At 39.2% G+C, this 142,547-nt stretch overlaps 11 protein-coding genes and 2 long non-coding RNA genes across 22 annotated transcripts; 7 read left to right on the forward strand and 6 right to left on the reverse strand.

The window, feature by feature from the left end:
• Positions 1-6,787: 6,787 nt before the first annotated feature.
• LOC141910753 (nuclear cap-binding protein subunit 2-like) lies at positions 6,788-10,873 on the forward strand. Its single transcript, XM_074801528.1, has 4 exons — positions 6,788-6,965; positions 8,792-8,973; positions 9,484-9,622; positions 10,536-10,873. Exons 1-4 carry the CDS (start codon positions 6,879-6,881, stop codon positions 10,638-10,640), a joined length of 513 nt encoding a protein of 170 aa, XP_074657629.1. The 5' UTR covers positions 6,788-6,878; the 3' UTR covers positions 10,641-10,873.
• Positions 10,874-11,039: 166 nt separating this feature from the next.
• On the forward strand, positions 11,040-13,867 carry LOC141910754 (uncharacterized). The gene is made up of 3 exons (XR_012619923.1): positions 11,040-11,123; positions 11,288-11,573; positions 13,164-13,867. It is a non-coding gene; the product is annotated as an uncharacterized LOC141910754 (long non-coding RNA).
• A 370-nt stretch (positions 13,868-14,237) lies between these two features.
• On the forward strand, positions 14,238-25,701 carry LOC141910752 (transient receptor potential cation channel subfamily A member 1-like). Its single transcript, XM_074801527.1, has 8 exons — positions 14,238-14,375; positions 15,635-15,897; positions 16,974-17,168; positions 18,024-18,343; positions 20,906-21,053; positions 21,138-21,224; positions 21,896-22,138; positions 22,255-25,701. The coding sequence occupies exons 2-8, from the start codon at positions 15,669-15,671 to the stop codon at positions 22,617-22,619; spliced, it is 1,587 nt and encodes a 528-aa protein (XP_074657628.1). The 5' UTR covers positions 14,238-14,375; positions 15,635-15,668; the 3' UTR covers positions 22,620-25,701.
• A 4,930-nt stretch (positions 25,702-30,631) lies between these two features.
• LOC141910711 (uncharacterized) lies at positions 30,632-39,386 on the reverse strand. Its single transcript, XM_074801445.1, has 11 exons — positions 39,333-39,386; positions 38,609-38,892; positions 37,868-38,025; positions 36,989-37,194; positions 36,806-36,891; positions 36,675-36,717; positions 36,151-36,222; positions 35,090-35,229; positions 34,714-34,953; positions 33,049-33,126; positions 30,632-32,966 (listed from the first exon to the last, which is right to left on the reverse strand). The coding sequence occupies exons 2-11, from the start codon at positions 38,847-38,849 to the stop codon at positions 31,927-31,929; spliced, it is 2,304 nt and encodes a 767-aa protein (XP_074657546.1). The 5' UTR covers positions 38,850-38,892; positions 39,333-39,386; the 3' UTR covers positions 30,632-31,926.
• Positions 39,387-39,418: 32 nt separating this feature from the next.
• LOC141910713 (mitochondrial fission 1 protein-like) lies at positions 39,419-42,302 on the forward strand. Its single transcript, XM_074801448.1, has 5 exons — positions 39,419-39,512; positions 39,635-39,770; positions 40,258-40,337; positions 40,876-40,981; positions 41,395-42,302. The coding sequence occupies exons 1-5, from the start codon at positions 39,456-39,458 to the stop codon at positions 41,484-41,486; spliced, it is 471 nt and encodes a 156-aa protein (XP_074657549.1). The 5' UTR covers positions 39,419-39,455; the 3' UTR covers positions 41,487-42,302.
• A 1-nt stretch (position 42,303) lies between these two features.
• On the reverse strand, positions 42,304-50,769 carry LOC141910712 (mitochondrial intermediate peptidase-like). 2 transcript variants are annotated; one of them, XM_074801447.1, is made up of 19 exons: positions 50,534-50,769; positions 50,263-50,448; positions 49,728-49,816; positions 48,724-48,871; positions 47,767-47,885; positions 47,473-47,536; positions 47,196-47,352; positions 47,061-47,109; positions 46,877-46,972; positions 46,416-46,569; positions 46,242-46,319; positions 45,412-45,616; positions 44,538-44,608; positions 44,371-44,469; positions 43,726-43,860; positions 43,522-43,643; positions 43,361-43,434; positions 42,766-42,884; positions 42,304-42,672 (listed from the first exon to the last, which is right to left on the reverse strand). In XM_074801447.1, the coding sequence occupies exons 1-18, from the start codon at positions 50,702-50,704 to the stop codon at positions 42,802-42,804; spliced, it is 2,100 nt and encodes a 699-aa protein (XP_074657548.1). In that variant the 5' UTR covers positions 50,705-50,769; the 3' UTR covers positions 42,304-42,672; positions 42,766-42,801. The 2 variants fall into 2 exon arrangements, with proteins under 2 accessions (XP_074657548.1, XP_074657547.1); XM_074801446.1 differs by lacking the exon at positions 42,304-42,672 and having other exon boundaries at positions 42,686-42,884.
• A 488-nt stretch (positions 50,770-51,257) lies between these two features.
• Positions 51,258-71,550, reverse strand: LOC141910801 (DNA repair protein RAD50.L-like). 5 transcript variants are annotated; one of them, XM_074801615.1, is made up of 36 exons: positions 71,456-71,550; positions 66,170-66,502; positions 65,622-65,708; positions 65,428-65,529; positions 65,244-65,348; positions 65,088-65,161; positions 64,885-64,990; positions 64,485-64,553; positions 64,304-64,393; positions 63,931-64,069; positions 63,578-63,654; positions 63,391-63,492; positions 63,236-63,305; positions 62,663-62,862; positions 62,335-62,436; positions 62,126-62,238; positions 61,937-62,035; positions 61,763-61,849; positions 61,589-61,681; positions 61,274-61,399; positions 57,108-57,243; positions 56,914-57,027; positions 56,659-56,754; positions 56,123-56,270; positions 55,916-55,973; positions 55,610-55,811; positions 54,904-55,014; positions 54,723-54,781; positions 54,504-54,651; positions 53,905-54,078; positions 53,697-53,822; positions 53,066-53,204; positions 52,844-52,983; positions 52,627-52,760; positions 51,536-51,667; positions 51,258-51,432 (listed from the first exon to the last, which is right to left on the reverse strand). In XM_074801615.1, exons 2-36 carry the CDS (start codon positions 66,296-66,298, stop codon positions 51,384-51,386), a joined length of 3,936 nt encoding a protein of 1,311 aa, XP_074657716.1. In that variant the 5' UTR covers positions 66,299-66,502; positions 71,456-71,550; the 3' UTR covers positions 51,258-51,383. The 5 variants fall into 5 exon arrangements, with proteins under 5 accessions (XP_074657716.1, XP_074657717.1, XP_074657718.1 ...); XM_074801616.1 differs by having other exon boundaries at positions 71,418-71,543; XM_074801617.1 differs by having other exon boundaries at positions 71,424-71,530.
• A 16,280-nt stretch (positions 71,551-87,830) lies between these two features.
• LOC141911012 (monocarboxylate transporter 12-B-like) lies at positions 87,831-92,848 on the forward strand. Of its 4 annotated transcripts, none has more exons than XM_074801954.1 (8): positions 87,831-87,939; positions 88,663-88,855; positions 90,284-90,524; positions 90,603-90,757; positions 90,887-91,051; positions 91,200-91,985; positions 92,071-92,314; positions 92,387-92,848. In XM_074801954.1, the coding sequence occupies exons 3-8, from the start codon at positions 90,352-90,354 to the stop codon at positions 92,442-92,444; spliced, it is 1,581 nt and encodes a 526-aa protein (XP_074658055.1). In that variant the 5' UTR covers positions 87,831-87,939; positions 88,663-88,855; positions 90,284-90,351; the 3' UTR covers positions 92,445-92,848. The 4 variants fall into 4 exon arrangements, with proteins under 4 accessions (XP_074658055.1, XP_074658052.1, XP_074658054.1 ...); XM_074801951.1 differs by having other exon boundaries at positions 87,846-87,939; positions 88,640-88,855; XM_074801953.1 differs by having other exon boundaries at positions 87,872-88,111; positions 88,640-88,855.
• A 128-nt stretch (positions 92,849-92,976) lies between these two features.
• On the forward strand, positions 92,977-96,741 carry LOC141911013 (uncharacterized). Its single transcript, XM_074801956.1, has 2 exons — positions 92,977-94,310; positions 94,868-96,741. The coding sequence occupies exons 1-2, from the start codon at positions 93,116-93,118 to the stop codon at positions 94,936-94,938; spliced, it is 1,266 nt and encodes a 421-aa protein (XP_074658057.1). The 5' UTR covers positions 92,977-93,115; the 3' UTR covers positions 94,939-96,741.
• A 1,387-nt stretch (positions 96,742-98,128) lies between these two features.
• On the reverse strand, positions 98,129-103,152 carry LOC141911062 (uncharacterized). Its single transcript, XM_074802023.1, has 7 exons — positions 103,099-103,152; positions 102,374-102,519; positions 101,711-101,963; positions 100,836-100,951; positions 100,283-100,538; positions 99,122-99,285; positions 98,129-98,678 (listed from the first exon to the last, which is right to left on the reverse strand). Exons 1-7 carry the CDS (start codon positions 103,139-103,141, stop codon positions 98,394-98,396), a joined length of 1,263 nt encoding a protein of 420 aa, XP_074658124.1. The 5' UTR covers positions 103,142-103,152; the 3' UTR covers positions 98,129-98,393.
• Positions 103,153-110,260: 7,108 nt separating this feature from the next.
• On the forward strand, positions 110,261-110,988 carry LOC141911332 (uncharacterized). The gene is made up of 4 exons (XR_012620017.1): positions 110,261-110,381; positions 110,550-110,618; positions 110,709-110,797; positions 110,887-110,988. It is a non-coding gene; the product is annotated as an uncharacterized LOC141911332 (long non-coding RNA).
• Positions 110,989-112,889: 1,901 nt separating this feature from the next.
• On the reverse strand, positions 112,890-116,809 carry LOC141910542 (gamma-glutamyl hydrolase-like). Its single transcript, XM_074801233.1, has 12 exons — positions 116,722-116,809; positions 115,715-116,012; positions 115,271-115,324; positions 115,004-115,115; positions 114,874-114,924; positions 114,630-114,714; positions 114,181-114,319; positions 113,911-114,017; positions 113,718-113,811; positions 113,424-113,561; positions 113,161-113,331; positions 112,890-112,996 (listed from the first exon to the last, which is right to left on the reverse strand). The coding sequence occupies exons 1-12, from the start codon at positions 116,725-116,727 to the stop codon at positions 112,890-112,892; spliced, it is 1,362 nt and encodes a 453-aa protein (XP_074657334.1). The 5' UTR covers positions 116,728-116,809.
• Positions 116,810-127,393: 10,584 nt separating this feature from the next.
• LOC141910821 (monocarboxylate transporter 12-B-like) lies at positions 127,394-134,749 on the reverse strand. 2 transcript variants are annotated; one of them, XM_074801658.1, is made up of 8 exons: positions 134,493-134,749; positions 129,722-129,783; positions 129,543-129,603; positions 129,309-129,463; positions 129,016-129,180; positions 128,082-128,867; positions 127,756-127,999; positions 127,394-127,683 (listed from the first exon to the last, which is right to left on the reverse strand). In XM_074801658.1, the coding sequence occupies exons 3-8, from the start codon at positions 129,578-129,580 to the stop codon at positions 127,626-127,628; spliced, it is 1,446 nt and encodes a 481-aa protein (XP_074657759.1). In that variant the 5' UTR covers positions 129,581-129,603; positions 129,722-129,783; positions 134,493-134,749; the 3' UTR covers positions 127,394-127,625. The 2 variants fall into 2 exon arrangements, with proteins under 2 accessions (XP_074657759.1, XP_074657758.1); XM_074801657.1 differs by having other exon boundaries at positions 129,543-129,783.
• Between the last annotated feature and the right edge of the window lie 7,798 nt (positions 134,750-142,547).

The following is a 142,547-nucleotide window of genomic DNA, read 5'->3' on the forward strand; positions in this document are numbered from 1 at the left end:
TTGAATGCGGAATAGAATGTGAGTTGGATTTTCTGTAATGTTTAATAAAATAAAATTGAATTGGATTTGATTTGATTTGATGTTTTTTGAAGTGGATTAATTTGATATTTTTTGGAGAATAAAATTTGATTGAATTTGCAATTTGAGCACATGGCTATAACTGGTATATCAAGGACTTCCATCCGATTTGAGAAAAGGTTATTTTCCCGGACATTGGATAATTCTCAATGATTTTAACTGTAGTGCAAATAAGAATATTCCAAATCAGCTGACACGGAGATCGATATTGAAATAAAATTTTAAATCTTAAAATAAAACCCGGAAGTAAAACGGTAGACGATACCGCGGGTTCACGTGCACACCTGCAGATCTCTGCGGCTAAGCCAATCATAGAGCAGTCTTTGCTTTCTGATTGGCTTTTTTAAAACCGATATTGCGTTCAGATTTTCGCGAAAATGCTCGTACAAATTTCAACGAGGCCCCTTTTCAAAATTCAGCTCCCTAGGATTTGGAGAATGAATATAATGCTTTAATGAACGATGTTGCACAGTCAAATGGCCATTCCTCTAGAAACCATGTCATCTAAATTCACTGCATTTGTATAGTAAGGCCCAAAAAATGATGCCTTGTTTCTCATTTTCAAAATCCCTGAAAATGACACTGCAGGCAGGTGTTTATCTTTATTTTTTAAACATCAATTCATGGAAATCTGGACCAGGCAGGCAAAATTTGTATTTTTAATGAAAATATTTGGAAGCAATCCATCCTTGTTTTAGCTAGTTGGCCTACGTAGCCAGCTTTCACAAGTAAAATGTGTCATAAAGAGGTTTGCGGGCATGCACTCATACCAGAACCGGGAAATCATTACTAGGCCTATGTGTATTCCCGCTGAATGACATTGGTGATTGTCAAAAACAATTAAACGTCTTTTAATCTTCAACATGCCTTAAATATCTTGGCTGATTGACGGATGACCAAGGCAGACAGACATTTGGTGCCTGTGTCCAATTTCACACACACAACAACTGTGAACGCCACATTTGATATAATTTGTCTACGAATTTATCCCACACAAAACAATTGTTTTATACTCGTCACTGCTCAACGACCGTGAGATAATTCATATCTCAACTTTGGAATAACCTTCAGACAAGAAAATATAATCTCAAATTATTTGTTTTTATCTAAACGCTCATAAATTTCACATTACAACGACTCGATAAAATTCATTCTTAACATTGTCAAACGGTAGCGGATTAAGAAATTCATAATTTAGGTGTTTCTAAAACTGGCCCAATTTAAAGCAAAATGTTCGATTTTGATGAACCATTTATTGCGTGAAATGTTCACATTGTTGAATTGATAATCCATCCAACTCAGTTACATTTTCTAATTCATATTATAAGGGGCAGATTTGGAGGAGGTCCTACCCCAAGAAATCCTAAGTGTGACCAAGGAATATAAAACAAAAACGTGTTATTTCCTCATGCATAATGATGAAGATACAATGGTATTGTGATTTTGGTTGTGGTATTGTGTTTTTTTTCAATTATTACCATGGATTTCATTATTCAACTTCGTGGAAATCCTTTTTCAATTTCTTCTCAAAATTTCAAAACATTTCTTTTGTCGAGTACCCCCTCACAGTCGACGGCCATAATGTCGTAATACGTAATGCATCGTCCTTACAGTAACATTTCCTATGGTGCCCTTTATTTACTTTCCTAGACCCCCACCCCTACAAAAGTCCTTGATCCGCCCCTGACATTTATAAATATGAATTAGATCCACGGTTCCTAGATGGATATGATACGTATGGATAGTGATTTTCTGTACTTTCGTTCTTGTCGATTTCATTAAAACCAAATTTCTACCGTAAGGTTATCTATCACGCCTGGAGGTGCATGTGTTATAACTCTGAACTTTGGTTTAACCTTCTCTTCAAACAACGATGCCTCGATGTTTAGAGGGTTTGATATGCGCGTATCGTTGATGTACATATCTCCGTTTGTGCATCTCACTGAAACCCATTTCAATTCGCTGAAAACATTTCTATCGATTCGAAACATCAATGAGTGTTTCGCTGGAAATTTGGTACACACAACTTTATCCATTCGGTGAATGAATATAGGATATCTATCTATGTTAAACGTTCTCTCACCACTTCCACGGGCAAAATAAGAAATCGAGTAGTTTTTTATATCAATTGCATCCTTTTCGTACCCGAAATACAAAGACGGATTTCTTTTCGGAAAGGTTACAGCTTGGCTGTCGTTGACCCCTTCGACAAGTATTATTTCCACCTTTCCTCGTCCAAATTCGTAGATTGTCATATTGGCTCCCTCCCCGAGGACGATTCCGCGTTCAGTATCAACTTTTTCAAAATCGAAGAAATAACGTAGTTTGCCCAATTTTGGTTTCACGACTGCAACAGCTGAAAATGAAAGCGTATAGTGTCGCTTTGAAGGCATGCTATTAAAGTGTGTTCGTGGCATTCATTTCCCAGGTTTGTGGGTTCGAATCCTGCATCGGTTTGGCAAACAGTCATTTGTCATTTGAGTCTATTTTCATTAGATAGTCGAGATTACTGGAACTGAGGGTAGGCAATGAACCTACCTGTTGTAACAGCGATGGTTCTAGTAATGGTACTGGTGCCGCTGTTGTTGCTACTGCTGTCGGTTCGTCCATCATTACTTTTCTGAAACAAACATGAATAAGAACGTATTTATTTGGCAAATTATTGCGCGCATTCACCTCGGTAACATGAACGTATAATTGTTCTCAAGGGACCAAATCGAAATTGACAGTGATAATAATCAAACCCATTATTTGCAAATTTTGAAGATAACGAAGATTGAGAAGACAGGAAGATATTTTCTCAGTGAGTTCCGGGAACTCATTCTGACTCGGAATGTCAAAATCGAAGCGTCCCAGTGCTCACTGCTCACTGCATTATTTGAGTCTGCTCGAGTCTTGACCTAAACCTGAATGAAGGCATTTTTAACCAAGGGTCTAAAGCTCCAATCAAGTTGAAAATTATTTCAAACAATGATGCAAAAATCTGACTCAATATATGCTATATCAAAATCAAAAACAGGTTTGTTTTCATTAATCATCGGAAGGTAAGAACCACATACAGTGTAACGTAATAGGTTGCAAATATTCACATGAATGTTTCCGATATTTTGATATATTAAACAAAACCCATAAAGGATGAAGATACGTTATTCACAAATGGCACTCCAGACCCTCACTTGAGAATGATTACTCTGTTTTGGATAATTCTACCCTACTTTACTACGCCGCGGGCCACTTGGTGTCCGGTGTGGATTCTTTTTTCAACGATTGTGATAACCGTTGGGGAACTTGAGGATTTACGTTTTCCAGCCATCTGGTCAGCTAACCGCTGCCAATGAAGCTTACGTTCCCTGTACGTCTTATTGTATCTTTGAGCGTTTAGATGAATTCAGCCCGACAGGGCTAGCACGTATGAAATCTTGCCTTTTTAAATTTGCTTTTTTAATATAATGTTTAACTTTCATCTTTTGGTATGAGTTTGGGTTTTTGGATGTTTATGTTGGGCTTGTCTCTGCCGAGTTTTTAGTGACGTTGCTTGGGTGGTCCCAGTTTTTTCCCATATCTAGCTCTTTAGTATGTCCGCACAACAGAGTGTGAGAATATTATAGCATTATCACTTCGGGGCGCTACGAACAGATGGATGAAATCGGTTTGGCTTTGGTTTAGATACGTCCATGGTCTGATTGTCGCACGCTGGGGCTCACGCCAATACAAACCCTGGCCGCAAAATCTTCATTGGTCTATGACATCGACCAAGATTTCTTGGGCGGACGGGTTCCCGATCGGCGTCACCAGTCTATATATCTAGCCAACGTGGTATTTTGTAGAGGCAAACGTCGTGCCGGTAAAAACGCCTTGATTGGTTCGACATATAAACTCGTGGGCGCTGAGCGAGGACCCGTACGACTAGATTTATATAATTGAGCAAACTGTGAAATATGAACTATCATCATGCATTATGCAATTTTACAGGATATTTCGCGCATCATTCTGCTTATACTTACTAGCTTAAATCAATATGCATGTTTCATACTTTCAGATAATAGCATTGTTTAAAGATTAAAGATGATTATGAATTGCGCTGCAGGCTTTTAAACAAAAAAGCAGAACGCAGGGATAAAACAGTGGTACGAATATTGAGTTATTAGAAACCTTGAAAAAGACATTTCTCCTGATGATATTATTCTTTTACAGAAGAAAGAAAATATGTTGAAATGTTGCAATGATTAGAATTAAGATGTAAGATCCAATTCATTCGGATACCCCAGGGCCATACTCTCATCTGGAAAATTTTCGTTTTGAAATGTGCTTTCTTCCTATCTAGTCAACACGCGGGATCATCAACTTAGAGGACTTCTACATCAACATCTACCCGAGAAAAAACCCAATAAACTATCGAACTATTTACACGTAGAAAACGACCAAAAAGATATAAAAATGGACAAAATGATGTTTAACCTTGTCATATAGCTATTTCCAGAATCTCAATGTATTAAATTAGGCAGCCAGAAAAATTCATCCCAATCAGTCGCTTGCCGGTTCAGACTGAATGGAAGATTGTTTGGATGAACCAGAACCGGATTTCCAATTATGTACTTCGATTTAAAAATATTCTGTTAACTCGACCGCTGATCACACAACTATATCTGTACTTCGACTTCCGATTTCAAAATCAAACCCCCTGTTTCGCTCCCGGCAGGTGTGGTGGGTCTGTAAGGGACACTCAATCGAAAATTCAAACGAAATTTACCAACCAATTGAATAAATAACGGGGACAATCCCTATTTCAAAATTAAAAAAAAGATCCAAATCATTGGGATTCTTCAAATGAAAACGGCTTCCAAAAATTCATTTGACTACACCAATTCGTTTCAGAGTAGTGCAGTACTTTTGATGCCAAGGCTTTGTGTAGCGGATCAAATCAAGCGCAATCGCATATATTCGCTCAGATCTTAACAGGAACTGAACTACCGGCGAAATAAAATAGGGTTGTTTACCGATATAGTCAGACCCGCATAATACCAAGTTTCCTGTTGGACTTCACAGCACTGATAGTGAGTCCAGGAAAAATTCACTCTCAAAAAATATTTGAATGAACCTACCTTATAGTACTTGGTTTTGCCGTTGGTGGTGTTGCACGCGTTGTCAATTTTGACGTCATACAGGTAATAATGCACTCTGTTGGACGACATGGCCGAACATTTCTGATCATTCATACAATCCCGGGCGTTCTCGATGACGCTACGAACATTTGCGATGACGCGGTTTGTTTTCGCCCAGTTTCGTGAGTTATCTCCGCTGTGTTTGTCGCCTATCGAACATTCTGGCAGTCTAGTGAATTTCTGAAAGCGGAACTCGGCAAAAACCTCGGACGCGACGAGACAGAAAACACCGGCCAGTAAAATGTTGATTGAGTTCATGATCGTGTGTCGAAATTGTCAGTTGAATGAGACGGATGACACCAGATGATGATAATATATAATTCAAAGCTGATTAGAAGGGTCGGATCTAATTGGCTGTTTACCCACTCAACCTTCCCCCTCCATTTAGAGAATCGATCGAAGATATCGGTGGCTCATTATTATTATCTTCTACTCCGGGAAGAAAAGTTTTGTTCAATGCAGTCAACCACTCAAACTTGTATTGATCTACTGAAAACATGGAAGAGCTCTGAACCAAGAAGCATAAAATTGATAATATAGTTGGTATAGAGAACGGTGCCGTATTGTGATAAGCTTCTTACAATCATTTCCAAACTAAAAAAGCAGATAAAATTTCCGAACGTACAAAATGAAAAGGAGAATACGGATTTTCCTAATCTGCTGAAAATTCGCAAGTGCGATGGATGACACCAAAAACTGATGGTTGTCCAAACACTAGATCGACCCCATCGATGAGTTTGATTTGATACCGATTCAGTCACGAATAAATGAAAATCTTCTTAAAATCGGTTATGTATTTAATAATAACTCTCCCAGAATGCATCTCTAGAAATTGACGAAAGGTGAAAGATGATGCAACTCGATTGGTCCCGAGCTTATGTCGGTTCCGATCGAAAGAAATCCGCCTACCGTAGGCCTGAGTAGAACGGGACAACTAGCCGGCTTATGTTGAACGGAATTAGTAGCATCAACTGGCGGCCTTTTGCTAAACCCAGAGTTGAGTCGGTAGCGGGCCGCGTCGAGTCGCATGACTATAAGCTAGCCCAACCAACTATTGAGCGTTAATCTGGTTAAGATACCGTATTTATACCATCCCAGGATGAATCCATAGTAGATATTCTCACCAGTATTTGATATTTGACGCCGTCTTTCAGGAGAGCTGTATAGTGACTGGCACCGACGGCAAGATTTGCTTTGCACCAAGAATACGTTTACCAAAAACTAACTACTTAATTTTTCGAGAGGAAAATTTTGACTTGTGTACTCAGTTCTCCGAGAATTTAGTTTACTACCAAAAGGCATGATGACCTTCAGACGGGAGTAGCTCCTAGGATCGGAACCACGTGCACTTCGGATACTGACTATTCTTTTTACTACATGTAGCATCACGGTAGGAATATCGAGAGTCAGATCATGGCCATGTCATACTACCGGTGTGCTGTCCGGTAGAAAAATCACGGGCCGGGCGGTCCATGTGAACTAACTAAAGTCCAGAGTCCGTGTTTTAGATGTTACATCCGGTATCCTATAAATAGGGAACGTGGGTAGTCTGTAAACAATACGGTCAATAGAGTGTAGTTGTGTAGTTTGAGTTGTTTCTTTAATATCTGCGCGTTTAAAAAGACGCTGCTACGAAAAATGAAGAGATCTTTTGATGCGTCGTTTAAATCCCCAGAAGCGGCCGGATCTGCCGCTCTAAGCGCTTACAGAGATCAGCATTTCAGGGTTCGTAAAAACCTCAACAATTCCAATACAAAATCAAATTCAATTCGAAATTAATCTCTAATTTGCGATGTAACTTCCTAATCAGAGTGATCAGATCACATTGTCGCTAAAGCTCAACGCTCAAGAATTTGCAGAAACCGTTTAAAAGTGTGTAAAGTGTAGATTCCGCGCCTTTCGTAAAATACCGGCGGGTTCAATCAGTTTTATACATATCGAAAGAAGACAAGTGGATATATCGGTCCTCCTAATTACCGAGATGACGTAATTTACCGAGATCAACCCACAGGGGTTTGGCGATGGGCTTGGATTTTATTTCCGGGTTGTTGATAATCTTGCGAGAATGGCGCTAAATATGAACTGCGAATAAATTCAAAATATCACGGAAATACCTTGTGTTTATATTGTTTATTTATCCGCTATAAAGTTCTGATAAACAATTGGTCGTTAAGAATCATTATCAGACGGTCGTTACGCTTTTCTATATAAAATAACAAGGGATGAAACGCCAGGCCTCCGCTGTACTTAAATTTTCAGCCAGAAAGTTGGGACAGTCACGTGACATTCTGATGACGTCATCGCATTTAAAACTTCAACATGAAAAGTTAACATATTCACAGACCGATATCAATTGTCAGATTATGATTCATATGAAATAAATAACAAAAATATAAAGAATAAATTATGATGGAATATATAATTCATAGTAAAAAAATGCATTTGAATGTAAGTTATTCTCAAATTATTTTTCGTATCATAGTTTCCGTCTTAGATGCTTCGGGTTTGCATTTAGTCAAATAAGAAGCGTTAAGTCACGTGACTGTCCCAACTTTCTGGCTGGCACGACTTGAACTGCGTTTCATCCCTTGTTATTTTATATAGTAGCGTGACGACCGTCTGATAATGATTGTTAACGACCAATTGTTTATCGAAACTTTATAGCGGATAAATAAACAATATAAACACAAGGTATTTCCGTGATATTTTGAATTTATTCGCAGTTCATATTTAGCGCCATTCTCGCGAGATAATCAACAACCCGGAAATAAAATCCAAGCCCATCGTCAAACCCCTGTGGATCAACCGAGAGATGACATGAAATATAACATATTTATTTATTCCTTATCCATTCTAACACTTGAAATCATATTATATCAGTAATAAATACCTGCTGGAGTCAAATATCAGGACAGCCGAACACTGCCGATGATTGCCGAAGTTTGTTCCGAATTGTCAATCTTAATCCCGAAATATAAGGAGCACCCATGATTTCAATTGTAGATGAATTTTTGGAAAACTTGACCCTGTTTTAGCTCTGTTAAAGATTTCAACTGGCAGCAAAATTGATTTTTGAAAATTTGCCGGAGGTACGACCACCAGATGGCATGATTGTCTGTTGGAAATAGCCAAATGTCTCTTTGGGGGTAGATTTAAGCATTACGGAGATAGGAGCGTTTCCAGCCTTTCAATAATAGGCCTAGTTCTTTACAAAAATGACCGGGCCACTGCGGTGAAACAAGGAATCATTTTTGTTTAAGCCTGAATTACTGCGTCATTCATTTATTACGTACGCATTAGGGGAGGGGGAGGGGTCAGTGCGATTGCGTACTGTAATGCTTAACGTATATGAAAAAATGGCCGATTTTGCGTACAGAGGGGGAGGGGGGGTTGAAAAATTCAAATTTCATGCGTACGTAATAAATGAATGACCCCTAACGAATTTCCATGCGTCATGTACACTGGGCTTTACCAATCTAATGTTGCAGCAGTGCCACCAAGTGAGCCATGACAAAACATGAATGTCGTTGTTTAATTATATTCATACACAGGGCGACCGGAAGCAACAAGAGGTGTGTTTATTAACGAGCTGTACGCTATACGTCGGTAATCTGTCGTTTTATACAACTGAGGAACAAATCTACGAGTTATTCTCGAAATGTGGAGATTTAAAACGAATTGTGATGGGACTGGATAAATTCAAAAAGACTCCGTGTGGATTCTGTTTCGTAGAGTATCCTTTTACTATATTATTCCACCACTAGGGGGCGTTTAACCCCCTACTTCTATGTAGATTCTGTTCATGCCCTGTTTTATAGAGTACCCTTTTGCTATATTCTACCTCTAGGGGGCATCAACCCATTCCTCCTCTCCCTACCTCCTTGTGGATTCTGTTTTATTGAGTACCTTTTGCTTTATTCTTCCACAAGGGGGCATTATGCATCCATCCTGTGGATTCTGTTTTATAGAGTATCATTTTACTATATTCCCCCACTAGGGGGCGTTCAAACCCCTTACCTCCATGTAGATTCTGTTCATACCCTGTTCTATAGAGTACCATCATGCTATATTCTAACGCTAGGGGGGGGGGCATTTATCCTCCTCCCTACATCTATGTGGATTCTGTTTTATAGAGGAACCATTTTACTATATTCCACCACTAGGGGGCGTTCAACCCCAACCCCCCTGCTCGAGTGAGAATCGGTAAGAGCGTTGATAATTCCTTGATGGTTTAACTGTATAGATATTATCTGAGAGAAGATGCAGAGATGTCGATGCGTTACATCAACGGAACGCGTTTAGATGATCGCATTATTCGAACTGATTGGGACGCGGGATTCAAAGAGGGACGACAGTACGGCAGGGGTAAAACAGGAGGACAGGTAAATATACACCTCAGCCTATCAACAGTAACTGATTTAAGGCAGGCGCGGATCCAGGGCCATACAGTGACTACAGCACAGTGAAAAAAGGGCACCAATTTTGGGAAAGGGCCAGTATTAATGCCCAGCGAGTGAGTTTGAGTGCCATTCATTGGTATCATGCCACTAGATTTGCCTTCACATTCAATTTGCTTATGCCTTTTTTTAGATTTTTGGCGAAATTTGCCCATTTTCTATTAAATTCATAGAGCAACAATAATGTCTCTTTCAGAATAGTGCCCCTTTGAATAAAAAAAGAATGCCTTAGATTGCCTGTTATGATTTTGGGAAATTTATCTCATTCACATTTTGCGTTAGGCCAAGTACAGAAAAGCAATTATTTTTTATGGCGCACAAATCGTGTGCCCTTTTATTTACTTTTTTCCCATAAATATAAATATAATTTTTAAACATAAATTTTTCAAGGGCATTTGAAAACTGCGACTACCGCACGTGCTGCATGTGCGATAGTCTGGATCCGCGCCTGTAAGGAGTGTTGTGAAGGAGCCGTGTTAACCTAGTGTCGAGTCCGTAAAACAAAAATACAGATTGTCAAAAAAATAGCCTTGTTCCTCAGATCAGCCATTTTTGGGGGAAAGACGAGGGATTAAGAAGGCAGGTTTCTGTTGCCGCGGTAACAAAATGAGTAACGACCTTGAAACATAAGAAAGTGTGATCATTTTGATAAGAAAAAAGGAAAACCAAGTTTCTTATTTTTTGGTGACAAACTTTAAAATGAAACTGATGAGAAACGAACGTATTTTTTTGCGTGGCCTCGTGCACTTTATAGTTTTAAAATACCGTGTACTATTAAGTAAAACTGTATTTACGGTTTAGTGAAGTAACTTATGATTTGAGAATGTTGTATTTACAGGTACGCGATGAATACCGAACTGATTTCGACAGCGGTCGCGGAGGATATGGCAAAATTATCGTCAGTAAAATTCCGGATTCTTCGCCGAAAAAAGCGATCACTTGATCGCATGATCATCGATCGCTTTCTCAATCCGGACTCGCATTTTATACTATTAACACCGGGGATGGTGGATGGGGCAGGACAGTCGGCTGGACTTGGATATTTTTAATTTTTACACTAAAAGACGATTTGTGTCGATAAAAAGATGTTTCTGTTTAATATAACAGTGTTCCACTGAGCTGTAGTAGTCAGAGCCTGTTATTTCATGTAAGCTTATTCAACTTGTAAATTAAATTTAGAAAAAAAACAATTTTATTTTTCCGAGGTCTTATTTCTATTTGCTGGCGTTTTTAATGTATAAGGTTTTAATTAAATTTTCTGCGCCCTCTGATGTATTGTTTACTGGAACAAGCCGCTAGGAAAATACTGTCGAACATTGGGGTTCGAACCCGATCATTATTTGATTAAGGGACATCAAGAGACGCTGGAGGGCTATCGATTGTTTACGTTTTGTCAGGATTTTTAGGCTACGTTGTGAATGAGAAGGTATTTGACGTTTGTAATAATGTCACGTGCCTGTGTTTAAAATGGGCGACGATAAGCGACGTAATTGATTAATGAGCTATGATAATGAGGGCTGTTAAATCCGAATATTCAAACCCAATTCAATCAATTTTATTACTGTCTGGAACTGCTGATATATTTTTTAGGGTAACCGGTTAATGACACTTGGCAGGACACTGAGAAATGAAGATGTAGTAATCTGGCCCAGTCTCCTGCTGTTCGTGATTCCGTCCTCTAACCAGGGTACCCCGGCCGGGCTACACGTGCCTACCGACTGGATTTGGACTTCCAACCAAGCTCTGTCGCCGTCGTGATGTCGGGAAATCCATTCCTGATCGGGAGATTTGACGCATTCCACTTGCAGAAATATTTATTTGTTATTATTTTATTCGTGATAATCAGCATCATTTCATATCTGAACGAGACATCGAAGTAAGTTCGTCATTCAGGCGGCTCATGCCACCACAGGGGGCTCGTATCAAGAGTTGTAGGTAATGGAAAAAACGATAATCTGTTAATCCATTATGTATAGGCCTAATAATAGTCTATTTATTAATTGATGAGACCTGTTTTTCTGGGATATTTTGCTTACTTTTTGGGGTACATACCTCATTTATGTCTTAACAGAATGCCAAAAATCGCGGACAACTACTGAATATTCGATATTATTCCAGTTCTGTACCGATTAGATGGATTGGCAAAAAGACTTCTTAAGTCCAGTTGAATAAGAGAGAAAATCCTCCATTTTGTGAAATTTCTTGAATTTTTACATTGTCACCATGCCTACGAAATGAAGTTATTTTTCTTGGGGTCCCAACAACTAAATCAGGATGGCGTAGACATGGTAACAATGTAAAAATTCAAGAAACAGACATTAGTATATATAAAATAACAAGGAGGCTAACGACGCTCACAAACTACTCAACTTCAGTCACTTTCTATAATCCAGGGATGATATGAAAGCTGATAGCTTCCTGCTTCTAACGAAACTAATCCCGTTAACTTCCAATGAAAAACTTCGTGAATTATTTGTGTTTGAACGCGAAATTAAGGCCGAAATCGTTCGTACCGAAATATGCTATGACGCCTGTTTTCGCCTATATTTTCTGAATATTGCGGTTGTTTCGTTATTCGTTTCGTTATTGAAGTTAACGGGATTAGTTTCGTTAGAAGCAGGAAGCTATTAGCTTTCATATCATGCCCGGATTATCGAATTTGGATGAGAAATAACGAAATAGTAAGCGACTGAAGTTGAGTATTTTGTGATCGTCGTTAGCCCCCTTGTTATTTCATATATACTATAGACATAGGATTAACAGATTATAGTTTTTACATAACCTACAACTCTGATACGAGCCCCTGTGCATATATACCACCAACAACAGACCTCTGATCCAAATATCAATCTGCAGCAAACAGCCTAAATCTCTGAATGAACATATGGTCAACCCCCGATATGCCACCCTCCCATATACCGCCGCCTACTGCCAGATACCGCCATACTCTCTATACCGGGTACCGCCAAAATCATTCTGCAGCGATGTGGACGTTTATATCGGAAGTTGAATGCATTAATGTCTATTGCAACTTGTCTCGTGAGGACATCAGGTGGACTGCTTGCTCAGTCAGTTTCGATGGTATATATACGACCTGATATAAGTCTTAAAATAGGACCAGAATGGGCTGGCAGTTGAACCTACGAGCAATCATCTTGAGATAATTGCTTGTAAGGTTGAACTAACATCGTTTTTTAATCCATTCTACTAAGGATTGCAAAAAATTCTTCAACCGCCGGCCACTTATACCACCTACTGGTCAGAGGTACCACCAAAACTGACCGAGCTAGGACACCCGATATCCAAAAGACATTAGACTTTCCTAGGGTTTAGGGTCAAGAGGCTGCAGGTTCGGGATAACTGTATGAATTTGTTTGTGGTTTTCTGGATTCAACTTTTTGAAATCTGCTGAAAATTTACTCGCCAAAAGGTGTTTACTAAGTAAAACTATTTGCTGTTCTTTTAGGACTTCGAACATTCCTAGATTTATAGCCGGTAGAAATAGAATGGTAATCAGGGATACTGCGCTGCATCTGCACAAACAGTGGCGCCGCTCGGAGCGATCGGTTTCAGACGACGACGCAGGCCGCGGCACCGGCGACGTTCAAAAACTGTCATTCATCAAACCACATTCAACACTCGAAATCAGTGAAATGAAAGTTTCTAATTCGCTAATTCTAATTAGCAATGGATCGATGACAATTACCAGCAAGGCTGCGTCATCTGGGACCGGAAGGGCTGCATCATCTGCCACCAGCAGGCCCGCATCATCTGAAATTGCGTCACCCAGAACTGCTTCCAATCGGACTAAATCAAAATCTATCAGTAAAAACGACAATATAAAGTTACCGTTCAATAATGTAAGGATTCCAGGGTCACCTCCGACATTCATTAACAAGATAATCGATCGCTTAATAGTTAGGGTAAAAAGGGGACAGAAAAGAGGGGGCATGTTTTTTCATAGAAATAACTCATCAATTTTGAAATAATCTATAGGTTTGATTTGATCAAACTCTAGTTCGCTGTGTATGTCTCATCTCTCAACACCTGTGATGTGTTCTTCTGCCATAGTTATTTTTGTTTCTTAAGTGAATTGATTTGAGATTTGGTACTGGTTCACTTTTACTGAACGTTATATTTGTTTGTGTAATCAAAATTGCAATCATTTAGTCGAACAAAATGTATTTTAATATGGTGAATATTTACTATAGTTGTCTATGTTTTCTGAATAAATGTCTGGAAAAAGGTTATAAATTTCGTCTTCACGAATTCTTTGTTCACTATTGGAAAGATCTCTGACCCCTTTTCCGCAATTTGTAATTTTGTAAATATGAATTTATCTGTTATCAACAACCCGCATGCCGGCACCCGCCAAGAACTGCGAAAGACTGCTAAATTAATTTTTTCTCCAAGGTCCTGCCACCTGTGTACGTAAAATCTAGCACTGGTAAGTGTTGACGTCGGTGACCGGCAGGTGCTGCCATCTTCTATATGTCAAGCGAACTACGAATCAAAACATCCGGGAAGTTTTAAAATGGCGGCGCCTGATGGCTTGTAATATCGGGTTATTTCGAGGTGGTTTTTAGCGCCATACGGAGTATAACTAACTGAATCGGCGTCGATGAATTCATCACATTCAAGCTATATTCTCGATTGTTTCGATGACGTTCATTAACAGGTGATTAATTAATTCAAACGAGTCTTAATTGAATGAACCAGTGATCACTGACAGCTCTCGTCGAAGAGAGAATGCGGAAGTAGTAAATGATGATGAATACATCCCAGCAGCAGCAGTAGGTAGTTGGCAGTAGTCCTCGCTGAAGCTACTGCTGCTGAATCTGATGTTTATGCAGGTGCACCAGCCTCTGAAAATGCTGTATTAAAAGGCCAGGCACTGACTGACAAGAAGAGTAACGAACGTTAAACTCGGGAGAGGAGGGTAGCGTACACCACCAGGCGGCGCAGATCCAGGATTTTTTCCAGGACGGGGTTCATAAAGAATGTTATTGTTAAACCGCTGACTAAAATCTCTGATAGGGGGGCCTAGGTGGCATATTGTTTGGGAAAAACTTGGGAATTTTGAAATAATAATTCCCGGTTTGGAAATATTTGGGAATTTGAAAAATTTTCCTCAGCGCAGGGAAATACTTGGGAAATTCATTGCATTTCACATTATTGCATTTGCCAAGGGCAACTTTCTTCAGCAATTTCCCTTGAAAATCGCCTTTATCAACCAGTCACCATTTAAATGTTGACTGTTGAATGACGATATGTGTTCATTTCCATTTGGGAAAATTGAAAAATCACCCATGAAATACTTGGGAAAAACTTGGGAATTTTGAATTCATAAAATTGTGGGGACCTTTGATTATGTAATACTGTTTGCTTATTTTGTCTTGAGTACATTCCTTCAAGAAGACGATTAAAAAAATTTTGTTTGGTAGCTGAGCAGGGGGGCTATGACCCCTGAGACCCCCCTCTGGATCCGCGCCTGTACAAACTTGTCATCAAGAAACGTGAAACATTTGAACAAATGAAATATTTTTTAATATCAGTTATTATAGGTTTCTTATTGCACAATTCATAAATTCGTTAACCCTTTCAGTGCGTCTACACTGCAGTAGGTGTATGAATCAGTTATAGATTTTGCTAGTACACCGCACTGCGGTGTATTGATGTAATTAGTAATTAGTTTTTATCTCTTGAAAAATGGCAGCACCTGTCAAACATAGTGAAATACTAATAACTAACGATACACCGCGCCGCAGTGTAGACGCACTATAGTGGTATTCCCATTATTCAACACACTAGGGTGGAATTTTTCAAAATTTTCAAATTATCTTCAGCACTATAGGATATTAATTAGTCAGCACTGAAAGGGTTAAATATGGTTTAGACCGTGATTTATTAGTAATAGAGATCTTGTCTGATTTGTAGGCTGCGATGATGAGATGACTGACGGTCTCACAGAATGGGCGGACGTTATTCACATCATGCTAAACGTCAACCTCGACTCAATAAATGTCAGATACCGTGGTTACTGCGCGGAGCTATACGCAGCAACAACATCGAAACGTTACAGTATTTACTGAGTCATCCGCACGAAGTGAATCCGAGTATGGTTATAGATGGACACAGTCCTGTTAATCTAGCTATACAATACGGGCATATACAATGTGTTAAAATGCTTATCAAAGCAGGTAAGATCAGCTTAAGCACTTCATTAATCCCTCTGCAGCCTGAGCAGCCCTAAGACGATCCGCTTTCTGGACCCTACAACCCTCAAGGCAATCTGCAGTCTGGACCCCGCACCCCCTCAGACAATCTGCTGTCTGGACGCTTCAACCCCTCAGACAATCCGCTTTCTGGACCCTACAACCCTTAAGACTATCTGCAGTCTAAACCCTGCACCCCCTCAGACAATCTGCTGTCTGGACGCTTATACCCCTCAGACAATCCGCTTTCTGGACCCTACAACCCTTAGACAATCTGCAGTCTGGACCCCGCACCCCCTCAGACAATCTCCTGTCTTGGACGCTTCAACCCCTAAGACGATCCGCTTTCTGGACCCTACAACCCTTAGAAAATCTGCAGTCTGGACCCCGCACCCCCTCAGACAATCTGCTGCCTGGACCCTCCAACCCAAAGACAATCTGCAGTCTGGACCCCGCAATCCCTCAGACAATCCGCTTTCTGGACCCTACAACCCTTAGACAATCTGCAGTCTGGACCCCACACCCCCTCAGACAATCTGCTGTCTGGATGCTCCAACCCATCAGACAATCCGCTTTCTGGACCCTACAACCCTTAGATAATCTGCAGTCTGCTCCCTCCATCCCCTCAAATAATCTGCAGTCTGTAGGCCTGCCCTGCACCCCTTCAGACAATGTGCTGTCTGGACCCTCCAATCCTTTTGACAATCTTCAGTCTGTACCCTGCTCCCCTCAAACAATATGCTGTCTGAACCCTCCAATCCTTTTGACAATCTGCTATCTGTACCCAGCAACCCTCAGACAATCGGCTGTCTGGACCCTCGAACCCCTCAGACAATCTGCAGTCAGGACCTCGCACCCGTTTAGACAATCTGCTGCATAGATCCCCCAATCCCTCTCAGTCACACAATCTGCTGTCCGTGGGACTTTGGTGTAGAGTAGACAATAGGTTATCTCGAGGGATGAAGGGTACGGACCTGGAAATATTGAAGATTAAAAGTTTTTATTCAATTCGATGTTTTTGTTATTAGTAGGTTGTAATATGATGTAATTGTAATTTGTAGGTTGTAATTTACGTCAATGCGATGCACCTGTTTATCCACTGATCCAAGCCGCGATCCACGCCAGACCTGAAATTATCGAATTACTATTAAAAAGTGGATGTGACGTGAACGCATTTAATGAGAACAATGAAAATGCATTACATTCCATAGTACAGAGTAATTCTCCTAAACTAGTGGAAGTTGTCACTTTATTGGGTAAGAATTCAAAAGTCACATTTCAAGCTCAGTCACATTTCAATTCAGCCAAACTGGATGAAGTCGCATCTATTTTTATAAATCCCAATTTTGTATTTTCTATCTATTCACTGATTATGAGTTGTCATTTGGATCAGTCATTAACATTAGAAACATCACACCTACAATGACTTCAGTAAGTTAGATCAGTCAGTCCTGGACCCAGTTACATCTGGACACCACAGTTCTGCAGTCAGTTCCACAGTTCTAGAGTCAGTTCCACAGTTCTGGAGTTAGTTCCACACTGCGGCACTCAGTGCCACAGTTCTGGATCCAGTTCTACCATTACTGGAGCGGGTTCCATGGTTACTGGACTCAGTTCCACAGTTCTAGAGTCAGTTCCACAGTTCTGCAGTTAGTTCCACACTGCGGCACTCAGTGCCACAGTTCTGGATCCAGTTTTACCATTACTGGAGCCAGTTCCATGATGACTGGACTCAGTTCTGGAGTCAGTTCCACAGTTCTAGAGTCAGTTCCACAGTTCTGGAGTTAGTTCCACACTGCGGCACTCAGTGCCACAGTTCTGGATCCAGTTTTACCATTACTGGAGCCAGTTCCATGATGACTGGACTCAGTTCTGGAGTCAGTTCCACAGTTCTAGAGTCAGTCCCACAGTTCTGCATTCAGCTCCACAGTTCTGGACTCATTTCCACTGTTACTGGAGCGTGTTCCACAGTTTTGGACTCAGTTCCGTGCATTGTTGGTTTTGCTAAAACATTGGAGAAATGTACTCAATAATAAGTCTCGAGAGTCAAACTTTACAGAGAAATTAATCTGCTATAATTGATAGACGAGTTCGCTGTCATATATTTTCAGTTGCTGGTGGAATAGATGTGAATAAACAAGACGCTTCGTCGATTTCGCCTCTTCATAAAATGTGTTACGAAACGTGCGTCGAACTACTGAAAGCGCAACGTTTAAATATGAACATCAAAACTATAAACGGCGACACGCCGCTGAAGTGCGCGATAGAGAGCCACCAACTCGAGGTCGTCGAAGCGTTACTAGAGAAAGGATGTAACGTCGATGAGAAGGATTGCGCCGGCATGACCGGTCTGATGGTGGCCTGCGAACAGGGCTCGCACAGTCTCGCGTTGTGTCGCGCGATCGTTAAAAACGGCTGCTGTCTCGACCTGGTGAGTCGATTCACGATTCCAGTCTATTGCTAGTTTAACCCTTTCGGTGCGTCTACATCGCATTGCGGTGTATGAATCGGTGATGGATTTTGCTAGTACACCGCAATGCAGTGTATTGATTTAATTAGTAATTAGTTTTTATCTCTGTTGAAAGATGGCAGCACCTGTCGAACATAGTGAAATATTAGTAACTAACGATACACCGCGCCGCGATGTAGACGCACTATAGGGGCATTCCCGTTATTCAACACACTCGGGTGGAATTTTTCAAAATTTTCAAATTATCTCCAGCACTATATGGTATTGATTAGTCAGCACTGAAAGGGTTAACCCTTTCGCTAAGTGGTACACAGTCACCGGTGACCCGCATATTCATAGAGAATTGTCACAATACCCATGCACGCAACCTATCGCGAAACCTTCGAAGTACTGTCATTTCGAAAATTTAGTGGATCAATATCAATTTATATATTTCTCTAATTGGGCGGACCACCTTGCTACACTTAAAAGCCATAAATCTTTTTTTTCATCAAAGGGAATTTTACCATCAAATTCTCAGGTAATCATCAAAACATACTGCAGAATATGAAAGCAGGCTTTGCTTAGCAATTGGTCGGATATCCGAATTTTATTTGATATTTTTCTGAAAAGCTATATATTATATAGATAATGCTAATTAGGTCACGTAATTAATTTCTTTATCACCATAATGTTTGGACACTACATTGGCCTCTGTGGGTGCAGTACCCCTTTCATAACACATCGGTTATAAAATCTTTATACCAGGGGTTTTAGTAAAATCACCAAACAATTTCGATTTCCGTCTCAGGAACAGTGGGTTGGTATATGGCCAGTACTAAAAGGGTTAAAGCATTGATTTACTAATGAGAAAAGTTTATTCAAATTTCATTGAAATGTAGAAGGAGAGAAATTAAAGCGCGGTAACCCCTGGGGAGGATCCAGGGTCCAATTTAAACTGCCTCACCAAACAAACAGGCCTCTTTAAAAAAAAAAACTTTCCAGAAATACTGGATGTGTACGATTGAATATTCGAAACACCATTCAGGACTACAAGGAAACAATAGCTTGAGGCACACCCTCTGGAAGTTGTGCTCGATAAGACATTTGAAAAGTTTTCTAATTCATTTCTTCGAATTTTTTATCCCTCCAAGATGGGCATTTCGGATATTTATCAGCGCTTCATGCGAGGCATGTGAGGTACCCTAAAACTGCCACTGATCCCAGTACTGCTTGCGATCCTGGTGGATCCTCGCTTGCCACGGTAGCATTGCCCGGGCGTATCCCTTTGTTAGCAGTGGTTGACATCTATGGCGTAATACCGATGCTGCGAAACGGTAAACAGTACCACCCAACCATGATACGATATCACCAATAAAGATAGATCATTTTCTTCAATTTTACCAGAGTAGTTTATTGGAGGAAAATATCATTGTTAAGTGCGCCGTGTTGTATCATCAATCAGTTGACTGACAGTTTATTGTAAAATTCCTTCGGTTCGGCTATATTCTAAGATAAGTTTTCACTTTAATGATGCCCTGCTCGCCTCCTGCTCACTCACGAGGCGGTAGCAGCCCCTTACGCACTCGGCAGATAGGATTTGCTTTGTAATGCGCGCCGGGAAAAATAACTTTTGTCTTCTCCACGCGTTGAACACCACAGCAGTGATTACATTTACACGTTGTTTGTCGTAAATTGCAATTTCGCGATGGTTATTTGCCGCTACTGTAGTTTTTTTAAATTGAAGCGGCCTCGGTAGTTCAGTGAGATATGGCGTTGCTGTTGCATATCAGTGCTAAGTGGGTTTGAGTCCTGCTGACTGCTTACAGTGTGCGGGCAACACTTCAAAGGCCGTCCCACCGTGAGGTTAAATGAAAAATGGGAAACCGAGAACCGAACGACGTAAACAAACAAAAAGACAAACAAGTCAGGCTATTTCATCAGCCCGCCTCAGTGACACCAAAGCTCTCTGTGCGACGTTTTGATGCGTACGTTTGTCCGGTTGATCTACCTATTTTATGTATCGTTCTGTTTTCGTTTTCATTATTCAGCAATAGGGCCTAACAGTTCATGCAAGAAAAACCACAGTCAGTCGAGATTACCCTTACAGTTGTACGTCGTTTATACGTGTTGGCGAAAGTGCCGAAATTCTTGTATTTAAATGTGTTTTTGTATCCAAATCTTGATTGATATAAATCTATTGGCTGGAACATGATGGAAAACATCAGAATAAACTAGTTTCGTCTTTAACAGAATCGCATTAATGAGGTTTAACAATAAAAATAGCGTAGGCTAAATCGGCGTTTGGCAGAAAAATTAGATTCATTTTCAGCATAAATGAAAATCGTACATTTAAGACCTTAAGTCTGTGGTCCTCCCAATCAACATCGTCGTAGAACATTTGCCGGCAGATGTAAGACATTGACCACTTAATACCTTACCGCAGTATAATCTATCAATGCTTCGAGGCCCATGGGCCTCTTGTTGTATGTACGAAATCAATTTTTGAGCGAGTGATCGACTGTGTGTGTCTTGTCGTTGTAGGTTGATAATCAGGGTATGACCGCTCTGCACCGAGCCTCTTACTGCGGCCATGAACAAATCTGTCAAATGATTTTGGATAACGGTTCACAGGCGTTGAACAAACAGGATAAAAATGGTCGAAGTCCTCTTTATCTCGCGACAAGTCGAGGTATAGTTCGTCTCTGTATCTTACAATTTCCGGTGTGAGGGCTGTATATCAGTTTCTTAAGGTTTTTGATTGTCTGTATTTCAGGACACACCGATGTAGTTGAATATTTGATTCTGTTAGGAGCCGATATTTCACTTCCAAACAAAGAAGAAAAATCTCCGCTTTACGTTGGTAAGTTATGCCCAGTTCCCCTCCCCCCCCACCTCTTCTGAGTTCAGTCCTCCTCCCCCCACACTTCTGAATTCGATCCCCCTCCCTCCCCTACACCACTTAGCCCAGCCCTCTCCTTCCCCTACACTTCTGATCACAGTCCCCTCTTTCCACTACACTTCTGAGTTCAGTCCCCCTCCCTCCCCTACACCTCTGAGCCCAGTCCCCTCCCTTCCCTACACTTCTGATCACAGTCCCCTCCTGCAGCTGCACGTCTAAGTTCAGTCCCCTCCCTCATCTGAGCAGTGCCCCCTCCCTCCACTACAGGTCTGAGTTCATTCCCCGTACCCCCTCCCTCCACTACATGTCTGAGTTCATTCCCCCGTACCCCCTCCCTCCACTACACGTCTGAGTTCATTCCCCATACCCCCTCCCTCCACTACACGTCTGAATTCATTCCCGTGCCCCCTCCCTACACTTCTGAGTTCGTACCCCCTCCCTCCCCCACTCCTCTAAAGTCCCTCTCCTTCCCCTACACGTCTGAGCTCAGTCCCCCTCCTGCCACTACACTTCTTAGATCAGTACCCCGTCCCCACAAAGTTCTGAGTTCAGGCCCCTCCCTCTCCCACACTTCTGAGCTCAGTTCCACAGGTCTGTATTTGGCGGATATTCAATCGTTTGTGTCATTTCAGCGGCATATTTTGGACACCTGGAGATTGTGGCTAGTTTATTATCAGCTGGGGTTGATATAAATCAATCTGATTCTCACAATAAAACTGCTCTTTACGTCGCTACGTACCACGGTAGAACTGACATCGTTAACTTATTAATTAAAAACCAAGCAAGTGTGAATCGTTGTGATAAAAATGGTAAATCTCCACTTTACATCGCGGTCTTACACGGCAACTTACAAATAGCCGAGGCTCTTATTAGAGGTGAGTCTGTCATTCGCTGGCAATAGCTGTCATCCACTGTCACTGGCTGTCGTGTCCATTCCCTGAAAGGCCGTCGTATTTTTGAAACGTGCTATTTTGTGTCGTTTTCACACTAGGCGGCGCTAACGTGAATTGGCCGGACAAGGACGGACTGGTGCCGTTGCATATGGCGGTGAAATTCCCGAAACTGGACATCCCGATGGTGAAATTGTTGCTGTCGGCCGGTTGCGACCCGTTGAATCTGTACAGTTTCACCCAGTGGCTGCTCGCCAACAATATCATCCCGGACGACTGCATCACCGGCGACGGCGAGTTTAACGCGTGGCTGCAGCACGAGAAGAAAAACGTCGTGTGTTTGCGCAGGCTGTGTCGCACGGCGATACAAACCGCCCTCGGCCAGCCGGACCTGCTGCGAGCGAAAGTGCGAGAGTTGCCGATTCCGAATCAGTTGCAGAACTATCTGTCGTTGAAACCGTTATGACTGACGCCTATTAACACTCGTCTGCGCTCCTCGGTAATCGTTCTGTTTCAGTTGTTTTTATCCAGGTATCAAACTTAATGTCGATATCGATAGTTATTGACATTACTGCAGGCCCGTAGGCCGAGGGGGTTTACTTGTTATTCGGCTGATAATGCCCTTTTTCTGGGATGTACTTATTTGATTTAAACCCTTATAATTCTTTACCTAGGGCATGCTTTCCACTAAAGGACACTTTCATTGACGCAAAAGGGCAATTTCCATGCATAAGGCTAAACAAAAATGATACCTTGTTTCTCCGCAGCGGCCAGGTCATTTTTGTAAAATATGATAAAATTTATAAACAGTTCATTTCTATAGCGGCCGGGTCTGTTATGGTAAAATTGATCACGATTTTTAAAAAAGTAATGTATAGGGTAGATAGGCGGCTGGCCGGGTCAACATTTAAGCTCAGCAGAGCGGAGAAACAAGGTATCAATTTTTTTTAGCCTAAGGTGAAACCAGAAAGCGCCTTTTTATATCAAATAACCTCCACTCTCTAAATCCTGCCTACGGGCCTGTTACTGTCGAGTCGAGTCAGTCGGCGTTTCCCCATTCTTATTGGTCAATTAGCTGAAATGTCTCGAATACGGGCCAATAGGAACAGAACGGCTCTAACGATTCGACAAGTATTAACTAACTGACTTTTCTTCTCAATTTAAATAATTTAGAATCCTGCTGGTTTTTTTTTTTTCTAGTTCATTATTCAATTTGAAAACTGCTTTTTAGATTGGACCACGTTACGAATAATATCTTCCTCATGGATCATGTAAAACCTATCGGTACCGATCTGAGTATTTCCCAGTTTCAGTGATTATTACATCTGTGTGAAATTCTTCCAAATGTAAAACGATTCAAATCTGCTTGATTTCGCCTGAAGCTGATGTATGGTCGGGTTCTCGAGGTGGGAAGCCCAGGGGGAGGATGGGGGTTATTGATTATTCCATCTATATGTCTATATATAAGATACAGGCGTATACGGGGTAGGGACGGGAGGGACGGTGTCTACAGTCAAACTTCATTTACTCGAATAACCTATGTAAATACGATATATCTATTGATTGATTGATTTGATTGATCGGTTTGAATGTCGGTTACGCAGATGAGAATTTGTGGTTGCTAAGCGACGGCGCTGAGCTCGTCGCCGTGGTGATGATTGTTGGTCCGTGTGAATGCGAATGTATGTGAGCTATGTTTAGTCCGTGTTAAATCTCCCGGTAGCCGAGACCCCTCGTTTCGCTGTTTAAACACAATTCACTTCAGTAAACAGAGCCAAAATGTAGGTCTCATTTGCATAATTTATGTATATGCGTATCAGATATTTGCCTAATTCAGACGAATATTCAAAATAGGTAGAGATTTTTGACGAGGGGTCGATAATCGGATGTACTTTCCGCGGACTAAAACTAAAAATACTTGTAAATTAAATATTCGTAATTAATGATTAATGTTTATTAACGATTGGAATGATGAGCATCCATTTCTAATCAATTAATCAAAAGTAATTATGATGATTGATTGTCGATAATTAAGTGAATTCAGCTGTTGCTGCTGCAACTCGTATTCGGTCAGCGTTGTATCGCTTTTAAAACCGGTACGTGATGAAAATTTCTTGTTAAAATGATGAAAAAAAGTGCGTTTGACTTAAATGATTAAAGTGTAAATAACAAAACAATACAGATAAAATTCAACCGATTCACAGAGCATTTGATTTCGGAATCGACCGATTTATGGAATCAACTTATTTACGGAATGTTTGATTGCAGAATCAACTGATATGCAGATCATTTGATTCTGGAGTTATCGCTAAACGTTGGATTCTGGAATCAACCGATTTAAGGCGCATTTGATTTCGGAATCAGCTGAGCCTTGAGTTTGGTTCTGGAATCAACTGATTCAATGAGCATTCGATTCTGGAATCAATTGATTCACAGTGTTTGATTCAGGAATCAACCAAATGATGGAGTGTTTGATTATGGAATCGACTGATTCACTGAGCATTTCATTCTGGAATCGACAGATTCCTAGAGTGATTCTAGAATCAACCGATTCCCAGTCGATTCAGAGCGTTTCGATTTCAACTACCATCGAAATAACAATTCAATATGAAATACAAATGATGAACATCTAAAAAATACTCAGAAAAATAACTAGTTTAGATTCGCTGTAATTGTTTTCATTGTTATTGTTATTGTTGTTGTTGATATCGTTGTTTTAAATGTTGTTATCCCCTGCATGACCTTCACTCCGTACGTCTGCCTAATGACTGCTGTTTTTAATTTTCTGTAAAAATGAATTGTGCAATGTTCATTTATATGCGTGTATCTAATATCTCTGAGGGGACTCTCCCCGGGTTCTCTGGGGTCTCACTGCTCTCCTTGGGGCCTGGGTCTTACAGCTCGCCGTGGGGCTGGGGTCTCGCAGCTCTCAATGTGGCTGGGGTCTCACAGCTTGCCGTAGGGCTGGGGTCTCGCAGTTCACGGGGGTCAGGGTCCCCTTATTTGCGGCCCCAAGTGCTTCTGATTTAACGTACTTGACTGAAAAATGTAGAGAATTAGATTTTTGAAGACCTCGACACATCGAAGGTTGTTTTCGACTCTTTCAGATGTGATCTGTATGTTATATGTTTGACGATGGCTTCATAATTGAATACTTTGAAAACTAGCTAGCTAGATAGCTCCATAGTTGAATACTTTGAAAACTTGCTAGCTACCGGTAGGTAGCTTCATAGTTGAATGCTTTGAAAACTTGCTAGCTTGGTAGCTTCATAGTTGAATACTTTGAAAACTTGCTAGCTAGGTAGCTTCATGTTTGAATACTTTGGAAACTTGCTAGCTAGGTAGCTTCATAGCTTATTTTCTTCAATGTACAACCATTGCATGCCCATCAGCCTACCAGAGGAGGTTGGGCTCACACTGTAGCTAGCATTTCTGCTGATTCGGGCGACATGTTCCCCCCTCTTCCCTCTCGTAAATTGTAATTACATTCTTTGTTGACACATGTTGAATCAGTGTGTTTATCTCGTGTATTGGATTATTACTATTATTATTATTATCATTATTATTAGTATTATTATTATTATTATTATTATTATTATTACTATTGTATTGAGGTCTTTATGTCGCCAACATTGAGAAAATGTTACTATATACAAAATGTTTAATTCATGAAAACATGAAAAAAAGAACAAAGATTTTAGAAACATCGGGAATAGAAAGGAAATATTTGAAAGGATCAAAAGATTTAAGAGGCTTGTGTCGTATTGCGCGTGTTGACTTGTCCAATGTTTAGGGTTTGTAGGGGGCGCCACCTTGCTGGAGAATTGTGCAATATTTAACAGCGTGCGCGCCGTGATGTAGGTGGCACCTGCCCTTTTTTATGGGTATGAAATGTGTTCCGGGATAGAAAATTGATTAGAATCAATAATGAAATGAAATAAGTTTATCAAAGGCCATAAACGCCTCAATCATGTACAAAATGATATCAATCAATTGAATGAATGCATTAAAACTACTATAAATCAGTCATTTATATGTATATGTATATGCATATGCATGCATATGTATATGTATATTATATCAGCTGCAGTCTTCATTCAACTACTGTTTATGAATAAATATTTAAAATATTTTGTTAGATTTTGGTCTTAGCTTGCTTTTTCTATGTTCGATTTTAAACTAACTCTTAACCTCTCTTAAGATGTATAGTAATTACTGATTCAGAGCGGTGCTGATGCTGAATAGAGGATGATCAGGGGTGTCCCAGTTTTGAACCTAATGATTACTGATACTGATTCAGAGTGGTCCTGATGCTGAATAGAGGATGAACAGGGGTGTCCCGGGTTCCGAATGAATCCAGAATTACTGACACTGATTATGAGCGGTGCTGATACTGAATAGAGGATGAATAGTCCAGAGTTCGAACCCAGTACGCAATTACTAACACTGATTCAGAATGGTACTGATGCTAAACAGGGTGTCCTGGGTTTGAACCCAGTAATTACTGATACTGATTCAGAGTGGTGGTGATGCTGAATAAAAGATGCGCAGGGGTGTCCCGGGTTCGAACCCGGTGATACTGATTCTGAGTGCAGGGTAGAAGCGGCCGGCCGAGTCTTATAAGCAGAAATGAGATACTAAGTTATCAGTCCTTTTTTAAAAATCTTAAATAGGGATTTTCCCTGTCATTTATTTGGGTGGTAAATTTCGTTTGATATTATGTCTGGCTTATGTCGACAAGCAACGCGACGCCTACCGACGCAACTGGGTTTATCGCCGATTAGCGGCAACTAGCGGCCTACGAGAGGCCGCCAGTTGCCTCTACGAGAGGCCGCCAGCAAGATCTCTGGGAGATCAAATTCACTTGTCCCACATGGCATCATCCTGTTTGGCAGAGGCTGCCGCCAGTTGGGTACTCTGAAACTGCTCCATTAACGTTTTTGTCTTTGCATTCCGTTATAACAGCCTGATCACGTACTTGTCTCTTTGCCCGCGTGTAATGTACTTTGCATTTTCCTGTGCCAAGCTTCTCTCAACTCTTGTTTCATCCATACCGACTGGTTCTTCTTATTCTTTACAGATCGTCACCTTACCTCCTTGACAGTGTTCCGAATTTTTCCATCGATTGACAGATCCTTAATTGCTGAGTAGTGGAAACTCAGTTTTTTGCTGAGTGCTTGATTTGGCTGGCTCGACACTACATGTAGAACTGGCCTTTGATCACTTCCCATTGATGGCAGGAGATTTCCAATTCAGGTCGAGATACATGACAGGGGATGCCATAGTTAGTCAATAAAAGAATCCGCATCTCCAACCCTTTTAGCTACTCTAGTGGTGTATTTATTGTTAGGAATATTATACCATCTAGTGTAAGTAGTGCCTCCTCTAAGTGCTTTTCAAGTGGGTAGGGTTTTTCTATGCAGGGCTGCGTGCATTGAAGTCGCTTGTCGTGGTAATCACTCCTAGTTGACCCAGGAACCTATTCCAATGCTCGGCTGTAAGTATAGATTTACCGAAAAGAAGTTTTTTGTTCCTCAGTACGCACTCTGACAGCGGGAGCGCTTTAACTCCCATGGGGATTAACAGAAGCCGATCACATAACAGTAGTGTGCAGCTGTTTCTCGCGACATCGTGCAGTTAATCTTGTCCACCCATTTACAAATTCCTGATTTTTTATTCAGACGGACAGCGATCACGCCCAGTGGTTTGTAATTAGAATTTTACTCATCCTATGAAGGCTGCTATCATCCGAACCCTTCCTGCCCGAGTAGGATTCATTGCGGGGCTGATGTCTCCTTCTAGATAAGGTCTTCTAGACAAGGTTTTAAATCAGTGTTTTACGTCTATTAGGAAGGCTACCATCAACCAAGACCTCCTTCCTTTGGATGGCCGAGGTTCCTCACGGTCGCCACACACGTGACCCCAAGACGAGGTTGGAAGGAGCTTTACGGATACATTTGGATATTTGGATAAGTCAAGAGAAAAAGTGTCCAAATTTCGTGGGTGTTACTGGTACACTTATATCAATCTGTAACAGAGTTAATGAGTAAAACCCACAGTTGATGATTTAACAATTTATTCTGACAGTTTTGAAGTCCTTGACATACTGTCATGTCAAAACTGCAAAACTTTGAGAATCTACGAGCAATTATCTAACTAGTTATCTAGTTAGATAATTGCTCGTAGGTTTTTGTTACAGGACAAATTGTTTTTAAAGTCGAAAAGGTTGTACAGGTTGCTAGGCTGTGCATGTTATTTGAAAACCTAGGTCTCATGATTCATTTTGCTTGGCCATTGTTCGACTGCAACATTGTGATACTACAACGATAGCGATGATTCAGGGAAATAGCTAGGAAATAGCTATTTTTTGTGTATGTTGCCGAAAACTTGTTCGCCTAAGACAAGAAAAGAAGCCCTACTGTGCGAATCCTGTGATCTCTGGCAACACCGAATCTGCGAAAGTAGCGTCAGAGAGAAGACTATAGAATAGCTGTAAGGGGGACGCTTGTTATTAATTGCATTTGGTGTCGGGAGTACTGTACCGTCATCGAGCCAAATTCTGAAAGTACATAGTTGATGTTATCCGCGGCCCAGATGGAAATTACAACTGAGAGAGCCGCCTCCCATAGCTACACCAATAGACACCGCTATTAAAAGCTTAGACCGGCTGATCCCACGGATATCAACTTTGAGATGGGACAACTTCATTCCTGGCATTTTTATTTCATTTTTTGATCGGTGACATTAAACGCAGAAGAAGACACGTCATGTCAGCTACCAGAAACATATTAGTCGATCAATTGGAGAAGGCAAAGACATGGTACGCAGACAGCACATAGAGTAATGAAGGAGCCGTTTTTGCAGTTGTTTAGTTTACCCGCCTCCGTCAGGTGACAACAGCAAAAAGTTCTCCTCCTGTTCTGCTTCATGTCTGGTCGAAATAAGGGCAACTCCTATGTTGTAATTAAACATATTGTTTTTGATGCTGAAACAAGCATTGAAACAGTGGTCATCGATTTTGAGGCTGCAATTTGGAAAGCATTTCCTAAAGTCTTCCTCGATGTCGAAGTTGGGGGTTGCTGTTCTCACTGGATACAATGCATTATTGGCGAAAGAACCAAGAACTTGGTTTGGCTGTTAGCTCATTTCAAGATGTTTTTCAGTGCAATTTCAATTTGATCCCCATGAAGGCGCCGAACGGAGAATGACTGTTGAATTATGTGCATAATGGAAGCAGAGCGGTTTATATGATAATTCATAGGGTAGTACTCTTTTATGACCTCCGAGGTCTCCACCCGAAACTCCGGTTGGCTCCACACAAAATCCGAATCACACCACCTCGACAGAAAGGAAGTTTTGGACTCTCCAAAAAGTCATGTGACCAATACAGAGTACGATTGGAGGCAAACGGATTCTTCGATCTCAAAGAGTGCCCCCATGGGCAACGGGGAACTAACCGTCATAAATTAGGTCCGTTAATTTAGATGAGGTGTGCAATGATTACTGTGAATGCGCCAATTCCTATCTTTAGTTAATATATTTAGCCAGTATTTGAACGTGTTGTTAGTGTTCTAGTACGATAACCACACTCAAACGTGGACAACGGGATGGGATGATACGATAAAAACCCGCCACTTTGTACAAATAAAAATAATTTTAAGATCGAGAAATTATTTATTCAAAAAATCTAAATGAAATACACGACGTTTCGATCTCACCCTAGAGATCATCGTCTCTATTTGAAATTCGTTTAATTTGTACATAGTGGGTTCTTTTATCTTATTATCCGTTCTCCACGTTTGAGCTTTGCCGCGCGAAAACTTGCGGCACCAATCGGATTGCTCGTTGTATAATCGCTGAGGTAAATTTCACGGAAGAACTATAAATGGGATAAACCCGGGCTAAAAATAAACGGGATATCTGATTGGCTAAATTAGCCGTCATCATTAGTAATGATGACATAATCTAAGCCGCGCGTGTAGCTGCGCACTCGGTCTTGTGTGGCAGGGTTTCGTAGCGTGGCAATCTCGATGCCATCAGGTTCGAATCCCTGCCGGGGGAGGATGAGTTTGGATACGATTATGGATCAAGAAACGGAAGGTATTATTTTACCCACGGTGCATCTTTAATTCAACGTCAAAATCTTAAAACGTCAGTAAGTTCACTGTACCATGACCACTGGATAGAGTTTGTTCTTGGCACAATCGCCAAGCTGAACCCATAACTTAGGCCAAGTAAATTAATTGACCACACAGATGGGGTATAAGCTTCACATGCGTCAACACAGTTGTTTTGAAACTGTTCGAATTTGTAATTCATTCGGTGAAGAAGGTTCGGTCAATCCTCCGTAACTATTTTTAAAAATAGTGCTCGTCCAGTCTGGATCCCTGGAATCAATCACTTTTAAACCGGTAAAACAAACATAAGGCAAAAGTCGTATTAAAATATAAACTTGAATTATATTTTTTCACGTGTGCATTTATTGATTATATGAAACCCGTCCGATTCATACAAATATAAGCTATATTAGATTTATATTTGATTGTCAGATTCTGAGAGTGATTCCATGACCTGGTTCCATAGTTCCCATAGTAATCGATACTAGGTAGTCATAAGTAACATAACAATTTCAAAACCAGCTAAAATTCAGGGCCGGCGGAAGCAAGGCGACATTGGCCCGGTTCATACCTGACGGCGCGAGGTGTAACCCGCGCGAAAAATTTGCGTCTGTTTTTCCAAGAGGTTCGGGGGATTCTGAGAAATTCTGTTCGAATGGTTTCGTTTCGTATGTTCTGCGGCTATAAGAGACGACAGTTATCTGGTAATGTTTTTTAGACGCAGCTGTTTCATAGTCGATTACAAAATACGTTTTCGGGGGTTAGCGCAGGCAGCTGAGGTTTTTCGAATAACCTAGATGAAAAAATCATCATTTGGCGAAATTACTGGCCATCTTAAGCCGCCCCAGCTCCGCCTGCCCTGAAATTACTTTAAATTATTGGATCGACAATCATGGAATCATCAACCGAATTCCAGAGTACAAAAAATAACACATCAAACAATTCCTTGTAAATTTCTAGAAAATGGACGGATTTTACTCAGTAGGTTGGTATGGACGAGTGGTTAAGTACAACATTTAACAAACTTTCACCACAAAAAAAAAACTAATAAAAGCAAAAATCGCTCAACAAGAATTGATATCAAGTCATTAACATGTCACAAACAAAGCAAAATAAAGCAACTCAGTAAAAAAAACATGGCAATTATAAAACATCCCAGTAAGATGGCTTCTAAATAGAGTCGTGATGTTATAGGTGGATCTTATCTAGAACATCTTATCAAGAACAGATTTATCATGCATACATTTCAATGAAATCTAGGTATGACGGTTACTATTTACAAGTACACCACAAGCACAAGGTGTTCTTAGGGAACCTGCACCCCTGTAACTTTAGCTGCAGATCTCTTGAGGTCGATCAGAGTTCCCAGGACCCTTCAGCCCCGTAGTTCCCCTGGGATGGGTTTCTGTGTACGTCTGAGATTCATTTTCCTACTGCCCGCGATAACCTACAATATATTCACAAAATTACCGCTTTCAAAAGTTTCGTAAATAGAGACAAAAATTCCTCATTTAAAATAATTACATCACCGCAAAATTCAATCACATCTCATCAGATTGTATCACATATATATTGTTTATCACAGTCTGATATTAGAGATTTTCTCAAGTGCTGAAATGGGATGATGCTAGCAGCTCCTGCTCCTGCACACTGATTCTAGTCCTCTTGCTCACGCTCACTGATATCGCCCCACGTCACTGACTTTTGTTCTACGCTCTTTGGTCGTTCGGTAATATCTACAGCGATTACAGGTTGGTGGATCAAATCATCCTCGTTTTCTTCTTCATCGCTAGCTGCAGCTGCAGAATCCTCATTCTCTTCGTCATTAGCCGCAGCTGCAGCATCATCGTTCTCTTCATCGTTGATAACCTCCTCATTTACCACAGCTGCTGTCTCCAGGCTATCCTGATCCTTATCTCCGTGTAAACATTGTCCATGTCCCAGAAAACATCTATTAGTATCAGGTGTATCAAGAGTATCCACAGGTGTATCCACCGTCTTATTCTGCAGTTTATCAGGTGTATTGTGTAGTGTATCGGCTTGTGGTGTATCAGCGTGTTGTGTATCTGTAGGCTGGTGGTCGGTCAGTAGTGATTCAGTACCATCTCCTGCTCCTCCCATATCACTGAGTTTCTCATCCTCTGCTGCTACAGTGACAAGAAACTCACCAGCACCGCCGCCCTCTTCAGTCAGAAAGAATCGAACATTATCGTCATCATCAGCAGCAGCAGCAGGAGAGGCAGCAGCACCATCTTCATCCTCAATATCATCAATATTCAGATCTTGTTCATCTATAGTTGTAAAGTGTAGAGGGGTGTGGCATTCTGTGTCAGTAGGCGTGTTTGGGGGCGGAGTTAACAGCTGTCTGTTATTCGCAGTGATTTCGTCTTCTATCTTAATATTTTCGAGTCGAGGAATCGAAACTCCGGAGCCAACGAGAATCGAATCCTGAGGAATCACCTGCTCCTCGTCCTCCGATTCCTCAGCGTTCTCACGTGATAGCGACCTCTTGTCCTCGCGCCGTTGTGACCTCTCTTTCTCAGCTTCCAGTAATTTCTGTTCGTAATTCGCTGCTTCATTTAATCTCTCTTGAGTAGTTCTATGTTCGTCGGTAGGTGGTGCCAGACAGATCGATGATCCCGTGATACTAGGAAGCCCGCGGGCTGCCACTGGTTCAGTCATCGACGGAGTGACGCCTAAAGCAAATGAATTTTCCAGTTTTACACACTTCAATAAAAATCTAGTTCTCGATAAATGATCCGGATTTGTTAAACTTACCAGCGAGTTTGTGGGCACTTTTGGGTCTGGAAGGAATGTTAATAGCGGTGGTTGCTGATCCACAAGTGAGTCCGGTTCCTAGAAATGAATAAATCATGAACAATTTGAATAAGCCTCATATTGATGGGACAAATACAAGTGAGAAGTGTAAAACTATACATCAGTAGATAAAGTAGATACAGTAGATACAATGGGGAAGTGCATATTTGTGGAGATGATTAAAATGTTTCATGATCTACTAAATCGTCATAGTGAAGAGCTGCTGATTGAATTGGAGGTGTCTCCTGTGCTGTGGAGGAACTGCTGATTGAATTGGAGGTGTCTCCTGTGCTGTGGAAGAGATGCTGATCGAATTGAGGGTGTCTCCTGTGCTGTGGAAGAGATGCTGATTGAATTTGGGGTGTCTCCTGTGCTGTGGAGGAACTGCTGATCGAATTGGAGGTGTCTCCTGTGCTGTGGAAGAGATGCTGATCGAATTGGGGGTGTCTCCTGTGCTGTGGAGGAACTGCTAATCGAATTGGAGGTGTCTCCTGGGCTGTGGAAGAGATGCTGATCGAATTGGGGGTGTCTCCTGTGCTGTGGAGGAACTGCTAATCGAATTGGGGGTGTCTCCTGTGCTGTGGAAGAGATGCTGATCGAATTGGGGGTGTCTCCTGTGCTGTGGAGGAACTGCTAATCGAATTGGAGGTGTCTCCTGTGCTGTGGAAGAGATGCTGATCGAATGGGGGTGTCTCCTGTGTTGTGGAGGAACTGCTGATCGAATTGGGGGTGTCTCCTGTGCTGTGGAAGAGATGCTGATCGAATTGGGGGTGTCTCCTGTGCTGTGGAGGAACTGCTGATCCAGTTGGAGGTGTCTCCTGTGCTGTGGAAGAGATGCTGATCGAATTGGAGGTGGCTCCTGTGCTGTGGAGGAACTGCTGATCGAATTGGAGGTGTCTCCTGTGCTGTGGAAGAGATGCTGATCGAATTGGGGGTGTCTCCTGTGCTGTGGAGGAACTGCTGATCGAATTGGAGGTGTCTCCTGTGCTGTGGAAGAGATGCTGATCGAACTGGGGGCGTCTCCTGTGCTGTGGAGGAACTGCTGATCGAATTGGGGGTGTTTCCTGTGCTGTGGAAGAGATGCTGATCGAATTTGGGGTGTCTCCTGTGCTGTGGAGGAACTGCTGATCGAATTGGGGGTGTCTCCTGTGCTGTGGAAGAGATGCTGATCGAATTGGGGGTGTCTCCTGTGCTGTGGAGGAACTGCTGATCGAATTGGAGGTGTCTCCTGTGCTGTGGAAGAGATGCTGATTGAATTGGAGGTGTCTCCTTTGCTGTGGAAGAGATGCTGATTGCACTGGAGGTGTCTCCTGTGCTGTGTAGGAGCTGCCGATTCAATTGGAGGTGTCCCCTGTGCGGTGGAGGAACTGTTTCTCTCATAAGAGAGGGAATCACTAACTCAGTGCAAGGAGGTGCCGCACACAGGAATTTCTACCTTTAAAGAATTAGTAATAACTACATGGAATCTAGAATGTAATTTCTTCTTTTTACCATAAGCTGTTATCGGGTAGAGTAATGAAAACAAATACACAACAGTAAGAACCGAGTTAAAGGACTAACGAAATTTAGTTAAAAACTAAAATAAAACAGCAAATAAATGAAAAGAGGTCGAGAAGAATATAGTACCTTTCACGTTGAGAGTTTCAGGTGAATCTCTGAATTGTTCGTACATGTGATTGATGTTGTAACCGGGTTGAGTCATTGAGTCATCCTCTGTACCCCACACCTGTCTGACTCCGGCGTGACTCCGAGCTGTAGTCACCAGACGCGCCGATGCGGTACCAGCGCGCTGCTGCATAGGTGGCGCTGTTTGAGGCGGGAACTTTCCGGCCTTATCCAGATCACTACAACTCGATGACGGTGAATCTGATAAAGAAATAAAAACGATCATTTTTCTGGTCTTTCGTATTGATAATAAAATCGTGGCCCAGAAATTGAGTCGGGAATTAATGAAATATTTCTCATCAGTTGTGTTATCTGTAATAGTAACAAAAATACTCACCGGGTGGAGTTAGTAGATAATCTTCTGTTTGTTGAGATTGCGTAATTTTTGGTTTGAGATTGATAAAACAACCGGCTGGGTTGGATCTCGGTAGAAATACTCCATAACGATCTAAACTTCTAGCATCGAAATGATGAGCCCTAAAAACACAACACACAGTTACCTTTTAGCCGCTAAACCCACTCTGAATGAGTAAAGGTAACCTGTTAGAGGCTTAACTCACTCTGATTTATGAATGAGCAAAGGTAACCCGCTAGAGGCTTAACCCACTCCGAGAGGGATGGTACCAGATCCAAACTTTTAAGTGGTACAGGGGTCCCTACAGATCAGTCATTCCTGGATGTAAGGAGTTTTAAAGAGGAAAATTTTAAATTTCGAGTGAGTGTCTGCATCACTTTAATGCCAATGGGGTACCGGCACCGCTACTGTGGCAATCGAGGATTCCACCTATGGCAGGCGAAGATCCGCCAGGTAACCAGTAAAACTATACCATACACTCATTGAGAACGTCGACTTGTTTGACAACATTTCCATTTGGGAACCTGAAAATCCAGTTTGAAGTTCATCGAAAAAGAACTTATTTTTAATGTGTATAACTGAGTGTATTCATGCCAACTGGTGTGTGCCGGTACCCCATTACAGTAGATTGATCCTAAATCAGTACAGTTTAATCATGAATTCAGTCTACTGTACAACTACAAACTAGACAAAAATGTCTAATTGTCTCTCAAAATTAAAGGAGTTTTGGGCATTTTGCTCAAATCAAAGGAGATTCAAGCACCCTGAAAAGCATTTTGCGTTTTGTAGGAGTTTTTAAGGAATCAAGGTGTTGACGATGATCTCCAGTGAGAGTACCAAACATTGTTTATTTCAATTCTAATTCTCTAAAAATAAAATTTGTTATTATCTTTCAAATATCTGTGTGGGTTTTAAATTGATCTGAAATCCTTGTCAGTGTGTACAGGCTTTTCTACCTAAACGTAACTGATCCACTCTCATCAGTGGTACCTGATCCACCCTGGGTGGTACAGTAGCTGATCCACTCGTATATGGTACGGTACCTGTTATATCTTGCACCAGTGAGGAAAGAATGAACAGATTCTCCATCTACAACATCGGGATTGAAACGACGTCTACAAAAATCGAATAGTTTCATACTGAAAAATGATACAGATAATCTAAAAAATTTAAATATATCAACCATGAAAATGATAGCTTCCTACAACTTAAACTACATGAGGAGATCATGTACACACTAGATAAGGGTTGAGGAGAGGAGAGAACACAAGAAACATAAAATAGCACTAGAACAAACAACATAAAGTAAACATTCATTCAAATCCGCAGAATCCTGATTACCTTTCAGTCTTTGAGGGAGACAGGGAGAGAGGAGAGACACAGGCAGAGAGGAGACAGGCAGAGAGGAGAGACACAGGGCAAGAGGAGAGGCAGGGAGAGGAGAGACACAGAGCAAGAGGAGAGACAGGGAGAGGAGAGACACAGGGCAAGAGGAGCATCAGAGAGGAGATAAAGAGGGAGGGAAGAAGGGGAATAAGGAGAGAGGGAGTCAAGATAAGATACTTACTCACGATGCGACACACATGCTGTAGCTGGACGAGTTCTCACATCTAAAAAAAAATTTCACAAAATCAGAAAACCTGCTGTTGGGTGAGGCAGCGGGAATCTGGGAGGATCGAATGGTTTTGTTTTTCTTACCTTTCTTTGAAACTTTTCTCGCTTCTAACAGAAACTGATTACTGTTGAGTTGAGCCGAGTTACTTCTCTGTCGATGACGCAACAATCTGAAAATTCACACAACAAACAGCACAGATTATCTATTCATTCCTCAGTTTTTACTTGGAGAAATTGTGAAAATCTACATAACATCAGGGAACATACGTCGTCCTGGTGGGTCGTCCTAGTTTGAGGTCGAGATCAGTGATAGGTTGATCTCGTAACTCGGTAGGAGTCAGATAGGAATGAGTTGTATTTGAGCGGTAAGTAGACGCAGGGATATCATTCAGACTCTGCGACGTTGATAGTTGAGTTCTGTTCGTTTGTAAAAGAGCCTTCGCTAGTTTAATATACTCCTTCTGTTGTTCAACCTATGATTTTACAGAACAATTGTTTCGTTTATTCTCTCTGTTTGTAACTCCATTAGAGTCATTTTTGCAAAGTCAAGGATTGAATTTAAAACCAGTCTAAGCTCATTTCAGTTCTATAACCAACTTTTAAGACCATTCTAAGCTCATTTTGGTTCTACAACCAATCTAACAACTTAGGACCAGTCTAAGCTCATTTGGTTCTATAGCCAATCCAACAACTTAAGACCAGTCTACGCTCATTTTGGTTCTACAACCAATCTAACAACTTGAAGACCAGTCTAAGCTCATTTGGTTCTACAACCAATCTAACAACTTAAGACCAGTCTAAGTTCATTTTGGTTCTACAACCAATCTAACAACTTAGGACCAGTCTAAGCTCATTTGGTTCTATAGCCAATCCAACAACTTAAGACCAGTCTACGCTCATTTTGGTTCCATATCCAATCTAACAACTTAAGACCAGTCTAAGCTCATTTTAGTTCTAAATCCAATTTAACAACTTAAGACCAGTCTAAGTTCATTTTGGTTCCATATCCAATCTAACAACTTAAGACCAGTCTAAGCTCATTTTGGTTCTACAACCAATCTAACAACTATTAAGACCAGTCTAAGCTCATTTTGGTTCTATAACCCATCTAACAGTGAATATTGTTTGTTTTAAAATTTGTTGTACCTTTGTTTGAAGATGTTTTGAATTAAATCCATTGATGAACACATTATCATTATCGTCCTCTACAGCAGAATCAGCGGCCAGTATTTTATCGATGTCATTGCGTAATTGTCGATGGTAATTGTGTAATTTACGATTACCAGTTCTCTGGCGGTTATTACCTGTGAACAAACAACAGAAAATAATAAAAGAAATCGTTTTTGCTTATATTGGTTAACCAGTGGTTAAAACTGGATCGCGTCGACTTATTCAGTAACCCGTCAGTGGTTTGGTTTCATGATCGGAGATTTCCATCCGATTATAAAAGCTTTAATAGCCTAGCACCAACATCCTTGCTTGCGAGGGTTTAATTGTCGCCCGCTTAACTATATATCTAGCCAATCAGATGCGCTTTAACTGGCATGACGTTTGCTCCATAAATACCACGCATCTGATTGGCTAGATATAGACCGGTGGGCGCCGAGCGGGAACCTGCCTGCCCAAGAAATCATGGGCAGTGTAATAGACCGACGAAAGGTTTGCGGCCAGGGTGTGTTGGCGCGAGCTTCAGTGGGCGGCAATCAAAATCTGCCGAGCGAGGATGACCACCAACGATAGGTAACTAACTAACTTAGGCCCTACTTTTCTTTCAATTAAGTTCCCGTCATACTGAAGATTCTTGGAAGTTAGGATAGAAGAAGGATAGGCGTCACAACCAGTTTACTCTTTTACAAGGTTAAGGGTCTATAGCTTTTTCAAGCCTACCTTTAACATTGATGTTACCAGTACGAACTGTGCGAGCAGATAGTTGCATCAGTTTCTTGTTTTCATTATTGTTCTGATCGTCTTCAGGATGAAACTGAAAACTCAAATCGACCATTCGAATTTTACTCTTTCTATTCGTAGAGTTCATTATCAGTCTCCCTCGACCGCTGCCAACTCGTCCGGCCCCGGCGGCTCGACCTCCGCTGCTGCTGCTGGTCGGTCGATTGTCATTATTTCCCATATTCTCGCTCTAGGCTAGTCTCAGTTAAGCCCCGCTGCGGCTGCTGCTGTCATGAGAAAACGTATTCATCGTTTTTGCTGAATGTTTTTCGTTACGTTTTTTTTTAAAATTATTTTGACAGCCGGAAGTAAACATGATCGGCGGCCATGTTGTTTACACTGGTTGTCAACGAAAGAATATTAACTGTTTTGGGTGGAATTTATCGCAATTTAAACCACTATACCTATAGCGGGTTAAATAATCCTTGTTCGGCGGGTATTACAGATATTTGATAATTATTTGATAGTTAAAGGGCGAAACAATGCGGAATCAACGTAGAAATAGACTAAAAATAGCAGTTCAATTCAGCGGATAAGTAGCGACTCAATCCAGGTCACTACAGTACCCCGGAAGTAAAGCAATTCAATCAGATATATATTGTACGCGTACACGATTATTCTAACCCTAGCATTTATAACCAGATATTTCGCGGGGTATCCTTACCCTATCCTCTCTCCCTGGTGCAACCCTAGGTTTCGGCAGATCCGATCCCAACCCCAACCCTAGTTGCTTCTGAGACCATTCCTCGCTGTGAACTCAACCGCCAGGCGGTGCTCCGTGCAATTAATGATGGAGGCTGTCGAAGCTGTAATGAGAGAAACTGTCGAAACTGAAGACTTAAAGGTAACTTCAACGGCTCCGAGATTGAACCAGTTCTCAAAGAGAAGCTGTCCCCGAGGAGAGGAGGTTCTGAGGATTTACCCAGTTTACTGGGTCGTGATTTCGAATGTTGATTTTTTTTACAGCATTTTGAACAGATTTTTGAAACTCAATTAAGACGCGGGGGAATACCCAGTGACAAAGCGCAATTTGATTATTCATGGTGTCTCATTAGGAGTCGATATTCTAATGATTTACGGCGAGGGATTTCACTATTAGAAGGTAACAGTGACGTGAAAGCTGAATGAAATTTTCATGAATACCCATCCTCGTTTGCCAGTAGTGTCTGATTGCTGCCCGGTGATGCTTGTGCCAACACAAATTCTACCCGCAAATTGTAATAGACCAATGTGAAGGGTTTTGTAATAGACCAATGAAGGGTTTGTGTTGGCGTGAGCTCCAGCGGGCGGCAATCAAACACTGGCAAGCGAGGATGATGAATGCCATTATAAATGAAAATTATTTAATAAATATAAATTCATATTGGCAACATATTGGTAATTGGCAATTGCTTCCAATGAGCCTGTTTGATCACACCCCAGCAATGGGTTATCTATTTCATTACCTGGGGACCTGACAAAAAAAATTTTTTACCCCAGTTACTATAGGCCTACATAAAAAGTTTTTTACATATAGTACCTAGGATACTGGGGTCAAAAATTGTTTTTGTCAAGTCCCTGTGACCCTTACTTATTGAATTTCTTTATAGAATTATTTCACCGAACTCAAGATGAAACTGCTAAAAGAGATTACCTTTATTATCTAACGATCGGCAATGCTAAACTGAAGGTATGTTGATCCTTACTGGGCTTCATGTAGCTGCCACAGCTGGTGGTGTAGTGAGTGTAGTTGGCTCCATTAATGCGAAGAAGACCTTTCTTTAGGAGTTATAGGATTATTAACAATTAGATCACACAAATCCTATTGGATTTTAATATCGAGACATTACGAACATGAAATGATGAAATGCTGATCTGAAATTAATAACATATAGAATTTAAACTCTGATCTTAAATAAATTTGAACACTGATCTTAGATTAATTTCCTATTTAAATCATTCATTATCAAATTTAATACAAATTAACTGGTTAAACTTACATGTTTTTTGACCAATATATTCTCCTAAATACTCGTTTAATTGCATGAAATCTAATCTCTACAAAGAATCGACGTGTCGCTCGTTGTATCTACAAAAGTTCTCATCCTAGATTTCGTTGGTTACACGTGATGAGGCTCTCGATGAGCTATTCGTACCTCTAACAGTGAGCTTCTTACTCATAACGGGTTTTCTGATGATGATGTGCTCGTTTTGTTGTTTTTTTGAAGGAATATCAGAAAGCTAAGAAGTACGTAGACGCAATTCTATTGGTGGAACCCAATAATCATCAAGCCTCGTGTCTTAAACGATATATCGAGAAGAAAATGAGAAACGGTAAGAAAAACTACCGATAACGCGTTACCACCATCTCCCTTCTCCGTCTCCGGGACTGTCAGTTTTCATTACATTCACTCGTTGCTTGTTTATCACTCTGTAGAATCCGCTTAATTCGGATTATTTGGGACCGTTAAAAAATCCATCAGGTTTATGCGAAATCCAGATTAAAAGTCATTTTCTTGTACATTATTAATGAACAAATGGACCGTAAATATTGTCCGCATAAGACAAAAATCCGGATTAATCCAGTCCGGAATAAGCGGGTTTGGCTACATTTCTTATTTGTTTTACTTATTTAAAATTCACAATCCTCTACACCTTAACCAAGAATTGAAATAGTTTCGTCTTTAGTTTCACTGTGTGATCTAATTGTTAGCGTTTAGTTTGAAGTTTGGTTAATTTTTTTGCAGAAGGTTTGTTGGGTATTGCTCTCGTCGGTGGAGCTGCTGCTGCTGCTATTGGAGGTCTAGTCGGAATCGGGCTGGCTATTTCTAAGAAATAAACCATAACCCTTGTCGCTTCATTCAATATCTTCTCTTCTAAAGTGTTTTTGTTAGTTGCACGGATTTGAATATTCTAATCTAGACAAATGTATTTTGTTTAATGAAAAATGACACCATACTTTACAATGAGTTTTAATCTATACATATAAAATGAGTTTACTGTGACATTATTTCAGAGGGATTACTCGGAATGGCTATTGTAGGGGGAGCCACTGCGTTACTGATAGGTGGTATTATCGGTGTCGGAGCTGTGATAGGAAAGCACAGGAAAACATGAATAATAAGAATATGTGCAGTAAAATACTGTCGGGTACACGGTGTGTGACAACCTCGCGACAGAATGTCATTTAAATAATCAGTGATTCTAGGTTTTTCATGCATTTTTTTAATGAGATCAATAATTCTAGGGATTTAATTCATTTTTTGAATGAGATCTGCAGACAAAACGCTTGGTGTTTCAAAGATGAATAGTAACAGTTCATAATTAAGAAGGGTAGAATTTCATGTTTGAAGTTAAACTGCTGTCAGTTTAACTTCTAGAGACTAACCGATAGTCTTTGTGGTCCAATCAAAATCATAACATTTCGTAATTCTATGAATTTGAACCAACGAAAGTGACAGTAAATCCAGCAACTGTGGAACTTAAAGTTTCATTACTAAATTGTAGTAAAATGATTTGAGTTTCGATTCAGTGTTGATTCATTATTGATTATGTATTTGTAGTATTGTGAGCCATGTTTATACCATGTATATAGCATATTATTATAATATATTATTAATTGTATTATGAGCTTAATGTAAAAATAAAACTACTGTACACAAGTGAAATGAGCTCTGTTTCTTTTTTCCTCATTTTGTTTGATCTCTCTCAACTGATTAGTGTCAAACTAGTTCTCCTCAACCTACCATGAACTACTGGTAGTTGGCGAGATGGATTTAACCCAAAACCATGGCTCTAAACCCGGTTTTTTAGCCCTTCTCTAAATCCTTGAGGTTTTGAGTGACCTAATTCCTTATGTAGTTTATTTTAGCAAATTAATATTTGTATTTTTGGCACCTCGTGGAGCTCACCGCCAGTACGCTGGAGCGGCGTGTGAGCCTAAATTGAGCCTCTGCCAGGATTTGAAGACCGCGTCATCCATCTCATCGATTACAATCGGTGTGTTTGAAGTGACAATTTATTATCTACAATATTCATTACGATATTATTTACACAAATGTAGTTTTTATACACAGATTTAAGCCTTTTGTCAGTTTAATATCGAAACAAATACTTGCGTTAATACTGAGACTAGGTGTGAAACTGGTTTAGGTTTAGTAGTTGTTTGAATAGGCATCGATCTCTTCTACTAGTGACTGTAGTAAATTACTCATAGATGGCGTTTCATCCAACATATCTACAATACACACATATACACGTTATAAACTAACGAAAACGAAGGTGCACAGGTTAGACCGTGCCAACACATCACCAAGCGAAGCACTCGCATGGACACTGCAGGGCAGGCAGAATAGAGGCAGACCAAGAGAAACCAGGTGGCGCTCCATGATGAGAGAACTGCGAGAGAAGGGCCTCCTCACATGGGAGACAGCCAAGCCAGGAGAGCGGCCAACAGGCAAGAGTAAAGGACACTGGTGGAAGCCCTATGTGCTACCTAGGGCACAAAGGGTGCTAAGTAAAGATTATAAACCAACCGAGGAAAGGGTGTAACCAGGATCTTCGGAAGTAGGGGGGACTACGGTATTGAAGGGCACAAAGTAATCATGAAGGGCACCCCAGCGAAGTGAGAGAAGGACCCTCCCTCAGAAAATTTCCCAAAAATTTTGAGGGTACCCTCAAAAAATCGGTGACAGAGACAGAGTGAGATGTTACCTGATATGAGTGTTTCTGGTGGAATTCCACCTCCATGTTTTAAAATCTTTACACGATACCTCCTTCCCATCGTGCTGAAATTAAAACCGATCATTTTCAGCTGATCCAGCGCTATCTAATGTATAATAATCTATGTACTACGGTATATCGATGTGAGTTACCTGTTAAATGGATCAGCCTGGAAGCATTTATACCAAATTCTCGACGCAATCGCTCGAGACATCAAATACGAATAATAATAAGCCCCATAACCAATCAAATGAGAGAATCGATGAGACCACGCCTACAAATTTACATACATTAACACAAATCGCAGGTTGAATACGCAGTGAATTGATTATTTGACCGTTTTCACTAATACTTACAGTGTTTGTTACTGGTTTCAGATGATAATAATCACGTTGTATATCGTTATAGATATCAGCCGTCGTTCCCTGTAACGGATGTTTACCGTGAAGACGCTGGTCAAGAACCGAGTAACAAATCTGTAACTGTTTCTCCTAAATTCAATGATTTATAAAATACCATAGAATTCATACAAAACACTGCACCCATTTCAACGGTTCATAATCGCGTTGTGGAACTGGATCCTGAACTGTGGAACTTCATCCTGAACTGCAGAACTGGATACAGAATTGTGGAACTGTATCCAGAATTGTGGAACTGGGCCCAGAATTGTGGAATTGACTCCAGAACTGTGGAACTGGATTCAGCACTGTGGAACTGGATACAGAACTTTGGAACTGCATACAGAACTATGGAACTGGGTCCAGGGATATGGCACTGGGTCCAGAACTGTGGAACTGAGTCCGGAACTGAATAACTGGATTCAAAACCGTGGAACTGAAGGCAGAACTGTGGACCGGGTCCAGGGATGTTTAACTGGATATAGAATGATACTTGATAAAAAACTGTGCAACTTAATACAGAACTGTGGATGGCCCCTGAATTGTGGAACTGGGTGCTGAACTGTGGAACAGGTTGCTGAACCGTGGAACTAACCCACTTACCGATGCTGTAAACATGTTTTTAGCCATACACATATCTTCTAGTACGGTGTAGTTTAATTGTTCTCCAGTTTCGTAATGGCGAGCAAATGTGGATAAAACCTGTCAATAGAATCAATCGAATGACTTCAAACGCAATGTACAATGCAATCAGAAGTGAACTTACTCACCCTCGGATCCGACGCGAAATACTCCATTAAAACGGAGGGAACTTCAGCGAAATCATGACAACAGCGAGTACCTGTAAATCAATCAACTAATTAGACACATTTCACTTATATACATACTTAAAGAGGGCGGGGTTGGTATTTTCACTGTTCTAGTGGAAACTGGTTATATCAGCTGGTATTCATGCTGTTCTAGGGGTAACCTGCAAGATCAGCTGGTATTCACATTGTTCTAGGGGTAACCCAGAAGATCAGCTGGTATTCATGCTGTTCTAGGGGTAACCTGTAAGATCAGCAGCGGTATTCACACTGTTCTAGGGGTAACCAGTAAGATCAGCTAGTATTCACACTGTTCTAGGGGTTACCAGTAAGATCAGCTAGTATTCACACTGTTCTAGGGGTTACCAGTAAGATCAGCAGCGGTATTCACACTGTTCTAGGGGTAACCAGTAAGATCAGCTGGTATTCATACTGTTCTAGGGGTAACCAGTAAGATCAGCTGGTATTCATACTGTTCTAGGGGTAACCAGTAAGATCAGCAGCGGTATTCACACTGTTCTAGGGGTAACCAGTAAGATCAGCTGGTATTCACGCTGTTCTAGGGGTAACCAGTAAGATCAGCTGGTATTCACACTGTTCTAGGGGTAACCAGTAAGATCAGCTGGTATTCACACTGTTCTAGGGGTAACCAGTAAGATCAGCAGCGGTATTCACACTGTTCTAGGGGTAACCAGTAAGATCAGCTGGCATTCACACTGTTCTAGGGGTAACCAGTAAGATCAGCTAGTATTCACACTGTTCTAGGGGAAACCTATAGGATCAGTTGGTATTCACACTTTTCTAGGGGTAACACTTTTCTGGTATTTAGATCACATACCAGTGATATGTTGATATCTAGTTCTCCCTAACATGGAATGCATTGCGTGTCCGAATTCATGGAATAAATTCTCAACCATTCCCGGCGTCAATAGAGATGGTCGATCACCGAACGGTTGAGGCAGGTTTAAACTCAACGTCACAATCGGGTTCTGATAACTTCCATCTCTCTTCAGACGACCCCCGCGGATCGTAAAATGGCAATCCTAGAAAATAATGATCACAGTTAAACCACTGTTACATTGAGAAGGGAGGGCTTTAGCGGGCAGGGGAGGAAAGAGCTGTAGCAGAGAGGAGAGGGGAGAGCTGTAGAGGGGAAAAGAGAGGAGGGCTTTAGTGGGGACTAGAGGGGCTGTAGTGGGGAGGAAAAAGAAGGACTGGAGCGGGTAGGAGAGGGGAGAGCTGAAGCAGGCAGCAGAGGGGAGGGTTGTAGCAGGGAGGACAGGGAGCGGGCTGTAGCAAGTAGGAGAGGGATTTAGCGAGTAGGAGAAGGCTGAAGCAGGGAGGAGAGGGAAGGGGGATGTTGCAGAAAAGAGAGGGAAGGGCTGTAGCAGGGAGGAGAGGGAAGGAGGTAGCGGGAAGGAAAGGGAAGGAGGAAGCAATTAGAAGAGGGGGAGGGCTTTAGCGGGTAGGAGAGGGATGGGCTGTAGCAAGGAGGAGAGGGGAGGAGAGGGAAGGAGGTAGCGGGGAGGAAAGGGAAGGAGGTAGCAAGTTACAGAGGGCGAGGGCTTTAGCGGGTAGGAGAGGTAAGGGCTGTAGCAGGGAGGAGAGGGAAGGAGATAGCAGGGAGGTGAGGGGCTGTAGCGGTGAGAGGGAAGGAGTATCACTTACCGATGGCAATTTTCCAGGTCTTTCATACAAGTCACAGTAAATATGACCCAAACAACCTTCATTGTCATCAATAACAGCCTGAAATACACATAAAACAACAATAACTCTGTCACAATGATCTTGAATCCTTGACTGATTGAAACCGGTGAATCGTAGAGACCTGCGGTGACTTACGAGTTTAGAGACACTGTCGTGCCACACTTCTCCGCGTTCGACCGGTTCAAACTGCAGACGAATTCCGAACAACGATTGAAACAAGTTGTTTAATCCGTCCATACAACTTCCTAGTGAGAAATACGGCGCGAGACTCATAGCGTCGATCTTACACCTGAAACAAAATAAAAACATTACATCTACGACGTCATAGGGGGAATTAAGATGAGAAATACGACGCCAGACTCATAGCAACGACCTTACGTCTGAAAAAATGAAAACATCACATCTATGACTCATTCACCTGATGAAGCTTCTATTCATTAGAAGCGAAAGCTCGTGCGTCAAATAAACAGTTAACCTATACAGTACTACTCGTCTCGTTACTTATTTTAAACCTGGTTAACACGGCTACTCTACGAATATTCTCATCTATGATGTCATAAGGGGATTATAATAAAGGAGCTACGCTATATATTCACCTGTTATGTCGCGCTAGACCGCTGTAATACGATACGTCCCACTGCATCAATTCACTACCTTTCATTTTACGCAGAATTTCGAAATCATTCAACGCACTGAAAATACAAACAAGCCGACGAAATACAAACTGATCAAAAGGTACGAGCGAATATTTTGTATCGCATTCGATGATAACGTTTTCACCTTTTCTGTGTTTTTTCGGACAAAACATTTAGAAATTCCATCACTTTCTCTGAAAATAAATTTTCATACTTAGATGAATAAGTAAGCAGACATTATAACTGACCACGACTGAGCGCGGCTGCTGAGCTGCAGTACCTGGCGTTTGAGCGAGCATGTATTTCGTAGCTCGCTGACTGTACGTTCGGAATCCGGTTATTTCAGCCAGTTCATTTCTACGTTCGAGCAGTTCTAACAATATTTCCTCTTGATGTTGATCCGGGTGTAAAAATATCCGGTAAGCGGCTTCTCTGATCTGTGAAATAAATCACGCTAATTCTTTAACTGACAAACCTGAACGTCTAAGCTCACAGCCCTTAAACCACACTGACTACTAACATGAAGATTCACAGCCCAGTAATATAAATTCACTGACCTTTTCGTTATGATGATCGGAGTAAAGTCCAGTCACTCGAATGTTGTCTCCGTCCAGAGCAAAACTATAATTACACAAATAGACATTGCCGGAAAAAACGGAGTCTTATGCCAAACTCAGGTCGAACAGATCGTCCGGTCGTAAGGAATCGGTGGTCAGTCGGCCGATATTCAGTAGGGGAATTTGTGCGTGTACAATAGCCACGATCTGACAAACGAGTCTTGGATGAATCGGCCACTTGCGACCTGATTGGGAGAGGGAGAGTGTCTACTGTAGTATATGAACATAACTTACACATGTCGTAAATCTTTAGGTAAATTCGATTTCGGTAAAATCACTTGTTGTTGAGTTGATCTCATGTAAGAGTTTCCTAATTCATAAATAGCTGTGTTCAAATCGACGAACTTCTTACGCTGAAACATTTCATACACAAACATTGCGTCAATAAATAAACTCTTTCACAGTCGTAGTACCAATACTGGTACCGTAAACTGTGCGTAAGTCGGATTTTTTTGGCACCAAAAAAATCTTCTTCCGACTTAGAAATAGTCCGACTTCGAATAAGTCATATTTCCAGCCTTTCCCTGAAAACTACCAACTTTTACAGAATTATTTCTGTAAACGGAAAAATCAAATCAACATCTTCGGTACAAGAAATGATTTAAAAACAACACTGAAATAATTCAGGATTATTTTCCTATTCTAATACACCTACGAGCAATTAGTTCAGATAATTGCTTGTAGAATACACTAACCATAACTACAATAATGACTGGTGACATAATAGATCATTGATTTTAAGCCAGGAATAGGGAAGAAATCAAACTGCAATTGGAAGGAAATAGCCCTTTGACTTTCGGTGGGCGATTTTTCTTATTTTTTTTATTCTTAGTCAGGAAACGTACTATGAGATAGATGAGTTTTTGACTTATATACGACTTTGGAATACAAATTTCATTGAAAGGGATATCTGACCATCAATATTCATCTGATATATATAAGTGATTAACCGACTTTCACCGATCAGACTTACGCAAGGTTTACTGTACCTATCGGTCTATCAGTGTAAAGCATCTACGTAGGACAAGCTGCACAACCACTGGACTAGTTCTATTGGTCTCACGGTTAGCACGCTTGCTTTCTACGAGACCCCCGTTCAATCCCAGTGAGTGCGCGTTATTTCGCTGTAACATCTCCTAACTGTAAATCACATCCAGTATTGTAACCAGTACTATTTTACTTTTTACATACTTTGGTTTCGTCTAAATGAATTCCACTTTTTTCAAAGTCGGCTATGAATAGATTCAGAACGTGTTGGTCGATGCCATCGGTCGGAAATTGGTCGCCGGTCTCAGCGACTCGTTTCAGAGCATCGTATAATTCAACATTCGTATTCAATCTGTGAAATAATCAATACATTCACTGCATAAACACGGCTGCATCCATCCACTTATGACATCACTAATTATTAATATCCACCTATGACATCACTTATGAATGAGTATGAATAATGAGCATCTGGACAATTCCAGATATTAGAAAATAAACATAGACCTTTTTTGAGTGTTTTCATGTGATAGTATACTAATAACACTTTAGAATAAAGAGTAGACCCCCAATATAGGCTTAGAAAGCCATTGCGTGATCAATGAAGTTATTCCATTACTTTCATATGTAATTACCACTAGATTTTCAACACCAGTGGTCAGAGTCAATTCGAGTTAACCCCCAGGTTAAAGCTACTAGTAACAGTATATAAAACTGGCCCCAGTGACCAAAAATGTATATAGAGGTATGTATGTTTGCTGCGACTTAATTTAATACGAACTGGAATTCACTAATGAACTTGACCAACGTAAAGTAAAACATTCCCTTAATTCAGAATATCGACAACTTAGTGGCTAAGTCCAATATAATTCAGACGAAATAGAAAAAACATTTTCTAGGTAAAATAAACATCCAAAGGTCTCTAATCAGCTATGTTTGGTGTCATGATTTCAAATTTAACTTGCCAGAATAATTGATTTGAGTCTGGACCCAGTTCCACAGTTGTGAATTCGAGTAACTCTGAGTTAAAGTTTCATTTTCACTTAGTTAACTCAAAGTTAAATCTTAAGTCCAAACTGTGGAACTGGACCCTGGACTGTAATTCTGTTATCGTGGTATTGCCCGTTATTTCTCAAATTTCAAATGAGTGAAATGATGTCATTGGGGGATTTCTATGTTTGCCGGGGTTGAAAGCGACGAATACAAACTTTTCGACAAGTGAGCCGATAAATAGACAGGTATCTTCAGCAGCTGTGGAGTAGTGTTTATCAGGATGTCCCATACGCATACAATCAGCCTGTAATTAACAATAACATGTAATAGCCTATACCCGAGTGTGGGTTCAGGGGGGAGGGGGTAGTCCAGTACCTAGCCGTCGTTCTACAAACAACAGTTGACAGTTGTTAGAGGGAACCCGCAACAGCGACTGGTATTCAGACTGGGGGTGGGGGGGTGCAATACCAGGGTCCGATCTGAGGAATGAAAGCCACTTGCCCGGGGGGCAAGCATATCTGAAATTTCGCTTGCCCCTCCAAAAGCTATTTGCCCTACACAGGCAGTCCGATTGGTGGCACTATCATCGGTTGTATCGAGTGGGAAAAAAGCTTTGTGACATAGAATTGCACTAGCCTGGAAGACAAATGATAATGATAACCTACTTGCCCTGATGAGAATATACTTGTTCCGGGCAATCAGACAAGTGCTTAGATCGGACCCTGAATACGGGGGAATAATTATACATACCATATCCGCCACTTTACATAAAGCATCGGACAACTCATCAGCTATTTCAACCATCTTCCATTTCCTGTCGGATTGTGAGTCGCTGTTTACAGCTTGTTTCAGTAAATAATCTACGACTGCTTCGACGTTATCTTTGAGTAAATAAAACCCGGTATAATCCTGCAATTCCGCGATCTTAAACAGACCCTGAAATGATAATAACAAATCGAGCATTTCAGCTAGGAAGGATTTCAAAGCTACTGACCCTTTTTACCCAACTCCTGAAACTCACCACGTTTCCTTTGGAAAGACTGACATTCAGTTTTTTATTAGGTCTTGCATTGTAAGCTGTGGCAAGCGGAGACCAGGTAGTTATAGATCTGTAGTTTCTGCTAGCAGCAGCAGCAGCGGCAGATGCGGCTCCGAACCTGATGTAGCGACCGTGCTGAACACATCTATACATCGTCAAACCAACAACAAACAGGGCGGGCGACCAAAAAAAAATCGAAAAATCATGCCGAAAATGACCAGCTCGACGACCTTGAAATCGGTGACGACTGACAGTTCGGACTAATGGACCGGAATAAATTGCACATCGGACCTAGGGTTATTCATTAAATTTTTTTCGTAGGACGATTCCGATGGTGAATTTAAATCCTGATAATCAATAATTACTCAACAGCTGGGCCAGTTCCACAGTTGTGAGTTAGTTAAATTAACTCTGAGTTAAAATCAGTTCATTTTCAGTGAGTTAACTCAAGAGTCAAATCCTAACTCACAGTTGTGTGTACGAATGGGTGAACATGCAGGACCCTATAGTTACGCTAGAGTTACATCAAAACAGACTCCGAATTAGTACAGTGCAAACACAAACCCATGAAAGATGAATCCAATATGCAAAAAAGCCTCTCTAAGCCTCTGTGATAAATAAACTGACCTCTAAAGATACCATAAAGACTTACCACGACCTTAGAAAATGATGATGAAAAAACATCAAATTTGAAGAATAAAGGAACGTTTTATTGCAAATACAAACATTTTACGCAGTATATATAACAGTCTAACAATAAATGCAATTTCTGAAGAGCAGTGCCTGAACCAGACAGGCTAGTCACAGCGTTGAGGAGCCCTCCTTACTAGTCTCAGCGGCGTAAATTAGCAATATCATCTTTTTCGATACACGATTTACCTCTGAAGCAAAGACAAAATAAAGTTTTATCTCAGAAATAGTTTTATCTTAGAACACGGTTTAATCCCTGTCACCTCCCTCCCTCGAGTCCTGTTTAACACTTACTCATCATTACGATTTATACGATAGAAATAATCGACGTAATCAGATGAACCCAACAATTCCACGAAATCCTCATCGTGAGTGATGACGACTAATTGAAACATCGTTCCCTGATCAAATCGCATCTTAATTATCCTGAAAAATAAACGTATTCAATAGATTATCACAATTAAAGCAGCAATGAATTCCAGTACAGCCGGCCGAGTGTGATCCTATTAACTCAACGGGTGATTTTGAAGTCGGTGATGGGTGTTAGTGTTTGCGTTAGTGATAATATCTACCCCTTGACAACGGGTGTTGCGTTAACACTAACACTGATGTTCCTTTTAACGCCGTTAAAAGCAAGGTATGACAAAAAATGTCCACTCGTCTTTGTGAGGATAGAAAGGAGGGGCACCTTGTAATCCATTCACGACCCTGTGGTTGTGAAACTCAACAGATATCTGTGTTGCCATTGAGGTTCTAAAAATCTTAAGTGTTTCTCTGGTCACTGCGCGCTGCAGCTCAACGAACAAGATTTGGCCCTATTAGATTCAGAATACCAGCAACAACTTCTTGAATAGGAACAAACATCATTTTGATTCACCTTGCAAAATTATAGAAGAAAATGGCCGTTGACATTGTGTATCTTCTCGTCTCAACACTGCCTTGACATTAAGGCCGGTGTTAGTGTAACACTAACGCTACTTAGAACACTAACACCGTAGATCACAGTAAAATTTTTTGTTAACACCAACACCGGGTGGGTAGTTGATTTCTGATGTTAACTCGGTGGTTAATGTTAAGTTAGTGTTAATACCCAGTGTTAACAACTACTGTACTTTAAATTCATGCAACATATATCCGAGTGATTGACCACATAACATACCACAACCACTCTCAAGTCAGGCGGATTTAGTCCTATAAGATCAGCCCAGAGCGGAATCCACAGTAGAGGTTGACTGGGAGAGTAAGGAGGGAGGTGTAAAGGGAGGTCGACTGTGAGAGTAAGGAGGGAGGTGTAAAGGGAGGTCGACTGTGAGAGTAAGGAGGGAGGTGTAAAGGGGGGTTGACTTGGAGAGTAAGGAGAGAGGTGTAAAGGGAGGTTGACTTACTCAACTAAAGCTGCAGCTAAACTCTCGATATTTTCCCTGTCCAGATTTGTAGTCGGTTCGTCTAATGCTAGAATAGCACAGTTAATACAAAATGTTTCAGCCAAAGCCATTCTGATTATCAGAGATGCCAAAACCTGAAAATAAACAAATAAATAACCAATCTAGAACAACTTCTAGTCCTGCACCCCTCTACTCTGAAGAACAGATCAACGCATACCTTCTGTCCAGCACTGCAGCGCCCCCTCATATCAATCGCTTTATCACCTTTCACCATGACAACTCGGTACGAATATGTTTTACGTGTTTTCATTTGACCCGATTCATCGCCGTCCGAGCGTATTTCAATCGTTTCTATATCTACAAAACACAATGGCGCCATCTATTAGCGTTTCGAATGAACCGTGCTATGACTAGCAGATGGACGATATGCGAAACTAACCGTTTCCTTTGTAAGTACTGCGCCACAGATCACGAATAATTTTATTGATTTCATCCATTTTCAAGTTGTGATATTTCATGATCGATTGATCCAATGCGAAGTAATATTTCTCCAAATCGTGTTTCGCTAAATCGGTCGTCTGAAAAAATACAGCAATGCTGAACACCTCAGTAATGACAGGGAGTTAGAGCGGGGAGTAGGGGGAGTGAGAGAGGGGTTATTCTCGATGATATACCTCTAAGTTTAGATAGAGAGGGGAGTGAGATGGAGGGAGTGAGATGGAGGGGAGAGGGAGATTAGGGAGTTAGAATATGGAGTAGGGGGAGTGAGGGGGGTTTTTCTCAACGATATTATCAGTCAGTTTACCGCCAGGGGAAGGGTGAGTAGGGAGAGAGTGAGAAGAGAGGGAGGGGAGTGAGAAGAAGGGGAGTGAGAGGAAGTGAGAGTAGGAAGGAGGGATTGACAGTAGGAAGGGAGAGAGGGGTGTGATTACCTTCTCTTCTATGATTTTTTCTATGTTTACTGTCAGGGACAGGGAGTGAGAATAGGGAGAGGGCAGTAAAAGAAGTAAGGGGTGAGAATAGGGAGGGGAGTAGGAGAGGGGGAGTGAAAGGGAGAGGGATGTGATTACCTTCTGCTCAATGATTTTATCTCTCAGTTTACTGTCAGCGTGTTTCAATTCATCTGATTCTAACTCCCTGCGTTTATCTCTGATCTGATCGACGTAACCCGACAGACGGCCGCTGATTGTGTTTTTCTACGAAAATAATTCAAACATTTTAAACGACCAGTTTACTACGTTAATTCTCGTCCGTATTAAAGTTCTTCACTACGATTACCTCTCGTTTATACTCTTCGATTCGTTTCTCTAAATCTCTTTGTTGTCGACTCAAATTCGCCGTATCGAAATCGCCGCGTTTTTCTTCCAATGATTTGATTTCGTTCCTCAGTTTCTCGATTTCTTGTTCTTTCTGGCGCAAACTCAAATTATCCGATAAATTCCTCTGAAGCATCTGCAATGATAACACGACACCAGTTAGGGGTCGTGCATAAAGTACGTACGCTCGACTTTGGAGCATTTCTACCCCCCCTCCCGCACGCTCGCTGTACGTTTTTTCATAACCCCCCATCAGAGCTCGGACGACGATGTACATATCGACGAAGTGAAAGACAGAGAGTGGGGAATTCCCAGGGGATCCAACAAATGAAGGGGATATTTGTAAAATCACGTTGTGTTTCGTGCACAAACTACGCACTATATACATTAACCCTCCCCCTTAGAATAGTATGTACGCTTTGAGCTTGCCCTTCCACTCCACCTGTACGCTTTTGTGCGGATTTCTAAACCTCCCCTTCCCCCTTAGGTACGTACGTAGTATACGGCCCCTTAACGCAAGACCGCCCTGAAGCGCTGCCTAGTGTTTAATCGTGAACTTACTCGTTGATTGGCGATCTCCTGTTTGATTATTTCCGTGTCCCCGGTTATTTTCGATTCTTCCTCTTTCTTCGTCTGAATGTCGTCGTTTAATTCTCGTATCTTATTTTCACATTTCTTCATTTCGACATCTCGACGTTTGTTCCTATAACTACAATCGGTCGTTCGTACATTATTACGTGCAATGATCGACGTCGACCTATGAATGTAAGTATCGCTTACCTATCGATCGATGATTGTATAGAATTGACGCCGTTTTCGTCATCTTTCAACTCAGCAATCTGAAAATATCCAATAACAATGATTCAGATCCCAGGTTTAGTGCTAACACAGTTAAGTTATAACCCGGGTTACCTCAGTTAGTGTAAACCCGTCTGCACCGCGTTAGGCGCATGATCGTTACCTTGGCAGATGATTCTGCGAGTTGATCGTTTTTATCTTCTATTATTTGACGTTTTTTCTGTTTCAAACGATTCATTTCTTCTTCTAAAGGTTGAATTCGATTTCTAGCGTTCTATAAAACAACAATATAACCAGGTCAGAGACACAGAGAGAGAGGGAGGAGGGAGGAATGAAGAAAGGGAGGGAGTAAGGGAGGAAGAGAGGGAAGGAGTGAGGAAGAGGGGAGGAAGAGAAGGAAGGAGTGAGAGGGCCGAGGAAGATAGGGAGGGAGTGAGGAAGGGAAGGAGTGAGGGAGGAAGAGAGGTAAGGAGTGAGGAAGAGGGGAGGAAGAGAAGGAAGGAGTGAGGGAGAGGGCCGAGGAAGACAGGGAGGGAGTGAGTGAGGAGAGGGAAGGAGTGAGTGAGGTAGGAAGAGAGGGAAGGAGTGAGTGAGGTAGGAAGAGAGGGAAGGAGTGAGGGAAGGAGTGAGGGAGAGGGCCGAGGAAGATAGGGAGGGAGTGAGGAAGGGAAGGAGTGAGGGAGGAAGAGAGGTAAGGAGTGAGGGGAGAGGGAGGAAGATAGTGAGGGAAAGAAGATAGTGAGGGAAGGAAGGAGTGAGGGACAGAGAGAGGGAAGGGATAGGGAGGGAGAAGGAAATGAGAGAGGGAATGAATGAGGGAGTAGGGAGTGAGGGAGGAAGAGAGGGAAGGAGTGAGGGCTGTGAGATACCTGAGAATCTTTATGCAGTTGATCTATAGTCACATTCAGCTCTTGTTGCCTCTCTTGCAATTTCACTTGATCTTGAAGGTTTTTCTGTATAATCAGTCGATCGTGTTTTAACCTGTTGACCTGTCCACCGAGTTTATTCAGGATGTCTTTATGTCGACTGATTTTATCACGTTTCACGTCGTATTGTCGATTTACGCCATCGCTGAAGAACACAACATGACACGATCATAAGTTACAGTTAAACTTGAGCTTAAGTCATCATTTGTCACATTACTTTATAAATCGTCTCTTAAAGTGTTATTTTACCTGTCATTTTGAGCGCGATCTTTCTCTGAATTTACGTCATCAATAGAACGGTCGCAACCTGAAAATGATTCACGCAAATTTTACAAATTTTAATAGTTTTAGCTTAGAACGTCCACCTCCGATCTATGCAGCAGCAGGGTTAAAAGCATCAATTAAGCTAATTAAAGTTGATAGTAATACAACGATGTAATTAATGAGTGTAATTACCGACGTCTCCTAATCGCGTTTTATACTGTTCGATAATGCGATCTTTCTGAGCGATGTCTCTCAATAAACTCGGTAATTGTTGTACATCGGGTTGAATCATTTTCGCTTCGTCTAAATCTAACTGGCGAGCTTCGATTACTGCCTGACACTGAAATCATTCGATACCGTGCGTACAAACATTAGGCCAGGGGTAGGGATTCGAACCCGATGACATCACTAGACTCAGTCTGGGCACAAAACCGTGCCAGGTGCACAGGTTTGTTGCGCGAAAACTTGCAGCCAATCAGATTGCTCAATGGCAAATTCCATGGATAAACTATAAATGGAAACACCCGGGCTAAAACAAAACCAGATTTCTGATTGGCTAATAATGACATCATCTAAGCTGCGTATGTGGCTGCTCACTCAGTCTCAGTAGCGTGGCAGGGCTCGAATCCCTGCCGGGGAAGAATGTAGGGGTAGGGGAGTACTGGGGGAGGCTGAGCCTCCCGGAGACTGAGCTAGAGCTTCCTCTCTCTGTCTTCTGTTCTACTCACATCTTCAATTTCTTCAGTATATTTCGAGATATTCGCTGATAATTCATTCAGTTGATCTTGTAATTTTCGCAATTCATTGTCAGCAATTTGTTTCAGCTAAAATTAGAATAATCAGCAAAGTAACAAAACAGTAACTAAACGCAATAACGGCAGTTTTTACTCCGTGCGAGAAGAAAAATACATAAGAGCGAGTCTTCCACCAAAGCAGTAGCCGTTCTTCGGAGAAAATAAGGGTAGTTGGGTTTTGATACTAACCCGGTCCTGCTTGGGTTTTAATTGTAACATCATAGTGTTCTGGTTCTGCAGTCTCTCTAGTTTAGTCTCCGCCTGTTTCATCCTGGATGGAACCAGCTTCAATTTGTTTTGAAGCTACGACGAAACAATTCGAAGAAATTTCTCGTTAACAAATTACGATTTCAAATGAGGTTTAGACTAGTGTGTGTACTGACCGTTTCGATGAGTTGTTGAGATTCCTCCGGTTCGTCGAAATCTCGTTTACACAGGGGGCAGCACGGGTTAGGCTGTTGTAATTCGGTCATGTACTTCTTGAAGAAATGCGAAGCTCCGATCAGAGATCCGCGTTCGCTGAAATGGAATCAATATGGCTGTTACAGGGGCAGATTTAGGGGGGTGGTCTCGGGGGTCTGGACCCTGACTTCCTGCTGAGGTGGCCCTTTTCATTAAGACAGAGATCGTTAAAACCTATAAATTTGACGCTCAACCTCTCAGAAATTGCATCACATACCTAGGATAATAATCATAATAATAAATTTATTTCCACAATAAAATTACAACATGTCATAAAGAGATATACAAATATGAAATGTTTTAATATAATGTGGAGGAGATTAGATGAAGCCAATGAAGGCTTATAAAATCTCTAATCCCCTAGCATACACCGATTCACTCAACTCATACACACATGCAGTCATACACCTTCACCCAACATGCACCCACACACGTAGTCACTCAGGCGGTCAATCACACTATCTTTCATTCACTCTTACAATCTGGTAATAGATGACAGATACAGACAGATTAATTACAAATTCATTAGATACAATTTAAGTTTTCTTTTGAAAGTATCTATACACGACAGTTGTTTTAAACTTTTTGGCAAATTATTCCAGACAACAGGACCAGAAATTTTTACTGTGAATTGTGTTTTGTTAGTCCGAAATCTGGCAACACGAAAAGAATTCATATTTCTGGTTGAATACGAGTGTATATCAACATTCTTTTTGAAATACCGATTAAAGGAATTTGGCAATTTTGAATTATTGAATTTGAACATAAATAGACTTAATTGAAATTTTGTAATATGTCTAAATTTTAGGATATTCAATTTCTTGAAGATAGGTTCAGTGTGTTCTAGGAAATGAGACATATTAACTATTCTTACTGCTCTTTTTTGTAGTAAAATTAGTGGATTAAGCTTGTTTGCATAATTACTTCCCCAGATTAAATTACAATATTGTAAATGAGGATAAACAAAACTATAATAGAGGGTAATAAGGATATTTGATGGGAAATGCTTTTTTAATCTCGTTAAAATTCCAATGGAGGGTGACACTTTACTGCAGACATATTTGATATGGACATCCCAATTTAATTTGTCATCTATAAAAAGACCAAGAAAATTCGTACTATGTACACGTTTGATTAATTCTCCATTTAACCAAATGGAAGAATTAAAGTGATCTACACGACCAAAAATCATAAAGTGGCATTTCGCAATATTTATTGAAAGTTTGTTTACTTGATACCAGATGCCAAGTTTCGCCAGTTCAGAATTTACTATGGAAACCAATTCTTTGATATTAGAGTTACTATAAAAACAATTCGTGTCATCGGCAAAGAGGATATAATGGAGTAATTTGGACGTATTAACGCAATCGTTAACGTATAATAAAAAGAGCAAAGGGCCTAGAATAGAACCCTGGGGTACACCAATTGATATATTTAATGGAGACGATAAGGTATTGTTGAAACTTAAAACTTGACTCCTGTCAGTCAGGTAGCTTTTAAACCAATCATGAGGAACACCTCGGATTCCGTAATAATCAAGCTTCATTAACAAAATGTCATGGTTAACGGTGTCGAATGCCTTAGACAGGTCCAAGAATAATCCAATAGTAATATTCTTATTTTCCAAGGCTTCAGAAAGATTATCAACAACCTTGGTTAATGCCAAATCTGTTGAATGTTTTGAACGAAAGCCAAACTGGTCGGGGATTACAATATCCTGTTTGTTACAAAAGGAAACCAATCTGTTGTAAACTAGTTTTTCCAGAATTTTTGAGAAGCTAGGAAGCAAAGATATGGGTCGATAATTATTTAAAGAATTAGGGGCTCCGGATTTAAACAAAGGACAAACTTTCGCAATTTTGAGTTCATTGGGAACTATTCCAGTCTGAAGACTACGGTTAAAGATATGGGATAAAGGGAACTTAATGATGTCAATCACCTGTTTTATAACAAAAATACTCAAACCATCGACACCGGCACTCTTCTTTAAGGGGAAACCCGAGACCACATCACTTATTTCATGAGGTGAAGTCGGAAAGAGAAATAGACTTTCATTGACACGTTTATTCATATATTGATGAAAGGATTGCCCTGTATCAGGGATTTGAGTAGCAAGCCTTTCACCAATATTTGCAAAAAAATTGTTAAACTCGATGGCGATGTTTATATTACCAGAAATAACACGTTGATCAGAAGTAAAAGAATTAGGCATTTTAGAATAAATGTTTCTACCTAAAACTGTGTTCAACAGTTTCCACTTTTCTTTCATATCATTTCCAGCAGCGAGCAATTTTTCAGAATAATAATTAGATTCGGCTTTGTTAATAAGCTTTGAAATGAGATTTTTGTACGAGTTGTATTTTGATTTTATTTTTTCTGAACGTGTTCTAATAAATTTCCTATAAAGGTTGTTTTTTGTTTTAATTGCTGCGATAATACCAGGAGTTATCCATGGTTTATGGAATGAGGGATTAATATGATTAACTGGTACCAGAGGGAAAACTTGATTGAAAACTAAAGAAACTTTTTCAATGAAAGTAGTGTAAGCAACTGAGGGATTATCAGATGAATACACTTCACTCCAGTTAATATTCATAAGTAATCTGTTGAAATTAGAAATATTGCGCTGCGAGAAAATTCTAGTTTTAAAAGGTTGTCTGTCAGACAGAGGCTGATCACCACTGCAGATAGTAAATATTGGGTAATGATCCGAAAGGTCGGTCATAAAAATCCCAGATTTGTGAACATGTCGCAAATCGTTACAAAAAATATTGTCAATTAAGGATGTCGAGTCACAAGTTACTCGAGTTGGCTTGTCAATCAAAGGTGAAAAAGAATGAGAAAATAAAGATTCGAGAAATATTTCAGTATCTTTGTGCGTATCATATTTCATGAGATCTATATTAAAGTCCCCCACCAGGTAGCAAAGTTTGTTCTCGCGAGTAATTTCTGCCGTTAAAACTTCAAATTCATCTTGAAAAGTTGGTAATTTTCCTCCTGGAGGTCTATATATTACTCCAATAATAATATTGGATTTTTTATCTAAAACAATTTCGATGAATAAAGATTCGAAAGTATGATTCCTAGTTGATAAGTCTGTCCGTACTTTGAAATTGAAATTTTCCTTTAGGAAGAGAGCTACGCCGCCACCAAGTTGACCATTGGCGCGGGATTTAAAAATACTCGTGTAACCGTTAATTCTATACAAATTGGAGTTAGAATTATTTGAATTAGTCCAAGTCTCGGTCAAACCAATGACCGAAAATTGACCATTACAACAATTCAAAAAATCAGTTAAACTGTCAAAATTTTTGTTGACACTTCTGATGTTATGAGATATGATGGATAGACTTCCCCGTTCAAGAGGAGAATCCTCGTCAACATTAAAGTACAAACAACTGTTGTTTGTACAAGGTATATCAGTTACTGAGCTTTTCATACAAACAACAAGTCATGGTGTTTGACTAATATTCAACGTATTGTTTTTTCCTGGTTTTTTCTATTGAAGGTGGTGTTCCGGATAGTGATCTCTCCTTTCGTTTTGCCGAGGTCGGTGTGCAGAAAGCATCACTAGTGACGCCATCTATTGCCTCGCAAAAGTGTTTAAGCAATGCAAGCTTGCCGGTTTCACTGAGGTGAATACCACTTTTATCGGTCGGCAAATAAAAGTGGTCCAAAGCTTTACCAGACTGTTTAAGTTTCAATATAGTGTCATTATCAATAAACATGATATTCTGTTCCGCGCATAGTTTCCCGATATGGTTGTTAACTGCTATTGCAAGGCTGTTGTACTCTTTTACGTTGTTGGAGTTACCTTTTCTTGGAATGATACTAGAGAAGTGAATCTGGGCTTCATTGAAATGTTCCGTCGTTTTAGGATGGATTATTTCTTCAAAAATACCTAACCCTAGATGGAAGGACCTCACACGCGGGCTTTCACATGGCTGCTTTTCATCCGAGACCCCACCCGTCCTATTTTCCAAGATCCGCCCTTGTGCTATAGACATCTAGCACATATCACCGATAACAGCGCTAATAAATGGTTAATTAGATATTAAATATGGCTACTATGGCAGTCGGAACTTACTCTTGTGATTGATTAATTTCAGTTTGAACTCGTTCTAGTTTATTGTCAACGTTTTGACTTCCACAGGCCGTTTCTAATTCACGTCTCACTAGCTGCTGTTCACTTTCTAACTTCTCAACTTGTTCCCTGAAAGTATTGAAGTCTTGAAAGTTATAAAAGCATCTGAAGAAAGTTGCAGATTCATGTCTCCTGCGAATCCAGCTGTAACACTGCCAAGAGGGTCGTTGGGTATTGAGGCCTCTATTCTATCAATTACAACAATCTGGTTCTCAAAGAACCTTTAAATCCAGGCTCAGGAATATTGCTGCCCTGTACCTTCTCATAGTCTGTTGGGCGAGGGCAGCCGATAGTTTCTTGTTTAATTCGTCTTGTTTATGTTTCTCACGATTGCGATCGGATTCAAGTCGTCTAAAAACACAAAACGAAAATCAAATTGATTTCAAATATGAAATATGAATAGAATTTAGAAGCGAAGGTTTTAAAACTGACTTGATCAATTCATCTAATTTCTCGTGTATTTTTGACTTGTCGATGTTTCCCAGTAAATTCTGAATGGCGTCTTTGTGATTCCTCAAACTGCGATAAAAAAATTACTAAACGTTAGTGAAATCCACGGGCCCCAACTCCCCGATCCCCTGCCCCAGGGGTGGACAGAACTCTTACATAGTTGTCACTTTCTTTTCGACTTCTTGTTTCTGAGTTTGTCTTGATTCTAACTCTGACCGCTGCTGAGCAACTTTATTCATTTCTCTCAAATCATTACTGAAAACAAAAACATCGAAAAAACCTTTATCTCACCGATCGAATTAAAATGATTTTATTTTCACTACATTTCCTGCTGCTGCCGCTTACTCGAGTTGTTTAATTTTGTCGGACAATAATTTTCGTTGTTCGGCTAGTTGTTTAACTTCGGTTTCTAACGCGGGTAAATCAACGGAATTCTCTTCCTTCGCTAAATCTTCTTCCTGAATGCAGAGAATTTAAACCCGGTGATAAAATCACTGATTGTGAGGAAAATCACCGATTGCGCGTATAAGAGCAAAATGAGAATGAAAACTCACAGTTTTACTGAGTTCATCATCAATCTCCTGAAGCCGTGCTGTCGATTGCGAGGCTTGTTGTATTTGACGTTTGATATCTCGAATTTCATCTTGATTTATTCTCTAAAATGAAAATTCATCAAAACCCTCCTGAGCTTCTTATAAATCATTGTTCTTCTTGTCCCCTCAATGTTCTCTCTAGAGCCATACGTAACAGGAGCTCCATCCTCTGACTCCCCCACCCCTCACCCCTTGACTCATGCTCTCTCCTCCCCACCCCTCCACTGTATATACTCACCCCGACTATAGCTCCCTCCTCCCTTCTCCCCTCACCCCGATATATACTCACTATGTTTTTATTATTCATACATTCCGTTTGTTCGTGTTTCACTTTTTCGTCTCTAATTTCATCTATTTTCAGTTGAATGTCCGATTCCCGAGAATCGAACGAATTCTTTAGATCGTCGCGTTCTGAATTCAACGACTGCTGTTTACGACGCAGTTTATCGACAAAACTGGTGATGTCATCATCGGTGACATCATCAAAGCCTGTGTGCACAACAAAAGTCAATTGGTTATCAATGAAAAAGATGGCTCCCTCCATTATTCCCCTTATGACATCATCATATTGCCTCCAAACATTGTCTCCATAAAACAGCTGAGGTCTGAGGTATGTATTCAAACAGCCATCATATCGAACCAGTCCATAATAAATGACTAGAATTTGTATTGGAATGAAATACTCAAGATCTGATGACATCACTTTTTTGTGTATTCCATTTTAATACCCCTGCCTAGCCTTACACAGTGGCAATGTCTCTAAGAGATTCTGACATGTGTTCTCAAAAGGAATATTTGATGATGTCATAGAGTGATTAAAGGATTGAGGGGTGATTAATGGATTAAGGGGGTTAGGTGTTACCGATGAATGAGTGTTTCTCCGCTAACTGCTGAACTCGCTGATTCCTCTTGTTTACATTCTCTTCGTGTTGCTATAGAAACAAAACAATGAAACCGCCTTTCGTGAATTGACGCCATATTTCATCCAATCAAAGAACCATAATGCCGAACACTGACCTTTGCCTCTTGTTGTAGTTGACCTTGATCTCTGAATAGCAGCGTCTGTTTGTTCTGCAAGCTATCAAGGTCAGTCTGAACTGAGTTCAATTTCAACTCATTCTTAAAATAAAACATCATCATTCACTAATGACAACACTGAGATCTAATTAGTACGTGATCAATTAACTTTAATTAATGTAACTACCTTCTCTAATTGGTTTTCATTCGTTTTCACGCGAGATTGAAAATCTTCAATTTCGTCCTTCAATTCAGCGATTGTTCCTGAGGAAAAAACATTCTGTATTCTAAATTAGTATATATATGATTCTGCTTTGGGAACATTCATCAAGGGGATGGTAGGTGAGGTTATGTGGTCAAGGCGTGGTGAGGTCAAGTCAGATGATGAGGTCATGAGCGATAAGGTCAAGTGAGGTGATGAGGTCATTGTAGAATGAGGTCACAGGTTATGAGGTCAAGTGAGGTGATGAGGTCACAGGTGGTGAGGTCAAGTGAGGGGATGAGGTCACAGGGTGATGAGGTCATGAAATGATTATCTACCGTCATATTTCTGTGTAATAGATTTAGCCAAGTCATTTCTAGCAGACATCACTCCAGACGTGATTCCTCGCAGTTTCTCAATCTCTGTCTGAATTCTATAGATTTCACTCGATTGCTGCTGAATTTTCATCAATTGTTCCTTGAAAATGAGAGGTAGAAAGTTTATATAGGGATTTATAGACCAGTTCTATCTTAAACCCGGCCGTTAACTCGGTTCCTAGTCAACAGGGGCCCCTTTTATACACTGGTATCAACTTAAACCTGCGGGCTAACTCAATTCATTTTCAATTGAGTTAACCCCTGGCTTAAAGTTAATACCAGTCTATGAAACTGACCCTCGAGTATAGCTAATACAGTTCAGTTATATTCGTACATCTAATGGTTCAAGTTGTTGATCAAGTTTTCTGATGTGATCTTTTGTAGCCGTTGTTTTTGTAGTCAATTCGTCGACTTCTTTTTTCAACTTGTAAAAATAAAAGCACGGACAAATATCAGAAAAACTAAATTCATAATATTTCTGTCACCCATTTAGAACCAGAACAGTAAATTTTTACCTCTTCGGATCTTTTCTTGTAATTTCGCAGATGAGGAATTTCTATGGAACATTCTTTCAGGATCTGATCCTATCATTTTAGAAATGAAAACCGTCCATCATACTTATATACTATTGCTCTATGAAACAAGAATGAATCAGTGAATCTAAGCAGCTACCGACAGTTAGTATATGCAGCTACCGACACAGTGAGTATATGCAGCTGCCGATACACAGAATCACTGCAGCTACCGACACAGCGAGTATATGCAGCTGAATCAATGCAGCTATCAAAATAGTGAATATTGTAGGTACCAACAGTAAGTTGAGTATATGCAGCTACCAGTACATTAAGTATGATGCAACGACCAACACAGTAAGTATATGCAGCCACCGACACAGTGAGATGCAGCTACCGGTACCTGTTTTTTCTTGGAATCTTTAATACTATCTAAAGCCTTCGTGTAACGAGTCGATGCAAATATATCATCAAATTTCTGTTTGACCATTTTTCCTTCTCCGAGAGGCCTGTTAAACAGAACGGTGAGATTTAAACTGACTGCCCGGGGTGCCAGGATACTGAAGCGAGGTAGCGGGTACCGCGGGTGTCAGAGAGAACGCATACCACGTTGAATCCTCTTGATGACAGAATATCACATTCTCGAGAACAGCTTTTGAGACGCCTAAACTCGCTACCATCTAAAAGTATCATAATATCATTAATACAGCGCCACCTTACAGGTGAATGCTTACTACGCCTCCTGGTGTCGGATACACTAACCTCACGGTCTATCTCGGCGCATCTCGAGCTGATCGAGGTCCAATCTCCGTCCGGTGTTTGACGTTTTATCGTCGATTCCAACGTTCGCAGTTTCGTCTGTTTCGCCTAAAACAATGAAGGTCAAGGTCATCATTGGAATCGTAGTTGGGTAGAAAACAGACGAGAAAGGGTTAACATTTATTACACTTTGCGTCGCGACAAGTTTCCGCGTAACAGTCATGCGTTTTCCAGTGACATCGCGAATCTCTAAACCAACTTTAGCTCTCACTTCATTCTCGTTCGCAATCTGAAAATTCAAATTCAATCAATAAAAGCCTCTATGAAATACTGAGAGAAAAGAGTAAGAGGAGAGAATGTTGCCATAGCCGCGCGATTTACCTTAGGGTCATGCACGAAGGCTGCATTGACCTTGGCCCCTGGCGGGTATTCCCCGGTCGATAAATACTTCAAACATTCGATAATCGTCTGAAAATAGAAACTAATGGTTAAAGATTCTGTGTGGATTAATTCTATGAAGGTGAATCTAAAGTGATATCGCCAATTGACCTGTAGGTTGTTAGGCGTGCGGATAACAACTTATAACTGGTCTGTACGCGGACTCTTATTTTGGCAGTTGCAAATTAAGATATGGCAGAACTTATTGGCAGTAGAACCGGCAACTGCGAGCTCCTGGTGGGGCGCAAGAAAATTTGAAGCGTTTCAGAGACATTTCCAGCCAATGTTATTGAATACCCAGTATTCCATTTAACAGAGTCACTGAAACATTTATGTAATCTAATAAATGTTCCTTTTCTTTGACAAAAATAGCGGAATTCAGGATCTTGTGTCGCATCCCACGCACCCCCAGGGCCCGTATTAAATGTATCGGGCCCCTGCCGCAGGAGAGCTCGAGCGATGGAAGGGGGAGTGATAGGGGAATTACTCACAGTTTTTCCAGTTCCATTCGGTCCCAGAATCAGTGTTAACGGCGTGTAGAATTTCATCGTTTGTCGATCTTTATCGTGACTTCCGAAACTACGGATTCCTTGAATTGCTAAAAAATCTATGCGAGACATGACGACGATACTTCAGCGGTCTAAACTAACACGCGGGGCTAGAGTTAGGGCGAGTATGAGCTGATGAGTCGTGGTCAACTACCGGTCTACTAATATCAGAGAGCTGGAACATTCACGACACAATAGAATAAACACCACTGTCCTGGTTATTCCGAGGTTAGCGAGAGAGTGCCTTGAATCTTTCCAGCAGCTGCTTTTATCTATCTGAAATAATCATAAACAATCATGGTTCTGAGCTCCATTCACAAGGGGGGTTAGTAGAGACTCCGAGTCTGATTAGCTATAATCTGAAGAATACCAGACGTTACAGTGCCCTTGTTGTTTGAGGCTAGCAGAGTAGACTACCAATTACTGCATGTTCACACTGAGCAAGCGAATGTATAATTTGGTAGTTTGTTTGCTTGTTGGTTTTGCTTTATTATCATCATGCAGAGTTTACTAATTGTCTAACTTAAGTTTGTTGCATTCACACTCACAGGGGCTCGTATTTGAAGTTTGGGGGTGAACTGTTGCTTTGATCATCCAATTTCCAAGGTAAAAAGATTGTATATACAATACCTCGGATACTGGATGACTCAACTACAGTTCACCCCCAAAACTTCAAATACGAGCCCCTGAGGATATTATTCCAGTTCTGTAGCAATTAGATGGATTGGCAAAAAGACTCCTTTAGTCCAGTTGAAAAGGAGAGAAAATCCTCCATTTCTTCTTGAATTTGAATATAATTGTCACCATGCCTACGAAATGAAGTCATTTTTCTTGTGGGGTTTCAACAACCAAATCAGGGTGGCGTAGGCATGGTGACAATGTTCTAATTCAAGAAATTTCACAAAATGGAGGATTTTCTCTCCTTTTCAACTGGACTAACTTCGATCCATTCCAGTTATACTAGAAACCATTTGTCTCTTATCTCTCTCCCTGTTTACTTCCTCTTAGTCTAGTACCTAGCCGTTGTTCCTCAAACAGTTGTAGGGAACCGTAGCAACGACTGGTATTCAGACTAACTTCCTCTCTGACTCTGATTTACAGTTTACTTGGAGTTCATTATTGTGTAATATGCTGGGTACTCCGATGTCTATATTTCCTACTCTAGTGGACACTAGGTATGTAGAGGCAGTGTATCTGATCCCCGTCCCCAAACAACTCTTTCCTTCCAGGTATCAATTTAGATTGATTTCCACACTATGATTCTAGTGGGTTTATTGGTAACATGAAGCCTGATATTTTAGAATAGATTCAAATAATGTCATCTGTAAGTTAATATTTCATCCTGTATTCTAATAGGTACTTTATGTATTCTAATGTGTACTTTCCTGTTCTGATGTGTCTTTCTCGGTGGTTCTAAATACCGATCAAAAATGTCCAATACTGACCAAAACCGTCTGATACCGACCAAAAGTAAAATTATTACCGACCAAAATTGTAACAACCACAAAAAGTAAACTATGATACCGACCAAAAGTAAAATAATACCAACCACCATAAGTAAAATAATACCAACCACCAAAAGTAAAATAATACCAACCACCAAAAGTAAAATAATACAACCACCATAAGTAAAATCGGATACCGACCAACTATAGTAAAAAACTGGCGCCCGGCCCCCGCCGGTGTGACCAAAGGTCTGACCGACAAATATACTATAATCGCACAGATAATAGGCCTATCAAATAATTTTCCATGTCTCTTCGATCGATCGACGAAGGATCGATTCAATTTCAATTGTGAGATAATTGGCAACTCTCAAAACAATGCCGCGGCCCGGCCGCGCGCCGGCAATGGCCATAACTATTCGACTTACTTTGATCGGTGACCATCAGTTCAAATTTGAGGTAATTACAGCTTTGTTAGCCTAAAGTAATTATTTGAAATCTTTCACCAATTGAAAACTGTAACTTGCTTATAATTGGAAGGAATCACTCACAGTGTCCGGGAGCGTGAAAGCAAACGCAATTCTACAAATTTTTCAGTTTTGAATGGCAGAGTTAGTGTATAAAGTCTATGATTATTGTATTAGCTTTGATCGGTCGTAAAAATTTCAAAGTTTTATTAGTTTTAATTCTTGATTTTTATTCGGCTTTGGGAACGGAAATCTAAATCTGGCCAAGGACGATGTTCTCAAGTGGCGCCAAGACGGATATACAAAATCATGGTCATGGATGGTGGGTTGGGCAAGATTTCCGCTGATTTTATCCTCACAGTCAAATGTGACCAATTTTCCGGGAATTTTGGTTGGGAGGATCTTGGTCGGTGTTTGGCAGCTTTTGATCGGTATTGGACGGCTTTTGGTCAGTATCAGAAATGGTTTTGGTCTGTTTTGGTCTGTATTCAGCGGCGTAGCTACCGGTGCGGTTGCGGACATATGACAGACCAATAATTACCAAGGTGGTTCTTGTGATTCGTTCAAATGTGCATGATTAAAAAATTTGGAGGGGATTAGGTTAGGATTCGATTTTTCTCGAAGTCACAGTCCCGTGAACTGCGTTGGGGCCAGAAATTATTTTCGCCTGATCGCGGCATTTCATCATTTATCGCATCTGGCAATCGAATGCACGCAAGCAAGGTGAAGGTTGTTTTCTAAGGATTCGAACCTAACTCTTTATATGTATCTATGATTTGGATACCGGTATTGTCGAAGCCATCCTTTTCATTTGACTACACTCTCAGACATTAACAACAAACAATCGACCGCGCGCGTGGCAGCAGTCTAGTATTATTTTGTCATTAGTCAATGCTCGAAAATGGGCCTCAGATGCCCCATGAACCACTTGAAATTTCAAAATTGTAAGGAGGAGGGCCCCAACCCCCCTTACTGAGGGGGGTTTCGATTAACCTTTATTGCCTTCTCCAATGGGGGCCCTCCTCCTTCCATTATTCGCTCCCATTTATTCGCAACGAAGGTTCGAAGGCCCTAAGGGCCTTTGGTGCGCACAACTGCTGGCCTACCATGTCGGACCAATAAGTATTTGGTTGATACTCCCCTGGTATTGGACGGTTTTGGTCGGTGTTTACCCTTTTTCTCTGTATTCTAATGAGTACTTCCTTGTACTCTGATGTGTATTAGGCCTACACGCTGTTCACAGGGAATAAACTAAAGTCAAAGACAGTACACAACATCTTGTGTAGTCTAGTACCTAGTCAGTAACCTGACTGTGGTTGAGTTTCACGATCGGATATTTTCACAAACCACATTGGTATAAGCCCATCGGATTATAAAAAGCTTAACACCAACGATTAGGTAACTAACTAGTCTAGTACCTAGCCGTTGTTACTCAAACAAGTAATTGTAGGGAACCGTAACAACGGGTCATCCTTATTACCGAGATGATGTATTTTACCGAGATGAACCGAGCTGAAATGAAATATAGCATATTTATTTATTCCTTATCGATTTTAACACTTGAAATCATGTTATATCAGTAATAAATACCTTCTAGAGTCATATTTTACTAGGCCTATTTATAATTTTAAAATATTTTGACTTCAAATACGTAAACTCGGTTAGCAATAAAATTTCATTGAATTTGATTGATCGACGATCTCATCTCGGTAAAGTTAAGTTATTTTTCTACAAAAATATTCGACAAAATATGTAAAATATGACTCCAGCAGGCATTTATTACTGATCCTAGGCCTAATATGATGTCAATTGTTAAAATCGATGGAATAAATAAATATGTTATATTTCATTTCATCTCGGTTGATCTCGGTAAAATACGTCATCTCGGTAATAAGGATGACCGGTAACAATGACTGGTATTCAGACTAATGTCTATTTCAACCTGACTTGAGAGCATTCCGGGTGGTCTAGCTCGCTAATTTTTGGTTGTACATACCTGATGAAGGTCTTAATAGACCGGAAAGGACAGGCAGTCGACCTAAATCATCATTTCTTAATCCATTTGAAACTGTGTTGAAGGACATCCAAAAAGTCTTCACTGAAAGGGGTTAAATGAAGAGAAGTGACTCCATGATTTGAAAGTTTAACAATATGTTTCCATGCCTACGTATCAAATTTCAGTTGGTAGGCATGGAGACATATTGTTAAACTTTCAAATCATGGAGTCTCTTTTCTCTCAGGAACCCCTCTCAATGCATATTTTTTGGATATCCTTCAATACAGTTTCAAATGGATTAAAAAAGGCAGTGGATATTTTGCCAATGCGGCATTATTCCTGTTAACGCTATTTTGCCAATGGTGCGTTTTGATTGGCTAATTGATGCTGGGCATGCGCACAGAGGTGCGCGACTTAGAAAATTCAAGGACAGTGTGGAGAACTGAATTAGAGAAAATAGCAGCATAGAGCGGGATTCGAACCCGGACCAGCAGATTGCTAGTATAACGTCTTTCCACTAGACCACCGGGCTCACTGAAAACCACCCCTAATTTTTCACTACATACAGCCTCACCTAACCCTAACCCTATCCCTAGGGGTAAAAACGGACCCTAATCCTCACCCTAACCCTAAACCTAATATAACCCTCTGGACCCTAACCCTACACCCAATATAATGATGTTATTGTTATATTTTATTACTAATACTATATTTTATTATATAAAGCCATTGGCAAAATAGCGTTTACTAAAATAATGCCGCATTGGCAAAATATCCACTTCCTTAACAATATGTTTCCATGCCTACGTATCAAATTTCAGTTGGTAGGCATGGAGACATATTGTTAAACTTTCAAATCATGGACATGGAGTCTCTTTTCTCTCAGGAACCCCTCTCAATGCATATTTTTTGAATATCCTTTAATACAGTTTCAAATGGATTTAAAAATGATGATTTAGGTCGACTGCCAATGCATTCTGGTCCTTCACAAAGAATCCTAGTGTCTGATGACGATGTACCACAGTTGGTTACACCACTAGGATCGTTAGAGCAACGGAGATCACTGGTGGAGACAACCACTGCCAGTGCTGGGTGAATCTGGTCCTAATAAGACTATTATCAGGTATGTAGTACTACCAAAACTGACTGAGCTAGGCCACCCTGTAGTGTATGCTCTCAGTCTCAAGTCAGTCAGGTTGAAATAGACATTACATCTTGTGGCGCTTGCTGATGTAACTGATGATGATACCATTCACGGGGGGTTATATGGGCTTAAACCGTACATAAACCTGTAAAACCTATAACACCACGTGAACCCGACCTCGTCACAGACTGTCACTCGATAAAATTCACTATTAAATGCAGATGATGACCGTGACTGTTTGAAGCGACATCCATTTAGGCCTAGTGGGAAAAATGGCGCCGGATCACCGGGGTTTCCCGATCGAGAACTCAGCAACACGGTCGATCCAATTCAATTCGATTAACATTTATTGCCTTCTCAGCGGTATAGACGGTGCACGCCGCAAAGCGCGGCCGGAAAAGATGCTCAGAAAGACAAATGATTACTTTTATACAGGGAGAAAATAAAAGATTAACCCAAGACTTACGAAAAGGACATGCGGATGTTATTTACTCGCCGGATCGAACTAGAAAATCATGAGAAAAAAGAAACTTATCCACTTCTCAACTTAAAAACTTTAAAAAACTTTTCGAAGAACGGGCAAAAAACTTCATTTTCGCACGTTTCTTATAACAAGTTAATTCAACTTTCCTACATAAGAAATAAAAACGAAAACTCCTTTTTCATTAACTTAGTCGACTAGGTTTTCAATATTTCAGTGGCTGTCCCTAGGCCTACTAAAGTTGGATAGTCGCTTCTGTCGGATGAATATTGATGATCCCGATATTTGCCATTCTCTTTCTTAAAGGAAATTAAACACGCATTCCAAAGTTGGATATTATGAATCGGAAACTCGCATAGGCCTTTATCTACTGCTACCGGTCACTCATGTCCGCTATAACGCTGCTTCATTTTCACTGCCACTGCGCGAATTTACCGCGCACCTTTTTGAAGAATAAATTTCCTCAATCTAACTCAAATTCAATGCAAATACCATTCTTTATTTATAACGTTTCCGTCTGCCATGTTTTTCATTACACCCAAAACTGGCATCATAAAGGACTTTCACTGCACTTTTCTTCGTCCCAAAATAAAAAGTCTATTAGAATCCCCTCCCATTCTATACTCCCATTCCAGTTTGATACTTCCCTGTTCCGACCCGGTGTTCCTGGCTTGAAATCGACGATAGGCCTACACGTCAACAGTCGATATTTCAGTGTAGATAAACCCGAAGCAGTTCTTCTAGATAGTTCCTTGTAGATGTTGATTTAATTTTTCAGTTTACTGACATTATTTCTCAAGTCGTAGTATTCGAAAAGATCCTGGAAATCCAACTATGTATTTCGTAGTCGGAGGGTTTTTCTTGGTCCCACTGTACTGTGGTATTGATATTCTAACGTCTTGTCGATTCAATACCCGTGTTTCACATCAGCCCTTTTTGGGAAAGCGACGAGGGCGGTAGGTTTTTAATTTTACCACCCTTAAAAAGAGAGAAATCCTAGTCCTATTCCAAATTCCAAAAGTGATGACTGGGGCATTTCTGTAATCGGGCTGCGCATTTATAACTTTTTATTAGAAACACGCGTTTTTGCGTGCCCAGTCAGTGCATTACTCCAACCTGTTCACCAAATGGTACGAATTCAGAATCTCGCTATGAGGAAGGTCGAGGATGACCTATCGTTGGTGATACATGTTTTTAATTGAAATGTAACCATTCTCTTATGGACAATCTACAGAAAATACGGAAGAACAATTTGATGATAATAACCATTTCACCTCAAGTTCAACTTTCTTATGATGTTGGAGTGACAATCCTTACATTTTTTTCCAAATCGGTGGTAAAAAAGGTAAGATTAAACACACACATGTATATATCGTTGACAGAAAATTATGTTTAATGTCATAATTCATATCATTTCACCAATTCTTTGATTGTCAATCTGTAATCGGCGATCGTATGGAATAGTTAGGCCTACTAGTTATACGTTATCAGCTTTGCCAACGACCTTCGAGCTTTCCAGCCACGGAAAAAAACATCGTTGCTCAATAATATCAACACGTGATTTGGTAACCATTGAAATACCGGGGCCGCCGAAAACTTGTCGTCGCCGTTTGCGTGTATGCATGTCAGCTGGAAATTCGGAAAAGCAATACAGATACTCTACCAGGCCACTTTCTACACGGGACCTGGCAAGGCGAATGGAACAGTTTACCCTGCGATTCGAATCCCGATCCTATTCCGAGGGCGTCGTCCATATTTCCTTCGAAACGTCTGGCGTCGTTACCGACATCGATGTTCATACCTCTTACTTGTTGATCAAATGATGCGAATATATGTCGCTATGAGGAAGGCCGAGGATAACTTATCGTTGGTGATACCTTTTTAATTGCAAGAATACTCTGTTATGGGACAGAAAGGAGGAACAAGTTGACGATTATAAGCATTCCACGAGTTCAACTTTCTTGCATTGTTAAGTCACAACCTTAGAACTTTTTCGATTCCAGCGACAAAATGGGAAAATAAAACAGCTATCAGTTGTATATATTGCTGACAAGAATTATGTTTATTGTCTTATTTTAATTCACATCAATTAATTCAAAATTTAGAATTCGCGTCGAATAGTTAATAGTTATACGTTAGTAACTTTAGTTACGACCCTCGGGCCTTTCAGCCACGGGAAAAAACATCGTTGCTCGATAATATCAACACGTGATTCGGTAACCATTGAAATACCGGGGCCGCCGTAAACTTTTCGCCGTTTGCGTGTATGCATGTCAGGTGGAGATTTGGAAAAGCAATACAGATAATCTTTACCCGGCCACTTTCTACACGGGACCTGGCAAGGCGAATGATACATTTTACCCTTCGATTGGAATCCCGATCCTATTCCGAGGGAATCGTTCATATTTCCTTCGAAATGTCTGGCGTCGTTACCGACATCGATGTTCAAACCTCTTACTTTATCGAGAATACCGTTGTATGGTTTAATGAGTAAAGCGTTAATTAACATTTCTGTTTCGTCCGCGATGCTGTGCAATTGCTTGAAATCTTCGAATGTAGCGTGTATGGTTGATTTGGTTACCTGGTCTTCTAACTCGTAGTAGGAGCCACCCCATCCGTTTTCTAATTTAGTGGGCACCATCGTCCTCGGGCCGAATCTATCCTACAATGCAAGAACACCGAAAATTGATATTCTTTGAACATTTATTTTTTGGATAATGCTGTCAAGCAGAAAATGCTAGATTCAGAAGTTGTTCTGAGTTTTTATCTTATACTCAGTTTCACAGTTCTTCGTCAAGTTTAAATCCATTTCTACGATTGAACCCCAGAGCCGTTACGTAGTAACTACATGTGTTATATAATAGTTTAGGGCATCTCCCCTTATGGTACAGCGGCTCCAGCTTGGAGATGTCCTTCATTCAAAGAAAAAATGTGGGATCAGTGGACGAAGTCTCACAGTTATATTCAACCAATCAATGGTTTGACTAGTGGTCCAAGTATATCTTTGCTAAACCACTATAAACATATAGTGTTGTGGCTGATTCGGGCCATATAGTAAAAATAATTTCTTAACAGCTAGAGAATAGAAACGATAGAAAAATTTTCACATTTGGTTCTCTCGCGCGAGAATTCAAAACGTTAGGTTTTCTCGCGCGAGAAAACAATTATTTTGGCTTTCTCGCGCAAGAATTCAAAAGGTTTTGTTTTCTCGCACGAGAAAAAAAAATGGGCCAATGTAAAAAACATTTTTATCCAGCCTTTAATCTAGCCAGTCAGAAAAATTTTTCAAACCAAAATGTTTTGTTTTCTCGTGCTAGAAAACCAAAAAACGGACCAATGTGAAAATTTGTTGTCGTTGCTCCAGCCGTACAGAAAGATTTTTTACTATGGCCCGAATCAGCCACCATAATATAGGCAATCCCTTGAGAAATAGATATAATACCTTAAACGTCTCGAAAGCAGTCGATTCAACAATTCGTGTCATGCTTTTCATAAAGGTTTCAAGGTCGTGAAACCAGTTGTTTTTCCAGGTCGGATGTCTGAGTGTGTTCAACTCTTTAACCAATGTGATATACACGAGGCAGAACGATGGGATACCGCTCAAAACCCCCACATCGAAAGCAATCTCCTCAAATCTTTCTAGATCATACCTGTTGGTGAATATGATAATGAATAAGTTCATTGGAAGGAATTTGTTAGAATGAAACGCACGATTATGCTGGATCAACATGACCCTTTAAAGGCCTTCTGCAAATAAGAACGAATGGACTATCCTTTAATGGACTATCCTCGAACTAACTTTCGAAGACACTTCCGTGTGAAGGAGATGTAGTTGCAGTACTGTAGTTTTTACCTCTGTTTGAAGGTGTTCAACATAGTTGCTAGTTTTGAAAGCTCCGCTCGTTTGAATTCTATCGAATATTGCGAATTAGAATTTATCAATTCCGACATGCGTCTAACAACAGCTCCCAGTTTAGCTGCCATTGAGTCTTCGTTGTGCGACGTTATTTTAGTCGCGATTGCCGAATGAACGAGTCCTTTGATTTCATCCCAAACTGACATCTGCTCTCGGTTCTTGAACTTCGTGAAAAAACCATTTAAAACCAGCATGGCTACCGATGCGGGGGCGAACGGCGCGGAGATTGACATGAAAACTGCGGTGTTGGTGTACAGGAAGTCCACCACAGTCATAGCGTCGGTACTTGTGGTTTCCTTCGCTGGAAAGAAAATGATTAAATTCAGCGAACAAAGAAAGCGAACACCAATCTTTGGAATGAAGTAAAGTACTATACTATGGTGTTTAGAGCACCTAGCAGTTTACCAATTTCCCTAGTCCCCGGTTAGGTATGAAAGGTATAATTACTAGTACATGTACATTCGAATGTGTTATTCCTTCAGTGAAGTATGGACAAGATCATGATAACCAGCGTAAAGTCCACGTCTACCAATACATCATTTGGTTTCATTGTTTCATGATACATTTAGAAGGTTCACGATCGACAAAATTGGGTATTGCTTACGTGGTACATCGCTGATTTTCTGGTAGGTGACGATTTTATTGTTCGTAGACACCTCGTTGCAGCTTGTATAAAAGTGACAAACAGTTACTTCGTATGGCACAGCAGACACGGCTACGCATTTTTTTCCCATTTCGAAACAACGGCGTAAACATGTAGGAACGTTTTCGAGAGTTTCTGTGGTAGGGTTTCCCTTACATTGACCGATTTTTCGTCTATAGACATCGTCTCCAGGTGGTACTGAAAATAAAAAATCCGATTTGTTTTTGATATTCAATTGGTTCATCAAACGAGACTGTAGTTAAGGCACCCAATGTTCTAACCATGTACCCAATCATGAATGATTAAGGTTAAAAGACAAGTAGTGAGATATGCTTCAACACATCTCATTTGTAAGATCTTAAAGTAATTTGTATATGCAATTATGCCAATGGAGGATTGGCCATGGCGAGGACAACGATGGTTTATTTCAATAATACACACACGTCTGGTCATATTCTTTTTCACATTCATAGGCTGGGGGAGTATTTGCGATCTTAGCTAGTAACGAATATAATTACGATATGCTTGGGGTTTGTTGAAAATGGTGTAGCTCAAAAAGTTGTGGTGGCGATCAACATCGGGTCCTTCACACAGCGAATCATACAGCGAACACTGCATATTGTCGTTTACCATGAATGCCAAACATTTCGATTCTTCGTTGCAAAGGTGCTGGCAATATACCGCTATATCTGCTCCGCCTGCCTCCGTGGATATTTGCTTCCCGGCTTTGCAACTGCCGATGTGCATTGTGTAATGCGCCAATGCCGCTGCAAAGATAAAACTTGTTTCGAAACGTATTCATGGATACCAAACAGTGGGCAAGGAAAACAGTGTCGATGAAATTGTAGAGGTCCTTGCAAAGGGTCCTTACGGAAAATTTTTGACTGCGTCTTATCCTGCCATTACGCTTTTTTAGAAATGATGATTCTGCCTGACTACAAAATTTTAACTTACCTATATTCAGAACGGGGACAGCCGTGTTTTGTAATACCATCACTTTGCATAGGGATAAACTCTGTCCGCTCGGAGTCAAAATGACGACGTATCTCCCGATTAGAATATCATAACAGTAATTACGAGTTTCGTCCGGGGATGTTATTCCCACATATTGGCAAAGTTCCCAACCCTCTCTATTTGAACTCGCCGCCGGTTCATCGGATACGTAAATCATGTAGTTTTTTGGAACTACAAAGAAAATTTTCAGATTTTGCCATAATAACAGACGAAGTTAAAAAAAGTAAAAGCAATTCGATCGAATATTTTTCTTTCACAAAGATCTTTGAAAGTCCACCCCGTTATAATAATTGTGAATCGACCTCGGAACAAACGAATGAAGATTATTGTCTACAGTAGGGATCTAGGAATCATGCATGTAACCCGTATTGGGCTTGAAATCAAAGGAATTGAATATTTTAGATCCCTACGCACTGAAGTATTAGGGCTCTTAAAACGTTAAGTTATCATCCTAAAATAACATAAGCCCATGAAACATGAATATTTTGATTTACTCACTTTCGCCGTTTGCGTTTAACAAAATCTGCACAGCATTTACCATCTGCCTTTTTCCAAAATCAATTTGCCACCAACTCCCCGTATCTTCCTTCTCAGTCATCGAACAAGTCTCTCTGTCTGGATCTACTGCTTTAGAGGCGTCGCCATCACCAGCAGTCGTACTCTGAACTGCTGGCTTCTTGTCCGTTAGGTTTATGACGGCTGAAAATTATGAAGAAGGTCTATTCAACATATAGAATGCTCACTGGAAACGAAATTATCTTCTTTTTTTCTTTTGAACACGTGTAGCCTACGTTGTACAGTCATATAACTTTACCTTCGTATGTCGCAAAATTTGCGGCGATCAACATAATCAACAGGAGCAACATTATTCGGTCGTCTGACAGTTTCAGTAGAATCGTGTCGAATGAACAGTTAACCGTTTATCAATAATATCATCGAATGCATTCTTTCCACCTGTACACCTGTACACCAGGTGCCCTCTTAATGCATCGACCCAAAAGTATACCGTTTTTATGCAGTCGAAGCCCCTAGAATATTTTCGTGTTCATAGAATTATGACTTACTAGCTACATATTTTAAAAAAACTCGATAAGATAGCTTGTCCACTATTCAATGAGGTTTCAAACCTCAGGGGCATGCGCTTTGTATCATAAGCCAATCCGATGCTGTGAATTTGTCCGCCAATAGATTCCCTGCATTTGATGAGTGATCCAAGAAAAAAGAGAAATACGCAATTATGATCAGACGTGTACATTAAGCACTGGTCGCCGCGAGCTGCATGATTCGAACAGCCACTGTGTTCAATGATTACAGACCTAGAACTCCGGTCGTTTTTTGTTGACAACTAGCCTATATATGATATAAATATGCTATGCTAACAGGATTCCATCACAGGTAGCTGCGCCCAGAGATTCACTGCAAGACATGCACTAGGCCTTAGTCCAATCTGTAGGCCCACTGATTCAATGAGTTTCATGGCGGCCATCTTGGATTCCATCTTTTTTAGTATATTTTGCATGTGGATTGTAGAATTTTTAGAATGTCAAGATTGCATAGAGTTCGAATTCAAAATATTTTCACGGATTTTATTCAGTAGGTTGCAGTTAAGAATAGAATGTAATTCATCGCTTAAAAGATTACAAGCGGAAAAGCGTCTATCATTTCTATCTAACTGAAGGTTTGATAATTCATTTACAGGCAAAGGATGAGACCCAATTCTAAATTCGAAAAAACCTGCGTAGTTCTTAATCCTCGTCGAGTTCACTAATATGCCTTTCTAATTTGATATCATTTTTGCATTGCCTATAATGTATATCGCGCGGATTAGCAGCAATCGTGGAAACGGTATTTTTTGCATGTTGGTCACGATGAATCTGTTCGATTCGCCTTGAGAAGGTCCTACCGTTCGCAATAAATTTATGTGTCCAAATATGAGATAAACCGCAATCATCAAAGGAAATCTTTATAGATACGTAATAACCAATGACTCTTATGTCTATCGTTTAGATTGAAATATATCTTGTAAAGGATTGAGTTTAGTTTTTAGTTTCCTTTCCCGCGATACAGTTTTATCCAAAAATTAATGATTCTACGTTTGACGTTTATACATAAAGAATAACCTATTAGTTCTGGTAACACTTGCAAATCACGAGAATATTTTGCCACTTTCATTAAAACTTTGCAGTACAATAAGTGGTGATTCTCTGATAAATCAAGATTTTCATACCCCCAATCCTCGCACCCATACATAGCGATAGGAGTGACACACGAATAGCTGAGTTTGACAACATCTACCATACTAGAAGTTTTAAACGCCTGACTTTTTGAACGATCGAAAACATAGCTCTCTTTGCTTTATGATAAAGGTATTTTCTTGCTTTAGTAAAGCTACTTCCAATTAAATTAAAGATATGCATAATCCTCAGCTACCTCTAGCTCTTGTTTGCCAAACAGGAATTTCGAAATTTGTTTTATCCTGATTTTCTAGACTAATAGTTTAGTTTTGTGGGCGTTCACAGTTGGGCCATAAATTGCAAAATAATCAAATAAAGTATGTAATTGTAACTGACTTTCTCATCCTCAGCGAGAATAACTGTATTCTATTTTTTCTTTATTAACAATATATGTTGAATAGGCCTAGTTGATTAACAATATGGAGAGGGACACCAAGCAAGCTTTAAAGCTGTACACAGCTGCAAGTGTGCTGTGGCGAGGCGCCCCCTTTACCATGCGTTTAATGATGAATACATTCAATAAGTATCAAGCCCCTGATTACGGTTCGAATTCAGATTTTCTATAACGGATCACCATCAGCGGCGCCATCTAAATGGTTGTCAGAAGAAACTATGCAATGTGAAAATTCATTTAAACTACACTTTTCAATCAATTATATTTCAGTAATCGGTCATTAGAGTTAAAATTTCAAGAATAATTATTATGTGTCTATGTAACATTAACCATCGTTAAAAACAAAAGATTTTAGAATACAGTCGATCTTTTAATTCATCTATCTTATATACGTGCGCCTTATAAACAAAATTTCTGCAGATAAATATGATGGTTCCCAATAAAATCTATATTGTATATGTACCTTAGTAAAGATATACAGGTGTTGAATGAATATGGATTATTTTGGGCTCACTTAGTAAGTTAAGTGTTTCAGAGCACTCCTGATCAATAAATGATCCAGTCGATCATTTAGGATGGTTAGATATTGTTTTACTAAGTTAAAAAAAACCCACGAGTACAATACATAATTTGAAAAGATTAAAAGCGAATTTTATTCATCCGAAATTTCAAACCAAATGCCACGACGTTTCGAACTCACTATAGAGATTATCGAAGAGGAAAGATAGCAATTCAGGGAGAGCTTGTTTTTTCTATCAAACGCACGTATTTTCAATTTGTGAAGTCTTTGTGTACGGTTTTTTCTTTTTTTTCCATCAACGTTTGTAGTTATATTGTCGTAGACTTATTGCCCCTTCCCCTTACTCGGTGAGAACGTAGAAACTGGGAACAGCGACACTGTTGTTCATTTCTCGATCCCTGAAGTGTTCAATACGTATGTACGTATTTTTGAGATATTGTTCCTTTCTTAGTTGATCTGCGGTCGTGGTCTACTATCGCGTAATTTCATCCAGGATCCACTGGCTTGCTTGTCAAACAATATTTCGGACTCTCAATTTAACTCTTAACTGTGTATATATGACTGAGGCACAAATGGTTGATTCTATTAGTAGGCCGATTATTAATATTCATCTACTTCAATAATGAAAATTTGTTTTATTCATTCAACAAGGCTTAAGTCGTACCCGGCCTGCTCGCCCGGTCGGATATCGATTTCACAATTGTTACGAATTTAATGTTGAGATCGCTTAGCGTCAGGTCATCATCACTGAATCCTCTGAGCAATTTCGGTATCCTGAGGAGCCCCCGTGTTCAATACAGGCATAAAACTCCGGTCGTGTTCAATACAGGCATAGACCTCCGGGCGTTTTTTTAGCCCATGTAACAGAATACCATAGGAGGGAGCTGCGCCATAGGTGGACTTCCGGCCCGGAGATTCACTGCATACATATGGAAGAATAGATTGCTTTTTTGGCGAGGAAATAGGCAAACAATAATCAGTCATCTCTTCGTGGTTGTCTGATGATACTGTCCGGTCTCTCCGGTGGGGGAAATTCTAAATAAACCGCTTCACTAGTTTCATACGACACCCAACCGCAAAGTCTGGCAGGTTCACGTGACCCGGTGTACGCCGCCAGTTCGCCTTAAAAATTCAACTTGTTACTGATAAAACCAACGCAATAAATCTTGTGATCTGAGAAAATTGAAATAGATGTACACAAAATTAATGACGGCTCGAACGGGTTGAAATAAATATAGTGCTGAAAGAACATGTCAATTGTGTAGTAATGGGATTGGGGACGAATTTCGCTACCCTTTTTACTCAGGCGCGGATCCAGAGCGAAGGTTTTAGGGGTCGTCACCCCCCCCCCCCTGCTCAGCTATCAAAAAGTTTTTTTCAATCGTTTTCTTGAATTAATGTACTCAAGACAAAGCGGGTGAACAGTATTACATAATCGGTACCATACCATCTTATGTTTGGCCAAACGATATGCCGTATTGGCCCCTATCAGATATTTTAGTCGGTTGTTTAACATTATCATTCTTTATGAACCCCTCCTGGAAAAAATCAGATCCGCGCCTGCAACTGTTCACATTCAAATGATAGTAGGGTATTATATCTGGACGGAAGATCTTATACGAACCCCAACCTTTTCAAACATAAATCATTAATGCAAACCAAAGGCAGAACCGAACTTCGCAAACTGTGTATTTTCATTGGTTGAATTATGGGGTTTTTCACTTGATTCCCTAAAAATAGCTCGCATATAGATTAATATTCAATTAGGTATCTACCTACTTTACGTCGTATAACGTATTTATTCCTATGTACCGTATATATCACTCAAATTGTCTTTGTACTAAGACCAAGAGTTTATTAAATAGAGTAAAGTGAAGTAAAGTTAGTGAAATGACCCACTTCGCTTTATTTGAGTATTGTTTAGTATCGAATGAGTGGTTTAAGTGTGAACTCGCATTCTAATTAGGCACGGGCCAAATTTGGCCCGGGCCTAATCGTCTCCGTTTGATCGCGGCTTTATGCTGCCAATCCAAACAAAAATTATCAAACGAGTCATCCGGATAGATTTGAGATTGGCCTTCTCGATCAATCTTTGATATAGATTTTACTTAAAATTGATAAACTACGTAATGAGAAAGGTTGACTCGAATATGAAATATAGAAATTGAAGGCGTGGTAACCCGACCCTGGTAACCCAGCGTCACAGCGATCCTCTGATGGATTTTAACTGAATCCTTGCTTGCCACTTTACCGTTGCCAATTTCCCATTCCTGTTATTTGGGGCTCTAAAAAAACTTGCCTCCTTCACACATTTCAAAACAGTAATCAGTAGCTTGTTCACGTGGTTGTCCGCCCTCCTCACACGGTCGACCCTCTTAATCGTTACACGTTCGTTCTTTTTTCCGAGTCCGCATTCTACACTACAACTACTCCATTCCGACCACTCGCCATACAAACCTGAACAAACGCATACGAATTAAAATCCTGAACTGCTCAATGATTATCTGTATATCGACACGAAACTATGTACCAAATAGTGTCGACGTGGAGAAGAAATTGGGCCTTGAAATTTTGTGTCAGTCAGTCATTGTAAAAACTAATGCAACGGGAATAAACGGGTGTGAAAATATTCAAAGACGGGGCCAAACACGGTGTCAGCTAATCAGATAGCAGGAATTCTAATTATAAACTCTCACTGCATCAAAACATTGTAAGAGTGCCATTCCCATATGCAATCACAATGGCCCAAGAGTTCGAATCCCGCGTAGCTCCACACATATTTTGTTCACCTCCGATACGAAGTTACCGGTCTCCATGGGTACAGGTCATCAAAGCCCATGCGGTCTCCACGGGCATGGACATATAGATTTTAAATGGCCCGAATGAATTCCATTACCAATAAATTGAGTAGTTTGAAATTCTGGGCCAATGTAAATCACCCCCGGGTATAATTCTAGTATATGTATAATAGGGGCTGTTGAAAGATTACCTAACGCGTATGGGGTTAGCAGTAGGGGTGTTAAAAAGTTTGTTAAAGCAGGTTAAAGATTGTTACAAAGGGGCCTGAGGGGGTTGTTTGGTGTATCACCATCTGTTACATTACAAACTGTTGGAATTTCTCGGTAGATGAATCGCGAATCACCTTTTTGGCGTAAAACCAGGACAGGAGTGAAGATGGGTAATTTTCTAATGATAATGCTCTGTCTAACTCAGGAACTGTTAAACATTGAATACAACATCAACATAACTCATAAAGAATCAAAAGTTTAAGTTCCAAACTGTTACGTGGTAAAGAATTTAGCAAAAATTTCGGGGATGTGACATTATCGTATTGTTATTTTAATCTTTATCGTAATTGGATTATTAGGTAATGTAATAATATAAAAGCGACTCTGCTGGGGCCAAATTGGCACCGATCAGGCCCGAGTTGTCAAATTTTACCCGTGCCTAAACAGAGAGCGCGCTCACACGCAAATCACCAAATCGATACTAAAAAATGCTCGAACAAAGCGAAGTTAATCATTTCCAAACTTAAGCACCGGACAAGATGATTGCGTTTGAATTGTTACAGGTTCCGGAATTGACTCACTTCGTTTTGCTTTAGCATTGTTTAGTATCGAGTGAGTGGCACGGGGCAAATTTGGCTCGAGCCCTCTCCCGTGCCAATTTAGCCAGGGCCAAATCGTCTCCGTGTGATCGCAGCCTACCCCCCCCCCCCCTATCGCCAATCTCTCTCGTTCCTCCTCACAGCCCGTACTTACCTAATGGGAACTGCGCCGAAACGTTTTTCGTTGATACGAAAACGAACGTAAAGAAAAGTAACACATTTCTACTGAAATATAAAATCCCAACAGTGCTGTAGAGGCGGACTACGTCTGTTAAGTGTCCGGTCTGCGTGGCGTTTGTATTTAGTGATGTGATATGACGTGTAAGGAATTGCAATCGTGTTACCACCACCAGACACCACGCGATGATTGATTCGAATAACCACATTGTTGACCGGTAAATTAAAATCAAACTTGACCAAACAATTTGAAATATAGATTTTGAACGATTATGAAATACGCGGCCATAACCGTTGACAAAAATCGGATAATTATATTATACTGTTTCATTGTCAATAAGTGTATATGTAAATCTTGCAACTAATTTTATTGCTAAAATAATATAAATACAATATTCATTTTGCCATGTGTATATGCAGTTAAATTATACTGACAATTTACCACGGCCGGATGCTTGGAAAGCCAATAAAGGCTGTGTCCCGTAGGGGTCCAAGCACCCAGAAGAAAAAACATGAAAATCTAATGAAATTTGAGCAGAATGAAAAATGATGCTGACAAAATGGGAACGCGAAATGGGAGTAGTCCGTCTGCTGTAGAAGTTTTAGATCCTCCGGTTTGATTGACTAATTTCAAAGGATCGTTATTCGTATTTTTTTTACTTTAAGTGACTTGAGATCAGAATTAGATTTGGGTTCAATGATCATTTTTATACCGACATAATTGACGTGAAATTTGATGATGTTGATGACAGACGGCGTGTTTCAGCTGTCTCATACTTTAAGCCTATCGTAATGGACCAATTAGTATTGTTATCCTGCAATATAATGACAAAAGAAAATGCGATTTTTGGAAGTTTTTTTTCGAGTTTGTAACTCAGAATAAACTAGTTTTCTCAGTTAAATGCGATTTTCGAAGAAAACTAGTTCATTCCGAGTTACAAACTCGGAATTAACTTCGAAAATCGCATTTAACTGAGAAAACTAGTTTATTCCCAACTCGGAATTAACCTCGAAATTTTCTTTTAGTAGATATGTCCCCAAGACGCTTCCTTACACCACGAACCGTATTGTCTGATAATATAAGGATCGTCGAAAGGTAAACTCAAAATCAGTCGACCTTTTCTGGGAACAAAAAAGGTAACACACAGCCGACTTGTGTGATCCAACCGACCCATTTCGTAAGCTGGTGGGCACTCGGTAGATACAGATATAAGAATGATTGATTGATCAAAGCATCTTCAAAATTTCCCTTGAAAATTTAAAAAAATGTGTAAAATGTGCTGGTTTCGGCAGTCAGCCATCTTGATTCTGATCAGGTCAGTTTCTGGGTACAGGATCACCGACGGGGCATTATTCCTGTTATATATGTGCACTATTGTGCCCATAATTTGCTCCGGCAAATAATTCGAACTCGGGTCGACAAGGCACTAGCCCAGTGACACTGCTACACCACCGAGGCAGCCAAAATACATTTGGAATGATTTACCTACACATAACCCTCAACCTAACCTTTATCCGTTTTCCCAGTGACATCAACTCCTATGTATACTCGTCCACTATAGAGTATTGGGAGGCAATGACTTTTCGCGGACGAATTTACATGGAGGCAAGAAAGAAAGAGATAGGGGGAGGTGGGAGGGAGCCAAAAAAGCGGATCGTAAGTCAACACCCAGAGGGGAAACGTGAGGGTCTATCCAGCCACAACGTCCACCGAGTCTTCAGGCAAACTGTGTATTGTCAGATAATTACATTGGTGTCGCTGATGTCACTGAGAAACTATCCGTTTCCCCAGTGACATCAACTCCCCCTGTATACACAGGGGTTTGGCAATGGGCTTGGATTTTATTTCCGGGTTGTTGATACTCTCGCGAGAATGGCGCTAAATATGAACTGCGAATAAATTCAAAATATCACAGAAATACCTCGTGTTGATGTTGTTTATTTATCCGCTATAAGGTTCCGATAAACAATTGGTCGTTATCGTTAAGGATCATCATCAGACGGTCGTCACACTTTACTATATAAAATCACAAGGGATGAAACGCCTTCAGAGTTGTGCCAGCCAGAAAGTTGGGACAGTCACGTGACATTTTGATGATGTCATCACATTTAAAACTTTAACATGAAAAGTTAACATATTCACAGACCGATATCAAAGAGTCAGATTATGATTCATATGAAATTAATAACTTATAAAGAATAAATTATGATCAAATATTAATCAAAATTAATTCATAGACAAAAATGCATTTGAATGTAAGTTATTCTCAAATATTTTTCGTATCATAGTTTCCATCTTAGATGCTTCAGGGAGGGAGGGAGGGAGGGAGGGAGAGGGAGAGGGAGAGGGAGGGAGAGGGAGAGGGAGGGAGAGGGAGGGAGGGAGAGGGAGAGGGAGAGGGAGGGAGAGGGAGAGGGAGAGGGAGAGGGAGAGGGAGGGAGGGAGAGGGAGAGGGAGAGGAAGAGGGAGAGGGAGAGGGAGAGGGAGAGGGAGAGGGAGAGGGAGAGGGAGAGGGAGAGGGAGAGGGAGAGGGAGAGGGAGAGGGAGAGGGAGAGGGAGAGGGAGAGGGAGAGGGAGAGGGGGAGGGGGAGAGGGAGAGAGAGAGGGGGGATGGGAAGACGTCTAGATATTTCCAAACAAGCTTATAGGCTTAACAGCAAACCTCTCTTCCCTAAACTTACAAAGTCATGAGAAAACTTGACTTGTGTATGTAAACGATAGATATACAAATACAGGTCTAAACAATCAGGCAGCTGCTTCTTGATGGTAGACTACCACAGTGCATGTTCAACCTGGGGCAATTTAGTGCACATGCAGTGGATCAGATAATAATGATAAAAGCTAACTATAATACAAGTGTATAGCAGCCCGAGATATCTCAATAATAACAATAATAAAATGTGAGTGTAAAAATGTAAAATTTGTGAGCAGTATTCGCTGTTAATAATAAGACATACTAAAACTAAAACCAAACTACGTGTAATACATTCTAGACAAAAATGTTACCGGCCTCGCTAGCCATATACTTAGCTAGCACAACCATTAACCCTTTAGCCATTGCTTGCCACAAAATTTTTTCTGTCCAACATCACTAGTTGGCAAAAAATCTTTACAGCCCAACCTCACTAGTTGGTGCAAAATCTTTTCTGTCACTGAGAAACAACCCAAACCCTCTGGACCATATAGATCTTTATTGAATGCATTATGAAATGAGATACAGTTTTGAATAAGTGAATTTGACGCGTCATTTGACGTGTCAAAAATTCTATTCTAATTTTGACAGTATTTCCATGCCATAGATAAGACAACGAATAATTCAATCAATTAATTACAAAATTATTGCCCATATGGCAACCACACACTGGGGCTAGACGTAGCACGTAGTACAGGCAGAAGTTTCGGCACCATCATTTTCATTTTGACTGCACCTTCCCCGCTTCAGAGCTGCCGCCGCAATGAGCTGTACAGTGAATCGACAGCGTCATGTAACGTATCGATCAGTTTATAGCGAGAACAACCAACATTGGCAATAGAGAAATCTCTATACTGAGTCTATACTGACTGAGCATTCGTACGTGTAATTCATGTATCAAAGATCAGTGCAGTTTAAATACACGACGATTAATAAAGTAGGTGATAACGTAATCAAGTGACCTACGTCCAGTCCAGCTGAGGTGAGTATATTATACGTTTTATCGCTCGATCTCAAGTCACTATAACAGTACCGGTATAGACCCGTGTTGTACGTACGTATTAAGTATTCATCGTTCTGATTGCTGATTGCGTCACTTTCATTTCTGTTCTTTGTGGGCGACATTTGTAATAGACAAAAATCTATAGCACTACGTACGTATACTGTGAACAATTGGATCGATGAATTTTGTAAATCGTAGGCCCTAGAATGTGATCATTCGATTCTTGAGGAGAGAATCCCACAATGATAATAAAAAGTCCGAAAATGAAACTTCGAGATAGTAGTTTATTCAACGTTTCGACTATATCCTAATAGTCATCTTCAGGAATAATGGAAGATGACTATTAGGATATAGTCGAAACGTTGAATAAACTACTATCTCGAAGTTTCATTTTCGGACTTTTTATTATCATTGTGGGATTCTCTCCTCATCGCGTCAACACGGATATTGTGTTTTACCTATCGTCATTCGATTCTTAATTGCATGTGGAGAGTGCGTTTTGATATCCCAATTGTATTCATAGAATATGGGTTAAGGCGTAAATGTCCTTGTTGACACAATAATTAAGACTTGTAAAACCAAACTTGTACCTTACATTTTTAACGTCCACTCCAGTTTTATTTTGTACTTATATATCATACTCGTAGGCTACGAATATTTACTTGCAACTGACATTTAGGAACTGCATATGCACCAATGCAGGGACAAGTAGAACACGCAGTGATACGTTTAAGTAGGATCAGCAGAGAACGGTACCGACCAGCAGGGACCAGTAGGACCAGCAGTGATAAGTAGAAAACCATCAAGGATCAGTAGAACCAGCATTCTAAGGACCCGCGGATCGGGACCCGTAGGACCAGTTACCAGCAGGGATCAGGAATAACACGCTCGTACAGTATGTATTTTACTATGCTCAATACTAGTTGTTAGGCCATTCAAAATTGCTATTCAATTTCCAAGCACGAAAAATTGAAAAGAGATAACAACGCCGATTTATTGATGCGGATGGAAGTATAAAGTAACACACTAGCGGGAGTGCTCATTTCACTTAACTAACCCGATTTTCGTAATCCCACAATAAATGAATTTATCTAAAATGCTAGAAATATTTCGGGTGGTTGCTACCATTTTCTTCAGTCTAAGACTTGCCAAATAAGAACACAGTATGCGGGCGTATGTATACAAATATACATATATGAAATAAGATACGAAATAAGATTTTCTATCCTCGCTTGCCAGGACGGTTTGATTTGCCGCCCACTGAAGCTCACGCCTGTATAAACCCTGGCCGCAAACCATTCATTGTTGTCTATTACATCGCCACATTTTCTTGGGGGGGGGGGGACTGGTTCCAGCCCGGCGCCCACGGTCTGATTGGCTAGACTGTTGGGTGCCGCCGAGCGGGAACCTGTCCGCCCAAGGAATCGCGTGTGCGATGTTATATAGCGCTTTTACGAAATTGAATCTGATTCGGTTTAGCTAAATCCGAAATTCGATGTCGGAAAACAAAAGGTTTAGTTAATCGAATCGTTTTTCGTAAATGAGTCGAATCGATTCGACTCATTTACGATCATCATTAATAATAATAATTATTGATAGATGATGGTCTTAAGCCCGCGGTCGAAGAGGACGCCATGTTGGATTTCAATGACTAAATCGCCACTAACTTGCTCGCCGAGCAAGTTACGTCGATTTAATAAATCAATTTACTAAACCGCGTCCATAAACGAGTTGATTTACCAAACCCGATTCACTAAACCGCGTGCCGTAAACGTGAAGCTTAAATCGATTTACAAAGATTCAGTTTCGTAAAAGCGCCTATAGACCATTGAAGTGGTTGCGGCCAGGTTTTGTGTTGGCAGGAGCTTCAGCGGGCGGCAATCAAACCTTGGCAAGCAAGGATGATGATTTTTCTGACGCGCGCGGTGATGAGAAACACGGTTTCATTTGTTGAATAGTAATAGTGTAACTAATCTACTTACATATAAATATTTTGTCGGGGAATTGATATTAGATCGTGGTTTTCTAAGGTTTATATTCATTATTTATAGGTACTCGGTATGAACTCATGGCAGTGTGAACTTACCCGATAGCGTTATTCGATTAACATCGTCGGCTATTCAAAGTTTTCAGGATTACATGTATTTGAATTCAGTAGTGTTTATATCAATTTGTAACTGTACAATTCTGCAACGCTTATCAAAGTCTGAACATTCTATGATAAAATCAGTTCATGTTATAACAACCGGATAATGTATGCAACGTTGCAGACATTCTCACACATCTAACAGAACATATCGTATTTATTTTCGATTTATTGTAGGATCGGAGATTGTATTCTAAAAATCTCAACTCATTGATCATGAATTGATTCGCTGGTGGCCGGTAAGTATGAAGAAGGATACAGGTTGGGCCTGGATGGTCGTATTCGCCTCGTTTTCGCTGCGTATTTTCTCGTACGGTCTCACCACTACGACCGGTATTCTATACGTGGTTTTTAAAGAGGAATTTCAGCGCAGTAGCGGCATGACGTCAATCGTAGGGTCGCTGGCAAACGCAACCAGGTAATAACCGGCCTCGATCCATTCAGTTCCAATAAAACATTACAAATCAGACGAAATGATGTAGAATTGTATTTGTAGTTTTTTTCTGGGCCCATTGTCGAGTATATTGGCACATCGATTTGGTAACCGGATAGTAGTGATGGTGGCCGGTTTTATTGCCGCTGTTGGACTCATTTCATCCATGTTCGCGTCCAGTCTCGTCTGGTTAATGATAACATACGGGTTAATAACCGGTAAGGCAACGTCACGCGCGCTCATCTGAATCCGTTACCACGCGTGCACAGCGTGACCGAGTGGGTTCGAATCCCATTTCTACCTCTTATTGATTTTTTTGATAAGACTTTTCTATTTTTAAATTTCAGGTTTAGGTTTTGGTTTGACGGTAGTTCCAGGTAGCTGCGTAGTTGCTGAATACTTCGATAAGAAACGTAACTTTGCTATGGGTCTAGCGTCATCCGGGGGCGGACTGGGTAGCTTTATCTTTCCCCCTCTTTTACAAGCGCTCATCAATGCTTACGGTTGGAAAGGTATGAAAGATAGATAGAGATCAGTCAATCCATAGGGTTCGAGTTTGATTTTCTTCTCAAATTTTTTGAAAAGTCAAATCTCAAATTTTCTTCCCTTGCGGTACATATATGAACTAACGAGTACGTATGCTTTTCTCCTCATTCACAGGAGCGATGTTCATTTCCGGTGCCCTGGCGCTGAACGTAACCGCTTGCGGTGCCATCTACCGGCCAACGTCCGAACTACGAGAAAATCAACCGAATGGGAAAACGAGTAAAAACCACGTGATCGAGCGGACGAACTGTGGTGATAAACTGGATGAAAAAGTTACCTTTTTGAACTCGGCAGCAGCTGATAGCGATGGCAAACATAGCGTGGATGAAAGTGGTCTGAATCCGAATACTGATGGGACTAGTCAGATTCGGACTACTGGCCAGACTTGTCGTAATCGGCCTTCTGGGCAGACTAAACCGAAAGCGTTTCATGGCGAAATGTTCACAAATAAAAGATTCCTCGTTTTATGTTTAAATAACGTGTTGGCGACGCTCGGATTTTCCATTATTTACGTTCATTTAATCGCATACGCTAAAATCGCAGCCGGTATCGATCCGGACAAGAGCGCCTGGCTCTTCACCGTCATGGGATCGATGAATCTATTCGGCAAATTCGGATTCGGAATACTGGCAAACCACCCCGCTATATCGGAACACGTTTTGTATATTATCTCACTGGGCATTGGCGGAATAGTTACCGTATCGTTACCATTGTTACCGACTAAATTACCATATTTAATGGCGTACGCTTCGACCGCTGGTTTGAGTATATCGGCTATAGGTGGCGCTCTACTACCAGCTCTTCTCGTTGACTATGCCGGTTTGGAGGCACTTTCGTCGACGTATGGAGTTTTACTAATAACAAACGGTATCGGGTTCTTTAGCGGGGCCCCGATCGCGGGTAATCATCATTCAGTTCCACAATTTTAGAATCAACACAGAGGGTGCAAGGCTCATATTGAATCATGCACATTGATTATTTGAAGGTCTACTATTCGACCACACCGGAAATTATCACACCTCCTTCTACCTGGCGGGAACGGTCATTCTGGTCAGTTCGTTTATCATGCTGTTACCATGGAGATATATGGCGAACGACACTCGACTGATGACGTCACCAGAACCGGATCTAACTAGTCTAGATTTGGAGCAGAGGCAGAGACAACTGTCACCGAACTCGAAGCGACTTCATTTATTAGAACGAAATTTTGTCGGTTCAGTCGAAGGCCTGTAAGTTTGAGCGAGTAAACTCTGATTCACTGTTAGACCGTTTTCTGTTCAATTTACATTTCGTATTTTCAGAGACCGCGTTATAGTCAGTCATCAAGATCTCCATTCTATTGGCTCGAATGAAAATTGATTGACGACGAGGACACAGAATCACACAGAATCCACACGCAGCCGATTTAGAATAAATATTGGTGCACGCATAAACACTGTATAATATTCTCACTCCCTGTTGTGCGGACATACTACAGAAATATATAGATATGAGGAAAAACCGGGACCGCAGCATGCTCGCACAAAGGCGCCAGAACCTACAATAAAGTTTTTTTTTGACTGACTCCCCTGGACTAATGAACTCCATTTAACAGCACAGCTGGCCTAACTTAACCTGGGGGTTAACTCGCTTGAAATGAACGGAGTTACCACCGGGTTAAATTTGACACCCAGTCCTTAAAAACAGGTCCAGTTAATCACCAGTTGTGAGTTGTCTGAACACGGGTTCAGGCCACACGATCGGTTTTGTGACAAAGTGTACAGTGTAATGACATGTGACGTTGTGTTTTCTATATATAGTACGTGAACCTCAATTATCGTTTTTTTTTTCACGTAACGGCCGCTGAGATATTACACAATACACTAACAGTATATATGCCACAGTCGTGTATAGAAAGCATATTATATACTATGTGTGTGTGTGTTACGATTCGTGTCAGGTGCGTACTAACAGTTGAATACTGAATCTCTACATTTCTCTATCTCTCTCACTCTATAACATCGCTTGCTATCAACGTGGATCGAATCGAAATGTCGAAGACGAAAATTGCAATAATCTCCAACGAAGCGATGGATGTAGGAACATCGAAAATCTGCATCGATGGTTTAAGAGAAGATGTGAAGGAACGTTACGATTTTATGAATATAATTCGTTCAGCAGATGAAGATATATTTGATTTCACAGAGAGATGTATCGATATAGTGAAGAATGAACAAATAACTGGTGTCCTAGGACTACGTGATATTGCGGCTATAATCAGTGCTGCAATCTGTGAAAGGTTACCTCAGCTACCTGGACCATCATTGAAATCAGTAGCGATCGCTTTACATAAATATTACACTCGTTTGTATTTCGCCAAAGAACAAGGTGGAATTAATTATCGGTTATTGAGGTATGATGCTGCACCTACCGAAATACATGATGTTCTCAATCAAATAGGATTTCCGTGTTTTGTGAAGCCGTGTTCGGGCACTCATTCCGTCGGTGCGATAGAAATTAAGAGTGTGGATGATCTGCGACGACACCTGGAGATTTACGAGACTTTAAAGTTAGAGAAGAAATGGGAACGCTTCAATGACGGGTTTCTATCGAAGGTAGGAGCTCCCTGTCCTGAAGATGCGCTGATAGTAGAGGAATTCAAAGATTATACCAATTTCTTTTTCGCCGAGGGACTGGTCGCTTCTGGGCAGATAATTCACTGGGATATCGTTGACTGTAACTTTTGGAAAAGCAATCCCATCGTAATGTCGAATATGACATGCCCTTCCAGGCTAGCAGAAGATGTTCAGCGAGAGATCTGGAAAATATGCGACATTATCGTCCAGAGAATGATTGATCATGGATTCAATAATCAGTTTTTCACTACAGAGATGTGTCTCATGGCGGACGGGGGAATCAAATTGATAGAAGTAAACCACAGAATTACGAGTAACATTTCGCCCATGTACAGGAGCTGTCTGAGTAATGGCGATTCCTTCGAGGCGCTTCTGGACGTAAATAGAGGAATCATTCCCAGAACTCCCACTCGAAATGGTCACCATTGTATGACGGGAATGTTGGCGACATTCACAACGGATAAGATGAAAAATCTACTTGATTTTGAAGCGATGAAACAATACCCGGAAGTACAAACTTGGTTGGACCCGGAGTGCCAGGTGACGTACGTTGGAGATAAGGTTGGCACTATTATTGGTATGGTGTACGTTCGTGCACCTACTTATGAAGGTTTGTTGATCTTAGATCTAATGGCATAGAGATATACCGTTACGGACAATTGTGTAGTAACCGATGACTAGAAATTACGTAATCAACTCATTTTAGTCCATCATCTTTATTTTTCTCGCGGTAAATTATCGAAGCAATTAACTACAATACAAACAAAAATTACACTAAATCTCAGTTATAATATTTTCTTCATAACCATGAAAATATGAAAAAATACAGATTCACAGTCACTGAGTTTATGGATATTCAAATCAATATCCAGTATAGTGCAAGATCCGGCGCCGACTATTACAAATACAGTCTTCCACTGACGACAGAATATCATGTTCGTCCATAGACAAATCAAGCGAGGGTTGACAGAGCCAACCAAGCTTTGAAATATCATATAATCGGATCCTTTGTAATTTAAAGCCTAGCCTTATCAGATCAGATATTAGTTGTAATCATAATAAAATTGATGACTTGAAAGAGTCCTTGCGCTTAGTATAAGAATATACTTGGAATTGGGAGTTAAAATAGAGGTAACGTCCAATAACGTGATGATTTTTTATTTGCAGAACAATATGAGAAATTTCTGAAGATCGCGAAAGAAGTTCTCAAGCAACCAGAATATTCTCTCTGGGAATAAAGTGTCGGTGACATCGGTGAATTCAGTTTAAAGTTGTGGAAAACAAACAGTTAAAGAAATTTTTTAATGAGACATCGTTTATGCAAAACATCGCGCATCACTTAAACCGATTTACAAATACCAAGATGTTGTGTGATTGAATAGAATGCATTTATTACGATGCAAGTATCGCTATTAGGCCTGCAAATCCTCGTTTTTGGCTCGCGTCAGCGAGCCTATGTCAACGGTCCGATCGATAATCATTCGTATGCTTAATACACTACGCTCAAAGCTATTTTTAGCAAACTCAAACGCAATTTCAGTAGCCAATAATTTCACTACTAATGGACGAATTGAACGGATAAAGCAGAAATATATCCCTTAATTGATTTTTTCTTTATGGTGCGCAAAGATGAAAGCCGTGGGTTTCATAGTTTTTTGAGAAATTTGCCAAAAAGTTTCAAAAATTCGATTTATTTGAGCACGTTTTTTCCATGCAGCGACTTTAAATGTCCAAAATAACACATGTGAAAATTCAATGCTATTTGCGACGGAAGAACTTAAGATCGCAAAGATACGATGCTTTGTTCGGCATTCAAAGAAAAAAACCCCGAAAATCTCGGTTATGTTTAATTTGTGTTGACCCGGTTTTGACTTCCATCATGACGTTATAACATTGAACGAGGTGGATCAGCTGGTGCGCGTTATTTCACAAACAAAATGTCGGCACGATTGAATAGGTTGATATCATTTGTAGCGCGAATACTGATATTCAAGGTGTATGACATAACGATTTATTGTGTGCGATGTGTTCGATGATTCATCTAGTTTTGATATCCCGTGCATAAGGTTACGTTGCATCAAGATATCTGACGAACCTCTGGTTTCAAAATGCATAAATTTACTTCCGTGTTAGCCACACGGCTGATTTACTGATAGCATCGAGATTTTAGAGATGAGTCTGATATATACATGACTGGAAATACTTGTTTTATCATCATTAATTGCATTAGCGATCCGTTTTGTAGCCTGATTATTAGGGTTTCTGCTGTTTTCGCAGAAACCCTCTTGTAATTCTGTTGATTATTATTATTATTATTATAAATTTTCCACTTTCCAGCCAAAAATTTTTCATTAAGTGTAACTCCTCTCAGATTCGACTACCAACAGCTTATAAACGTAATTTTCAATTCTGTCAGAAACATAACTCAGCGCCTGGCCATTTCGAATTTGCGTATAGTAATCTATTATGAATTAATCCCGCATAATTACCGGGTCTTAAAACAGCGACAAGAATAACGCAAAGAATCGTCATCCATTGATAAAAGTGCACCCCGAAAAGCCTAAAATTAACCGGACGGCCTTGAACGTTAACTCAACCGCAAATCACGGATTCGGACTCACATTAGTCCGGACACGTCAATTCTCGCTATCTGATTCATATATGAGCGATTCAAAAAGCCGCCATTTTATTTTCGCAAATCACGTAATCGGACTGATATAAGTCCCAATCCGTCATTTCCTGTTTTGTTTCATCTATCGCCGCCATTTTGTACCATCTTCAGTTCGGCAGATGAACTCAACATTACCTTAACTTCAAAGACGTCGATGTCACATCGTGTTCGAATCCCGACAATGCAATAATTTTATTACCTATATAATTCCCTCTTTGTGATTAAAGTAAATTATAGTTAATATAATTTTCATTGAATATACGTTGTAAGGTCGTTTTCAAAGTTGTTATAGTTCAAACATATGTACAATATGTAAACTGTCACCAATAAATGAAAACAAGAAAAAACATTTTCTAAAAATCGTTGTTAATTTCTGAATGCAAATTCCTCACTTAACAAATTGATGATGCATAAAAGTAGACCAAACTACCGGTAGTATTAACATAATTATGGGCCAAAACGCGCAAGGAGAGCATGTGCGACATACTAGTTCATGCAACTGCCACCAGGAGACTTTGAAAGAACCATATCTTCGGTTAAGCCATTTTGGTACATCGATACTTTTTTACGTGGTAGCCCTTGTATGTAGCTGGATCCAAATATCCAGCATATTGTTGACCCAAGTTGCGCTTCTTGGAAATAAGTCATATGTTATGAACTGTAGAATTATTTCGATGACGCTTCCCAGTGCGATATATGAAACAGTTAGGCAGAAACCCGTTATCGCTGCTATACAGCTATATTTAGTATTAGTTTGTTAACTGCGGCACAGCGATGAGCGTTCGCGTTGAAAGTGTAGGTCGCGCGTAACAACGATTTGTCTGAGTGAAGATGTAAGCTACTTAAAGCAATCCTATCGTGAAATCATTAAAAATCATGTCAGTCGATAAACTTTGTTTCGTCAGTAATGGGCACTGGCCTCAAATTTGAAGGACTTGGGAGCTTCTGTCCTGATTGGTCCGTATGATAATGAAAAACCTCCGATGAAACCCAGGCTCTCACCAAGTTTGTACCGTATCTTATCGGGTCACTCATAGTTTTAGTTGTTTTAATTTACGTCATTCAATGTCATGTGTAAGATCAAGGCACCACTAGCATAGTCAGTCTTATGTTGTTAGTTGTTGAATGTATGGAACTTAAATGAGTTTAAACTGGAGTCTTAAATGCTGTTTAGTTAGCTATAGAACTAAAACGGTCTTGTACTGGTCTTACGAGCGGTACTGTTAGATTGTTCCAAAATTGGTTTTTGTTCGAAGTTGATCAGTTTTTGAAAATGACCCACAAAATTGTGTCGAAACCACACAAAATGATCATTTAGTTTTTCTTATCATCGTGGGTTTTTTACCTAGGTTGTTACGTAAATTGGCTAAAGAACAATGATGAACTTAGACTGTCTCGACTCGTTAGATTAGATATAGAAAAAAATGGTTTTGGGTCTTAAAATCGAATTCGAAGCCCTGGCTGTCCTGGAAGTGACCCCTGGTAACAGGTTCTGTGTCGATGTTCCTTTTCACCAAGATCCTTAGTGTCTGATGTACCACAGGTGGGTATAACACTAGGATCGTAGAGCAACGTAGATCACTGTGGATACAGCCACTGCCAGGACTGCGTGAATGTTCCTCAAACTGAGTACCCGGAAGTCACGTGGTAGGTATCGTGTCGCGGATTAACAAAATGAATCAGAAGCCACAACGAAGATAATAGAATCAAATTACAATGAACAACGAATTAAGATGACGAGATAAAGTTTATTCTCTCGACAAGCACTAGAGTTACTAATAACTCAGGGAAGTGTAATCCCTGCTTAAATTGACACCATATGACTTGCTACAAGTTGAATAGTGACAGTCCCAGTAGCTCTCAACGCGTCAAATTGGCCGTGATTGACTGTAGTAAGGACAGTTTACTTTTTAAGTTTGGCCTGAAGGCCAATATGACGCGCTGTGACGTCACGCGCGAACTACTGAAATAGCTAGATAATATTCGTGAAACTTTCAAGTCGCGATGTTTTCCGAAATTCGATCAATCGCTTGTAGTGAATTTGACTTTCAATCCCTCGAGTTCACCGAAGCGAGCCCGATAATAATAAACGACAGTCCATCGTTCAGCGGGAGTCGCGGACCGAAGATCAGCGTCTGAACCGTCAATGACTTGCCTCTTACCGTCCATGGAGCCGGTAATCTTCGGTTTCCTGGCGCTGAAGTAATCTGGGAAGATGCTCACGTATTCGTAGTTCCGCGGATAAGTCGGCGAAATACCGCTTTCTATATACGCAACATCGAGCGTTTCGATCACATAATTCAATTTCTGTAAAGTGGACAAGTGTGTAGGCTACATTCAAGTATGTTGGTACATCAAGCATACCCGCATGAAATGAAGTTAGATCGAGCAAACCAATTTCAGACATATGATCGGCGAACAATGCAGTTTTACCCCGATATTGATGACGTAGTGCACATCCTCTCAAAAACTGAGTATCAAAAAGACGTGAAAATTTATCATATAGAAAAGAAATAGTCATGGAATATTTGTTTCGTTAGAAAATAGATGCCAAAATTTGCGATGTAATAATTTTTATTTTGAAACGTCAATATCGATTACGTAGCTTGCGCATCTACTCGAACAGAACCCCTTAAATAGCGCACAGCAGTTATCAATGTAAATAAACATTACTTTAATGGTTTTTCAGCGTCAAAAACCCAACAAAAATCTGTGTTGTTCGGAAATACGAAATCTATTGTACACCATACCTTTGTTGGGTTCTTAGGTCGAATGATCCATCGACACACGAACATAGCCAGGGTTTTTGCTTTTGCTTTTATTATGTCTCGAGGCATTATCAACGTGTAAACATCTTCAACAAATATGATAACCGGGTCTGTTTTACAGCTCGAATGTAACGCTGGTGCTGAACCTTTTTAACGATAGAAAAATAGAAATGATATAAGTCTTCGATTAACTGCCCAATATGTCCACTAATTTCGGGCGAGAGCGGACGCTCGGTCAAACGAAACCACCCAGTTTTTCCCATTCAGCGAGCACCATCACCATTCAGCTAGCACCAGCACAACTCAACTGACATCTTTACTGTGGTCAAAGGCACCAGGCCGTCCGCAATAGTGGCCATTGAAGAGGCAGGGCCGTCGGAACGGGGGCGTGCTAAACTAAAAATATTTTTTTCATGTTCTTTCCTCTCGTAATGAATATCATGATTTTCATATCCAGATTCACTCAGAATCAATCTCAGAGCTTGGGAAAATCGAACAGAATTTGGGGGAGGACCCCTAGACTCTTTTGAAATACAGATGCGCGGCACTCACAAACTTTATCAGATCAACAATATAAACAATAGCCGCCCCACTGAAATTTTCCTTCCGACGGCCCTGAGAGGGTCCCCCAATGTGCCCTTTTGAATGTCCGACTAAATAAACGTATAATACTACAACAAGATCTTATCTTCACTATAACTATTGGCCTACCTACAGAATTTGATCAAGTAGAGGATGATGCCACACTGGCACCTGTTTTGGTCAGTGGCCGTATACTGGTACCTTATGCAGAATTTACCCTTCTTATTTCGTAATACTGTGGAAGAGTCGCAAGCGGGCACTCCAATAGCTGCAGTAACCACACTCGCCCGCACACCTGCATCTCAAATCATCGAAACTTTCTTATTACAGAGGCGGATCCAGGGGGGGGGGCTTATCCGAGGGTTCTGGACTACCGTCGAGCTTTATCTAAATCGGTTGGCATGATTTGGCGTAGTAAGTGCCCCTGAAAACCACTAGGTTGATGTTAAGTGCCCTTTTTTGCCTTGATTAGAAAGTGCCCTCCCCCAGTGAGTGCCCTTATACAATTCCCCCTCGAGATAGGGCCCTAGATCCGCCCTTGAACTACTATCAATAACTTACCCGTAGCCGTTAACTGCATCTTCAGCCGATAAGTACCAGATTTCTGAAGAAACCACTCATACGACGGTGCCCGGTCGGTCAGCAAGTCGCGTAAGGCGCCAGGTTCGTCCAGTTTGCCGCAATACTTCGGTCGTCGGTAGGATGGGCGATCATCAGAAGTGTTCGTCATTCTAATGTACGGGTGTATGCGATAATTACCTACGGCTACGGCATTACAGGGAATACTGCCCAGTTCATTGACTTTGAACTTCAGTTTCTGAATGGAAAAAGTGTAATATTCGAACTATTTACAACTCAAACACACTCTGCATATTGTTACAGTCAACGTCCAGTCAGAAAAATTATTTCATTTTTGTCCGGTAAAGAAATCCGACTTGGCCATTTCGGAGTTAGATGAAGTTTATTTGTTTCAAGTTTGTTTCTATCACCGGACAAAAATGAAATAATTTTTCTGACTGGAGGTTGACTGTAACAATATGCGGAGTGTGTTTGAGTAAAGGTAAGTAATTCAAGGCGATTTTATAAAAGTGAAAAGACTTTTTGATGAAGTTACATTATCTGGGTTATCTGCTACGAAATGCCAGACCGTCGAAGAGGTGAATTGATCAGCTGGGATATCGAGCGAATATTCTCCCTCAACTAATATTGGTCCTGCCGACCATCCTTCCACTGAAAATTGTCAAAGGAAAAAGCGATGAGTTTAGGGACGTTTTGAAAAGTTACCGGCAGAGACTTGGTTTCAGACGGTAGACAAGTAACTACCATATTCAATTGAAGAAGAAACCGGAAATCATGACGTAAACTAAGAGAGTAATGACGTTTCGACTCAATTATATGAGCTATTTTCAAAACTAAGAGAGTAGTGACGTTTCGACTCAATCCAGTGAGCCATTTTCAAAACTAAGAGAGTGGTGACGTTTAGACTCAATTCGATCCTTTTTGAGAAACTAAGAGTAGTGGTTTCGACTCAATCCAGTGAGCCCTTTTGTAAAACTAAGAGAGTAGAGTGGCGTTTAGACTTAATTTTATGAGACATTTGGAAATACTAACAGAGTAGTGACGTTAAGACTTAGTTTTATGAGCCATTTTCAAAACTAAGAGAGTAGTGACGTTTAGACTTTCTATGAGCAAGAAGAAAGCAGGTACGTAGTCTCAATTCTATCCATTTTCAAAACTATCTCATAGTTTTTCTTCATGATTGTGGTTTTTTCATTTTCAATTGAATGATGGTCAGTCGTGGACTTTTCGGCACGAAGACTGCCAAGGGTCATACGTAGTTCATTCATATATATATATATATATATATATATATATATATATATATATATATATATATATATATATATATATATATATATATATATATATATATATATATATATATATATATATATATATATATATATATATATATATATATATATATACCTCTTGATGTGAATATAATTTGCGCTCCTCTACCGTGACTTGCGTACGCATGATCGGGAGGAGTTTTGAATTCGACGGTGAACTCGCGACTTGTCGTATCTAAGGTACGTGGAAACCCTCCCTGAAAACGGCTGCACATTCTGTGTCTGAACGGGTAATCAGTGGTTTTGAAGTCCCTGTCGATCTTAACGTAATCGTTATCGCAGTTTCCCGTACGATTTAGTTTCATACGTTTGACATCGTAAGTAAGCATCTGTATATGGAATGGAAAACGACAAAATGAAATTCGTCGCGGCTAGAACTTTCATAAATCGGACGAATCGAAATATGAAACAGAATTTCGATTCAACCTCAGTTTAGATTAATGAAAAAACATGAAACATCAACTATAGACATTTCGTAAATCGTTGGTTGAAATACCTGGTTGAAAAATCTTGACCCAAATTTTTTGACACTGACTTTTTGAAGGGCACTTAGAAAATTTCAGGGGGATTCGCTCGCTACCTCCGAACCCGGCACGGGCCTGGTTTAAACGACGTCACCGGCGTCAAGTCCGTATACGGTACATCAACGGGAAACCCTTGGCGTTAAGCAGGGTTGGCTATCGGGGATCGATGTAACTTAAAAAACAAATTTCAAAGAAAAGAAATTTACTACACGTACTTGGTTCGGATTTTGGGGTCGGATTACCCATCGACATGTCGTGTTTTTAAGGAAGTCAGCGGCGACGATTTCGAGTATACGAAACCCGTTTGCGGGTACATCAATTATCTTCAACGGGTCACACGCGTCACAAGTGAAACTGAAACCTGAATCTCATATGTGTTAGAATATAGTGAAACTAGCGTAAGTCGGAAGATCGGACTTATCAGAAGGAAAAGTGTCCTAACGAAGTAGACTTTTAAACATGTCTTTATTATGGTGGCTGATTCGGGCCATGTAATAAAAAAATCACAAACGTTACAAATTTTTTTTGCTGACGCTTAAAAGTCGTTTTATCGCGCAATAAAACGACTTTTTCTCGTTTTATCGCGGTAATTTTCGTTTTATCGCGCTATTTTTCGTTTTAACGTGGCAAGAAAACGAAAAAGTTCGATTTATCGCGCGATAAAACGACTTTTAGGCTTCTGTAAAAAAAAATTTGCACCATTCGTGATTTTTTTTACATGGCCCGAATAAGCCACCATACTTTATGGAGGTTACGATGAATAAAAATGATACAGTAGAACCTCGTTATACAAAACGAACTCGGAAACAACGATTCATCGGGCATCGGTTCGCTGTAACGAGGTTCCCGACTGTAATATCAATTATGCCATAAAGCTTAAATCACTGAGAAACAGTTGGAAGGAGTTTTTCAGGAAGTTACAAAATATACCGGTACTTACCCAGGATGAGGAGGGACAGAAGCGCGATGCGACAGTTCGCCATCTTCAAACAACAGTTTGTAGAATAACTGCAGATATCGCGCTTATGCCTTATTTATTCAAATCTTACAAAATCGATATTCAGCAGTCAAATATTAGCATTTTATATTTGCCGTTCTTTCGTTGACTATGCGACTGTGTTGACGATCGGGGCAAAAACATTGACACAGAAGCCGTTTTTTTACACAATCCATATAGTCGTGTGTGAATTTATTATGTAATAAAGAAGTTTCTAGGCGCCATTTTGTGGCGGTCCCTCGAGGTCCCCATTGTTGCGATGATTTGCGCTCATTTTTAAAACGTAAGTTTAGATTGAATAGTTCTGCAGCCCCTTGCTCGATGAACTTAAGTTATACAGCATTTTAAAGGAAATGAAATGTAGATATTTGCTGGCGATTCTTGGAATTTTTGAACGTAATAATTGAGAACAGTGACGATGTGAAACCAAGGACCGCATATCTTAACCGTGCGTATAAGAAACCGCAATATCCATTAATTTTGATATATCTAAGTATCTCTTGAAGCTATATATCTTATCTTCACAGAGGTTAAAGAGGGTTATTTGCAGTTTAAGCCTGCGTTAAAATCTATTGAATATCTTTCCTGCCGACTGATCTGTACCCGCTTGAGTTCGAGATTACGCGCAAAAGGGGTCTTCCACTGCGCATTGCAATTTCACTGAACATTGAGATTCAGCCTCCTCTGTTATCAAATCCCCCTAAATCGTAAAGAGCGCAGACCACTAATCGAAAATGTCCGCTATATCCTATAGTATAAAGCGCATAAATCCAGGGGAAATCCTAAGTGCTTTTTTATTTTTAGGCCAGCATCTTATGCTACGCATTCAAATTCAAATGGTTTCCGCCCCACATATACCAACCTAACTTTTGAAATAATCAAACCTTTAGAAAGGAGGGGTGTCCCGGTACAGGTATGCCAGTAAATCTGAGCCCGTGAAGGGAATCCCCCGGTCCGTGTTTGGTCCTCCTCCCCTTACTAAAAAAGTCCAGGGAATTCATCATCAATCTGTCTCTCAGGACCAATTATGGATATCGTTATATATAACCGAAATTCGTTACCTATCCCATTTGTAGAATTATGACAACATTTATGGGGACCTCTTTTTCATTCTAGGTTTCTATAATTTTTGGGGTTCGGCCCTTACGCAGTGAAGCACTGTGGTCTGATGCCACTATAGTTTCAATATAAACGCAGTTCAGTGAGCTCTGTGAATCTGGTGATTTGAGTGATTGAAAAAACGAAGTTGTTATTGCATTTCGACATTTTATCTTTGAGCAAACACGAGTCCCTGCGAATTGTCCTTGTTCTCAATGTGTGTGTGCAGGATATTTACTTTATAGTCTAGAGCTAGCAAATCGTCTGTGAAAATATGGTCTACGCAATCGTAACTCTGCCAGAATCAAATCGATCATTACCAAGCGAACCTCTGCATTAAAACGTTTTCACATAATATAATTAAACAACCCTTGGTAAATTTTATTCAATAAAGACCGAGGGCCAGTTTTTCGGACTGGTATCAACTTTAACCCAGGGGCTTACTTATAGAGGGAGAGGGAGAGGTACAGGGAGAGGGAGCGCAGGGAGAGGGAGAGGGAGAGGTACAGGGAGAGGGTGCGCAGGGAGAGGGAGAGGGAGAGGGAGAGGTACAGGGACAGGGACAGGGACAGGGACAGGGAGAAGGAGAGCAGGGAGGGGGAGAGCAGGGAGAAGTACAGGGAGAGGGAGAGCAGGGAGAGGTACAGGGAGAGCAGGGAGAGGGACAGGGAGAGGGAAAGGTACAGGGAGAGCAGGGAGAGGTACAGGGAGCGCAGGGAGAGCAGGGAGAGGTACAGGGAGAGGGAGAGGTACAGGGAGAGGGAGAGCAGGGAGAAGGAGAGCAGGGAGGGGGAGAGCAGGGAGAGGGAGCAGGGAGGGGGGAGCAGGGAGAGGGAGAGGTACAGGGAGAGGGAGAGCAGGGAGGGGAGAGCAGGGAGAGGTACAGGGAGAGGGAGAGCAGGGAGTAGGAGAGCAGGGAGGGGGAGAGCAGGGAGAGGGAGCAGGGAGGGGGAGAGCAGGGAGAGGGAGAGGTACAGGGAGAGGGAGAGCAGGGAGGGGAGAGCAGGGAGAGGTACAGGGACAGGGAGAGGTTGAGGTACAGGGAGAAGGAGAGGGACGGGGAGAAAGTTCTGCTCCCTAATACTGATTATATAATTGATGATTTTCCTCTGTATCAATTTTTCATCGAAAATGAATTAGGGTATCATGTCTGAAACGTTTTGACAGACATTCAGCAATTGTGAAAAATGTTTTGGTGGGTGGTACAGGCATCAGATTGACAGCTGCAATAATAGCGCCGTATATCGAATATCGCTCTAAAATCCGAATGCGAGAGAGCGTGAGTTGTGTATCTAAACTCGTCCGTCGAAACGCGAATCTTTCTTTTCAATCTCTTTGTTCTTTGTTTTTCGTCGATCGTTTCCAGTCCAAAAAAACAAGAGACATAGAAGAACGATAACCACACTCAAACGTGGTGAACGGATAATAAGACAAAAACCCACTATCTACAGATAAAAAGAATATAAAAACAAGAATTTATTTATTCAATCTAAAATATATAGAATACACGACGTTTCGATCTCACCTTCATCGTCAGGTGTGGCGTCGTGTATTCTAGTGGGTTTTTTTATCTTAAGAGACAGAGAAACAAATAAACAACGATATAAACGACTATAAAATTCTTTCTCCTTATAATTTATTCCTTCGTTTTCTTTCTCGTGATTTTTTGTTACAAAATGCCGTGGCGCATTATAGCGCGCAGTTAAAAAAACCTATGTATTAAAACAATATGAGCTACATATATAGGATACACTGTGCACGCTGCGGTGAACTGAAGCTACAGTCCACGCGACTCTTCGATTAGATAGCAGGACCATTTGAATTTTAGGGGGACAGAAAAACCCGAAAAATGGCATTTCTGTAGGATATAACATTAATATTTGCAAATAGGGCACTTTTCCAAAATTCCTGGGGCCCCCTTGCCCCCCCCTGCTAGATCCTGGATAGCAAGTCACACTTGTGGAAGAACAATTAGTTCTTCATCTGAAGGGCGGATCTAGGATTCTTCGAAGGGGTTGGTTGACCTGAAAATTGGATTGGACAATTAATTTTAGAAAGGCAGCTTCGGCAATGCAAGGCCTGCAAGCGCGAAACATTGTTGTGGGGGTTTCTGGTGACCCTCCAACAGAAAATCAACGACAAAATAGGGCTTTCATGGCCCTAAATACGGCCAATTTGGATTTATTTTTCATCTTCTACAGATTTTCTGCATGTAAAGGGCACTACGCTTATACCAAGGCCGATGTATGGGGACGTAAGACTTAATGTACAAGGTCCATGGAACTGTCAGTTTAAAGAACAAGCCACTCTGAGTGACTCAATTTCCCTAATCAATTTTTCATTGCTTCGTTTTCGAAAGCCTGACAGACAGGAAAAAATATTTTCATTTTTTCCCCGTTTAATTAAATACTTTTACTGCCTTCTAGAAGGCACAGAAGGCAAGCTGGATCCCCACCTGAATAGCATAGTCTGTAAACCTGATAGTAGCGACCGGTAGAGAGTTTGGTAGGTTTTGATTGGTCTTTACCGATGCCGGAATTCTCTTCTGGTGCGTTCGTTTCGACCGGAATACGCCCATCCTATTCCGGAATAGTGTAATCAGTATACCTAATAGAAGCGGCCGGTAGAGAGTTTGATAGGTTGTTGTTGCCTGATTTATTACTGATTCCTAGAATTCTCTTCTGGTGCGTTCGTTTTGACCAGAATACAAGTGAGTAAAGAGTTCGTAATCCAGAATACGTTCAATCGAAACCTGCCTTAGTCTGGATTGATTTCAGCGGTCCCTCGATCCAAATAAAGCGTCGTCTGATGACGTGGATTATTTTGTCAGATTTGTAACTTGCACTCAATGTATTATTCACTACTAGTCATTAATATAAGTGTCTGTCTGAATAGTGATTTGGTGTTTGAATTATTGTATTTTGTTCCTCCAGTGTCCGTTGTAATTTCTGTTTTTATTTCTCTAAATTATATTTTAAATCATTAATTTCTTTTTCTAAACTTAATTCTTTTTGTCTATATTCCATTTCATCAATTACTTGATGATCTAAGTCAGACTGTAATTGTTTTAATTCTTCATTTGCTTCAGATAATTCATCTTCTAAAGTGTTTATTCTATGATTTCTTGTCATTTTATTGTGCGCAATTTTATCAGCTTCATTTCTGATACTAATAATTTCTCTAATTGCTTTATCAAAGAATATATCTAATTCTTCTAATTATTGATTTGTTGCATCCATTAATACATTCGGTAAAGGATTTTCAGTTTGAACTATGCTTGAATTTAATTTACTAGTTTTGGAAGTTATATTTTGTTTCTAAATTATTGTTAATTGTTTCAAATAATTCATCAATGTTTTGATTAAATCTTTTCTATTTTCATTTAATTCTTGTTTTGTAACATCGCTTATATTATTATTATTTATTTTCTTAATTCTAAATTGTTCTAATTTTCTCAAAGTTGATTCTGCTAATATCTTATTTTTATTTTTATGAGAGAATCAATATAATAATCATCTTTCAAATGTTTATAATATTCACCATCTAAAGATTTTAAATGTGGTACAAGTCTAGCACCTCTATCATTTATATTATATCCTGATTTTTAATAAATTTTATAATAAAAATATATACTGATTTTTATACTAAATCATTAGATATAATCAATAAATTAGGACCTATACAATAATTTAGTCTTATATGAGATTTATCTAAATAATTTTGATATCTTACTATATTGTCTGGAATTGATCTATTTTTATCATTATGAATTGAATCTTCAAATGAAACTTTAAATTGTTTCTGCGCATCAAATGAAGTATTACCATTTCCAACTAATGGTGATCTTGTTTCAACTTGTGATCCTAATATACAAATTAGATAAATTCGAATAGATTGATTTATTCTTTGTATACAAGGTTTGGAAAAACCTTCACTATTTTCTAAAATAAATTTAATCCAACCATTATTTTATAATTATGATAAGCTCTAACTCTATGCAAGTAATCAATTCTTTTTATTTCAAACTGTTCACCAACATCATATAATTTACCATGCGTTCTAAAAACGCAATTATTAGGGTTTTCTGTTACTTCACAGAAAACCCTATTGAGATTCGTGTGTTTCTTATTATTATTATCTTATGTCACACTATTTTCACTAAAAGAACATAGGCTTTGTTACCATTACCTTGCCACTGTTGTCGATACAATCCGTATGATATCCTTCAGCTCACTTCGATCTACAAATACTCCGTGCGTATTTTATAAATCAACGTAACAAAAGCACTGTCGGGCCGTAAACATCGAAAATTGGGTCCCATTCAATGAGGCGACATGTTTTTCTGAGTCGTCATCCCGAAATCCATAGGAGGTTGCTCGTCACTTCGATTATTCAAGCGTGAATAAACTAATTTATTGCCGCAAGACTTCACATTCAGCCACGGTTTTCAAACAGTAATTTATAACCATTACCCATTTTCCTCATCAAATCATATTACCGATATACAAGAAATTTACTGCTCTAGATTTTAAAAGCACTGTCGAGCCAGTAACATCGACGAATCGACGGGTGTCTCTTCGCCGTCGTTCCGGGGATCAGCTGTGAGTTTCTCCTCATCATGACAATCAAATCAAGTACAAATAAATTTATCACTAACAGTGATTTGGCCGCGGGCTTCAAACAGTTAGTTTAACAATACCTAATTTTCTTTACCAAATTTATGTGTATTTACTAGGATAAATCATTAGAGTACCGGGGGAGTCGTAGGCCTAAACTAAACATGCCGAAGAAATGTAGCGGAGAAAAGCTGTTGTTTCAACGAGGCATCAAAATAAAAGGCATCATTCGGCCGCGGGCTTCAACCATTTATCAATACTCTATATTTCCTATAGTACATACCGATCATTGTCAAATACACAAGGTATTTACTAAATACAAGTATATAACACACTCCAATCCGTATGCTGGACTCACTTGACATTCGGAGTAAGCGTTCGCCGTGGGGTAAAGGAGATCGTTCGCTGTGTCGCTTGAAGAGTTTATCGAGTTGTACGCGTCCTTATGGCTTTAGGCCTACCGGTACTGAGCTTTACTGTCTCAAAGTATAATTGTTGCGTTTATTAACGGACTCATTGGATTGAACTTCAACAAAAAATTTGAAATAAAATTCTGGCAACATTGCTACGATGTACAAAAAGATTTCTTTCTTCATAATCCGAAAATGAAATCGATTTTACGAATTCAACACCCTACAGAGACCTATCCCTGTTAAATAAGGTGTATACGATGTTTATGAGGGTTGTAATTCAATAGGCCTACGACCAATCTGTCCGGATGTTAGGCCTACGCATATACATAGGCCTACATAGGCTAGTAGCCTCTACTAGGTTAAAGCTAAGTTAAAGCTAAAGGAGGAATCATATTTATTAAAATGCATGTTGATTAGTAATTAACTGGTACTGACTTGCAACGATCAATCACAATTATCAATTTTATTGGCAGAAATGAAAGTTTTTTGGACAATTTCGACTGAGCAGATAGCTTTATAAGCCAGACTTTTCGTTTGAGTTTTTTCATCATAAATGAAACTGGTATTTCATTAATTCCTAATGACGTCCTCCTCCCTCTGCAGGGACTCGAACCTGATGGCATCGCTACACTCAGCCACGGCACGAACCCCTGCATCAGTAGACCGGGTGCGCAGGTACATGCGCAGCTTTCCGAACGAAAACTGGCGGCACCAATCAGATTGCTCGTTGTATAATCGTTAAGGCAAATTTCAAGGAAGAACTATAAAGGTAAGCGATTTTTTCTACCGGCGACAGTTAGGTTTCGCACTGCGCATGTTCTGAATATACCGGAAGTAAACAAACCGTGACGTACGCGGAAGTAAAGTTCAGCACATGTAAGTCGCAATTGAAATTAATTCTTTTTCTCTCTTTCTTCTACATGAAATACGTGTGCCAAAAATGATGTTTTTTCATGTCAAATGTATTTTGGACAAAAAGGAAGATCCAATACTCAGAACAGTAGTTGCCAAATCTGGTAGTCATCTCTTGACCGATGAGGGATTGCGGTCCTTGAAATTAAATTCCTAAACATGGCCCTAGCCCTTGAAGCTGAAAAAAGTATGTATGACTGTACGGTAATTGATTCTTATATAATAACCCCGATTGTCGCAGGAAACAAATCACGATACAAATATAGTCTATTCAAGAAAGTATGTAGTACTTTGATAACTTTTCTCGTTTTTCATTTACTCTTGAGACTCCTCATAAAATCTATTTGATAACTAGATAAATTTTGAAAACAAATATATGATCATTGGCGGCTACAACAAGGATAGTAATCATTGGGTTCTGGTTGTAAGTAAAATTATAATTATTTGATAATTTCGGTATTTATTTGTCAAATATTAAGTATTTAGAAATAATGCATTTTTTTATTCATATTAGATGATCAAGCCCAAAAACTATGAAATCGTCTACCTTGATCCGTTTGGAGCATCTGATTTTAAAAAAGCTCAAGCACTGAAGAATATTAAGTAAGAAATCATTATGAAAACTGCGTTATTCTCTATCGATGTCAATGTATTATGTATAATTTCCAAACTATTTCTCATCTCAATGTAAGGTCTTACTTGACTTACTGAGCCACAGCCCTTGGTAGACATGACATTGATGATATTGAATGGTCCATAATCGAACCGCCTCACCAGAAACAACTTGATGGGCATAGTTGTGGGGGCTGACTATTTTGGTAGGATTGATTTGTTTAATTTCAATATTATTGATTATTGTTTAACAAGTCTCATTCAATTACATATGTGTATTCAACAGTATGCTGGCAGTGTTCTTCAAGGTACTGACACGACCCATATTTCAACAGTAAATGCAAATTCACATCGTTGGACATCAGCCGCTGCACTAGTTAATGAATCAGGTAGGCCCTCGACCTTATAGTTATTAAATTCAAAGTTCATTATAATGCAATCCTTTTTAATTTTAGTGCCAGTATAAATGAACATTAATCAATATCAATATACAGTTCTGTTATTTCTTTTCTAGGAGGAATGCAACTATTGCTATCGATGGTACCATGTGGTGTGTCTACCTCATACTTTAAACCGAAAGATAATTCTAAATTTTGATTGGAAATGTATTTTCTGCAAGCAGTACTGTACTAAGTAAAGAAATAAACACTTAAATTCATGATAAGAAATAAACACATTAAATTCATTCTATATGCTGAATTCCATTTTATTTTTTGTCTCAATATTTACAACCTGTCATAGAAGGAAACGGATCGGAAATCTTTTCAGATTTTAACCTTAAAATTTCGATTTTATCATCGCAGAATAACGTATACCTATTGACACTGTAATTGACTTTTGACTAGCCATGTGCTTTACTTCCGCGTACGTCACAGTTTGTTTACTTCCGGTATATTCAGAACATGTGCAGTGCGAAACCTAACTGTGGCCGGTAGAAAAAATCGCTTACCAACTATAAATGGGAAAACCCGGGCTAAAATAAAACGGGATTTCTGATTGGCTAAAAATCACATCATCTGAACTGCTCATGTATCTGCGCACACGGTCGATTATGGCAGGGTTTCGTGCCGTGGCAATCTCGATGCCATCAGGTTCGAATCCCTGCCGGGGGAGGATGAATGACGTAAGCTGGGCGTAGGTTGGCCTTGCGACGGCCTTCAACTCACTGCGACGCCATTCACTGCGACCGTCAGCGACGATTGCGTCGCAACGACTCATCGACCTACGCTCCCTTGCGACTGCCAGCGACAGGATGCGACCGTCAGCGACGCCAGTCACAAGGAGTCTAATGTTCTGCTTTCTGCGACGCGACACAACCGTCGCAACCGACCTACGCGCTCTTGCGTCTGGCAGAAACTAGTCGCACACCACCGCTGACAATCGTGTCGCAACTGACTTGCGCTCACAATTGCGACGCAATGCGAGGATCGCCTCGCATCGCAAGGCCGACCTACGTCCGGCTTTAAGTTACTGCGGAGCCCCAGAAAGATCTTTTTTTGTTCAAAAGACCTTTCGCTCGAAAATCTTTTTTTTGTCGGAACACATATTTTTTCGCTCGAACAAATAAGATTCTGTTTCGATTGAACCAATTTAAAAAAAAAATCGTTATAACAAAGTTGTGTTCGTTCAAACTAAATTTTTTTGTCCAACGAAAGGTTTTTCGTTCGAACAAGTATATCGTTAAAAGTTTTTTGTTCGAACCAAAAGTATAAAGCATTTCGTTCAATCGAACAGAATTGTTTTCATTCAAACATTCGTTCGAAAAAAATTGTTTTCGCTCAACAAAATTTTTTTGTCGGGACAAAAAGTTTTTCATTTCAACAACAGCAATTTTTTGTCAGAACGAAGAAAAGTTTTCGTTCCAACAAAAAGCCTGTTGTTCCATCAAACAGAATTGTATATAATGTTCTTATATATAAATATTAGAGTAATTATACAATGGTTGTTTCATACCAAAGGTTGAAGGGTTGAGTGAATAAAAAATAAAAATAATTCGCGCTTATTTTTATTTTCTATGAGCTCGACGCTTCGACCTTTGGTATGAAACGACCATTATACAATTACTGTTACCGTTAATAATCGTTCAGTTATGCGCCGTATTTTTGGTCGAAATACCGAACCAGGTTGTCGCTAAGCTGGCCGCTTTTTTCTTACCGATCAATTTTAACTCTGAACCCACTTCTTTATACTCTTTTTTTAAAAAGGTGATATGAAATTCATACGTGCTCGAAATAAACGCATAAAACGACAACCAATCACAGCTAAAACTTCGCAACGTCGATATCAATAATAAAATCAACTCTTTATTCATTTATTTAGAAATTTAGAGCCAGAAAAACGGCGTAATTTTTTACGTTCGGAAATATTGAACTTTCTTTCATTTAAAGATTCATTCGTCATTTGACGTGCGGTGAAGAAATAAAAGGACGAATAGCTAGGTTGACCCATAAACGTCACTTGGAAGTTATCAATCAGCATCGCTTCTTCATCAGCCGCATTCTTGTATTCGTGTGAATTACGACGCGCTAAAAATAAAACAACTCAACGAAAATTTAACAATTAGTGGCAAAAACAGCGGGGGAGGTAACCAGTAATCATTTCAGTGTATCAATTTTACCTTCGGAAATGAAAAAACGCCCGAGAGTTTGGCCGAACTCAATAGCTCTGCTCGTGTGAGGAGTGTTGGCTTTCATATTCCAGTGGAAACTGAATTTCTCTGGATGCCACTGTACACTGTAGATCGGGTAATTACGAGCTTCAATTCGTCAAAGGAGAAGAAAATTCACCCATTAAACTTTTGTTTGTTTCTTTCTATTATGTTTTCACATTCAAATGATAAACGTGTGCATTCGCTGCTTTGACGTCATGTTGAAATGTTAAAATTCATGATGAAATGCGTGACGTCACGTACCTTCCATTGTGGATATATATTCAGTGCCCTCGTCATCCGTGTTCACAGAAACTACTTTGAAAAACTGTCGCATCGCTGTGTTTGAGTGATACGTCTGAATAATGAATGTAACGAACACCGGTTTAGGGGTCACTTTGGATAGAAATGTCTTTGTTGTTCTGGAAAGTCTGAAAATTTTGTAAATCAACTTTACCTTCATAGAAACGCAATTGTGATGCATATGCGGCAAATTATTTTCATCGAATAAAACCGGTAACAAATTGAAAGGTACATTCTTCTGTATAAAACTGTCGTCATAATCTGGATATGAGATATTTGTATTTAACAGAACTCGGTGTTAAAAGCCATATACCGTTTAACATATGTTCAAAATCAGACTTATATGAACATAGAACAGCGCGTTATAGATTAAATAATGCATAGAACTAACAAGAAACTTCCCACTCATGGTGAATTCTAATACCTTTTCCTTTAAAGAATTTCGTTTGTTTAAACATCTCTTCGCATTTGTACGTGGCAATTTCACCGGCTGCATTACTCAATAAAAACTGTAATCCCAAACACGTAGCCCACACCGGCAGATATACGCCTTTATCATTCTCCTTAAACATCATACAACAAATATATATATATATATGTAATCTTGGAGTAATCATTTGTATTTCAAATGATTACTCCAAGATACAATGACGGTCTAATTAACTAAAACGTTGTTTATAGTAAGTTCCATTGGGATAAGGCGTGATGGCGCTGTTGCATGAGACAAGCGGGTTCGAGTCCTGCTGGCAGTGCGTAAAACATTTCAAATGGTGTCCTATCGCGATGTGGTTGAATCAACAAGACCCGAATGACGTACAGCAAAACGAATTAAACTAAGACTAAAAACGTTATGAATTTCAGTTATAAATCTACCTGGATCGCTAAATCGAGTAAAACCTTTGCGTCTCGACCATATGTTGAGTGTAAAGGATTGGAATGTCCCCCGGGAAGGTAGACTCTACAATCAATAATGCATGTATACAAACATTTATCACATATCTGAGAGAAATCAACACGATCTTTCTCCCGGCATATATATGTAAACGATCGCCAGTTCAGATCTGTTTAGCATTCTGACGAATCGACCGATAGGAATGAAGATCAATAAATGTTTTACCCGTTTATTTGTTCAATCACGTGTTGGTAATACTGAACAGTTTGATTCCCCCTGAAAGTGTAGTGATCAATAATATCGATTGGTAATCAGAACTGTTTTATCGTGAATCGTGAATATATGCGACACTGACCAAATTGGAACAACTTTAGCCCCGGACATCTCTAACCATTTCACGTGTGCAGGGAAAATGATGAATTCACCGAATTGAGAATTAGGCCCGAGAGCAGCTTGCACGAGGACCCCTATAATCAGTAATCTGAACTAGATGAAATTTGAAAACACCGTACGAATATAAAATCAACCGAAACACCGGAAGTGGTGCTCAGTCACGTGACCGTCGAACATTTTCGGTTCTATACGGGTTCAACGCGCGAAGGTAGTTTTGTTTGCTACTCACCGATGATTGGTTTGAAGTTTACCTCCGATGGTTTAGGTTTGTTCTGCACATTTTCTGGTAAAATATGAACGTAAAATTTATTTTCAAAAAAGCGTCGGTTCAAATCAATACCCTAAACTGAGAAGTCGGAGTCTAAGAGGTCAGGAGGTTGAGAGGTCAGGTGTCTGAGAGGTCAAGATGTCAGCTGTGTCTGAGAGTTCAAGAGGTTGAGAGGTCAAGAACTTTGAGCTCAGAAGTTTGTGAGGCCAGTAGGTTGAGCGGCCAGGAGTCTTGAGAAGTTATGAGGTTGAGGATTCGGTGTCTAAGCGGTCAGGACGCTGAAAGGTAAGGAGGTTGAGAGGTCCTGAGGTTGAGAGGTCAGGAGTCTGAAAGGTCAGGCGGTTAAGAGGTAAGGAGTCTGAGAGATCAGGTTGAAAGGCCAGTACGTAGCAGTGATTAACTCACCAGATTTCCTATGGCTGTGATTACATTTTTGAATGATCCGAAACGGATTGTTATTCAAACACACTGCGCCCCTGTTATTCTCGCTATTCCTGCTTCTCCTATTATTCCTTTTCAATTCCTGCTGCTGTTGATGATTGAATGTTTCCGCCTCTGATTCACACGCATGCCGTTGATAAATCTTGTCGTTTTTTACGTCTAACGACGACAGTATTTGAGACTCGGAAAAATGATAGACCACAATCACCAATAAAATAAAGCCAGTGCATGAATAACTAGTTAACGATAATAACTCCCGTGCCTTGAAGAAAAAATACAATACAAAATAAAATTACATATGTTCCAAAAACTATTGATGTCGAAATGATGATTAGTAAAACTTTGTAAAACAGTTAAAAACGTGATCAGAAATGAAGATGCAATGTATCGTGCAAAGGAACGATAATGATATCAAACCTGCAGTGAAACAAAAACCGTCAAGTTTAAAAAAATTTTAGTTTTCTCACACTGGAAAACCAAAAACGGGTCCATATGAAAATGTGAAAATGTTCTCTAACGCTACAGAAAGATTTTTTAGTATGGTCCGAATCGGCCACCGTATTAGTTGCACGACAGAATTATACAAACTTATCCCTTGAAACATAGTTTCTAGTTTAGGAAGTCGAAAGTTCGAAATGTTTCAATGTTCTTTCGATGTTTTAAAACGTTGTCGATCTTTCTCGTCGTGAATTTCATTAAAGAACCAATTTAAAACGTTGACAAACAATTAGAAAATTGAAAATTTGGTGAATTGGAATCAGAAAACACTCGAACGTCGGATGAATAATTACCAACAAATTTGTATCAGTTTTCAGTTATTGATTACGTTGAAAAATATCAAAAGAATATAATTCAGCGCATTGCAATATTCATTTCGTTTGACAAAGTTTGCATTTAAAAAAATGATTTCTCATTCTCCTCACAGTTGAAGTTTGGAGGATGAAAATTATTTAGCTTGAAATAGAATTTACCTTCATCTCATTCGCCACGCAACTCACTGCTCGTCGAAGTTATTCCTTTCCAATAATACTCGGTGTTTGAAAGTTTGCGTTCTCACTTAATTCGGTTTATTTGTAAACCTGCTAGTTTTCAAAACACCTGCTTGGTTTTTGCGGTAAAGTATTTGAACGGTTCATGGATTGAGCCAGATGTTTTTATGAAGAGCACGAATGGATAGAAATGGTGCGAATTTCCCGATGAAAAAATATGATACGTTGATGTTGTTTTTTTCTAGGTATGTAGGCCACACACTTGTGAATTATATGGTTTAACCTGTTTTTCTTTTTTTTTTACGAAAAACAATACTCTACGAATTACCGAAATACATCACATCACTGGTTTGTTAGATGATTTAGATCAATACTTTTTTCCCTGAATGATGAAGAGAGTTACTTATGTGTTTGCGGTGATTTAACATGCATACACGAGAACATAACAATATTCTTTTTTCTAGATGATGAGAATTATTTTGCCGCCAGTGAATTAAATGTTGACGATCTGTTTGACACACTGAATGAGACTGTCGACCGTCTCAGATCAAGTAACCGTTTCGAGAGGTTTAACCGTGACACCGGTATCAATAATTATGGTTACAGAATGGTCGATATGTCTAATCCCACTCCTTACTTATTGCTGATGGTCGCATTGGAGACGATAATGCAAATTGTAGGGATTTTACCTGCTCAAAAGGAATGTCATAGAATACATATCAACATCAATCGAATTCTTATTACATTTCAATAATTCCGTGTCCTCGAATTTGAGCCTGCATTCTAAGATTTCCATTGCCCAATTTTAGCAACACTTTCGGTCAACTTAACAACCATTGTCCATGAAGAACCTGTGGTCGATAAACCCTTAAGAAAGAATAAAGTGGGATAAGAACTTAACCCATGCTTTTGATGCGCACGAAGTCCGAAAGGACGACTTCACAGATATCATGGAAACCTAACTAACGGCCTTTTCGACCCATCAGGCGCTAGTTCACTATTGTGTACTAGAATGCAAGATATTGGATTTACGGTAATGGGGTCCACTCACCCGGAAAACCACATTTACCCGTATAAGCCGGCGCAGGGTCGATAGCTCAGCAGGAATACCTGTACTACCACTAAGGTCAATTTCTAAAAGAAATATCCTACATTGAGCTGCTATACAGTTCTATATGCACGATATTGTACGAATATAATGTTTTGAGTGGACAGTAAAACGACTCGGAACTGATTCTATCTTGGACCAAAACCAATAATTGTCCTTTCTTGGAGCTATACGCAAAGAATTTGGAAGTGACTCGAATATGATCTAATTTCTATTTTATTAACTTTGCTGAGGACATCGGGAGGCATACTACAGTCATCGCTTTGGAAACGCACCTCATATATGTCTTAATCGGACCAGCATAGATGATTAGCTTAAAAGATCAAAAACGAATTTAAAAATTAAAATCAAAAGACATTTCGGACTCTCTTGAGAGTGAGACCATCAAGGTTTGAATAAAATCGACCAAGGGAAAACATGTAAATTGTGTAGATTTCTATAGCTGCGGTAGGCATCGAGAAATATAAACGAAGTAGTCCCGCGAGGAATTGTATATGATAGAATTTATCATGATGAAACATTACAGTGTATGGGGGCCTACACGGATTATCATTCGACTACTAATATATACTGAAAAAATAGAATTATGTAGAGAAAAATGTAATGTTTCAACAAAGATCAAACGGTTCAAAGGTTTTTGTTCTGGGTTTATTATTTTCGGATAAAAATATGAACCACGAGGAGTGTGAAAACTGATGTAATGTTTCAAAAATATCAATTAAGTATGAATTGCATTGAATTGAACTGAATTTGAATTGAAATTGTCCCACTAGACAGAGCTGTTGTAGAAGATTGAGCTCACCAGATGGTGCCATTGAATAAGACCGGAAGTATGATATGCTCCATCTCGAGGGGTGTCGCATAAGACTGTAGAGAAAAGCAGAGAGGCGTTACCATGATACGTAATAGAACTACAGATACGAAAATTGAATTAAACGAGACATTAGGCTTCATAAGAAATCGGATGAAAACCAAGAAAGAGAATCTTTTAACAAAAATTTGTGAAATCTAAACACAAGTCCAATAGAATACTTGAAACTTTATAGCAAGAGCCCAAACATATGCAAAGCCACGACCGAAGATTTCCTTGAACATTTCGAAGAATTGAATCAAAAACCTGATTATTTTGATGCAGAAGTCCGAGAAACTGAACGGAAATTAATCTCGAGAACGTAGATAACACTGAAATGCATCACAAATCTACGAGGATAGCTCCTTCGACCATGAGATTCACCATATAACAACAAGCAAGAACTAATTCATATGTAGGTTCTCCACCGACAACCCCCCTAGACAGCTGGGAAACTATGTCATTCAAGCAAACTACTCAAAGAATTCAAACGCCATCTAATAGTACATTTAAATATAAAAACTCCGATGTGCTTCGTAGGCCACATCTTGGCTGGTCGGTTAAGTTTCACTGCCTTAAATTTCTAAGTACAGCCTATTAGCTCGCACTGTATCCCTCGGAACCGACATCATGTATAGATATTTAAAAACAAATTGTATCGATTATCATTTATATTGTATGTACGGTTCACGGTTAAAAATAAATATCTATCTAAGTTGTTTCTCCTATGTGTGTATGTAGCTTTTAATGACATGTAAATGAACCGAGTGCACAATAACAAAATAGAAAATATGTATCTACTATCAGCTCCGAAACAAGTGTACTATATGGTCATACTGGTTTGTTACATGATTTAGATCAATACCTTTTTCCTTAAATGATGAAGAGTTACTTATGTGTTTGCGGTGATTTCAATGCATACACGAGAACACTAATGATTTGAATGTTGACGATCTGTTTGACACACTGAATGAGACTGTCGACCGTCTCAGATGGCATAACCTTTTCGAGAGGTTTAACCGTGACACCGATATCAATAATTATGGTAACAGAATGATTGATCTGTTCAAATCCCACTCCTTATTTATTGCTGATGGTCGCATTGGAGACGATAATGCAAATTGTAGGGATTTTACCTGCTCCAAAATAGCTGTTAAGCTTGCTATAGAATACATATCAACATCACATTTGTACATTTCAATAATTTCCGTGTCCTCGACTTTAAGCCGGCATTCTAAGATTTCCATTGCCCAATTTAAGCAACACTTTCGTTCAACATAACAACCACTGTCCATGCAGACCATGTAGTCGATAAACCCTTCAGAAAAAGAATAAGGTGGGATAAAAACTTAACTTATGGGCTAATATATAATAATAATAATAGGCTTCATAAGAAATTGGTAAAATCGGATGAAAACCAAGAAAGAGAATCATTCTTTTAACAAAAAAATTTAAACACAAGTCCAATAGAATACTTGAAGCTTTATAGCAAGAGCCCAAACATATGCAAAGCCACGACTGAAGATCTCCTTGAACATTTCGAAGAATTGAATAAAAAACCTGATTATTTTGATGCAGAAGTCCGAGAAACTGAACTGAAATTAATCACGAGTGCGTCAAAAAGATTGAAAGACACGTCAATACACAAACCTAATTCTTGTGGTTCTTTTAAAACGTGGAATAGAGCCTTTGCACCAATCTCGGTAGAACCCCCTTTCGACTAGATTTTTGAACTCCGACAAAAAAAAGATAATCAAACGAGTCACCATGATGATATCAGATGTCCACTTTTCACTCTCAGTTTTTTTCTTCGCGCGCATCAAAAACACGGGTTAAACCCGTGTTTTTGATGCGCACGAAGTCCGAAAGGACGGCTTCACAGATCGTGGAAAACCTAGCGAACGGGCTTTCGACCCATCAGACGCAAGCACGTACTATTATGCCCTAGAATGAAAGATATTGCCTCAACGGTCATGGGGTCCACTCACCCGGAAAACCCACTACGCGTATAGTCGATCTAAGCAGAAGTACCTGTACTAAAAAGACGACTGCACAGACAAGCAGGGCGGCGTTACTATGATAATGGAACTACAGATAATAAATTTGAATTTAACAAGGCATTAGGCTTCATAAGAAATCGGTAAAATCGGATGAAAACCAAGAAAGAGGATCTCTTAACAAAAAAATTGAGAAATCTAAAAGACACAAGTTCAAGTGAATACTGGAAGCTTCTTAATCGCAAGTGCCCAAACAAATGCAAAGCCACACCCGAAGATCTCCTTGAACATTTTGGAGAATTGAATAAAACCCCCGATCATCTTCATGCCGAAGTCCGAGAAACTGAACAAAAATTATTAACCTCAAGTACGTGAATAGCAATATCTAGCAGACGGTCAAGTCACGTATCTGGATAAATGGCCGTAACATAATTGATTGATAGTTTCTTAGGATTAAGACAAGGCGACAACTCATCACCAATTCTATTTTCAATTTTTGTTAATGACTTGGAAAGTCATATAGTCGAAGAAGGATGTCAACCACTTTTCTACCAAATGAAAATGAAATGAATTGGCTTTCTCTTTTGGTCCTGCTTTATGCTGACGACATGGTTGCGATTTGGTTTTGTTGTCAATTCAACTATCAGAGTAGCATCCAACGCAGTGGTTAATTGAAGCTAGTTTATTAATGACGTAAGTCAATCACAGGAACACATAAAGAATAATAAAACACAACACTCTGAACAGGACCTTATACACACTGGTTAGAGAATCTTCTAGAAACTCTGGAACAATCTAAGAACTTTCTAGTAACATCTAGAGACAATACACAATAGTTGTTTACCCGTTAATTACTGAGTCATCATTCTAGAATTGCCTTAATACATAAACATGTTAACATCTTTACCCCTAAATAAATAGGTCAGTGTGTCAATCAAACAATAACATGTTGGATCATAATAGAAACACACGTATTTCCACACTCCCACTTGAGACAACATGTTTATGAAACTAATTATACATCATAATTAACTATGTACAAATTACACAAAATACAAAACCATTTTATAAGTACTCAGATTGTCTAGTAAAGACCTAACTTCAATCTGAGTCTCTCGAATTGAACCCTTGGTAACGGTTTTGTGAAAATGTCTGCTGCCATTTCCTGAGTTGGACAATATTCAAGACCGATTATCCTGTTCTCCACTGCTTCCCGAGTGAAATGGTACTTCACATCAGTGTGCTTAGTTCTTTTGTGCGCAACAGGGTTTCGTGCGAGACATATTGCTCCTTGATTGTCTTCCAGCATCCTTGTTGGTAAGTCCTGTGGAACTCCTAGATCGGACAGTAAACTTCTCAGATGAACAGTCTCCTGAGTTCCAGAACACAACGCAATGTACTCAGCTTCCGATGTTGATAATGCTACTGTACATTGCTTCTTGGATAGCCAGCTAATGGCTCCATCTCCTAATAGATGAACATTTCCAGTAATTGACTTTCTATCATCACGATCTCCTGCCTAGTCAGCATCGGTGTAGCAAACAAGATCCCTTGCTCCTGGAGTGTAGTGAAGAGTTAAATCCTTCGTCATTTTCAAATATCGAAGTATCCTCTTCAGAGCTGTCATATGTAGTTCTGTAGGATTGGAACTATATCTGCATACAGCTGCCACTGTGTGAGCAATATCTGGTCTTGTTCCCATAGACACATAGAGCAAACTACCCAGGATCGACTTATATTCAACTGAGTCAACTGACTTGCTGAAACCGTCGTCTTTCACGAGTTTGACATTGACATCAGCAGGTGTGCTAATTTTCAATGTAGGGTTTCTGATGGATCTGGTACTCACCACTTTCATTTCGCTTCACACAGATTCCAACACAGTGATGAATTTCACCTAAATCCTTCATCTTAAAGCGGCTCGACATCGAATTCTTCAGTCCTGCCATATCATCATCATCTTCTGTCATCAGAAGCAGATCGTCTACATAGATCTCAATTACTGACATCTTCTCATCTCTATTTCTTATGAAGACACATGGATCCGCGTTACTCTGTTTAAAACCTTCTTTGAAAAGAAAGTTAGTTAGCTTCTTGTTCCAACATCTTGGTGATTGCTTGAGACCATACAGCGACTTTTTTAGACGACAAACCTTTGACCCATCTGTCTCGAAGCCTTCAGGTTGTTCAATGTATATCTCTTCTTCTAAATCACCATTCAAGAAAGCAGTAACGGCGTCCATTTGATGAACCACTAATTTCTTTTGAGCCGCTAAGGCCAACAGAGTTCTAATAGAGGAATAACGAACCACAGGGGCGAAAGTTTCTTCATAATCTATCCCTTGAGTCTGTGTATAGCCCTTAGCTACAAGCCGACATTTAAACCTCTCAACAGAAGCATCTTCTTTATATTTAGTTTTGAACACCCAGCGACACCCTATTGTCTTTTTACCTTCAGGAAGTTCTACCAGTTCCCAGGTATCGTTTTCTAGCAGTGAGTCGAACTCAGACTGTGCTGCCACTTTCCACCATTTAGCTTCTGGGCTTTGTATAGCTTCTTCCATTGTAGACGGTTCTTGAATCAGGTTGGCTTCTATAGCACTGCCTGCAAACTCATCAATACCATATCTGATGGGTCGTCTTCTAAGGCGTCTCTCTGGTGGTTCTTGAACTGGCGGCTTATCGTTGACTCCCTCAACACCAGCGTCAGTGGAAACTTCGAAGAAATTTTCTCCCACTGTTGGTTGAGTGGCTGGGTTCTTATGTCCAAAGTCATTCTCGTTGAAGATAACATCTCGCCTGATATATATCTTACCAGTCTCCACATCCAATAGCTTATAACCCTTGGCATTCAAGGCATAACAAACGAACCTCAACTTGATGGCCTTTGAATCCATTTTCTTCCTCTGGGCATCAGGTATTCTAGCATATGCTGCACAGCCAAACACTCTTAGGTTATCCACTTTTGGCTTTCGTCCATACCATCTCTCATACGGAGTGGTTCCATCGCAGATAGCTCTTGTTGGAGTTCTGTTCTTAACATAAGCTGCAGTCAGCATAGCTTCTGCCCAGTACTTCTTTGGTAGGCCAGCATGATAAAGCATAGCTCTAGCTTTTTCCGTCAAAGTTCTGTTGACTCTTTCAGCTATGCCATTTTGGTCTGGTGTATGTGGAACTGTACCTTGATGATGTATCTTCCTGAACTTTAGATACTTCTTAAATTCTTCCGATATGTACTCACCACCATCATCGGACCTCAAAGTCCCAATCTTCTCGCTTGTTTCACCGACCACGGTTGCCTCAAAGTCACGGAACCTTTCCAGGGCTTCGTCTTTGTTGGACCCCATACATCAGTGTGAATCCGTTCAAGTCTTCTAACTGTGCGTATTTCTCCCACTGGTTTACCAGGCTGACGAGTAATCTTCCCATAGACGCATCCTTCACAGAAACTCTGTTCTTCATCATCATGGAGTGTTAATCCATCTACTACAGCCTTCTTGGCCATTTTCTTAAGAGTTTCTTTATTGACATGTCCAAGACGTTGATGCCAAAGGTCGATTGTCTTCGACTCTGAAGCAGCAGTCCTAGCTTGATGGCTAGGTGTACAATTAAGCTTGTACAAGTTCCCACACAATGTACCATAGGCGACGACTCTTCCACATGAACTGGTGATGGTACATTTACCTTGGCCAAAACTGACGTGATGTCCTTTTCCGGTCGCTGCTCCTACTGAGAAAAGATGTGTTCCCAGCTCAGGTACCAATAAAACGTCGTGCAGCGTGACAGCTAAGGCTTCTTCATTTACAGCCAACTCCAGTTTCACCTTGCCCCGTCCAGTCACTTGCAGTTCATAATCATCACCTAACCTGATGATCTCTTCGTTGTCCAGATTCTTGTAGTCCACCAGTAGACTTCGATCCCACGTCATGTGGCTGGACGCCCCTGAGTCTATTACCCAGTCACTGCATTTCATTGAACATTTCACTGATGGAGCAGTAAACGCTACTTCGTCTTCATCCTGCCTCTCAGACATCTTGGCATTGTGAAACTTCCTGCAGTCTTCTTTGCTTCTTGGGCATTCTTTCTTAAAGTGTCCCAATTTTCCACACCCAAAGCATTTCACGGACCATTTGTTCTGCTTCTGTCGTGGAACGCCTTTCTTCTGTCGTCCCACCAAGGCAGAATCGTTGACTTCAGAGACAGTGACCGCACAAGAACACTCTTGCCTTCTCATCTGCTCATGTATCAGCACCTGCTCTACTGTGGCAATGCTCAAACGACCCTCTCTTGTTTCTAGTGTTGTTACCAATGTACTGTAACTCTGTGGCAGACTTCCTAGTAGAGTGACCACTTGATCTTCTTCACTAATCGGACTGTTGATCGCTGCCAATTGGTCCGTTATTTCTTTCATGTCCTTCAGGTGATCTTGGAGTGATTTCCCTTCCGCCATTTCCATCCGGAAGTACTTCTTCTTCAGATATATCCTGTTGTTCAGCGTGTCTTTCTGGAAATGCTCCTTAAGCAGTTCCCATGCCTCCACAGGTGATTCGGTTGACGATATCAGGTAAATCTGTGATGGCGCTATCCCCATCACAATCAAGCCGAATGCCGTCGCCTGTTTTGCTGCAAACTCAGCCTGTCTCTGTTCGTTTACATCAGCAGTCAGTACCTCCGTCCTATCGACGTACTTCCATAAGCCCCGAGACCTCAGACAATGTCGCATCTGGAAGCTCCAAGTAGACCAATTACTGCCATCCAGCTTCTCAATCGTCCACTTCTCCTCTGCCATTGTCACAATCTCTTCTATGGATAAAACACTGACTCTTTAGGCACTATGACACAGCAACAACAAATCCAAACTAACTCTCAATTCAGCAGTACTCTGGGCCCATAACCTGTTGTCAATTCAACTATCAGAGTAGCATCCAACGCAGTGGTTAATTGAAGCTTGTTTATTAATGACGTAAGTCAATCACAGGAACACATAAAGAATAATAAAACACAACACTCTGAACAGGACCTTATACACACTGGCTAGAGAATCTTCTAGAAACTCTGGAACAATCTAAGAACTTTCTAGTAACATCTAGAGACAATACACAATAGTTGTTTACCCGTTAATTACTGAGTCATCATTCTAGAATTGTCTTAATACATAAACATGTTAACATCTTTACCCCTAAATAAATAGGTCAGTGTGTCAATCAAACAATAACATGTTGGATCATAATAGAAACACACATATTTCCACAGGTTTTAGATCCCCTTGTTAGCTACTGTAATATGTGGAAACTCACCGTAGATACCAATAAAACAAAAGTGATCATTTTCGAGAAAAGGAAATCCAGGAGAAACCTCAATTTTCACTTAGCCAATTGTGAAATCGAAATAGTCCAAATGCCGCAAGATGTTAGCTGAGAGTGATGCAAAGGCTCTACTTCACGTTTAAAAAAAATCACAAGAATTAGGTTTGTGTATTGACGTGTCTTTCAATCTTTTTGACGCGCTCGTGAAATCTATTCAATTATACGCTTGCAAAATTTGGGACTATAGCTGTATTGAAAAAGTTCGCGTAACTTTTGGTAAATAGATACTTAGACTATAAAAAACACTACACCTCGAATGGCATTGGTGAGACAGGTAGAACCCCTTATAGAATGCGACCTTCGACAAGATTTTTGAACTCCGACAAAAAAAGATAATCAAACGAGTCACCATGATGATATCAGATGTCCACTTTTCACTCTCATTTTTTTTCTATGGTTTTAGTTGTTTTCATCGATAAGAAAATTTCGTTCGATTTTACCTTTAGAAATGAACTAGCCATAGTAGTTACCATAGATAGAAATAGATATCCGTCGTAATGACAACATCAGAAATGAATATTGTCTTCCGCAGATACTGAACATAAACAGATGTGTCAACTTTTTCTGCAAACAGATGTCTCATTGTTATTTATGTTTCAGCTGCTATATCCAAGATCATCCTCGGGCTGCACCGAGGCTTCTACTTACAGCGTAAATACTGTACAAATACATATATTTCAATTTGGGATTTGATTTCTAATGATGTCAACCAATTACTCCCAGTTTACCATAATGTGAAAGTAGATTGCAACAGCTAGTGTGCCTAACCTGGTAATATACATACGTGCGTATGTACTAGCGTAAAATCCGTGGAATCCATTATGCCTAACACGTATATCAATTGCTACTTTTCTGTTCTTGTAGTGAAAGGAAAGCACAAGATGTCGTATACCACATGGGGTCAGATCTTGTCCGCCGAGCAAATAAGATCCATTCAAAGAGACACACGATCAATCAATTTATTTATAATTACTTTTCTCGTTCAGTTTTAATTCTTTTTAGTGCAGTTTCGGTCAGAGAAAAGTTCGCTGTTTTTTCTTTCCTTTAGTTTAGAGTTAGCTGCCATGATCAACGCTAAGAGAAAATAGATATGATGCGTATGTCTGAAAACGGGAGTGGTTTCACATCCGAGATAAAGATAGGCAGATGTCCCAGCGGATACAAAAGGTGCCAGCTTTTTCCCATAAAAAAGAAGACGGAACTCTTATATATATATTTTTTTCTTTTTTTCAATGCAAGTAATGGAGTGAAGGGGAACAGATGTTATAAGTCACATCGGGGTCAAATCGTGTCATCGGAGAAAATGAATATCGATATAAAAATGGATACGAAATTAAGGTTTCAATTCATTTATTTTCTCTAAATTCAATCGCATTCTAAAACGTTGCGAAGAGTTAAAAAGTTAAGAAATGAGGCATGAGAAACGAGGCGTTTCTTCTGTGGCAATCGTACATTGCCGTATAGTAAAACAGTGTTTATGCGTGCACCAATATTTATTCTATATCGGCTCTGCGTCGTTTAGAGCGAGAGTGGATTCAGTGTGCGGGCGTATTCCTCGTCGTCAATCAATTTTCATTCGAGCCAATAGAATGGAGGTCTTGATGACTGACTATAACGCGGTCTCTGAAAATACGAAATGTAAATTGAACAGAAAACGGTCTAACAGTGAATCAGAGTTTACTCGCTCAAACTTACAGGCCTTCGACTGAACCGACAAAATTTTGGTCTAATAAATGAAGTCGCTTCGAGTTCGGTGACAGTTGCCTCTGCCTCTGCTCCAAATCTAGACTAGTTAGATCTGATTCCGGTGACGTCATCAGTCGAGTGTCGTTCGCCATATATCTCCACGGTAACAGCATGATGAACGAACTGACCAGAATGACCGTTCCCGCCAGGTAGAAGGAGGCGTGATAATTTCCGGTGTGGTCGAATAGTAAACCTTCAAATAATCAATGCGCATGATTCAATATGAGCCTCGTACCCTCTGTGTTGACTCTAAAATGGTGGAACTGAAAGATTACCCGCGATCGGGGCCCCGCTAAAGAACCCGATACCGTTTGTTATTAGTAAAACTCCATACGTCGACGAAAGTGCCTCCAAACCGGCATAGTCAACGAGAAGAGCTGGTAGTAGAGCGCCACCTATAGCCGATATACTCAAACCAGCGGTCGAAGCGTACGCCATTAAATATGGTAATTTAGTCGGCAAAAATGGTAATGCTACGGTAACTATTCCGCCAATGCCCAGTGAGATAATATACAAAACGTGTTCCGATATAGCGGGGTGGTTTGCCAGTATTCCGAATCCGAATTTTCCGAATAGATTCATCGATCCCATGACGGTGAAGAGCCAGGCGCTCTTGTCCGAATCGACACCCGCTGCGATTTTAGCGTACGCGATTAAATGAACGTAAATAATCGAAAATCCGAGCGTTGCCAACACGTTATTTAAACATAAAACGAGGAATCTTTTATTTGTGAACATTTCGGCATGAAACGCTTTCGGTTTAGTCTGCCCAGAAGGCCGATTCCGACAAGTCTGACCAGTAGTCCGAATCTGGATAGTCCCATCAGTATTCGGATTCAGACTAGTTTCATCCACACTATGTTTGCCATCGCTATCAGCTGTTGCCGAGTTCAAAAAGGTCACTTTTTCATCCAGTTTATCACCACTGTTCGTCCGCTCGATCACGTGGTTTTTACTCGTTTTCCCATTCGGTTGATTTTCTCGTAGTTCGGACGTTGGCCGGTAGATGGCACCGCAAGCGGTTACGTTCAGCGCCAGGGCACCGGAAATGAACATCGCTCCTGTGAATGAGGAGAAAAGCATACGTACTCGTTAGTTCATATATGTACCGCAAGGGAAGAAAATTTGAGATTTGACTTTTCAAAAAATTTGAGAAGAATATCAAACTCGAACCCTATGGATTGACTGATCTCTATCTATCTTTCATACCTTTCCAACCGTAAGCATTGATGAGCGCTTGTAAAAGAGGGGGAAAGATAAAGCTACCCAGTCCGCCCCCGGATGACGCCAGACCCATAGCAAAGTTACGTTTCTTATCGAAGTATTCTGCAACTACGCAGCTACCTGGAACTACCGTCAAACCAAAACCAAAACCTGAAATGTAAAAATAGAAAAGTCTTATTAAAAAATCAATAAGAGGTAGAAACGGGATTCGAACCCACTCGGTCACGCTGTGTACGCGTGGTAACGGATTCAAATGAGCGCGCGTGACGTTGCCTTACCGGTTATCAATCCGTATGTTATCATTAACCAGACGAGACTGGACGCGAACATGGATGAAATGAGTCCAACAGCGGCAATAAAACCGGCCATCATCACTACTATCCGGTTACCAAATCGATGTGCCAATATACTCGACAATGGGCCCAGAAAAAAACTACAAAATACAATTTTACATCATTTCGTCTGATTTGTAATGTTTTATTGGAACTGAATGGATCGAGGCCGGTTATTACCTGGTTGCGTTTGCCAACGACCCTACGATTGACGTCATGCCGCTACTGCGCTGAAATTCCTCTTTAAAAACCACGTATAGAATACCGGTCGTAGTAGTGAGACCGTACGAGAAAATACGCAGCGAAAACGAAGCGAATACGACCATCCAGGCCCAACCTGTGTCCTTCTTCATACTTACCGGCCACCAGCGAATCAATTCATGATCAATGAGTTGAGATTTTTAGAATACAATCTCCGATCCTGCAATAAATCGATAATAAATACGAAATGTTATGTTAGATGCGTGAGAATGTCTGCAACGTTGCATACATTATGTGGTTGTTATAACATGAACTGATTTTATCATAGAATGTTCTGACTTTGATAAGCGTTGCTGTGAATTGTACAGTTACAAATTGATATATACACTAATGAATTACAAATTGATGTATACACTAATTAATTCAAATACATGTAAGTAATGTGTCTTTTCATACCACAGGTCGAGAGGTAGAGCTCATAAAAAATAAATTCTCGCATGCTCGAAATTATTTTTTATTTTTTACTCACTCAACCTCTCTACCTCTGATATGAAAAGACACTTATCTCATTACTTATATATATTATATATGTGAACATTATATAAATGAATATCATATATATGAAAATCAATTTTATTAAAAAATTCATATAATAAATGGAGAGTAAACAAATGCACAGTGAATTCCTAGCTAGAATTAAAGATTCTACAAATGTCAAATCTGTAGATTATAAATTCAAAAAGTTGACAGAATTAACATTTCATAAGAAAAATTTAATTACAAATATTGAAACAATTACTAATAGATATGGTAATAAATTAGTTATTAATATATACAAGTAATGAGATAAGTGTCTTTTCATATCAGAGGTAGAGAGGTTGAGTGAGTAAAAAATAAAAAATAATTTCGAGCATGCGAGAATTTATTCTTTATTTTTTATGAGCTCGACCTCTCGACCTCCGGTATGAAAAGACACTTATCTCATTACTCATGTAATCCTGAAAACTTTGAATAGCCAACGATATGAAAACTATTGTCAATCGAATAACTGGCTATCGGGTAGGTTCACACTGCAATGAGTTCATACTGTTGTACCTATACATAATGAATATAAACCACGAACTAATATCAATTCCCCGACAATTATATAATTTATAACTTTTTATTTTCCCTCGAATTACAACACGATTATACATACAAAATTATATAAAAGAATACAAGGGTACTGTTATATATAAGTGTCATCATGGGCGCATAGACTAGTGTTAAGGTCTAGTCTATACGTCCATGGTGATATTCATGTTGTAATAAAAGGGCAGGGTCTTGGAGAAGCAAAAGAATGCTTATGTATGCAAGGCCCATTCATACCACACTCAGACGTACGCATGCACGCGGAAACACACACACCCCTCACACACTCGATCACATGTTCATAATAACACACCACACAGAAATAGATGAATTAGGAATAATTGGAGCATCTGAACAACTCACAAAATAGCTTTATAAGGAAAACTTCAGTTTTTTATAGATAAGACGAAACGAATTAATACTAGGTTTTTCTATAAGCGAATTTGGTAGCTTATTCCAGAGGATTGGTGCAGACAATTTGACCGAAAATTTTCGTTTTAGGGTTTTGAATCTATCAATTTCTAAATCGAACTTTTTCCTAGTATTACGTCGGTATATTTGGAATTTTGATCTCCAATAACCGTTGAAAGATGCAGGCAGTAAGGAATTGGCAAATTTATAAACGAAAACAGCTAATTGTAAGTCATTAATATCGCGGAGTTTCAAGATTTTTAAACGTTTGAATATGGGATCTGTATGTGCTAGGTAATTTGAATGAGAAATTAATCTTACAGCTCTCTTCTGTAATAGTACAAGTGGGTTCAAAATAGTTCCAGAATTTGTACCCCAAGTCATATTGCAATATTGGAGATAAGGGTCAATCATAGAAAAGTATAGAGTCACTAAGGATTTAGATGGTAGTTTATTTTTTATTCTATTTAAAATGCCTATATTACAGGCAACTTTTTTACTAACCGATTTAATATGGTCCTTCCAAGTTAACTTGTCATCAATTGAAACTCCCAAAAAATTTGTAACATGAACCTGATTAATTCTTTTACCATCGATGTATAATTTAATATTGGCATAATTGACTTACTTTATATTTTTTACTTTTTTTCTATAATTTTGATTACTAAATACAATAAAAAGGGTTTTTTTTTACATTCAGTGACAATTTATTGGCACGAAACCAATCAACCAGTTTTGATAGTTCTGAGTTAAAAGTTTTACATAATTCTTTGATGTTCCAATCACTAAGGAAACAGTTCGTATCATCTGCGAACAGAATGAATTTCAAAATGTTGGAGGCTTTAGTGCAGTCATTAATGTATAATAGAAATAAAAGTGGTCCTAATATTGATCCTTGAGGGACTCCAGATTGTATATGCAGAGGTTTTGAATTTATATGATCTAATTGAACAATTTGGGTCCTGTTACTTAAATAATTCCTGAACCAATTTAGTGGGGCACCTTTGATTCCGTAATGACATAATTTTTCTAAAAGAATATCGTGATTAACCGTATCAAATGCCTTCGACAAATCTAAAAATATACCAATAGTTGGACGGTTAACATCCATATTAGCTGTAATTTCGTCAGTAATCTTTACTAAAGCTAAAGTTGTTGAATGCTTTCTTCTAAATCCAAATTGATTTTGATTTATGAGTGAGAATTTATCACAAAATGAAACCAGGCGATTATAAACTAATTTTTCAAGAATTTCTGAAAAACATGGTAATACCGAGATTGGTCGATAATTATCGAACGACGCCGTGTTACCTGTCTTAAAAATGGGGCATACTCGAGCTGTTTTTAGTTCCTCAGGAATGATTCCAGTTTGGAGACTGCAGTTAAAAATGTGAGCCAACGGAGTTTTTATAATATCAGTTACGTCTTTTATAACCTTTATAGAGATTCCGTCAACACCGATACCTTTTTTAAAGAAAATGATTTGACTATTTCACATATTTCATTAGGATCTGTCGGAAAGAAGAAAAAATTTTCACTAGCAGGATCCTCTAAATAAACACTGAAGTGAGTTTTTGAATTTGGTATTGAACTTGCTAGTTTCTGACCAATGTTTACAAAAAAGGAGTTGAATTCATCTGCTATATTTTGTTTTCCGGATATTTTGGTATCATTTAAAAGAAAAACATCAGGTAATTTATCTCTACATGATTTTTTCCCAATTACATTATTAATAATATTCCATGTTTTTTTCATATCGTTTTTTGCTAATAATAATTCATGATCGTAGTATTGCTTTTCCGCCTGCCTAAGTAATCTTGTCAGAATGCGTTTATAGGACAGGTATCGCTCTTTTTTTTCTGTATTATAGGGACTTGAAAAAAATTTCTTATACAGACAGTTCTTACGTTTGATTGATTTTAACAAACCACTTGTAAGCCAGGGCTTAAGATTATTTTTACTAGTAGATTTACAAGTGAAATAAGGGAAACATTCGTTATACAACGCTGAAAATTCAGACATAAATGAATTATAAGCAAATTGAGGATCATAGTTGTTATAAATTGCTGACCAGTCGCAAAGCTAGTAGCCGTCTTTCAAATTTTGCCTTATTACGGCAGTTAAAATTCCGGAATTTTGCTGCTAAATTGCTTTTCGTAGTTACATACTGATCACTCTCAGTAAAAACCGGGAAATGGTCGGAAATATCTGTACATATTATATATTAACATATTTTTTATTAAGTAGATTAGTTACACTATTAATATTCAAAAATGAAACCATGATTCTCATTACCGCGCGCGTCTGAAAAATCATCATCCTCGCTTGCCAGGACGGTTTGATTGCCGCCCGCTGAAGCTCACGCCATCACAAACCCTGGCCGCAAACCCTTCATTGGTCTATTACATCGCCCATGCGATTCCTTGGGCGGACAGGTTCCCGCTCGGCACCCACCAGTCAATACATCTAGCTGATCCTACTTATACTTAAGGCGCTTTTACGAAATTGAATCTGATTTGGTTAAGCTAAATCCGATTCGATGTTGGAAAACGAAAGGATTAGTAAGTCGAATCGTTTTTCGTAAATGAGTCGAATCAATTTATCAATTTAAAGGTCGCGATTCGAAAGAAAATGGGTGTCAATGGTGACCGAATTATTGATAGATGATGGTCTGCAATAGATGTCTTTAGCCCGCGGTCAAAGAGGACGCCATGTTGGATTTCACTGACTAAATCGCCACTAACTTGCTCGCCGAGCAAGTTAGTCGATTTAATAAATCAGTTTACTAAACCGCGTCCATAAACGAGTTGATTTACCAAATCGGATTCACTAAACCGCGTGCCGTAAACGTGAAACTTAAATCGATTTACAAAGATTCAGTTTCGTAAAAGCGCCTTTATTTACTGCTGGTTCTACTTGTCCCTGCATTGGTGCATATGACGTTCCAAAATTTCAGTTGCAATATACATAGCCTACGAGTATGAGATTCAAGTAGAAACTACAACTTGTGTGGACGTTAAAATACGTAAGGTACAACTTTGGTTTTACAAGTCTTAATTATTGTGTCAACAACGACATTCATTACGCCTTAACCCATATTCTGTGAATACAATTAGGTTATCAAAACATGCAATTAAGAATCGAATGATCACATTTTAGATGTGTAGGGCAACGATTTCTTGACAAAATTCATCGATCCAATTTTTCACAGTGTATATTCGTACTGCTGTAGATTTTTGTCTGTTACAAATGTCACCCACAAAGAACAGAAATGAAAGTGACGCAATCAGAACGATCAATACTTAATACGTAACATACACTGGGTCCATATACTGTAATAGTTAGTGACTTGAGATATAGAGCGATAAAACAACACGAAATACTCACCTCAGCTGGACTGAACATACGAGCAATTATCTAACAGGAGGAAGTTCGCCCTATCAGTGTACTACACGATCAGTAACGCTGTCAATCATACAGTCAGGGGTGTGTGGGATTCGACATCCCTGGACAGCAGCGCTGCGCATTGATGCTAAAAGCAATCCATAGAGGTAGTTTTAAGATGACGTAGCCAACTGATGCATGCGTATTTGGCACCATAATGACCGCGTTTACGAAATCCACAGCTCGGTTAGATAATTGCTCGTAGACTGGAAGTAGGTCACTTGATTACGTTATCACTTACGTTATTAATCGTCGTGTATTTAAACTGCACTGATCTTTGATACATGAATTACACGTACGAATGCACAGTCGGTATAGACTCGGTAAGAGATTTCTCTGTGCCGATGTTGGTTGTTCTTGCTATAACTGATCGTTACGTTCCATATGACGCTGTCGATTTATTGCAGCTCATTGCGGCGGCAGCTCTGAAGCGGGGAAGGTGCAGTCAAAATGAAAATGATGGTACCGAAACTTCTGCCGTGCTACGTCAATCCCCAGTGTGTGGTTGCCATAAGAGCAATAATTGATTAATTAATTGATTGAATTATTCGTTGTTTTATTTATGGCATGGATATACTATCAAAATTAAAATAGCATTTTTGACGCATCAAACGACGCCTCAAATTCACTTATTCAAAATTTTATCTCATTTCATAATACATTTAATAAAGATCTATATGGTCCTGCGGGTTTCGGTCAAGGTTAGGTTGAGGGCTATGTGTAGGTAAAACATTCCAACTGTATTTGGCTGCCTCGGTGGTGTAGCAGTGTCACTGGGCACTGGGCTAGTGCTTGCAGGCCTGAGTTCGAATACTTTTCTTTTCTCTCTGCTATATTTTCTCTACAGATTTTTTGAGTCGTGGGATAAGTGTGGGATTCTAATCAGAGCAAATTAGTAATTGGGAAAGTAGGCTTTCAGATCAGAGTACGAAGTACGAGACACCACTCATCACCACAAGTAATTTTTTTCCTAACACTCATCACCACAAGTAATTTTTTTTCCTAATAAATGGGAGATAGAAAAGCATTCTTAGCAACAATAAATAACAGAATAAAACCAGCAAAAAAACAATTTGAAATAAAAAAGTTAGTTGATGTTACAAAAGAAATTGAACATAAAATATTGAAATTAGAAAAGATAAAAACTAAATATGGAGAGAAAGTATCAGCTAATTTAAGCTACTGTAATGTTAGTACATCGCGAGAATTTAAAGTGTTTTTACCTGATAAATGGGTTTCATTGAGTACGGAGGAATTGAAAGATTTAGTAGGATTTAAAATAATATATCATGGGAAAAATGAAGACGGTCATCATGATTTAGAAATTGTTGATTAAATTTTAAAAAAAATAAATTAATAGAAATAATGAATATCTAGAATCCGAAATGACTTATCTGGACAATTTAATTGCTCCACATAGATGGTGCCATAAACAGCACCCACACAGTGATAGACAAAAGTAGTGAGATATTCAATTAATTAAAAAAAATTATTTTTTTGCTTTTTTCTAAAATATTAATCCATTTTTTTTATTATCAATTTTGGAATTTCAGAAGTATTTTCATTTTTGATAGCAGTTGTTTCAGAATTATTACTATCATGAATTTTATTTGATTTCTTATACCAATTACACCCAATCAAAATGAATACAATTACAAATCCAACTGTAAAATATAGATATTTATCAAATATTCTACTATCAGAAGGAGTAGAAATAACAATATTTTCACCATTTTTATTAACATTTTTATTACTTATTTTTTCTTTTACAGCTTTTTTATATTCTTGTGATTTAATTCCTAATTGTCGAGACCATTCAATTTGTTTCTGAGTTCTCGGTTTTTTCTTCACAGTTAATTCCTTCACTTCTTTCACTTCGCTCATTTATTATAGAAATATTTTTACTTTCAATATTTGAAAATGTTATAACCCCGGTTGATAATAATGTCATAAATCCACCTAATTGAAATGATAAATATCCAATCCACTTATTTAATTCAGTCATAACTAAATAATCATTTTTTAAATCGGAATATAATCTATTTTCATCTTCAATTGGTAGTATATAATTACATAATTTACTATAACCTTTTACTACATTTTCTGATATCGCGTCATTAATTTTAGCTGTTCTCGCGGCTTCATAAATCTTAAATAATCTAATAATTTCAACTGATTTCATTGTATCTAATTCATTATAAGTTAAATTTTTATCAACAAATTTTTTACATTTTCCAGATGCTATTAATATTTCTAATTGATGTTTGCAATAAAGATAATATTCATAATTATTATTTGTTGTAACATTATTTAAAGCACCATCATCTGGAGTTAATTTTGTTTCTGTTATTCCTAAATCATCTAAAGTTTTTTCAATTGGAACATCACCATTTTTAGATTTTATTTTCTTTTCACCTCCCATTTATAAAACAAATAAATTAGTTGTGTTGTTGCAACTAGAATTCAACTAGAATGTAATTAGAATTCAACTAGATTAACAAGCTAGTTGAAATATTGTTGTTTTTGTTTATTTCTTGTTAAATCTAGTTGATTTTTGTTCCAACTACTAACAACTAGAATTCAACTAGAATGTAACTAGAATTAAACTAGATTAACAAGCTAGTTAAAATATTGTTAAATCTATTTGATTTTTGTTACAACTACTAATAACTAGAATTCAACTAGAATTCAACTAGATTAACAAACTAATTGAATTTAAATAAATTCATATTTAAATGGGTGTTGTAATCTAAATAGTAATTTTGATCTTTTAATATTTTTCAACTTATCCATATATTCATTATGTAAATCATGTGGAATAATATCATTTTCCTCAAGTGCATTTTTCATCGATTTTCTATCTTTATTGTGGAATAAAACTAGAAATCTAATGTTTTCTCTAAAGTCTTTAACAATTGAATTATATTTTTGATTTAAAACCCAAGTTGTTATCCCAAAATGTCTCCCAGAGAAAGCTAAATAACATAACTCACTTTCTCTAATTTTAGAATCATGTAAATTTGCGCAATCATCTATGATAAATAATGTATTTGATCCTTTATAAATATCAATTGCTATTTTTATACAATTATCTAAATTTTCTTTTACTGTTTTAGGATCTAATATAATAAATTTATTATTCCTAGTAATATTTCTATCATAAGTTTGATTAAATTCATATGTTGGACAAAATAATACTATATTATCAAAATAGTTTTCATAAACAGTTTCTAATAAATATAATATAAAATAAGTTTTTCCACAATTTGTTACACCAGAAATTAACATATTATGAGGCTCAAATATAAATAATTCCTTATTCATTTATATATTTTTAATTTTACTTGATAATATCCATTCATTGAATTTATCTGGCCATCCAACCCATTTTACTAAAGAATATTTTTTTCTTTTAACAGTTTTTGTTTTTAGTACTTTTTCAATTTTATATTCTTGTTCTAGATTTTCAGTAGTTAAACTTAATTCTTCTTCATAAAAGTAGCCATCAACTTCTTCACCATTTAAATCTTCTAATTTATAGACATATGGTTTTGTTGTTATTACCTTTTTTATTTTATATATTTCTCTAGTAAAATTTCGATCGCATCCTTTATCAAATATCTTTTTATACTTAGAAATTCTAACATTTTGACCAACTTTAAATTTAGGTTCACCAAAATCATCTACAAGAAATGCTCCATATAAATTATTCCAAACAATTTCAGCATTTTCAGGTTTTCTAGCATCAATAGGTTTCATTCCAATAGAAGAATGATAAGAATTATTATATCCTTCTATCAATTTTGGCAAAACATCAATCCATTTAAAAGTATTATTTGCTGTAAAATATTTCCACATTCTTGTTCTTAATGTTCTATTAAATCGTTCAACAACTGCTGCTTTTTTATCTGATTTTGTTGAAAAATATTTAATATTATGATTATCTAAGAGTTCATGAACAAGTGAATTATCAAACTCTTTTCCATCATCAAATTGTATTTTTTCTGGTTTTAGTTTATCATCCGAAAGAAATTTTCTTAAAACATTTGATGTTTGTACAGCATCTTTTCTATAAAGTGGGAAGCTCCATACATAACGACTAAAAATATCAATTATATTCAATAACCACCAATAATCATCATTATCTTTCTTAACATTTTTCATATCAATTAAATCTCCTTGCCACTGTTGATCTACATAACTTACCATAGTTTTACGAGTTTTATATTTTCTAACAATTTTTTTATGTGTTGTATATGTTGGTTGTTCTAACATAAATTCATTTATATCTTTATATTTAACTAAATTTTGTGGGATTATCTTATCTAATTTATCTTGTTTTACTTTACGCCATATATTTTTAGTAGAAGAATAAGCAACCGAACTCTCAGGGTTGTAATATAAATTTCTTAAATATTGTTCTTTAGTATTAGGAGTTTTTTTACCACTCATTTATATATCCTTAATTTTAACTTTATATTTCTAATATTGAATACTATCTAATTGTGAATTTACAATATTTAATTGTGCGTCAGATATAATATAAATGTGCATTTTAAAATTTTTGATTCCTTTATTCTTTTTCATGAATAATTGTATTCCATCTTTAGTGTTCTGTAGTTTTTTTCCAGAACCATGTAATAAGTTATCTTCAGTTGTTCTAAAATCTAACCATAATGCATATTTATTACCGGTATAATAATCAATTTGATTAATGTTACAATTTTCAGATGATTTCACTTTTTCATTCATAAAATGTTTTCTAATTTCTGGCCATTGATCAATCATTCTCATTCCTTGACAAAATATTTTATTCGCTATTCCTTCGATAGTTATTTCTACTTTTGTTATTTCAGGATTATAATAATTATCAACATTTATTGCACCATTAGAATATGTTGCAATAGTAAAAAATATTAATATACCTTTAATAGATCTTCTAGGAAAGTTAATATTCTCATTTATTATTTCATCATTTGCATTAATAGTTACAGTTTTAAATTTATCAATATAATCATATAATAATGAAAATCCTTGATTGTATTGAGTTTGAATTGTGCTAGCAATATTTTCATTAGTTATTGTGTTATATTCTAAACATATATTCGATAATTTATAACTCATATCTTTAACAACGCTAGATAATACAATTTCATTTACAGGAGCAAATGTTATCTCAAATATAATATCTTCTTGAATTGCGTATTTATATAAAGGTGCATTATTATTTATCAATTCAAAGTCTAATGGAATTTTATATTTGCTTCCATAAATCTTTTTAATCAAATTATCTGTGGCACGAGTTACTACTGCATTATTGGCTTCAGATCTTAATTTATTATGGTTTTCCGATTGGATGCCTTGAAATATCATATTATTTCTATTTTCTTTAGTTAACCATAAATCTTTATAATGCATAAATAAATTATAATCATCTAATGAGAAAACTGTTTCCGGACCAATCTTTATTGTTAACTTTTTAATCAAATATCTTCCAACATTATCAACAACATAATTGTTATCATGGCCAGTTACTTTTATATCGGCTGATAAATAAATACTGTTTGGAACATAAAAAGTATTTTGTGTTAATCGAGGGATTCTAACATATAAAGTTTCATCGGGATTAATATTTGAAGGGTTATGAGTAATTATATGATGTGATCTTTCTGCTTTAATAGCATTAGATATTCTATGATTCTTCGAAGGACTTATATAACTCCCACTCATTTATTTAACAAAAAAATTAATTATTTATTTTTTGATATCATGGTTTACTTGATATTTTTTGATATCATATTTACTAAACCAAAAATAATAGCACTTACAACTGTAATTAAAAATAAAATAATATGTTCAGCAGCAAAGTTAATAATGTTTCCTGCAGATTTCAATATAAAACCAACAATTGAAGCAATAACTCCTGGTAAAGCTGCAGCAGATTTCTTTGATAGTTCCCATAAATATTTTGCTAATTTCTTTAAACCATCCTTAACTTTATCTTGTATAGAATTATTACCTGGAGGTTTATCTGGTTTGTTAGGAGTGGGAGTAGGAGTAGATTTCAAAGCATTTGATATAGCTAAACCTATTGTTGTAAATAACATAGTAACAGATGTTAGAATTGAAAGAATTGTTATTCCTTCTAATTTAAATAATAATTTTATTCTGTCTTTCAATGATATTTTAGAATCTGGTTTTATCAACAAATCTTTAAAAATAACTTTTAATCTATTAATATTATAATCATATGATTTTAACAATAATTTAATTTCTTCTTTTTGTAATTCTATGTTATATTCTAAATCATCTTTTTCTTTTTCTAAACGTAATTCTTTTTGCCTATATTCTATTTCATCAATTACTTGATGATCTAAATCAGACTTTAATTGTTCTATTTCTTTATTTTTATCAGTTAATTCTTTTTCTAAAGTTCTAATTTTAAAATCTCTTATACTTTTATTATGTGCAATTTTATCAGATGCAAGTCTTATACTAATAATTTCTCTAATTGCTTTATCAGAAAATATATTTAAATCTTCTAATTGTTGATTTGTCAAGTAATCCATTTGGTAAAAGTTTTACAGTTTGAACTTTATTTGATTTAAGTTTACTATTTTTGGAAGTTATATTCTGTTCAGAAGTTGTTTCTGTTTCTAAATTTTCATTAATTATCTTAAAAAATTTAGCATTTCTTTGTTTAAATTCTTTTATATTATAATCTCTTTCTTCTTGTGTAACATCAATTATAGCATCATTTTTTATTTTCTTAATTCTAGATTGTTCTAATAAATTAAAAGTTGATTGTGTTATTATTTTATCACTATTTTTAAGATTTGAAATCTTAAAATAATAGTCGCCTTTCAATTTCCAATAATATTCACCATTTAAAAATTTTAAATCTTCTACTAAATGATCCATACCTTTATTTGTTATATTGAAACCAGATTTTTCTAATATTGGTTTAAATTTATGAATAATTTCATTATAATTGTATTCTTTTTCTGTTATTTCTGGTACTTCATTTTCAATACTTATCTTTGAACGTGCTTTGTCAATAAATTGGGGTGTAGTTAAATTAGAATTATGTGCTGATTCATTACCATCATTAAAACTTGTTTCATCAAAATCAGGTGGTTGTTCATCAGTTATACCAGGTTCATCAAAAGGATCCATTCCAATATCTTCTACACCTTCTACATCCATTTATATAATAAAAAAATTAAAATTTAAAATATAATATTCCTCCGATTACAATTCCTATACAAGTTATAGCTAATTTAGTATTTTCATGGGATTTATTATCATCATTTAGTTTAATTATATCATGTTGAATATTATCAGTTCTATTATTTTCTGATGTATTATAATCTTTTATTTTAGAATCATTATTTAATTTAATATTCTTAGTTTTAGTTTCTGTTGATTGAATGTGTTTTTTATTTTTTTCACCTTCCATTAAACTTGGAGCAGTAATAATCTTTTTATTTATATCATTCAATCCAAATGAATTATTTATTGTTGCAGTTTTAATTAGATTATTATAACCAATTATATTTCCCATCTTCAATACTAAATCATTAGAAATAATTAATAGATTAGGGCCTATACAATAATTAAGTCTTACATGAGATTTATCTAAATAATTTTGATATCTTATAATGTTTTCTGGAATCGATCTATTTTTATCATTATGAATTGAATCTTCAAATAAAACTTTAAACTGTTTCTGCGCATCGAATGAAGTGTTATCATTTCCAATTATTGGGGATCTTGTTTCAACTTGAGCGCCTAAAATACATATCAAATAAATTCTAATAGATTGATTTATTCTTTGTATACCTGATTTTGTAAAACCTTCACTATTTTCTAAAATGAAATTAACCCAACCATTATTATTATCAATTTTATAATTATGATAAGCTGAAATTCTATGCATATAATCAATTCTTTTTATTTCATACTCTTCACCAACACCTTGCAATTTACCATGCGCTC

Source organism: Tubulanus polymorphus, chromosome 9, assembly GCF_964204645.1.
Source record: "Tubulanus polymorphus chromosome 9, tnTubPoly1.2, whole genome shotgun sequence".
Classification (NCBI taxonomy): domain Eukaryota; kingdom Metazoa; phylum Nemertea; class Palaeonemertea; order Tubulaniformes; family Tubulanidae; genus Tubulanus; species Tubulanus polymorphus.

Bases quoted from the DNA above. Each gene is read 5' to 3' on its own strand.
- LOC141910753 (XM_074801528.1), top strand. From the start codon at position 6,879: ATGAAGAGATCTTTTGATGCGTCGTTTAAATCCCCAGAAGCGGCCGGA. The intron at 6,966-8,791 runs GTTCGTAAAAAC...ATTCATACACAG, and splicing joins ACAGAGATCAGCATTTCAGG to GGCGACCGGAAGCAACAAGA. The intron at 9,623-10,535 runs GTAAATATACAC...TTGTATTTACAG, and splicing joins GGGGTAAAACAGGAGGACAG to GTACGCGATGAATACCGAAC.
- LOC141910752 (XM_074801527.1), top strand. From the start codon at position 15,669: ATGGGCGGACGTTATTCACATCATGCTAAACGTCAACCTCGACTCAAT. The intron at 18,344-20,905 runs GTGAGTCGATTC...TTGTCGTTGTAG, and splicing joins ACGGCTGCTGTCTCGACCTG to GTTGATAATCAGGGTATGAC. The intron at 22,139-22,254 runs GTGAGTCTGTCA...TTTTCACACTAG, and splicing joins AGCCGAGGCTCTTATTAGAG to GCGGCGCTAACGTGAATTGG.
- LOC141910711 (XM_074801445.1), bottom strand. From the start codon at position 38,849: ATGGGAAATAATGACAATCGACCGACCAGCAGCAGCAGCGGAGGTCGA. The intron at 36,223-36,674 runs GTAAGTATCTTA...CGATTTTTGTAG, and splicing joins GCATGTGTGTCGCATCGTGA to ACGTCGTTTCAATCCCGATG. The intron at 34,954-35,089 runs GTGAGTATTTTT...TTTCTTTATCAG, and splicing joins TTATCTACTAACTCCACCCG to ATTCACCGTCATCGAGTTGT.
- LOC141910713 (XM_074801448.1), top strand. From the start codon at position 39,456: ATGATGGAGGCTGTCGAAGCTGTAATGAGAGAAACTGTCGAAACTGAA. The intron at 39,771-40,257 runs GTAACAGTGACG...ATTTCTTTATAG, and splicing joins AGGGATTTCACTATTAGAAG to AATTATTTCACCGAACTCAA. The intron at 40,338-40,875 runs GTATGTTGATCC...GTTTTTTTGAAG, and splicing joins TCGGCAATGCTAAACTGAAG to GAATATCAGAAAGCTAAGAA.
- LOC141910712 (XM_074801447.1), bottom strand. From the start codon at position 50,704: ATGTATAGATGTGTTCAGCACGGTCGCTACATCAGGTTCGGAGCCGCA. The intron at 50,449-50,533 runs GTGAGTTTCAGG...TTATCATTTCAG, and splicing joins GTCTTTCCAAAGGAAACGTG to GGTCTGTTTAAGATCGCGGA. The intron at 44,470-44,537 runs GTGAGTAAGTTC...TTCTATTGACAG, and splicing joins ATTTCGCGTCGGATCCGAGG to GTTTTATCCACATTTGCTCG.
- LOC141910801 (XM_074801615.1), bottom strand. From the start codon at position 66,298: ATGTCTCGCATAGATTTTTTAGCAATTCAAGGAATCCGTAGTTTCGGA. The intron at 65,530-65,621 runs GTAAATCGCGCG...TTGAATTTTCAG, and splicing joins CCTTCGTGCATGACCCTAAG to ATTGCGAACGAGAATGAAGT. The intron at 56,755-56,913 runs GTTAGTATCAAA...TTCTAATTTTAG, and splicing joins TAAAACCCAAGCAGGACCGG to CTGAAACAAATTGCTGACAA.
- LOC141911012 (XM_074801954.1), top strand. From the start codon at position 90,352: ATGAAGAAGGATACAGGTTGGGCCTGGATGGTCGTATTCGCCTCGTTT. The intron at 90,758-90,886 runs GTAAGGCAACGT...TTTAAATTTCAG, and splicing joins AACATACGGGTTAATAACCG to GTTTAGGTTTTGGTTTGACG. The intron at 91,986-92,070 runs GTAATCATCATT...GATTATTTGAAG, and splicing joins TAGCGGGGCCCCGATCGCGG to GTCTACTATTCGACCACACC.
- LOC141911013 (XM_074801956.1), top strand. From the start codon at position 93,116: ATGTCGAAGACGAAAATTGCAATAATCTCCAACGAAGCGATGGATGTA. The intron at 94,311-94,867 runs GTTTGTTGATCT...TTTTATTTGCAG, and splicing joins TCGTGCACCTACTTATGAAG to AACAATATGAGAAATTTCTG.
- LOC141911062 (XM_074802023.1), bottom strand. From the start codon at position 103,141: ATGGCGAACTGTCGCATCGCGCTTCTGTCCCTCCTCATCCTGG. The intron at 100,952-101,710 runs GTATATATATAT...GACAATTTTCAG, and splicing joins AATTATATTCACATCAAGAG to TGGAAGGATGGTCGGCAGGA. The intron at 99,286-100,282 runs GTAAGTTATTGA...ATCGTTAAAAAG, and splicing joins GATGCAGTTAACGGCTACGG to GTTCAGCACCAGCGTTACAT.
- LOC141910542 (XM_074801233.1), bottom strand. The intron at 113,332-113,423 runs GTAAAATTGATA...TTTTATTTTTAG, and splicing joins GCGTTTTTTCATTTCCGAAG to CGCGTCGTAATTCACACGAA. The intron at 112,997-113,160 runs GTAAAAAATTAC...TTTTAAAAAAAG, and splicing joins AAAGTTCAATATTTCCGAAC to AGTATAAAGAAGTGGGTTCA.
- LOC141910821 (XM_074801657.1), bottom strand. From the start codon at position 129,715: ATGAAGAAGGACACAGGTTGGGCCTGGATGGTCGTATTCGCTTCGTTT. The intron at 129,181-129,308 runs GTAAGGCAACGT...TTTACATTTCAG, and splicing joins AACATACGGATTGATAACCG to GTTTTGGTTTTGGTTTGACG. The intron at 128,868-129,015 runs GTATGAAAGATA...CCTCATTCACAG, and splicing joins CAATGCTTACGGTTGGAAAG to GAGCGATGTTCATTTCCGGT.